Source organism: Polypterus senegalus, chromosome 11 (genome assembly GCF_016835505.1).
Source record: "Polypterus senegalus isolate Bchr_013 chromosome 11, ASM1683550v1, whole genome shotgun sequence".
NCBI classification, from domain to species: domain Eukaryota; kingdom Metazoa; phylum Chordata; class Cladistia; order Polypteriformes; family Polypteridae; genus Polypterus; species Polypterus senegalus.
The window spans coordinates 26914157-27058335 of record NC_053164.1 but is presented as its reverse complement, the minus strand read 5'-3'; the positions used below and the strand labels follow the sequence as shown (position 1 = coordinate 27058335).

General features: G+C 38.6%; 3 protein-coding genes across 3 annotated transcripts in view; all 3 read right to left on the bottom strand.

Annotated features, from left to right (window-relative positions):
• The window catches only part of LOC120538756 (cytochrome P450 2B4-like), a 49005-nt gene extending 1543 nt beyond the window's left edge, over nt 1–47462 (bottom strand). The window contains exons 1-10 of the mRNA XM_039768209.1: nt 47354–47462; nt 46920–47109; nt 46669–46831; nt 38592–38741; nt 27373–27533; nt 27074–27250; nt 22122–22263; nt 16238–16425; nt 8714–8855; nt 1–1290 (exon numbers count right to left, since the gene is read on the bottom strand). The exon at nt 1–1290 is cut by the window's left edge and continues 1543 nt beyond it. Coding sequence (XP_039624143.1) covers nt 1103–1290; nt 8714–8855; nt 16238–16425; nt 22122–22263; nt 27074–27250; nt 27373–27533; nt 38592–38741; nt 46669–46831; nt 46920–47109; nt 47354–47406 — 1554 coding nt within the window. The 5' untranslated portion in view covers nt 47407–47462 and the 3' untranslated portion in view covers nt 1–1102. The remainder of the gene's footprint in view (nt 1291–8713; nt 8856–16237; nt 16426–22121; nt 22264–27073; nt 27251–27372; nt 27534–38591; nt 38742–46668; nt 46832–46919; nt 47110–47353) is intronic.
• Nucleotides 47463–64197: 16735 nt separating this feature from the next.
• LOC120538757 (cytochrome P450 2B19-like) lies at nt 64198–88029 on the bottom strand. Its single transcript, XM_039768211.1, has 9 exons — nt 87815–88029; nt 87572–87734; nt 83980–84129; nt 81387–81547; nt 81085–81261; nt 74069–74210; nt 70103–70290; nt 67431–67572; nt 64198–66119 (listed from the first exon to the last, which is right to left on the bottom strand). Exons 1-9 carry the CDS (start codon nt 87995–87997, stop codon nt 65938–65940), a joined length of 1488 nt encoding a protein of 495 aa, XP_039624145.1. The 5' UTR covers nt 87998–88029; the 3' UTR covers nt 64198–65937.
• An 11628-nt stretch (nt 88030–99657) lies between these two features.
• LOC120538762 (cytochrome P450 2B1-like) lies at nt 99658–133513 on the bottom strand. Its single transcript, XM_039768218.1, has 9 exons — nt 133065–133513; nt 132808–132970; nt 123075–123224; nt 120634–120794; nt 120342–120518; nt 114547–114688; nt 108084–108271; nt 107255–107396; nt 99658–100601 (listed from the first exon to the last, which is right to left on the bottom strand). The coding sequence occupies exons 1-9, from the start codon at nt 133236–133238 to the stop codon at nt 100420–100422; spliced, it is 1479 nt and encodes a 492-aa protein (XP_039624152.1). The 5' UTR covers nt 133239–133513; the 3' UTR covers nt 99658–100419.
• Nucleotides 133514–144179: the final 10666 nt, after the last annotated feature.

Genomic DNA, 144179 nt, shown 5'->3' with positions numbered 1-144179 from the left:
ACTCAGATCCTTGAACTTGTCCATTTTTCCTGCTTCCAACACATCACCTTCAAGGACTGTTTACTTGCTGCTTAATATATTCAAACACTTGCCAGGTGCCACTATAACAACATAATTAATGTTATTTACGTCACCTGTTAGTGGTTTTACTGTTGTGGCTGATTGGTGTATAGCCTTCATACTGAGGTTGCCAAACCAACAAATAAAATCAAATGTGACAACAGGTTCAACAAAAGACTGGTAAAATAAGATATTACGGCTTTGTTCACTTTAAAACAATTGAGTTTCCTAAGAAACAAAAAACATGTCTGCCCTTTCTTACAAATTTGTTCTGTGTAAAGATCAAAGTTTAGCCTGTCATCAATAACTGTCACTTGATATTTGTAGTGCTCCACCATCACCACTGCCTTCACTTTAAATATCTATAAACATATCCATTGTGTCAGAAATTTTAATCAATAAAAATAAACAATCACGCCATTAAATGAACTCATCAACAATAGGCCACGACTGTCCTCGTTATTTTCTAGAAATCTCACTGTGATGGAGTTGTGTGCAAATTTCAGGTTATAGTATGTCGGTCCTTGAGTGAACTCCTGAAGCCCTTCGTATATATGATAAACAAAAGAGGTGATAGGCAGCCCCCCTGTGGAGTACCAACAGATACATTTAGGCTACCAGAAAAATAGCCATTAACACTCACTCTTTGCATTCTGTTTGTTAAAATGTCCAGAATCCACCTAACCCAGTTAAGGTCTAAACAGAATTGATCAATCAGTTTACCTACAAAATGTGGTGCAGAATTGTATTAAAATCTGATATAAAATCTATAAAATGGTAATCTTGAATGTTTCTTTTGAGCCTTCCAAATGTTCATACAGGAATACATTTTATGCAGAATTTTCCACAGTAGAAACTATTACTTGTTTATTTATTAAGTAAAAGTGATTAAATACAAAGAAACGTACAAAATTACAAAACAAACTATGGTAGTGGTAGGAGTAGTATGAAAAGTTAAAATGTTAAAAACATTTTATTTGAGTATATGTTTACTTGCGTGTGTATTCCTTTCTTTTACTTTAAGCAGCTTGATGCGTAGATGTCATTCCTCTCGTGGGATGGCCGTAAACTTGTATGGTTTGGGAGTTTTAAAAAAAGACGTAGAATGTGGCAACAAGCTGATATTGGCAGGATCTTCTGTGGGGCGAAATGTGAAGTTTTGCAGGAGGGTGGTGAAAAACAAGAAGAGCTCCATCTTGGCCAGGCTTTCACCTGCACAGATGCGTTTTCCTGCAATATAAAGTAATGATATGTCAATTAATAATACACACTCGACATAACAAAGAAAATGCAATGTAGTCAGCGTGCTATTCAAGATACGCAAAACGTTCTACAGACAAAGTGTGTATACAGAGTTCATAGGACCTCTTTTGACTGTACAGTAGTGTATCCTAGGTGGCAAGAATTTTTGAGAAAAAGATGTAAAGAAAACTGCCATTGAACTTCTTGGCGTGGCCCTTCTAAATGTATAACTGTTAAACAGCACAGAGTACCAGGGCTAGCACTTTAGATAATGGCACCTAAAGCAAGGCACATTTTTTCCCTCCCAACCCCATTTTGTATGAAACTATACACTTAATCCACATACAAAATGTTTTGCACATCAGGATTCATAATACAATACTTCTACAATAGTGCATCTGTGTAAACATGGGCAGAACAATGACAATGTCTGGAAAACAAATGAAGAGATAACTTAAACTTAGTAAAACACACAAAACAAGCTTCAAAACCAACACAAATGTATAAGGTCTTTGCTGCTTCTTTATGACCCAAAAATATACTTTTATTGAGGTTTGCAATTGCGAAAGTGAATGCGAAACAAAACTCAGTATCACTGCTCCTTCTTGCTTCCCTGTTGTAAATACCCTGGCAGTTTCAAAACTCTGTCCAACCAACTAAGAGACACCTGCCCATTTTAACTAAACACATCATTTTCAAACTTGAAAGATATTTAACAAACATTGTACCTGTAGATGACACCTTAAGATTTCAGGAATTAACAAAATGCCAAGCAATTCATCATGTGAAAAGCAGAAAAATGAACCGGCAATGTCAGTATATAAATTTGTGTGCACCGGTTTGATGCTTAGAAGTGTGCAATGCAGTATACTGATGAGAACTGAAGTTCTGAGGTGTTTAAAACCTTTGAAACAGAAACATGTCTTATCCTTTTAAAGGCAGTATATTAATTAGGCACATCATGTGTATGAAATTCTTATGGTCATACTCATAAAAATGCTGCCTTGACCAAAGTTCTGCATCGGGCGATTGCCTTGTTGCCTTAAAGAATTCTAATGTAAAAGTACAGCATACATGCATAGATCTTTACAGTAAATCCATCTATCTATTATCCAACCTGCTATATCCTAACTACAGGATCACGGGGGTCTGCTGAATCCAATCCCAGCCAACAGAGGGTGCAATGCAGGAAACAAACCCCGGGCAGGGTGCCAGCCCACCGCAGGGCTTTGCAGTAAATATCTCAAGTAAATAATTCAATATATTCTATCCAAATAAAATGTTAATTTTTAAACTCTCTCAATTTAAATCAAAGTCCCATTTATTAAAGTCTATCCTGGAAAGATTAGGTACAAGGACACAGTGCAAGCCTTTTGTCGAGGGCACGAACATACTGGGTCATTTTAAAATTGCTAGTTAGCCTAAGCAGAGGAATTTGCTCAGGATGTCCCTTTCTTGATAAGGGTGATGAGACCGAGTACAGGAGTCAAGTGGACAACTTTGTTTCTTGGTACAGAAATTACCGTATGCAGCAAAACCAAGAAATTGATTATTGACTTTCGCCACACCAAAGGGTCTCTATGTCTGGTCACTATTCAGGGAGTGGATGTAGAGGTGGTGCACTGTTACAAATACTTGTGTTCTTCATCAGTGGCAAGTTGGTCTCATAACACAGAGGAACTACAACATAAGACAGAACAGAGCAGACCCTCTTTTACTAGGAGACTGCATTCCTGTAATGTGGGTAGTGACATCCTTTACATGTTTTACAATTTTTTTTACAGATTTTTTTGTGCTGTGGTGTGCTCGACTGGTAACATAGAGTGGTGTGAAAAAATATTTGCCCCCTTCCTGATTTCTTATTCTTTTGCATGTTTGTCACACAAAATGTTTCTGATCATCAAACACATTTAACCATTAGTCAAATATAACACAAGTAAACACAAAATGCAGTTTTTAAATGATGGTTTTTATTATATAGGGAAAAAAAAAATCCAAACCTACATGGCCCTGTGTGAAAAAGTAATTGCCCCCTGAACCTAATAACTGGTTGGGCCACCCATAGCAGCAATAACTGCAATCAAGCGTTTGCGATAACTTGCAATGAGTCTTTTACAGCCCTCTGGAGGAATTTTGGCCCACTCATCTTTGCAGAATTGTTGTAATTCAGCTTTATTTGAGGGTTTTTTAGCATGAACCGCCTTTTTAAGGTCATGCCATAGCATCTCAATTGGATTCAGGTCAGGACTTTGACTAGGCCACTCCAAAGTCTTCATTTTGTTTTTCTTCAGCCATTTAGAGGTGGATTTGCTGGTGTGTTTTGGGTCATTGTCCTGTTGCAGCACCCAAGATCGCTTCAGCTTGAGTTGAGGAACAGATGGTCGGACATTCTCCTTCAGGATTTTTTGGTAGACAGTAGAATTCATGGTTCCATCTATCACAGCAAGCCTTCCATGTCCTGAAGCAGCAAAACCACCCCAGACCATCACACTACCACCACCATATTTTACTGTTGGTATGATGTTCTTTGTCTGAAATGCTGTGTTCCTTTTATGCCAGATGTAACGGGACATTTGCCTTCCAAAAGTTCAACTTTTGTCTCATCAGTCCACAAGGTTTTTCCCAAAAGTCTTGGCAATCATTGAGATGTTTCTTAGCAAAATTGAGACGAGCCCTAATGTTCTTTTTGCTTAACAGTGGTTTGCTTCTTGGAAATCTGCCATGCAGGCTGTTTTTGCCCAGTCTCTTTCTTATGGTGAAGTCGTGAACACTGACCTTAATTGAGGCAAGTGAGGCCTGCAGTTCTTTAGATGTTGTCCTGGGGTCTTTTGTGACCTCTCGGATGAGTCGTCTCTGCACTCTTGGGGTAATTTTGGTCGGCCGGCCACTCCTGGGAAGGTTCACCACTGTTCCATGTTTTTGCCATTTGTGGATAATGGCTCTCACTGTGGTTCGCTGGAGTCCCAAAGCTTTAGAAATGGCTTTATAACCTTTACCAGACTGATAGATCTCAATTACTTCTGTTCTCATTTGTTCCTGAATTTCTTTGGATCTTGGCATGATGTCTAGCTTTTGAGGTGCTTTTGGTCTACTTCTCTGTGTCAGGCAGCTCCTATTTAAGTGATTTCTTGATTGAAACAGGTGTGGCAGTAATCAGGCCTGGGGTGGCTACGGAAATTGAACTCAGGTGTGATACACCACAGTTAGGTTATTTTTTAACAAGGGGGCAATTACTTTTTCACACAGGGCCATGTAGGTTTGGATTTTTTCTCCCTAAATAATAAATACCATCATTTAAAAACTGCATTTTGTGTTTACTTGTGTTATATTTGACTAATGGTTAAATGTGTTTGATGATCAGAAACATTTTGTGTGACAAACATGCAAAAGAATAAGAAATCAGGAAGGGGGCAAATAGTTTTTCACACCACTGTATCTTCAAGAGAGAGACACTGAATTAACAAGTTAATAAAAAAGACAGGCATGGTTATGGAATACAAGCTGTATTTACTGGAGGTAGTGGAGGAGGGAAGGAAGAAAAAAGTGATGGCCATTATAAATGACACTGTGCCTCACTGTGACTTTTTTTATCTCTAGCCAAGTCAGCTTTTTTCTTTTTAGCAATTTTGGTGTGTATTTATAGAGGGTTTTTTTTTTTTTGCTGTTATAAAACATTATATTTTCTTCTTGGTACTATCTATTGTGTAACATTGAACATCCATCAAAAATGGTTAAACTTACCATGCACATCCAAGTAAAGCCTGACAAGTGGATTTTTTCATGACAAAACTGGAAAAGGCCCAACTGCTGATAAACTTCTACTGCTGCACTATCCACAGTATGTTCTTCTATTAAGCTATTGAGTGGTACGCACCAGAGAGCAAGCGCTGAAAGCAGCTCAGTCGGTTACTGGGACAAAATTACCAAACCTGGACAATGTATATGCTCTCCGATTACAGAAGAAGGCAACCAGCATAGGGAAGGATGTGATTTACTCTGGTCATCATGCTTTTGTCATTTTGCCATCTGACAGATGGCACAGGGCCATCACAGCACATACAAGCAGAATAAAAAACAGTTTCTATTGCAGGGCATGTCTTCTCACCTTTCCGACACTCATTAATACCTCTTAAACCCCTGTCAATAACACTCTCTAACCCCCAATCATCTATCAACATCAAAATCTGGTTTTACTTCCTGTACATTTTTCCTGTGCTTTTAAATAAGAGTAAAGTTAGTAGACTGTGGCATAAACTTGAATGGGCTTCATAGATCATTATATTTTTACTTACCACTGCTGCATTATATTATATTATATTATATTATATTATATTATATTATATTATATTATATTATATTATCCATCCATTCATTTTCCAACCCGCTATATCCTAACTACAGGGTCAAGGGGGTCTGCTGGAGCCAATCCCAGCCAACACAGGGCACAAGGCAGAAAAAAAACCCTGGGCAGGACGCCAGCCCAACGCAGGGCGACCACGCACACACACACACACCCACACCAAACACACACTAAGGACAATATTATATTATATTATATAGCAATATGCAGTGTTTATTCCATCCTCCATCCTCTTCCGCTTATCTGAGGTCGGGTCGCGGGGGTAGCAGCTTAAGCAGAGAAGCCCAGACTTCCCTCTCCCCGGCCACTTCGTCCAGCTCTACCGGGAGAATCCCAAAGGCGTTCCCAGGCCAGCCGGAGACATAGTCCCTCCAGCGTGTCCTGGGTCTTCCCCGGGGCCTCCTCCCGGTTGGACGTGCCTGGAACACCTCACCAGGGAGGCGTCCAGGAGGCATCCTGATCAGATGCCCGAGCCACCTCATCTGACTTCTCTCACTGCGGAGGAGCAGTGGCTCTACTCTAAACTCCTCCCAGATGACTGAGCTTCTCACCCTATCTTTAAGGGAAAGCCCAGACACACTGCGGAGAAAACTCATTTCAGCCACTTGTATTCGCGATCTCGTTCTTTCGGTCACTACCCATAGCTCATGACCATAGGTGAGGGTGGGAACGTAGATCGACTGGTAAATTGAGAGCTTTGCCTTACGGCTCAGCTCTTTTTTCACCACGACAGACCGATGCAGAGCCCGCATCACTGTGGATGCCACACCGATCCGACCTGTCAATCTCATGATCCATTCTTCCCTCACTCGTGAACAAGACCCCGAGATACTTAAACTCCTCCACTATTATTATGTTATTTATGTCATTATTATGTTTATTATTATTTATTAAATTATTCTACTGTATTATTTATGTTCATCCTATTGAATTATAATTTATATTTTTATTTCTTCTTAATGTGATATATAACTCTAGGTAGCTGCATAGGAGTTGCCACACATTATTAGCTTGTACATATCTTTAATGACAATAAAGAGTAGCAGTCTTAGTCTAGTGTTGCTGAAGGAAAAGTGTAGAGCCCAATAAGACACTCGGTGCATTTTCAGTACATGCCCACACAACCCTGGAGGATTAAGGCAGAAAACTGGTTTCTTAAATATCTGTGTTTACATGTGCTAATAATCTTCTGGAGTTGTCCTTTGTCAAAATGACCCTACATCATTAAACGGCGTGGAAAAAAAAAAAAAAAGACTTGAATATCATCGGTGACCACCATGAATCAGAAAATAAGCTTAGTGCTTGTGATGATTTTCTTGTGTTTTAAAAATAGGTTTAGTCAAAATTATGGCTTATTTACAAGTGTCTGTTTCCAGAATGCTCTTGGCACACTATGAAGGGCTCAGTTGTACAACAGAACAGAACAAAGAACCCAGTATGTGTGCTTCTTGCCGTACTCCCAGTGGTGCTATAATAATAACAATAAAGCAGTATTGCATTAGGATACTCATTACTTTAAAAAAAGAAATAGTAATCTGACTATGTGATGCACACTACTTTTAACCATGTTACCCTACTGCTTCTGAGATTGTGTTACTGAGCTTAGCAGTGTACTTTCAGCTCATCAACATAAATTTATCAATTTCTGAAGTACAAAGACACATTTACAGAAGAAAATATTTGGGAGATTGCATTATTTCTTCTTTGGAGTGGGCTGGCGCCCTGCCTGGGGTTTGTTTCCTGCCTTGTGCCCTGTGTTGGCTGGGATTGGCTCCATCAAACCCCCGTGACCCTGTAGTTAGGATATAGCGGGTTGGATGATGGATGGATGGATTATTCCTTCTCCTGGCTGAAATAATCTATTTTGTGTATGCTACTTGTGGCTGCTGAAATAGTTTGCAAAGCATAATACTTGTGCATGTGAACAGACTGCAATGGACATGTGTAGATTACAAAATCCTTGACAGTAACCTGGTAATAGGTTTATGTGGCTATATAATTGGGATATTTGCACAGAAATCTACCTTTGTTAACCAGGTTTCTCAGCAGTCATCAGTCAGTCATTCTGCAACCCGTTATATCCTAACAGAGGGTCACGCGGGTCTGCTGGAGTCAATCCCAGCCAACACAGGGCGCAAGACAGGAAACAAATCCCTGGGGAGGGCACCAGTGTTTCTCAGCAGTCAATAACCCAATTTCTCTACCCAGAATAAGGTCTCTGTGAATAACTGAGTTATTGAAGCGCATGTAAATGCACTGATTGAGAGAACATGAAAGTTCTATGTATGTATCAATTGTTTAAGAGATTCAAACTCTGGTTGTAGGATCAGTGAGGCTGAAGCTCTAACACAGCGCCTTGTTAACATTTGCTGCCATTCTTTATTAGAAATAATCTGAGCACTTGGTTAAATAATAACTTTCTGCTGTCCTCTTCTGGACAATAAATGGTGTAATTTTGCTTGACTTCTCATTGCATCCATAATGGCTAACACGGTACAACACTATACTCCTACTGGAAACAGATTGCCTAATTCTATGTTGACAGAAATGTTGCATGCAAACAATGAAAAGTAAAATGGTAGTGAAAATAGCACACAATATTGCTACTCAACAACAGGAGAACAGACATCTTCCTGCTCCCCCATGCTTTCTGAAAAGTGCAAACAGCTGGGCACAGTTTCTAAATCTACAGTTATGTCCCATCATCATTTATTGAGATAGGATATTAAACCTTTAGACCTTTATCACAGTTTATAATGATGACTGATTATTGTTTGGCATTTAACATTTAGAAAGGTTAGAAACCATTTTGATGAAATATATTTCTGTTCATTATTCAACACAAACTGAATTGCTTGATTTAAATTTTTGAAAATCTTCTACATTTCCACAATGAAACAATGCTTACATTCATTGCATTTCACCCTGAAAGAAACATTTTCAAGTTTGTCCAAGGAAGCCAAATCAAACCAGACCTTAGTAATACTGTCTTGGTTCCTAATTTGCAGCGGTGCTGAAAACTGCTGGTCTATTTATTTAAAGCTTTTGTACCTGCAGAAAAGGCCATGAAAGCTGGGTTCAGTTTGAAGCAGCCATTGTCATCCAGGAAGTGATCAGGGTTGAAGGAGTGAGGGGTTGCCCACTTCGTCTCATCATACAATACTGAGTGAAGTAGCGGGACCACCATTGTACCCTGCATAACCAACAAGAAGCACACAAGAATATAAATATGGATGGATGGTTTTAAAAATAAATTCATATTATTTATTACATTATATAATAAATATAAACAATTCATCTGCTCATTCATGTTCTGCACCTACATCTTTTTTATCCATTAACAAGGGCACTGGGAGAAGAAGTACATACCCTCATCATTGCAAGTCACTACACTGGTCTCAATCCAACACAGGCTATTCATTCTAGGCATTTAATGGAAACAATCACACACTTGGGATGTGGCAGGAAAGCAAAGAACCCAAGAAGAAGAAGAAGAACGTCATAGCATTGTAGACACACACACAAGCACACACACATACACAGTCAGCAGGCTGTTTCTCAAACTCGAGAACATGAAATAACAGTTCCAACCCTTAGGCCACAGAGTGGACACCACTTCAATACAAATCATCAGCAACATTGCTGATAAATATACACCTAAAATCATTACTAACATTTCTTACCAAAGCTCAATTTTCATTTTCTAAAGCATCTTTCATATACTTCCCTATCATAGGATACTTTTTAATGTAAAAAAAGATAAGAAAACAGGAAAGCACAACCTTCACTTAAGTGCTCACCCATACGCAAGTTCATATGGGGTCTATGTTGAGCCATATATTAACACAGCAAACACACTCATAGGATTTAAGGAAAGAACTAATGTACCGACAAGGATATATATATATATATATATATATATATATATATATATATATATATATATATATATATATATATATATATATACTGTTCAAAAGAATTAAAGGAACACTTTTTAATCAGAGTATAGCATAAAGTCAATGAACCTTATGGGATATTAATCTGGTCAGTTAAGTAGCAGAGGGGTTGTTAATCAGTTTCAGCTGCTGTGGTGTTAATGAAATTAACAACAGATGCACTAGAGGGGCAACAATGAGATGACCCCAAAACAGGAATGGTTTAACAGGTGGAGGCCACTGACATTTTTCCCTCCTCATCTTTTCTGACTGTTTCTTCACTAGTTTTGCATTTGGCTATGGTCAGTGTAACTACTGGTAGCATGAGGCGAAACCTGGACCCTACAGAGGTTGCACAGGTAGTCCAACTTCCAAAAATACGTGTCATTGCCAGAAGGTTTGCTGTGTCTCCCTGCACAGTCTCAATGGCATGGAGGAGATTCTAGGAGACAAGCAGTTACTCTAGGAGAGCTGGAGAGGGCCATAGAAGGTCCATAACCCATCAGCAGGACCAGTATCTGCTCCTTTGGGCAAGGAGGAACAGGATGAGCACTGCCAGAGCCCTACAAAATGACCTCCAGCAGGCCACTGGTGTGAATGTCTCTGACCAAACAACCAGAAAGACTTCATGAGGGTGACCCAAGGGCCCCATGTCCTCTAATGGGCCCTGAGCTCACTGCCCAGCAGCATGCAGCTCGATTGGCATTTGCCAATTGGCAGATGCACCACTGGTGCCCTGTGCTTTTTACAGATGAGAGCAGGTTCACCCTGAGCATGTGACAGAAGTGAAAGGGTCTGGAGAAGCCATGGAGAACATTATGTTGCCTGTAACATCATCCAGCAGTTTGATGGTGGGTTAATGATTGTTAATGATGGGGAGGCATATCCATGGAGGGTCACACAGACCGCTACAGGCTTGACAAAGGCACCTTGGCTGCCATTATGTATCAGGATGAAGTCCTTGGACCCATTGTCAGACCCTATGCTGGTACAGTAAATGGTAAATGGTAAATGGCCTGTATTTGATATAGCGCCTAACTAGAGTTCAAGAACCCCCCTAGGCGCTTTACAACACAACAGTCATTCACCCATTCACACACACATTCATACGCTGGTGATGATAAGCTACTATGTAGCCACAGCTGCCCTGGGGCACACTGACAGAAGTGAGGCTGCCGAACACTGGCGCCACCAATCCTTCCGACCACCACCAGCAGGCAAGGTAGGTTAAGTGTCTTGCCCAAGGACACAACAGCTGCATTCTCATGCTCGGAGCCAGGATCGAACCTGCGACCCTCCGATTGCTGGACCACCCGCTCTACCGACTGAGCTACTGCTGCTCCTGGTGCACGACAATTCCTGGCCTCATGTGGTGAGAGTATGCAGGCAGTTCCTGGAGGATGAAGGAATTGATACCATTGACTAGCTACCACACTTTCCTGACCTAAATCCAATAGAACACCTCTGGGACATTATGTTTTGGTCCATCCAATGCCACCAGGTTGCACCTCAGACTGTCCAGGAGCTCAGTGATGCCCTGGTCCAGATCTGGGAGGAGATCCCCCACAACACCATCTGTCATCTCATTAGAAGCATGCACCGATGTTGTCAGGCATGTATACAAGAACACAGGGGCCATACAAAGTGCTGTGTTCAATTTTGAGTTGCTGCAATTAAATTTTGGCAAAATGGACTAGCCTGCCACATAATTTTGTCACTCTGATTTTTGGGGCGTCTTTGAATTCAGGGCTCTGTAGGTTGATCATTTTCATTTCCATCAAATGATGTGGCATCCTCTCGTTCCTAACACATTACCCAGTCTATATCAGTATAGATATCCAGGAGGATTTCTTTTTCCCATTGAGATCTGAAGTGTTTTCAAAGTGTTCCTTTAATTTTTGAGCAGTTTATATATATATATATATATATATATATATATATATATATATATATATATATATATATATATATATATCCCTTGGCGAGTTATATTATACATATATAATATTTATATTTTTAATCGTCCGAGAGGCCCTACCGACTCCGGAGGCAAAACGCAGAGGTCTTAATGATACATTGCACACCATCAAATGACACACACATTACCCAGTTTTAGAACACTCGCAGTTTAATGTCTTAATGATTCATGAAATCAAGGCGTAGAACAAATAAAAAATGGCAAATAACAAAGAGAAGATATTATTAAGTGTTCAAAATGTTATTCACATTTTTGATTAATCAAAGTAGCCACCTTTTGATGACATTACAGCCAAACTGTGGTAACCCTTGTGATTCAGAACGCCAGTCACTCTGTGCAAGTCATCAACTCTGCCTCAACACATAAGCCCAACACCACCACACTTCCTCCTCTGTATGACGAACCGAAGATTTCAAGTTTTCATTCATCTGCCCTTAGGACTTTCTTCCAGTCTGCAGTAGTCCAAAGCTGGTATTTCAAGGCCCTATCTTGTCCTTTAAGGTATGGTTTTCTTACTGCCACTTTCCCTGTCAAACCTGTGGCATAAAGTTTCCTCTTCACGGTAGAAACTGACGCTTGTTTTTTTTTTCAACCACTGTTACACTGTGCTTGAAGCTGTTGTGCTGTGAGGTGCCTGAGGTCATGCAGGTTTGTGACACTGAGAAACTTGTCTTCTAATTGGGTTGTGACTCTACCAAACCTCTTCTAATCAGAGTTTCTTCTAGTTTCTAGTTGCCTTTGGGTTGTATAGGACACCACTGTACTCGCTGACACTTTGATATATTTTTTTGCAATTCCTCAAAATGAAAAGCCTACACTTGAAAGTGTAATAATGCTTTGTCTCATTTAATTTGTTAACTGCTGTTTTCTTGCCATTATCACTGGAATTTATAACTTTCTACAGTGGGCTATTGTCCAAGTAGTACTTCAGAAGGTGTAGTAACACAGTCTGTTCCAACTCTGTTTAAAGACAGACAGAGGGTTTTTAAGTTATCAACACAATTTGGGATACTTGTGCAAATTGTTTTCTTCAGCTAGCAAGGCTTAATTTACCTATTTTTGTAACCTATTAGTTGTTCCCTGAAGAAGGCCTATTTGAAATTTTCTTATATAATACGCTACCGTGGCTGTCCATTTGTCTGTCCAGGATTTAAAATCTGGCACCCTGCCCAGGATTGGTTCCTGCCTTGTGCCCTGTGTTGGCTGGGATGGGCTCCAGCAGGCCCCCGTGACCCTGTATTCGGATTCAGCGGGTTAGAAAATGGATGGATGGATGGATGGATTTAAAATCACCTGCAGCTCGCAAACTGTTTGACGTATTGACCTGAAATTTGGTACACATATACTACGTGACCTCTACTGTCCGCTTTCAGAGTGATGATTTTTATTGCTCTTTTTATTTTTCATTTTATTGTAGAATCAACTCTTGGCAGCGAGCAGCAGGGTGGCCGTGCGGTGTATGCGTATGGCTGCCATTCTCATCCCTACCACCTGCGCTTCCCCTACATCTTCTTATCTTAAATCATTCTTCAGGCAGATTGAACACTTAAGTGCCAGCTTAAGTGAAAAATTAAGAAAAATTGCAACACAAACACTGACTTAATCAGTTATAACACGAAAAGATGCTGATGAAAGAAGAGAAGAAGCGGGCCGCTGGGGTGGAGAAAAGAAGAGCTGCTCAGGAAGCCGCAAGCGCATAACCTCTGAGCAAACGAATGGTAAACGTATAGAGAAAGAAAGAGGATGAAAACTATAAGTCAAGTGTATTCACTGCACGTTATCGTGCAGTATGCCGCTACTGGTATTCTGACATTTCCTTTTCAGTTTTTGCTAACCTAAACTTTAAATTTAAACCTCTGGAAGTTTACTGCTTAACTTTAAACCATTTTAGGTAATTCACTGCATTTCAACTGATTAAATTTGAAGAAAATCTACATATAAACAAGGTACTTATTAAAGACAGGTAACAGAATAATTAAAAAAAATATTTTGTGCACCATCAGCACCTTTCCTCAGTATTCACATGTGCTGCTTCTCAAGACTTTTTTACCTCCTATCTGGTTTTGTACTTGCTGTCTTTGAGGGCAACAATCTTGGCGTGCCTCGTAAATCTTTACTCCTCTTTGTGCACATCATACTTACTCTTCCTCTTTTGCATCACCAAATCCAAACTGACCAATCAGACCAAAGCCATACTGACCAATCAGATTGCTCAGAGGGGCTGGACACACAGACCATAGAGTTTTACTATATAGTAGATTCATATACATACTAGCTGTGCTACCCATCTAAGACAAGTTAAAATCTAAGTAATCAATATAGACCTTAGTGTATTCAGAACTAAAGTTGGCAATGCAAGTCATTTGGAAGTAATTTGTAATGCACATAGTAATTAAATGCACTGCATTGTTCATTTAAACAGATGGCACTGCTTTTAGAAATCCTATAGCATAATGCATATACCGTAGATCCCGTTATATAAGCCGAGAATTTCGTCCTAGATTTTTGGCTTGGAGTTTGGGGGTCGGTTTATACAATGAGTATCGTTTCAGATTCAAGATTTCCAGCGCAATGCGGTTTTGCCGATGAATCGGAAGTAAATAATGACGAAACCACAGAGCCATCTTTCAGATGAAGAAGTAACTTTGCATGCTGGTACTTTAAATTAAATAAAGAATTTATTCAAAAAAGCATTTTAGTTGTTGATTTTATTAATAGAATTTATAATAAATTATCGGGAAGTTTAAAATAAAAATTTTTGTTTTGATTTACGATCAACATGTTGCGTTACAACCCGGATGCGGTCACGTGTATCCGCTTGCGCGATTGTAAACAAACAACCGAGAGCGTTAGTAGCGTCAGTCAGAGCCCAGATACTGTACATGTGTCTGTGGATGTAATTTCGGTCATTGCAGTGATTTGCCTATATATATACTGTAATTCATTAAGACCATGTAAGCAAGAAACATAATTGCTAAGGAAGGAAGAGAAGGTAAAGAAAGCGATCACAATCGAAACGAAGATGGAAATTGTGTGGAAATATGAGAGCGCTGTTCGTGTGACCGATCTCGCTAATATGTACAGCATGTCGAAATCCACCATCTCGACAATTTTACAAAGAAAAGATTTGCATAAGGAGGCTCCTTCTAAACAATAACCACCTTCCGTTTCATTCTCCTCCTCCTCCCTTCCTGCAGCCCAAAGATGTCAAATTAAATGTTGAGTACAGTATGAAATTGTTGTTTCTAGAATAGAATGCCTTTTATTGTCACTATACACATCTACAATGAGATTAAAAGCAGCTCCTTCAGTGCAGAAAAAAAGTTCTGTATAGGGCTTATATAGTTGTTTTTTTAGCCTTAGCATAATGCCGGATCTGCGGCCCCGCTTCTGCTTTCTTTCCCTCCTCCGTATGTGTCGTGTCCTAGACCCAACAACAATCCACGGAGAACCCGCTGGTCTCGCTATGTTGTCTGGGATGTTGTGCGTGTGATGAAAAACATTCGAAACAGATGTCTGGCTCTGGACACCGATGTCTATAAGGTTCTGACGGATGTAGCGGATGTTCGCCGAACTGATCGTGCACAAACAAGGAAAAAAAAAAGTACAAAAAAGTGCACTGAAAAGGAGAGCACTGAGCTGCTGCGACCATGCTCGCCGCCATGCTCCTAGCTTAATCTAGCCTACTTCTGGTAGGCTAGGCACTTTTTATAACTTTTTGGTTAGCACATTAGAAAAATTATTGGTGTTTTGGTGAATTATGCACATTATACAACCCTTTTTTATTATGAAAAGGTTAAGTAAGTGTTGCAGTGGGAGGTTCGGAACGCATTATGGGTTAGCCTTCGCGAACGAATTAAGTTCATAAGTCAAGGGTCCACTGTATTGCATATTTAAGTTAATCAAATTTATAACGAGTCTCTGGAAATCCATCCGCCGATGTACCGTATTTGCGTATATAATTTCAACACAAAGGTTTAATTTTACCAAACTTCTCCGCAGTTACTTCCTGGTTTCCATCAAAAATTGCCGGCAGTCTCAAATTCTTGCCGATAAACATGATAAATATACCTGAAGTGACACTTTTAAGGAAATTTTGAAAATTTTGCTTGGAGAAGGGGGTCGGCTTAAATACCAGTCATCGGCAAATACATGTAATTTAGTAGGTAGAGAAGGGGGTCGGCTAATATACCGAGTCGGCTTGTATTCCAGGATCTATGGTAACAGAAAAATAGCACGTGGATGGGGACACACATACACAGATGCAATTGTCCTTTTATTAAGGTGGATTTAGAAAGGGATTCATAAAAGCAAATAAAATGTAAAAGTTAGATAAAAGACATAGCAACTGGGTAGACACAAATATGCTTGCCCTTTTATTAAAGTGGATACAGATATACACACACAAACACAGCAATCTAACATGGGATTTAACCCTAGAATACTGAATTCTTGAGGCAGCAGGATCAACTATGCACCTCTATGCCATTTTGTAATAGCTTTAAAAGCATTGTTCTTAAGGAGGTTAAATCAATTTTATAAAAAGTGATGCAAGAAAGACAAACTTTAAAGCTTACTTGATTCATTGAAAGTGTCTTTTAATAGGAAAGTTATCAAAGATGTGCATAACATTAATTTGAAGTATAGGTTGAGCCTTACCGCTGGAATGGAGTAGCCTCTGAAGATAGTGTCCTTTGTCGTCATATGAAAAATATTTAAAGGCACAAAATCAATGAACCTCTGAATTTCATGCAGTACAGCATCAGTGTAGGGCATCTTCCTCCGGTCCTCCATGGCTGGGGCACGGTCTTGTCCAATCACAGAGTCAATCTCCTTCTGGACCCTTTCTAAATTGAAAGAAACAAGAAGATTAGCATAAAATCGGAAGCTCTGGTTCACTGAATAATTAAATTAATAAATAAGATGAGTGCGCCATAGTTTTCATTGCATTCTGCTGTCCTCATAGTTGCAAGAGTTATCCCTTACACATTAAAAATCTACCTCTTAACCATGCAATTTGGAATTCTCGCTTAGACAATAAAATTACTTTACACAGATTCTGCATTTGGTATTCTTCCCCGTTTGCTGCCTTGTCATTTTAGAAGAAATGCTTTAAAAGAAACATTGCACATTCAAGTGTCTGCTAGACATAGAGAGGGTTAGAGGTCGGGAGAAAAAAGAAACATAGTGAATGAAATGTTTTTGATGTGGCATATCAATATGTTAAGGGCAAGTATTTGGATAATTTTTCCTTGTGCCACACACATGTAGAGGAATTTCTGCTGCCATGTCAACTTTGATGCAAGCCATTTTTGGGAATGCAGAAGTGATGCATTATATAGATACCTACATATAAAATATGTTTCCCAGTTTGCACCGATAGAGAGATTACTACATTAAATGCTCTTTCCCTCTAAGCGTTGGGGTTCATTTTGACTTACATAATACCAATGTAAAGAAAGCTTTTAAAAGAAAAAAAGAAATTTGCAGACATGATTGCATAAAATCAAGTACTCCAGCACATTACAAAATAGGATGCTCTTTTCAGCTTCTTCTGACAGGAGCGCTTGAAGGCGAACTACTGAATTTGTAACTCACCATGTATAAAAATCACAGCAGAAATCACTAAATGTAAACTCTTAACCATACCAGCTTGTCATATTTGGTTACAGTGTGCACATTTTCCCAGGAACGCTATACTCCCATTTTGAATGGAAAGAGAATCTCCTCATATAGTGTCAATCAAGCCAAAACTGCAACAAACTGAGTAGTGTTCAACACATTTTCCTTTTAATAATAGTTTAATAATTGTGAAAATATCAAATTAATGGTTTTCATAGGAATAAACATTTTAAATAAGAAACAATCTTACCTTGATTATTGTTGACATTAGTTGAATCATAAAACCTCATTTTACAATGACTTACACAGAGATAGACAAAGTGATGTATCCATATTAGGGATGTAAAGGTATTGTATATACCGTTGTACCGCAATAGCAAATTTTTTCGATACTACTGTCGTCGCATGACTTGACAAAATGATAGGTCTTCTGAGAAAAGTTTGCTCAGGCGAATGGAGCGAACGGGAGGTAGCGGGAACTACAATTCCCATCAGCCCAGGCGTGGCCATCATCCTTTGCGGTCTGTTGTCGATACAGATCCAGTAATGTGGAAATGGTGGGTGCTGCTAGTAGCAGCGAAGGAAAAGAGATGGAAATGGTCGAACCTAAAGCGGGTTTTAAATCGGATGTGTGGAAGCATTTCGGTTTCTCTCTGAAAAGAAACGAGAAAGGAGAAAAGGTGACAGACAAAGAAAATACGGTATGCAGGCACTGCCAGACTGTGGTGAAATACAAGTCGGGGAATACGACTAACATGAGGAGCCATTTGTTAAATCATCACCCCAAAAAGTTACGTGAAGATACGAGGAGCAAAATCCAGTCGGGCCAAAAGACTATAAAAGAAGCGTTTACAGCCTCACTCCCCCACAACAGTGCGAGAGCACAAGAAATCACAAGATGCATTGGTGAATATACAGCCAAAGACCTACTGCCCTTTTCGGTGGTGGATAATGAAGGTTTTACAAGGTTAGTAAACATGCTGGAGCCAAAGTATAAAATCCCGTCGCGGCCACACTTTAGTCAAACTATTTTACCAGCTCTTTACAAAGAGACAAGGGCGAAAGTTGCACAGAGCCTCAAGCAAGCAGAGTGCATCTCAATCACCACAGATGGGTGGACTTCACGAGCTACTCAGAGCTATGTTACCATCACAGCACATGCTATGACAAGTGAATGGGAGATAAAAACTTTTGTCCTACAGACACGGGTACTCTTTGAGTCACACACTGGACACAACATAGGCGAGGTGTTAAAATCTGCTGTTTCAGAGTGGGAGCTTGACATGATTTACAACAACAATCGCCAGGGCATTGCTGTGGTTACTGACAACGCAAGAAACATGGGTGTAGCGGTGAAAGAGGCTGGTCTGTCCCCACATGTAAAGTGTTTTGCTCACACCTTAAACCTTGCGTCCCAGGCAGGTTTGAAGGTAAACCGTGTCAGTCGTCTGCTTGGCAGAGTGAGGCGTGTAGCAGCAGTTCAACTGCAACAGCTGTGCTGACCTCCAAGCAGTAAATGTTAAACCTGCCAGTACATAAACTGATAATGGATGTAGTAACTAGGTGGAACAGCTCACTTGACATGACTGAGCGCTACCTGGAGCAACAACAGGCAATTGCTGCAGCCCTACTGAGTTCTGAAGTCAGGAGCAATGCACGTGAAATAGACACTCTAGACGCAGCTGACATCGCAGATGTTGAGGACATCGTTAAACTTCTCACACCCTTGAAAAAAACAACCACTGTGCTGTGCGACGAATCTCGACCAACAATCTCTCTTATCATGCCTCTCAAACACATGATTCAAGTGAGCATGGCACCGTGCGATGTAGACTCAAACACCATCTCTCAAATGAAGGCAGCAATACTGAATGATTTGGCAGACCGTTACCAAGGGGAGCAAGCAGAGTTTCTGTATGAGAGCAGTGCGTTGGACCCCCGGTTCTGGGCCCTCCCCCATCTGAATAACAGCGAAAGGGATGAAATTTTCAACAGGCTCAAGTTAAAAGCAACACAGATGCAGAACCAGGTATTTGTTTAAAAATACTTTGTGTGTGTGACTTTTTTAGAGTTCCCAATATTTACAAAAATTATGTGTGCGTGTCTAACATTTAAAATTTTTGTAACTCTGAATGCTTCTGCAGAACCCTAGTGAAGAGGAAGGTGCAGCACCAGGCAGCCATGAACATGTAGCTGGACACTCAAAAACTGACCTGCCACAAAAAGCACATGCTTTAGGAGGTGTCTCTCCTCCATCCAAAAAGACTGCTCTTGAAGATCTCCTTGGGGATTCTTTTAGTCAAGGGGACAGCAGAACACAGCACACTGCTCAGATTGATGCAGACATTGACTTGTACCGCAAAGAGACCTCTATTTCACTCATGGCTTGTCCTCTCGAGTGGTGGAAAGACAATGCACAACGTTACCCACTGCTGTCAACCTTGGCCACGTCATATCTCTCTGTCCCAGCAACCTCAGTCCCAAGTGAGAGGGTTTTTTCTGTTGCAGGGGACATTGTAAATGCCCAGAGATCCCAGCTTTTACCAGATAATGTTGATATGCTAATTTTCCTTAAAAAAAACTGTCTCTGTCTGAATAAGTGAGTGTGTGAGTGAATGAGGTGAGTGTTCTCAAATATTCAGTCAGCACATGGGCCAGCTGCAATAAGTAGGCTGTTATTTTTATTTTTTCTGAGTTTTCAAGAATACTAAATTGAAACTTTATTTTTTTACATGGTTTAATAATTTTTTGTTATTAAAATTGAAAAATTGAAGTTCCTGTTTCAAAGTTTACAGATAGATGGCTAATTTGTATGCCATTTATATGTTCAGTGTTCTTGTAAACTGTTTAATAAACACTTCTGGCACTTTTTTTCGAGTCTCTTCATTAGTTTTGTTTTTCCTGTAAATGATTCAATAAATACCGTACCGTGCCATTCATACCGAGGTATTACCATACCGTGAAGTTTTGATACCGTTACATCCCTAATCCATATTATGTTATTATACACCATAAATGTGTTTTCCCAGTTTTATTGTGTGGATTGCTGTGATATCTGAAGCTTAAAATAGGAAAAAAAATTATAACTGTATAACTGGGTACATATTTATATTTAATTGCCACTACAATTCTCTAGCAGTGTATGTCTTTTGTGTCTTACTACTATATATATTATTTTTTCTGAAATAGTGGCAAGGTTTAAGGTGTGAGCAAAACACTTTACATGTGGGGACAGACCAGCCTCTTTCACCGCTACACCCATGTTTCTTGCGTTTTCAGTAACCACAGCGATGCCCTGGCGATTGTTGTTGTAAATCATGTCAAGCTCCCACTCTGAAACAGCAGATTTTAACACCTCGCCTATGTTGTGTCCAGTGTGTGACTCAAAGAGTACCCGTGTCTGTAGGACAAAAGTTTTTATCTCCCATTCAGTTGTCATAGCATGTGCTGTGATGGTAACATAGCTCTGAGTAGCTCATGAAGTCCACCCATCTGTGGTGATTGAGATGCACTCTGCTTGCTTGAGGCTCTGTGCAACTTTCGCCCTTGTCTCTTTGTAAAGAGCTGGTAAAATAGTTTGACTAAAGTGTGGCCGCGACAGGATTTTATACTTTGGCTCCAGCATGTTTACTAACCTCTTAAAACCTTCATTATCCATCACCGAAAAGGGCCGTGGGTCTTTGGCTATATATTCACCAATGCATCTTGTGATTTCTTGTGCTCTCGCACTGTTGTGGGGGAGTGAAGCTGTAAACGCTTCTTTTATAGTCTTTTGGCCCGACTGGATTTTGCTCCTCGTATCTTCACGTAACGAGTAACGAGTGATGATTTAACAAATGGCTCCTCATGTTAGTCGTATTCCCCGACTTGTATTTCATCACAGTCTGGCAGTGCCTGCATACCGTATTTTCTTTGTCTGTCACCTTTTCTCCTTTCTCGTTTCTTTTCAGAGAGAAACCAAAATGCTTCCACACATCCGATTTAAAACCCGCTTTAGGTTCGACCATTTCCATCTCTTTTCCTTCGCCGCTACTAGCAGCACCCGCCATTTCCGCATTACTGGATCTGTAGCGACAACAGACCGCAAAGGATGATGGCCACGCCTGGGCTGATGGGAATTGTAGTTCCCGCTACCTCCCATTCGCTCCATTCGCCTGAGCAAACTTTTCTCAGAAGACCTATCGTTTTATCGAGTCATGCGACCACGGTAGTATCGAAAAAATTTGCTATTGCGGTACGACGGTATATACAATACCTTTACATCCCTAGAACCTGTACTTGTTCTTTTACCAAATGTTTTTAATTTTGTTGCAGCATATGGAGCATTAGTCATGTAATTTTCTATGCCTGTTTAAAAAGTAAGAATATTGTGTAAATATCATTTGGACAGTTTGGACAGAGCTGAACAGTTTGACATCCGTGGCAGAGCGACGGGCACTGAGTATGCTCCTGTCAATAATGGAAAATCCACTGCATCCACTGAACAGGATCATCTCCAGAGAGAGGAGCAGCTTCATCGACAGACTGCTGTCACCGTCCTGCTCCACTGACAGACTGAGGAGACCCCACACTACGCGACTCTTCAATTCCACCCAGGAGAGTAAATGTTAACATTACTCAAAGTTATTGTCTGTTTTTACCAGCATTTTTATTACTCTTTAATTTAATTTTTTTTTTGTATCAGTATGCTGCTGCTGGATTATGTGAATTTCCCGTTGGGGATTAATAAAGTAAGTAAGTATGTATGTATGTATGTATGTGTGTTTGTATGTGTGTGTGTTTGTATGTATCTATCTATCTATTTGTTAACTTATTGGTATTTGCCTGGAAACAAAATTCACATTATACTGCTGAATGCAGTGTAGAAATACTTCAACAGGTTTTCTTCATAAGTGTCCTTTGCGTTTTGAAAACACCTTACCCTGGATGTGTGGGTATTTCATGAGGATCAGCAGTCCATATCGCAGTGTGGTGCTGGTGCTATCCGTCCCCGCCGTAAAGAGATTTAAAACTGTCATGTGTAAGTTGTCAAAGTGAAATTCTGTGTCTGGATTGTGACTTTCCTTAAACAAGATGAGAAAAATAAATCAACATTTTATCAAATGAAGATGACTGTTCATTATTTTCAAATAATTTCTTATTGAATAAAGATTAACATAACAAAACTTTCTCAAACCAGTGTAATCTTGGAGGTGTGGGCAGAATTGAGTAATAAGAGGAAGAAAACCCACTATAGGACAGGAATCCATCCCAGGGCTCACTTAAGCACACGCCAACACTGAACACTTGGATTCAGTAATTACCTATGTAACTTATTTGTTTTTACAGAAAACTGAAGTATCTGAAGACAAAACCACAATGGCTCAGGGAAAATATGTAAATAAAAACAAAAAGCAACCAGACCTGGTGTTCAAAGCAATAATGTTGTGCCACGAAGCCACATTAGACATGCTCAGAATAATAAAAATGTCTTTATGAAGCACATACAACACTGCCCGGGTCATATGCCGAAACCACTTGCCTACTTGTTTCTTTGTTACTTTACATTGTTTATGTCTGGTATTTTATGTCCAGTTTATTTTAAGACATTATTTCATTAACAAAAAAGAACATTGATTCCTGAAATTTGTTAAGTTTACTGATCTCCCAGAAATAGAAATGCATGGTGACAATCAATAAGAATGTCAAATATTCAAAAAATCCTGTCAAATGAAGGCATTGCTTTACATTTGTATGTTGATATTTCTTTGAAGACTACTTAGCAAAGTCAATTACAGTCATCCCTCGCCATATCATGGTTCACCTATTGCGGTTTCACTGTATCGTGGTTTTTTTAAATAGATAAAAAAAGGGCCTTAGAATGTGTAATAATTTTGTATCGTGGATTTTTCTCTATATTGTGGGATTCTGCTATTGGCTGATGGATGGTAGGCGACCAACCAGAGCACTGTGTTCTGTATCCTGGGCACTGATTGGCTCAGTGACCGTAGCATCAGTCTGTTTGCTCTCCCACATTGTGGCCATGCATTCAGTATCTTGCCTTGTCCACTTCACATCGACGTCTGATCGCTGCACATAATGTTGCTCTGCAGTGTTGTGCTTTTGTGAAATTTTTGTAAAAGACTGAATTTACACACAGCTGACACACAGCACAGCTAATTCATCATCTTCATCATTCAAGTTGTAGTACACTTCACTGGTGAGTACCCATATATAATTTTATATGTTGTTAAAATTACGTAGGTTTAAGCGTGTAGAAAGTGTTTAAGAGCATAGGAAGTGTATATAAGAGTGTGGGAAAGGTTAATAAGAGAGTGGGAAAGGTTAATAAGAGAGTGGGAAGGGTTTATAAAGCCTTAAAATATATATAAACTAGCTAATTACCCAGTGGCTTCGCTCACTGAGTGCAAGGGAAAAAAATAAAATGTAGTATATAAATTATTAAACAGTAAAACATTAACATGTAAGAAGTAAAGATACATTGAGCAGTACTGGGGTGCTTTCGGGTAAAGTACATTTTAAAGGCACTATAACACAACAGGTAAGTAGCACTAACAGCAGCTTAAATGTATTTGGATCATCTCTTGGTAGCAGATCCCTTGTGAAAGGCGCTACACGACCGATGTGGTATAGAAATTAAATTTTCTATGCAACCCTCAAAATTTCTGCCTGACAACTTTGCACTACGTGCCTGTGATTTAAGAAAAAAATTATTCTGAGAAATGTGGATGCTGCCCTTCCATGCTTAACGGGCAGAAGGTCCAAACAATTCCCAAGTCCAATACTTCACATGAAGAGGTCGGTACATCTTCTTAGATGTAAACCCTCCATCTTCTTAAAAGAATTCCTCACAAAACCAACCTTGAATGTTGCGGGGTTTTAGTGACCTGAACTCACCTTAAGGGACAGCAAGTAGCTGTGCACCACAATTTACAAAGAGGCTTTTGCTTCAATGGCGCTGATCACAATCATTCGCAAAGATTTCCACTCTCCCAGGAGCCGATGGGGCATTTGAAGTGTCACAAACAGTGCAAGAAGAGAGGACGCCGCCCGAAACTGCGAAGCTCTCAACCCGGCGAAGCAGCCTGACATTCCGTGCCTCCGAGCATCCACTTTGTTCTTACGACCCCTTGTCACTGACGGTGGTCTGATATTCACATTGTTTACAGCTCGGCCCAGTTAAAAAGTAGAAAGACGCAAAGCTGTTTTCCTCATCTCTTCTACTATCAAGTACTGCCAATTAAAAAAAAAGTTATAATGTGTCAGTTTCTGTGACAGTCACGCGGACGAATAAATAAAACTTCTCTGTCAGAACGCGCCTGGCGGCAGACAGCTTAGTGCTGGAGTCCAGAGAGGAGGGCAGGGAGAGAGTGACACGGGGCGCACTTCTATGGAATAGATTGGCGTGTTTGTGTTAACTTCTTTTCAATATCAGTAAAGTAACTCTCACATAAATAATAACAATTTGTAAAGACGACATAAAAATGGCGTCCACAAATGAAGTGATTAGATCCTGTTTTATAATATGTTCTGTGGTCATACGTAATTTCCGTTTCAAATGTGAAAAGAATTTTATATATATAAAAATTAAAATAAATATAGGTCGCTACTTCGGCAGATTTTCACCTATCGTGGGGGGCTCTGGAATGTAACCCCCGTGATAGGTGAGGGATGACTGTACTTTCAATTATTTTTTCAGGTTGAATATGTTGCCAGACACACAGATAGAAAAGTTCATCTTGTTTAAAATGACCCACCAAAAGTCATGCATTTCAACAAAAAGCTGAAAGAAGAAACCATTTAGAAAATATAAGAAGCATCAACTACTCCTTTTCCCCAATTCATTTTTTAAGACCATAGCAAAAATATAATACACTCTTTTCAACACTCAGTAACACTTCCCATCCAAATTCAAGTCATCAACAATACAGTAATGGCGAGTTTTTATCCATAGGCCATACAGTAACTCAACATGATCTGTAAGTGTTGTGTTAACTGTCATTATTCTGTATGCATGAAAAATGTTCATTTTACAACGTTTAAAATGAACTTGAACTCAACTGACATGCACCATTTCATTCTTCATATACAAAAGTGGACTTCCATACTACAGTAGGCAGCAGAGTGGCACAAAGCGGATGGGATGCCCAAAAATGCAAATGTCTAGCACAAATGTCAACATGGAAACTAAAATGCAGATTTTCAAAGCAATTTGTGTCATTGAAGATAAAGTATTTGACATTTGACGGTTATGTGGGACTGACTTATTAAATCTTGTTTCTGCCAGTGCTGTACAAGTTCCTTCCCGTTTCTGTTTGCTTAAGCCCAGAATCAAGTTCAGTCAGTCCTGCCTGCTCACAATGGAAGCACTAAAATGTCATCTTCTGCTAGAATGTGTTATATCTTCACAAACATGGTATGTATGCATTTGCCATGCTAAATTGTGTTCTAATGTTAATTGCTATTTATAAATGTAAAAAATATAAATAAAAAAAATATATTGTCTTCTCTGGTGCTTTACAATAGAGAGTATGGGGCAAAGAAGCAAAGTTTAAAAACATACCAAATACACCCATTTTTTTTAAGCCAAGACAGCTGATGAGTATTGATGGGCACTTTGTGTTTCCGATACATAATAATAAACTATCTGTCAGGAAGACTGCAGTTTGTGAGACTCAAGGACTGTGTTTCTGATACGGATGTCAGGAACTCTGGAGTACCACAAGGAAAAGGCCTGTCTCCTTTACTCTTCACTTTGTTCACATCAGACAATAAATATAACAACAGGTCATGTCACTTGCACAGATTCTCAGATGACTGTGCACTCATGGGGTGTCTTGATAAACGGTAAGAGACAGAGTATAGGAGTCAGTTGGAAAAGTTTGTTTCTTGATGGAAAAAGAATTGTCTGAACCTTAACATTATTAAAACCAAGGAACTGGTTATTGACTTTCACCGCACCAAAGAACCTCTATGTCTGGTTACTATTCAAGGACTGGATGTAGAGATGGTGCACTCATACAAGTACTTGGGGGGTCCAAATTAATGACAGGTTGGACTGGTCTCAGAACACAGAGGAATTGCAGAAGAAAGGGCAAAGTGGGCCTTTTTCACTTAGGAGACTGCATTCCTTTAATGTGGGAAGTGACATCCTTCATATCAGGACTTTCAGACAATGAATTATTCAGCAGAAGCATGTCAAGAAACAAGACTAGAGCTCCTTTATACCAACAGCAATACACTTGCATAATGCCTCACTGGGACTGAGACAACCAAGTCATAACTTTTCTCTTTTTTTAATATTTTACCATTATATTCATTCTAGTGTGTGTTTAGACCAAAGTGTGTGTATATTTATTTATTTACTTATCTACCTATTTATGTATGTATGTATGTATTTATTTAAAGACCATCTGTAAAAGGCTAAATTCCCTCTGGGGACAAATAAAGTTTTATTAATCTATCCAACTGCTTGGGTACGAAAATCACACCATGAGACATTCGTACAGTATGTTCTTTCAGAGTCAAAGTAGGTTTATCCTCAGATGCTCCAGTTTTCCTGTCTCATGCAATGACACGCACGGTATCTGTCAATTTTACATTGGCTTCCCAGTGATGGGCTGGTGCCCTATCTGGTGTCTTTAAATTGGATTAAAAAGGTTTGAATTGTTATGAGATTTACAGACAGATAAAATTATTAATAAGTTCATGAAGCATATTATAAAACAATACCTATAAAGGTAATCCAGCTTTTCTAGTTTAGTTCACATCATTTTAAATTCATATAGCTGAACTAAGACTTCTAATTGAAATTTGGCTTCATCTCAACCCCAGCAGATCACTGTCCTACTTTATCCTTAGATATTGGATTACCTGTTTCATTTTGATGAGGAAGCTGTCTATAAAATCCCTGGGGCTGTCGCTAACCAGCGTTGCTTGGTGTTTATCAATCATTGCTGAAATAAATTGCTTAATTTCATTCAGATTCATTAACAACTTGTTGAAAAATCCTGGTGTTAGTTTAATGAGCACTGGAAACAAGCCATATAGCTGGTAGCAAACAAAAAACAAAAAGAGAAAAAATAGTCAAAATCAATTGTTTTGGTCTTTCAGCTCTCATATACATACAGTAGACATAGTTAAACAAGGAATGAACATTCAGACATTCTTACCATTGCAAGAGGGGTGCTGAACAAACGTTGATTTTCATTAAACAGAGATAGCATGCCAATAAAATTTTTATCTTGGTAATCAAACCGCTGACCAAACACAAGGGAGCAGATGACATTTGACACAGCCCAACTTAAAAAGATGGTGGGATCACACGGAGTACCTTTGGGGAAAAGATAGTGGTTCAGACATAATACCAGTGCTTGAAACTATACAGGGTTAAAAAGACATAGTAAGTCTTTCAGGAAAATATTTGAAATTGAAAAGGGTAACTTGGACTGTGCAAATCCTTCAAATCCACTTTTCTGCAAAGGTTGTTGTTGTTGTGATGTAAGATTTTGCATATAACTTGATAAATGTTTTGTATGTCTTTATTTATAATTTAGGCAAACCAATGTAATTTAGTGGTACCTTGGTGAGAGGCATTCTTGTTTATCCCCCATGTTTACGACTTTTCTTTGTAATTTTACGACAGGATTTGGGGGATGTGTCTTAAACCAGTTTGATGAGCATTTCTTTGCTAAAGTCTTTCCCCCCATCCCCCACACAAAGCCAGGTTAGTGTAATATATGGTCTAGGGGGGGCAGGAGATAAGATATTCTATTTCACCCATTAGTCTGAGGTATGGCTGTTTGGAATTGGCTTGTCTCAGAGGCCTTCAAGTACCATGATATCCTATTCGCTGTAGGGAGTTGGACAGAAAACCTATAAATTTGCTTGCTCAACCACATTCTCTCTCTCTGATCCACATATGATGAAGAAGCATCTCTCTCTCTAACCAACATATGATGAAAGAAGCATCTCTCTTGCTAACCTGTGATGATGAAGAGAACACAATGAAGAGCACAGCTCAGCAGCCATATTGAACAGACATGTGGCTGAAAGCTGAGCACCAACGATGCCTTAACTAGAGACATTTTAAGTAACTGCAAGTCTGTGTGCCACCTGAATTACACATCACCATTTGATCAGGTTGTATGGTTGCCAATATTCAAATGTACTTTGCATTTTGTTATTATTTATGAATATTATCAGTAATACATTATTTTATGTGTAACTTAACTCCTGCTTGTCTTTTTACTACATCTAATTGCCTGAGGTTATAGATATAGAAGGGAAGGTGGGGATAAGTTATATACAGTGGTAAGTCTGTGAGATTAGGTATTCTAAGGCTACATATTAATAATACAATAGGGGAAAGTAGAGCAATATATATTACTCTACCAAGATAAAACAGTTGTTAAAGTAATACTTCATCAAAATATAATACTTTTTTATAATGTTACTTATCCCATGCTTATTTGTGTCTCAGCACATTACATTTATGTTTAAAAGAACATTTTCTTAAAGTAGTTTATTTAATAATATTTCATTAAAACCATTTGTTTGGGATATCATGAGCATAAGACTGGATGAGTAGACATGTGGATTATGCAACATAGGTAACAGAAGATTTTTTTTTTTTTTTTTTGCTGTTTTCCAGTGTTGGATCAATATGGATGCCAATTACATTAGAAATGGTTAACTTCATTCTGCATCAAAATTTTTTTTTTCTAATCAATTTTTTATTGATGTCAAACAAATACTAACTTGCACGTATTCAGTTCATCTCCAATATTATAAAGACATGCATGTCAGGCTAACTGGCAATTTTAAACTAGCTCTGTGTTAATGTGGGTGTGGATTTTGTGATTACCTGATAAATCAAAGAGGGCCGGCTGCTGCCTTCAGCCTCATGCTGCCAAGACAGACTTCACAACTCCTGAATTGGACTAAACAACTTTCAGAACACTACAGTATGTCTTGTTAGCTTTTACTGTATTGCACAATCTTGTGTTTAATGTAGATAGATTCCTGGGGTTCAAGTTGCACTCCAGCCATGAGTTGTTCCACTCAGTTCAGAGATACTGAAGAAAAGGTTAAAAGGTTTTGACGGCTTTCCTAATGCTAATTTATTTTAGTGACATCTTAAAAAATATGGAAGAGTGGTGACCCTTTTCTTAATCTACAATCACTCGTAGATCTGAAATTTTCTAGGAAATTAATTAGGTCTGTCAGTCATGTTATGGACACATCTGTGAAGCAATAAAGAATGCCTGTGGTTAGGCAAAGGTTTCATCTGACACATTATGGTTATATGCTCAAAAAGACAGAAAAATGTTTTCACCTGAATGTCTCCATCTGCTCTCAACAAAGGTACACAGTGGAGACTGCACTCATTGGCTGTAAAACATGAAATTTCAGCTTAAGGTAAGGACCTTCAAGCATTGGACCCTGAAGTGAATGCAGCACAGAATTCCATTGTGAAACAACTTTCCTCTGTTCAGGACATAAAACACATGCTGCCATAAAAAGGCTAAAATATTATTAAATAACTCACTCATCTTCATATTAATTTTAACCTGGCAAAAGCTGATCAGTCACTCTTAGTGAGAGATCTACATGCATACATATACGCACAAATTATCTATTTTTATATATACGCTACTGTGACTGTTCGTTTTTCTGTCCAGGATTTTAAATCACCTGTAGCTCGCAAACCATTTGCCCTGTTGACCTGAAATTTGAAACACATATACTACATGACGTCTGCTATCCACTTTTGCATTGATGATTGACCTCCAGGGTTATTCCTGTTTTGATTTATTTTGTTTTTATTTTATTGCAGAATCAACTCTCGGCAGCGGCCAGCAGTGCGGCGATGCAGCACATCCATATGGGCACCATTCTCATCCCTACCACCTTCGCGATCACTTCCCCTACCTCTTTATATTTTAAATCATTCTTCAGGTAGAATGAAGACTTAAGTGCCAGCTTAAATGGAAAATGAAAGAAAACATACTAAGTAATTGTAACACAAACACTGACTTAATCACTTTTAATGCAAAAAGGTGTCAAAGAAAGAAGTGAAAAAATGGGCCGCTAGGGTGGAGAAAAGAAGAACTGCTCAGGAAACAGCAAGCAAGTGAGCAAATGAATGCTAAGAAAGAGTATGAAAACTATGAATGCTCAAATCAAGAGTAGTCCCTGCACGTTATCATGCAGTGTGCCGTTACTGGTATATAAACCATTGACTCACTCATCACTAAATCTCCTAAACTGCGAGGACTTGGGACTTGAAATTTGGGATGTAGGTTACCCTTGGCCCACAGGTGCTCGCTAAGAAATGGTTTTAAAAATTTCGTGGTCCAAGCGCGAAATTTGTTATAGTGTTTTAGACCCATCTGTATGTCTGTCCGCTTTTCACAAGAGAACTACTTAACAGATTTAGATTGGGTTTCTATAACTTGCTTGAACATTCTGTTGATTTTGTGACTTTCTCATCGTTCTAAGTATCATAGTTCACTTGCTGTACCGATTTATTAGCACGAATATGAGAGAGACTTATTGGGCTGCGGGAAGGGGGGCGGGACCCTCCTCACTCATGCATCTGCCTCGGGGCATAACCTTAACTCCATTTAGTTAACGAACGAGATAACTACTTAACGGATTTAGATCTTTTTTTTTTCTAGAACTTGCTTGAACATTTCGGTTGATTTTGCGACTTCTCTCATTGCGCTAAGAATCATAGTTCCCTTGTACGAGTGATGTATTCTCACTAATCCGAGACAGAGGGTGCAGGGGTAAGAGTGACATCAGGAGTAGAGAGCTGGGCCGGGCCCTCTTTACTGTCCTATTTCACTAATACGCAGGCAAAGCTGCGGGGGATGGCTAACAGAGAGAGAGAGAGAGATATCTCTCTATATTATATATATACATATATTTATATTGTCAGGGATGCCAGGGGCAACGACCCGGCAAGGAAGCTGTGAGGGACCGGATGTGGGTCTGCGCCCACCCTGGTTCACGTGGGGGCCACTGCCCGGGTTGCTTTGGGGGCCCCAACCTGCAGGGCCCCGTGGTCACCGCCAGGAGGCGCCCCAATGCCTTGGGGACCTGTTACCTCAGCACTTCCGCCACACCCGGAGAGCTGCCGGGAGAACAGCCGCACTTCCGCCATGCTGGGGTGTGGCCAACAGGGGAGTGTCCGGAACACCTGGAGCTCATCCGGGGTATGGATAAAAGGGGCCGTCTCCCTTCATTCAGGGCTAGAGTTGGGTGGAAGAAGGACGAGGCAGAAGAGAGAGAGTGGAGGCGGCCCGAAGAGAGGCATTCTGTGGCCAGGACTGTGTGTTGGGGTTTGTGCACTTGACTTTTGTAAATATTTGTTGTATATAGTTGTAAAATAAACGTGAGGTGGTGTTCAACAACATGTCCGCCTGTCTGTGTCCAGGCGCCCTATCACAATATATATCTATACTAATAAAAGGCAAAGCCCTCACTCACTCACTGACTCACTGACTCATCACTAATTCTCCAACTTCCCGTGTAGGTAGAAGGCTGAAATTTGGCAGGCTCATTCCTTACAGCTTACTTACAAAAGTTGGGCAGGTTTCATTTCGAAATTCTACGCCTAATGGTCATAACTGGAAGGTATTTTTCTCCATTAACTGTAATAGAGTTGAGCTGGAAAGACGTGGTGGGGCGGAGCTTCGTGTGACATCATCACGCCTCCCACGTAATCACGTGAACTGACTGTCAACGCAGTGCGTAGAAAACCAGGAAGACCTCCAAAAAGCGCTGAAGAAAACATGCATTATATAATTGAGAAGGCAGCGAAACAATAAGAAGCAAGCGAGTGACATATACTACCATATTCATGAGTGCTGCTACTTCGGAAAGAAAGCAAGGTGTAAACCTAAACTTTAAATTAAGTTCATAGACAGGCTACCGCTGGCGTTTCACATGCCCACAGGTAATGCGGGATACAAGTTTAATGAGAGGACGCGGATATAAACGAGAGTTTTGATCACTTTGTAACTAAGTTAAAATTGTAGGTGAAGGGGTGTGCTTATGCAAATTCCGAGACTGTGTTTGTGGGGGATTGACAGTTAAGGCGGGTGGGGGAGTAACGTCATTATCTCCCCTCCCATTCACCTCATTTCGCTCTGAGCTGAGCTCAGCTAACGACGTCTTCCGAAGCAACTTCATCAGACTGCCACCAAATACTCACAGAAAAATCCACAAGTTAATACACATGCTGTCTCTAGAGTTTCTCCACACTGAATCCTCCAGGCACTACTTACAAAAGGTTACATTGACAATCGTGTTACGTTATTTTTAAAATCTTTCCTTTTCTTAGCACAAGCACAGCTGAGAAGCTTCGATGCATGTGCTCCATAACGTTAAAAAAATGCATTTAATCACACTTTGCATTACAAGCAAAGGGAGCTTTTGTCAATGCATGATTTCCTGGTACACCGATTACATTGATCAGCGCATCCCGATTCATTTTACCCTCGCACCACCTTAGTTTGAGAAGAAGTATGAAAAAATATGAGGTTAACACAGAAAAACAGATCACCAATTCAAGCTTTATGAATAATCGATTCGCCATCAATAATTGTTTTGGTAAAGCCATCCTCCTTCCATTTTATAATTTTTCCGCCACTAGCCATGATTAAATGAACGGTAAAAAGTAAGAGCAAAGCGAGGGTGACTTATTTAGGCAGGCATATATATGACAGCAACACTCATGACAATGTCAATCATGTTACGTTATTATTAAAATGTTTCCTTTTCTTTTCATTACTTCTTTAACACACTACTTCTCCGCTTCGAGGCGCGGGTATTTTGCTATATACTGTATATAATATATGAATTACCTCCAAAGAGCGCTGAGAGTTTTGATATCATGAACGTGTCAGCAAAAACTGGGTCTCCTGCCCAGCAAAAGTTGAGCAGCCGGCGCGCGCACATAGCTGTGCCGGCCTTTGAGACGCTGACTGCGCTTCTGCCTTAAGTCAAAGTGAGCACTTTTAATTTTTTTCATCCTCCCCCTGCGCTATAGCCCAGACAAGTGCAAACACGGGACCCCTTTTCTACACTACGGCAAAATAATATTAAGGCGATTCACACTTTCTTTTGCACGTATACAATTATGAGGTCCTCAGCTCGGATTATGAAGACACGCACAGGAGTGGAGGACTGACAGTGCCATCACAGCCGATTAATGGCGGGGACGTCTCACCAGTCTACACAAGACCCACCGCGACTGTCCCCAAAAGGCGATCATAACGTCAGCGAACACATCTCTCTATACTATATAAAAGAAAAGGCAACTTTCCTTTCTTTACACCTTTTTTCCTTTTATCCCAAACCAAAGCCTCTCTCTCTTAACACTGCAGAGGACACAAAACTAATTTTCTTTAAATGCCGGTAAGGCACATTACCAGAGGCACAAATTTGAACCTTCACATAGAAAATGTAATTTCAATGTACCTGTACTTCTTAAAACGATAATGTTTTACTGTTTAATAACTTATAGACTATAATTTATTATTTTTCCCTTGCACTCAGTGACCAAACCTATACACACACATATAGACACATACAAACATACACACAAGTATATGTATGTGTATATATATATACACACACACACACACACACATACATACATACATACTACACACATATATATAATTTGTGTGTGTGTATGTGTGTGTGTGTATATATGATGTAGATATGTATGTATGTGTATATATATATATATATATATATATATATATGTGTGTGTGTATATGTAGATATGTATATAGATATGTAGATATGAAGATATGTATGTGTATATATATGTATGTATGTATGTATGTATGTGTGTGTGTGTGTGTATATATGACAGCAGCAATCCAAGCTGTGAGAAAACAGTAAAAAGGAGCCGTGTCAGACATCGTGGTACATTTTCTGATGCAGCTACCGAAAACAACTTTGTGACGCTGCCGCCAAATACACAAAGCAATTACTTTGACAATCATGTTACATTATTTTTAAAATGTTTCCTTTTCTTTTTCATAACTTCTTTAACACATGACATCGCTGCAAAGCGTGGGTATTTTGCTATATATATATATATATATATATATATATATATATATATATATATATACAGCGACACTCAGTGACAAAACAATTACATTGACAATCATGTTACGTTATTTTCAAAATGTTTCCTTTTCTTTCTCTTTCCTTCTTTAACACACTACTTCTCCGCTGCCAAGCGCGGGTATATATATATATATATAGATAGATAGAGATATATATATAGATAGATATGAGAACAACACTCATATCAATGACAAAACAATTACATTAACAACCATGTTACGTTATTTTAAAAATTTTTCCTTTTCTTTTTCGTACCTTCTTTAACACACTACTTCTCCGCTGCGAAGCGCGGGCATTCTGCTAGTATATATGTGTTAAAGAAGTTATGAAAAAGAAAAATTTAAAAAATAACGTAACATGATTGTTAATGTAATTGTTTTGTCATTGATATGAGTGTTAAATATATATATATATATATATATATATATATATATATATATATATATATATATATATACATACATACATACATGTGTACATATATACACACACACATATACTATGGGGTGCCAAACAGGCAAATACATTGATTTTGTGAATATATAAAGTCGCCGTCAGAATATATAAAGTCAGCGCTGGAATATATAAAGTGAAAACTTGAATATATAAAGTCAATGTCAGAATATATAAAGCGCTGACTTTATATATTCCGACGCTGACTTTATATATTTAAGTTTTGACTTTATATATTCCAGCGCTTAGTTTATATATTCAGAAATATTCCAGCGCTGACTTTATATATTCAAGTTTTGACTTTATATATACCAACACTGACTTTATATATTCAAGTTTTGACTACATTTATTCCAACAGTGACTTTACATAATCAAGGTTTGACTTTATATATTCGGGAATGACTTTATATATAAAAGTTTTGACTTTATATAGTTAAATTTAGTCATCATTGCATAACTTTTTCTTTACCATAGAAATTTAAAGACTAAATTCAACTTCCATTCCTAACAAAGATATTTCTGGCGACTAAATAGAACCTACTTATATCCAAATTCGAGCTATTGAGCTGTCGCCTGCCTGCCTGAATAAGTCACCCTAGCTTCGCTCTTACTTTTTTACCGTTCATTTAATCATGGCTAGTGGCAGAAAAATTATAAAATGGAAGGAGGATTACACTGAGTATGGCTTTACCAAAACAATTATTGATGGCGAATCTATTATTCATAAAGCTTCAATTAGTGATCTGTTTTTCAGTGTTAACCTCATATATTTTCATACTTCTTCTCAAACCAAGGTAGTGCGAGGGTAAAATGATTCGAGAAGCGCTGATCAATGTAATTGGTGTACCATTAAATCATGCATTGACAGAAGTTCCCCTTTGCTTGTATTGCAAAATGTGATTAAATGCATGATTGTTTAACGCGTTATGGAGCATATGCATCGAAGCTTCTCAGCTGTGCTTGTGCTAAGAAAAGAAAACATTTTAAAAATAATGTAACACGATTGTCAGTGTAACCTTTTGTAAGTAGTGCCTGGAGGATTCAGTGTGGAGAAACTGTAGAGACAGCGTGTGTATTAACTTGTGGATTTTTCTGTGAGTATTTGGTGGCAGCGTCACAAAGTCACTTCCGTAACACTGCGTTATAGTGATGGGTCGTTCTTGAATGATTCGTTCATTTTGAAATACTCGGGAATAACGAGTTGTCTCGTGGGAGTGATTTGTTCAGTCGCGCATGCGCATTTGCACAATTTCCTATAGTTTCTGTATTGGAATTGATTCACCTGTTTCGAGTCTTTGCGTTTTTCGAGTCGTTCGTTCATCACGTGACAGCCCCATAAGCTTAACCAACTCAGTCTGAGCCGGAATCAGAATTGATTAGTTCATCGCTCGAGTCTTCAGGTTTGAGTCGTTCGATCATTACGTGACAGCCCCATAAGCTTAAGCTTTGCAGTCTGAGCCGGAAAGAGAATTGAATGAATTGACTTGAAAAAAGATTTGTTCATTTTGCTGAACGAGACTCAAAGGTCCGAGTCGGTAAAATGATCCGAACTTACCATCACTACTGCGTTAGCTGCGGAGCTCAGCTCAGAGCGAAATGAGGTGAATGGGCGGGGAGATGATGACGTGACTCCCCCACCCGCCTTAACTGTCAATCCCCCACAAACACAGTCTCTCGGAATTTGCATAAGCACAGACCTTCACCTGCAATTTTAACTTAGTTACAAAGTGATCAAAACTCTCGTTTATATCCTGCGTCCTCTCATTAAACTTGTATCCCGCATTACCCGTGGGCATGACAAACGCCAGCGGCAGCCGGTCTATGAACTTAATTTAAACTTTAGGTTTACACCTTGCTTTGTTTCCGAAAGTAGCAGCACTCATGAATATGGTTGCATATGTCACTCGCTCGCTTCTTATTGTTTCGCTGCCTTCTCAATTATATAATGCATGTTTTCTTCAGTGCTTTTTGGAGCTCTTCCTGGTTTTCTACGCACTGCGTTGACAGTCAGTTCACGTGATTACATGGGAGGCGTGATGATGTCACACGAAACTCCGCCCCCCACAGCTTTCGAGCTCAACTCCATAACAGTAAATGGAGAAAAATAGCTTCCAATTATGACCATTACGCATAGAATTTCGAAATGAAACCTGCCCAACTTTTGTAAGTAAGCTGTAAGAAATGCGCCTGCCAAATTTCAGCCTTCTACCCACACGGGAACTTGGAGAATTAGTGATGAGTCAGTGAGTGAGTGAGTGAGTGAGTGAGAGCTTTGCCTTTTATTAGTATAGATATACGTATATATATATAGATATACGTATATATATATATATATATATAAATATATTCCATACACTTAATATCAACATATATAAGGAGCCATTCTTAGAGTGCTAATATGACAAGAATCAACTGAAAGTATGAAGCAAACGGGCAAGAGGTCTTAAACAGAGGATGTGCACGGCTGTGTGGTTGAGGTGTAGGAAGAAGCGCTTTTCAGTATACTGGAATATGGTAATGGGTTTGAGTAAGATGAAGCAATATGAAGATTTGGGGAGAGGGCTTTTTCTGACTAATGCATTAATGCCTGACACGTCTTGCTCACACATTATAAATTATAAACTTTGATACTGGCAATTGAGTTATTTTCAAAATGGGAATTGGTCTTACTCAGTCAAAATGGTGACTTTTACTGTGCAGGTTAGGTGTTGGTTCCAAAGTTAACAAGTGTATAGGAGACATCTTGGGAGATGCTCCTCTAGAAATTAAAGTAAGCATATTGTTTTACTGAATGGGAGGAAGAAAGAGATTAGAAAATGGATTGGTGTACTGTGAGACAGTGGTATATGGCGGAAGGAGCAGTGAAAGATTGGGGTGACAGCTGTCAAAGAAGAAGACATTTTCTTGACAGCAGAATATCCTTTGCTGAGAATTATTCCTTCCTTTCTGTCTTCAAATAAAACATTAAAAGCCTAAAGAAAATGAACTCATAGCGAGTTTCATGTTTTGCAGCTGAAGGATCTCTGGCCAGAATGGACTCCAGTTTCCTCCCACTCTCTTTTGATATGCAACAGAGTAAATGTTTGTGCATCTAATCATAACACCTTGCATCCAAAGATTAATAATAAGAATAATAATACATTTTATTTATATAGCACCTTTCCAATGCTCAAGGCACTTACAGAATATAAGAAAGAATGGCAGGGTATACAGTATATAGCATTGTACAAGATTCATATTGTTTTTCCAGTACTTTGATTAGGAAGAGGTGAACTTTTGAAGATGATCTAAATGTGGTCAGAGGGAGAGGATAGACAAGACTAGCCCATTTCCTCCATATTGAAATTTTTGAAAATGATCTAAATATGGTCAGTGGGAGGGGACAGACGGGAATTGTCCATTTCCGCCATAATCTAGTTAGGAATTTTACATGAATATCTATAGAAATCCTTCTGCAGTAAGAGAGAGTATAAGATATATTGTGAACTACAGCATAAATAAGCACTTGTAGCACTGGAGTAGTTTCCACTGACCAAAGCATTTATTGCAACTTCTCTGCAAAGCATGGCAAACCAGTCATTTTTACTTTCAATTTACAGTTACAAAACAGAAAAGAAAGTCTGCGACCTTTTAAAATATCTATCCTTTGGACGGCACCATAAACAGCATTCAGAGATAACAAAAATAGGTAAGTAATGCATTACATCTGCAATTTTAAGTTAAAGATCTGTTTAAATTTTCTCTGCCTTCCCTGTGGCAATCCGTACGACATGCCTCACCTTTGGTTTTTCTGAATTCCTCTGTCAGGTTTTTAGCTTCCTCTTGAATCCAGCCCTCGATGCTGCTCTTTCCCATTCCGAAATCTCGTAGGGTTGACACAGAGAAGCGGCGGAGTTGTTTCCAGCGTTCTCCATTACTTTGTGCCAAACCTGCAAGAGATTTGAGAGTGCTACCAAGAATTCATCTGAGCAAAACAAGAACAAAATAGTTTTTCCTGGCATCACAACAAATGTTATAAGTGCTATGAGCAGGTAAATAACCAGCTCATATTAATTAAGTTTCTTTTTTAATTTGCTGCTGAGAGGCTTAGCACTCTGAGCTTGAAACTTTAAAGTTGCACAAAATGTTATTCTGTATTAAGATAAGAGATTTCAAAAATATGCCAATGAATTTGTGTGGGACTTCTTCAATCTTCACAGATTTCTACAGCATGCTCTGTTCAAGATAACTTAATGAAAATGTAACTTTCCAGACAAATTCCTTTGAAGAAAAACTGTACCAAATTTCAACAAAAACTGTGCACAGGGAGCCGAGTTGTTTTATCTGGACAGGCACACAGACATAAAAACAACACACAGTGGTTTTGCGAATATATATGCAAATTTTCCTAACAACAAAAATGGTGGTTATCAACTCAATGTTTTGTGTTAGGGATTACATGGTTGTAGTGCTCCTGCCTCACAGTAAGGAGGCCAGTGTCCTCATCCCAGGTATTCCCTGCAAGGAGTTTACATCAACTCCTCATGTCTGTCTGTTTCCTCCATGTGCTCTGGTTTCCTCCCACGTTCAAAGGATATGCAGGTTAGGTAGACTGGTGATGCTAAATTGGCGCTAATGTGTGTATAAAGATGCCCTGTAATGGGCTGCCACTCTATCTTGGTGTTACTCCTGCCTTTTGCTCTGTGATTTCAGGATAGGCTCTACCTGCCCCACAATCCTGCACTAGATAGACAGGTTTGTCAAATTAATGGACGAATGTTTTGTATTAAGGTTTTTTTTTAGTATACTAGTTATGTATAATTAATTGTTGTTGACATCATCACACATTAATTTTGCTATGGATGTAACCTTTTTGTTGTTGCTTTGAATATGATGTCCAAATGTTAAATACTGAAGAAAAGACTCTGGATAAGCTCCAGTCAAAGAAAGAAACAAATTAGACATTTAAAACATTTGTGTGTGTGTTTTGTTTTGGCTTTAATGTAAAAGCATTTGACTTTCTTTATTGACTGTTCTAATGATAATCCTCTTAAATTAATCTTCACCTCTACAGTTCCAAAATAAAAACAAATTAAGTAGTTTGGACAATTCATATGGATGCCTTAGAGTAATGTTTGACCTCTGAAATAGAGCAGCTATGGAAGAAATTAGAAATTTAAAGGATGCTAAAAGTGCTGTGGTGGCTCAGCTAATATGCACAGCAGAACATGAACCTCATATCCCTAATAAAATTTTAACTGATGCCTAAACGCTTTGCTACCAAGGTTAAAATTCCACAGCTTATTTCTGGAATAGCCATGTGCTACGTACACCATCAAACACCCCCACATTTTTGATGTATGTGAAAGGAGAGCAAGAACAATGAGTCATTGAATTTGATCTGTATCCAAATTAGCAAGGTCCAGACCGGCATGGGTTTTGTATAGTAGCTTCATTAATGAACTTTTCAAAGGACTGCATTATCTGAGAACCGACCTGAAATCATAATAAGCCTTTTGGATGTAGGGCTTTCTTGATTGGGATACTATTTGCCTGTTTCCAGAGTTTAGCCATTCATTGTAAATCCAGAGACGTCTGAAATGTGAACTGGAATACTGGGCAGAATTGCTCGGTATAGGACTCAAGCGGGCTCCAGTTTTTTCAGTCTTGACTTGTTTGTTGTTTTTTTTTTTTAGTTTGTTAATGGACACTTTAAGAGAAATAACTCTCAAAAACTGTGGGATAGTGTTTTTTAAGAAAAATCCAGTGCCTTAAACCTTAAATGAAAATGATAGTCACTCTTATCTCCTGCTAATTACACGAGTGCCGTTTTTACTTTTAATCTTTACGTTGTTTGGCAGAAGTGCAGAATGATGAACTTTCATGCATGCATATTGTGTGCATACACCTCACATTTTATGGCACTCCCCAATATGCTTCACACACGAGTGAATAATTTACAGCAGATACATGTATGTGTTATGTAACTACCTGATCGATACTCCAACTCGATTTACTCCCTGCATGTGTTTTATATAAAAAATAAACAAAAATAAATAACACACCACACAACATGCAGTACTTTCATTTAAGGGGTTCAATACCCAACCATAACGAGAATATTATGAAAATATTGGTTTGTTTTTTCTATAGATTCACTGTAGATTGTGTATTTACTGCTGAATTAAGCAAGGCATACTCCTCGCTATTTCCAGTGGATCCAGTAGTGACAGGGACAGCCTGAGTATATAACTCTGATCCCTCATATCCCAGGCTCTGATCTTGATGGGATTTTACCAATTGCATTGAAAGAAATGAAAGGGAGCATCTACATACCCTTATTAAGTGTATTTGAGGAGTCACTTAAGAAAGGAGAATTACTGGAGGACTGAAAAGTTGCAAATGCGACTTCAGTCTTCAAGAATAGAGTAAAAAAAATGAACCCTGCTAATTACAGGCCAATAAGTCCTACTTTTGGCACCTTATAAAATTATGAAAACGACAATAAAAATAAAAGTTATAAAGGTGCCTATATTAAAATATTATGCTAAATAACAGCCAGCATGGGTTTATAAGATAAAGATCTTTTAGATCTTTTTTAATAGGCAACTGTTATAGTTGACAAAACCAAAGCTTACAACATAATTTATTAAGACTTTCAAAAAGCCTGAGATAGGGCACCACATTGAGGTAACTTTCAAAACTGGATTTCAAGTTGGGTAACTGGTAGGAGACAAAGAATACACATAAGAGGGAAAAGCTTCATGTGGAGTGAGAATATCAGTGAAGTCCCTCTGATTTCTGTCTTGGGAAATTTTACTTTTTCTGATTATTATTAATGACATAAGTTTTGGTATTGTTAGTAAACTTATGGATTTTGCAAATGATACTAAAATTTGGGAATATCAGACACTGAGTAGGCAGAAAATACAATTCAAGAAGACTTGCATAAGCTTCAAAACTGGATAAACACTTAGAAAATTCAGTTTAACATAGAAAAGTGCAAAGTGCTACATGTGGGCAAAAGGAATGTCAATTATAAATACAAGATGGGGACAATATCCTAAAGAAAGTAAAAAAAGATTAATGGGTTTATGAAGACACAACATTTTCATTATCTAAGGAATGCGTAGAAGCTATTAAAAAGGCAGATAAAATGTTAGATTATATCGTAAAAACTGTTGAATACAAATCACGGTACTTTATGCTCAGATTACATGATGCACAAGTGAGGCAGTATCTGGAGTATTGTAGACAGTTCTGGCCATGGTGCTAAAAGATAGATATAGCAGCACTTGAAGCTGTGCATAGGACTTAAGAACATGTCCTATTCTAACAGACTTAAAGAACTAAACCTGTTTAATCTTGAGAAGAGGAGTCTGTTTGGGGACCTAATCCAGGTCATAATTCTCAAAGGCACTGATGAAGAAGATCCAGCAGAATTCTTTCAACTTAACTGTGAAATTAAAAAGAAAGAAAACCCTCTGACTTGGCAGTCCTAGTCACAATTAGACATTATACAGACATATCGCTGTTGGTATAAAGTGTCTGATACACTACTGCTGAATAATTTGTTGGATGAAAGTCTTCAGTGTTAGTGTGTCAGAGAGAGGATGTGCAGATTGTTCATAATGACACTCAGTTTTGTTTTAATTCCCACCTTTGTTACGACATCCGGGGGTCCAGTGCGTCTTATTATCAAGCCTGCTTTTTTAATTAGCTTCTTGATTTGGTGGGCTTGAGGTAATGTTACTAGCCCAACACACCACAGGATAGAAAATGGCACTGGCTAACACGGTAGTAGAAGATGTGAAGGATGTCAATTCTCACATTAAACAAACGCAGTCTCCTAAGGAAGAAGAGCCTCCTCTGCCCTTCCTCATTTGGTTCCTCTATGCTATTAGACCAGTCCAACCTGTTATTAATGTACACCTCCAAGTACCTGTAGGTGTGCCATCTCTACATCAACTCCCTAAATAGTGACCGCACATAGAGAATCTTTGGTGTGGTGAAAGTCAATATCCATTTCCCTGGTTTTGCCAATATTTAGTTGCAGACAATTCTTTCTGCACCAAGAAACAAAGTTCTCCATCTAACTCCTATACTCTGTCTCACTGTTTGTTAGAATATTTTTTTTTAAAGTTAAAATGTCTGACATGATTGGTCTATGTTTTCAGTCTTCAACCAACAAAAGTTAAAATTTTAAAATGTATGTGTAGACCAAGCATGGAGCCAGGAATCCGGACAAAGGCCCACCAAATACAGTGGAAACTCAGTTCACAACTATAATTCATTCCAAAAGTTGTGAACCGAAGTAATTATTTCCCCCATAGGATTATATCTAAATACAATTAATCCAATCTAGACCGTGCAAACTGTATGTAATTATATATTTTTTAAACATTTTTAAGCACAAATATAGTTAACTATACCATAGAATGCACAGCATAATAGTAAACTAAATGTAAAAACATTGAATAACAGTGAGAAAACCTTGAACGACAGAGAAAACTAACACTGCAAGAGTTTGCGCTATAGCACTATGAACCGCTCGCTAAAAACACTTTTTTTTTTTACTTTTAAGCACAGGGAAAAAAATGAACATTTGAAAAATCCGTAATTTAATAAACCACCAAGAAAAGTAACATTGCAACAATGCACGCTACGAACCAATTGCTGCAAACTGAAGTGAAGTGGAGGTTAAAATCCAATAGAAAAATGTCTTCATTAAATACGAGGTTAAAACAATACTCGAATCTGTCTCTTTAAAAACAAGCCCGGTGCATTCTTTAACTGCCTTCTCGGCCTTATGCGTCCAGCCCTCTTGCGCGGTCGTGTGTGTGTGTGTGTCGCTTGCTACGCACGGGGAATGCACAAGGAGAGACTGAATATGTGCGGAAATCATCGGCGCACACAAACCGAAAGGGAAACCGGCTTGATTGTATACCGAGTATGTGGCCGTGAACAGATGCAAAAGTTTGGTGAACTTTTTGGTCGTAAACCGATTTGTATGTGTTCCGAGACATTCGTGAACCGAGGTTCCACTGCAACGCTCCCCCAGTCTATTCCATCAGATTTGTTATTAATTATTGGATTTTTTGGAACTTTGTGACAAGACACCATGCCACATATCAATCCCACACAACATATTTCAGATACCACCTTAACGTTTTTTGTCTGGCTAGTGTAGATTCTTGCTATCCACTATCTACACTTACATATTTAATACAGCACATTCTACACAAGATTTTAACCAGGAATCTTCTTAGAAAAACACAATAGTATTTTTAACACCCATATACTGTAGATAGTCAGTTTTATAAACACCAATGGGATACAGGGGAGTATATGGTGTATAGGGTGTTAATGTGTTTGCGAAGGACAATGTGGTTACTGTTTCTATCATTGTCTATATAGAAAATACATATTTTTTCACTGTGTTTCAGTGCTTTCTTCTGTATGGGTACTCTGTTACTGTCGCCTCCAAAAGGTGCACATTCTAGGTCAACTGACGACTACAGATTGACCCAGCTTGAGTTTATAAGTTATTATAAATCACAAAGAAATGGTACACAGTGCAGTCTTCATTCCTGCCTTGCTCCAAGTGTTGCTGTGCTAAACTCTTGTTTCCCAGGGAGCAGATTTGGGTAATAGATAGAAACTGGTCCAGTAGGAGAGTGTAAGTGAGTCTGACATTCCAACAACTAACGCCGTGTTCCATCAGCGCAATCCTGTTATTAATTTGGAATTTGCCACACACACACACACTGTGTACTCATGACAATGTTGGGGCACATGTCAGCACAGAAAATGGATGAATGTATGTTTCTGAAAAAATATCTGATGTAAACTTAGTATAAAACCCATGTCCTATAATATATTATTAAACTGGAATTTATAATTTCATATGTCACAAAACTGTAAAAAGTCTGCATTAGAGTAAGCTACCCATATTCATCATGTTCATAAGGAATGTAATGATTTACTTCATGTGGTAGAGGTACTTAATAAACAAGAATTGTGTCAAATATTTGAAATATTAAAATGTGTGCTTCAAATTAAATGTTTAAAGTGTATATTTTCTTGATTGTAATAATTTTTTTTCACTTTTCACCATCAATGTCCACAGATGGCCAGATCACTAGTAAAAGATCAAAAACAAGCCAAAAAAAAATCAAAAAACATCATAATCATTGACCTTGAATAGTCTAAAACAATACCCCATGTGATTATGTTTGAAAACTGTCATTTCTAACCTTCTGAAAGTGGCTCTTAGAGGGCTAGGACCACTAGTAAAAAAAAAAATAAATAAAAAAAAAAAAATCAAATATAAAAAATATTATATTTATGATCAGTAATTTTAAGATAGCATAAAATGACACTCCACATACCTGTATTACCAATCCCCCCTTTTTTTTTAAACTTTTCAAAGGGAGTAGCTTTGAACCCTTGCATCCATTGTAACCCCTGGAGTCGGTGATGTGGCACCTGGTCACCTTCTGGTTTACTCTTTATTATAAAGGTGTAACTTCCAGCACAAAATATTGCTTAAAAATTCAATGTGATCAGGTCTAGGGGGCCAAAAATAGTGTGGAACCCCAAAAAGCTCGATGCCTTGCATAACCAGACATTAAAACTAGTAGAGTGGCACATCATATTCTTGGGGTTTTCCAGTGCTTGTGAGTCAGATGGCGCCAGACAAAACCAAAAACCAAAAAAAAAAAAAAAAAAAAAAAAGAAAAGAAAGAAAGATTTTAAAATATTCAAATCTTACGAATACAAAATCTGGAAATTACCTTTAATTTAAAAAGAGGGATCTTATTCAAAAAGCGGATGGCCTTCCTCTCGCCAAAACACTAACCTTAAGGTCAATAAAATAAGTCCCTGGTGTTAAGTCACTATTTTAGGGCTAAAATGATAATAGAAATGTGAAACCTACTTATATACCTAATCTTAATTACAGTTTTGTGAAACAACCAAGTAGCGTCCGCTTTCTGAACAAGAGCCAAAAAGGCTTACCAAACACGTTAACCCCAATAATAAAACGATTATTTTAAAATACATTTAAAAATTCCTGCACAATTCTAACATTACTTTTAAAAAGTAAAAGTCCTGAAAGACTACGGGACTTGTGAGGATTCCTCTAGCAGGATAGCTGAAACTCTGTTGAAACGGAAGGATCATATTTTACCATGTATTATTAATTTAACGAAAGCAGCAGACTGATAAGATAATTCAGTTACATTGTTGCTTAAAATGCAGAGAATTGGAAAACGGAATGAATCGCAAACATACGCCTGAATCGATCTGCAGATCTGATATAGTTTTGTCCTGCTCTGAACGCGTATATTTTAAGGGAACTGACCCTGTAGCACCAAGATTTAATGGCTGGATTTAATTACTGATAATGAGATGCTATGAAATTTAATTAATGCAATTAACCTAATGCATCCTAATATGGTTTATATTATTATTTTTAATAACAACGTAAAAACAATCGACTGTCTCTGCTCTGCAGCGAAAACCCTTTGACCCTGCTAATAGTTGCATTACCAGTAACCAATGGACGTTGATCACTGCAGGGTTTGACTCGAGCCGCCCCTCAATACTGGACGATTCTATTGGATGTGTCTTATGCAAAGCTCGCCAGCTGTTCACAGATCTAGAACAGCACCCCTGCGCCAATAAGTTTACCGAGTACTGATATTAATGTTGTCATGAAATTCAGAATGTAGGAAGCGGCATTTTCGAGGCTATAATGTGGCACAAAATCTACCACGACTAGATGTTTTCTGGTTTTGATTTGGGACATCAGTCAGGGGAAGAGCAATTGGTTTTGATTTGGGACATCAGTTAGGGGAAGAGCAATATTCTTACCATAGTCGAGTTTAAGCATATCAACCACCGGCGCGTGCGCTCTCCCAGCAAACACGTCAGCCTGTTGCACCAGAGCCTCATGGACCGCTTCGAATCCGACAAGAACCAAGACTTGCCTTGAACCCACGTGCACCGTCATCACAGGTCCATACGTCTCTTTCAGCTGAGGGACAGAGAACAACAGAAGTTTTCTTAAACGCCTCTTTCGGGGATATAGAAATAGCTCAACTCTGAACTGAAAAGTATTCCACCTTCATAAAACTTTCGTGGAGTGCCCTGGGGTTCAATTGCAGCATGTTCCCAATTAAAGGAAGTGGAGTCGGTCCCGGTGGCATTCTGCTGTAGCGAGAGGAGTCCTTTCGAAATACAAGAAACAGCAGACCCAAGATGATCGCAGCCAAAACCAGCGTCCCAAAGAGCTCCATAGACGCTCCCTTAAAACTGTAAGAATAAAAAAGGCAGATTTATAAACGGTTCATGTAGCAGACTTGTCAAAGGGCATGTCCGTCTCTCCGTGTAGTTCTTAAGAATCTCCTGGTTCTTAAACAGCACGCTCAACTTTAGTGCAGTTTTGTATTGACCGGTATAGAAGAAGTGTCCAACACCTCAGATCGATGTATTTTTATATATTACTTATATTTAAATGTAGCTGATATGTGTGAGACGCTGTTATTATGCTGCTCACCTTTCTATGTAATCACAGTTTAACGCGATCGGAGACTGCTGCTTTTTCCTCATCCGCAGGAGTGCTCTTTGTTTATGATTTTGTGTTTGTCACGCAGAGGCGTGGCCAGCTTCCAGAGTGGGGGAGGGTCTTTATTTTAGTATAAACTCGACTTTTTAAATTAGTTTACCTCTTTATTCATTTTTAACATATGTCATTTACTGTATTTTCCCCGGCATAAGGGATTCTTGTAAAATGATTTAAAAATAAATAGAAACCTAGATACTGAAACAAGGGCATTTACTTTATATTACAGTATATTGAGTGCATATAGTTTTGTTTCTCACACTAATTTTTATAATGATCAAATTTAGTGTTCATTTCAATGCAAAATGCAGCCAGTGTTTTTGGTTATAATTGAACCTTGTGAAATTAAGGTAAAATGGAACACAATATATGATATTAAAATATTATACTGTCATACTTTCTGACATGGAAAACAGGGGTCTGTTCCATAAAGCAAGATCAGTACAAAATCCCGTTCAAGTAAATCAGGATTCACGAAAATCAGGCTGATTTTGTTCCAAAAAACCGGAATTAAGCCAAATCTGTGTTTCAAATTAAACCAAGAATCATGAGATTCATGAAACCATCCTTCCATTATCCAACCCGCTATATCCTTACTACAGGGTCACGAGGGTCTGCTGGAGCCAATCCCAGCCAACACAGGGCTCAAGGCAGGAAATAAACCCTGGGCAGGGCACCTGCCCACCACAGATCATGCAACACCAAAGATATGGAAAACTCGCTAATCCTGGTTTTTAGGACAGGGTCTGGATTTGTGTCTTCCAGATTTGATGAAATTACAACATCTTCTAAATGTACATACGTGAAAGCGTCCCAAACCCTGCCCAGTTGCCACTGTGAAGCAACCATATATAGACTATGCTAATGAACCTCATACATATGCAATCCACACCTGATGCATCAATTCACCACTAATTGCATTTGAGTAGTCCTATGGTGATTTTTGCATGATATTGTAGCGCCTCTTCTCTGCATTCTGGTGTCAGGGAAAGGCATAAGGTGCCAGCATCTGAGTGGGTAGCCATTATCACCTTTCTCATGTAATGATGTGATTGCTGTTACAATGAATAGTTCAGCCCATATAAAACACTGAGGGGACAGCCAGTTTCATCACCTAAAAGCCAGCCATTCCCTTCAGCATGAACCTTCAGCAGTTGTCTGATTAATGTTACTTTGCCTCAAAATCAATTAATCATGGGTTGAAGCAGGCCATCGAGCCACAGTGTTTAGCAGTTTCATTTTACCATCAGAGATGACTTGTTCGTTAATGGCAATGTAACAAAAACAGTGTCCTTCTCACTAGACGCCCTTATTGCAATTTGAGAGCTGTAAATTTCCATGATTATATTAGGAAAACTGGACACTGCTGCAAATTCCCTTTTTATGTTGGCATGTACAACCAAATCATACAGAAAACGACTATAGTACCTTGTAGGCCGTTTATGCCTTCCAGCACAGCATGCATGACAAAGCGTAAGCTTGGATGAAATATTCCTGTCCTATCCACCGAATAGTTCTGGTAGGTGCCTGCTGCCAGAAAGCCAACCGTTGTTAAAATCATCATACAAACAGATAGAACTCAGTTTTGGGCAGTCTGTCCTTCTAATCCTGGGACTAACTTAACACAAAGTTACAAGAGAATGACATTTGAAAGTCTAAATATTCTCATAAGCCTGTCATCATCATGGGCATAAAATCTTGCCGGTCCCTAAAAGCTTGTTCCCATCATATATGGCTATTTGGATAGTTTTCTAGGCCAAGCAAGCTAGAATGTGTGAAAATATTAGACTGTAAAGAGGCTATACTGCATGATGTTCAGAAGTATCTCAGTTTAGAGAGTGAATCATGTCTTTGTTTTTACTGCGCTTTAGTTTCTGATCCTTAGAAGTGACAACAGGTAAGCAATATAAACTGATGGAAAAAAATGTTCTTAAGTGCAAATACACAGCACTGTCCTTCTTATAAAGGGAACTAAAAATATAGGCTATAATAGATATCATTTTTGAGGTTTAATATGTTTGTCACATCAATGCACTTTATAATAATAATTCATCATTTAGCTGGTTTGGCTGCAATTCCTCATCTGATGAAGGCTGTTGTCTTATTCTGGTTTCTCCAAAATGTTGCTTTCTGAAGGGTCAGAGTTGCCATACATGTACAGTATGCTGTCTTTGGAAGATGGCTTTCACTGGATGATTGTCAAGTACTCATTAACTATGGACTGAAGGAATCACTGAATTGCTATGTACAATTAAATATTCCTTTTATGAAGGAATCCATCCTACTGAGAGTGAAGAAGGAAAAGCATTTGTTCCTTTTGGTGTTGAAGAAATAAGCTTTTGGCAAAGTGATTATTCTGATACCTTCTAGAAGAGCAATTAGAGATGTCATATGGGATGTCAAGGTAACAGGATTGTCAAAAGACGTTGCTGGATGCTCAAGATTTGAGCTTTTTATTTCATTACAGGGTGGTCATTTAATTTTATACTGAATAATAAATAATTAGTTGCTCTAGCAAGTTGATGCCCTTGTACATTTATTTGGATAATTATGTATTCATGAGGTAGCCAGGTGATTAGTACATACAAGTGTATACATACAGTACATACACAAGGAGAAGTATAGGAAACTAATCAAGGACTTTGTTAAATGGTGCGATTTCGCAAAGCACTAATCACTGTCTTTCCAAAACAAAATAAGGACTTATTACAATGTGCATCATACAGACCAATTTCACTTCTGAATAATGACGTTAAAATACTCTCTAAAATCATAGCTAGAAGGATGGAGAAAGTGCTCCCTCGGTAATATCACAAGACCAAACTGGATTTATTAGGGGCCGACACTTATCTTCAAATCTTCGACGCCTGTTTAATGTAATATACTCACCAACTAAATCAAACACCCCAGAAATATTATTATCATTGGATGCAGAAAAAGCATTCGACATGATTGAATGGAAATACCTTTTTACTACATTGGAGAAGTTTGGGTTTGGCCCAAACATTTGTGCATGGATTAAATTACTGTATACTAACCCAGAAGCTTCAGTTTGCATCAACAACATTTGCTCAGACTACTTTAAACTAGAACGTGGCACAGACAAGGATGCCCTTGTCACCACTGCTGTTTGCGATTGCCATTGAACCACTGGCAATACATTGTCGAAATACTGATCAGATAAAGGGGATTAGCAGAGAAGGACTGGAACAGAAAATCTCATTATATGCAGATGATATGGTACTGTATATTTTGGACCCAGAAAATTCTGTGCCTGCAGTCTTAGCAGCACTCACAGAATTTCAAAAGCTCTCTGGTCTCAGAATTAATCTGAATAAAAGTGTACTCTTTCCAGTGATTTCTCAAGCATATAATATTAGATTAGACCCCTACCTTTTATCATTGCGGAACAGTTTAAATACCTAGGGTAAACATCACAAGTAAACATAAAGCTCTTTATCAACAAAATTTCGTCATCTGCATGGAAAAATTAAACAAGACTTGCATAGATGGTCAACCCTTCATCTCACACTAGCTGGAAGAATTAACACTGTTAAGATGAATATTCTTCCTAAGCTCCTTTTTTTATTTCAAAACATCCCAATATACATTAATAAATCATTCTTTAAGCAATTAGATTCAACAATAACCTCATTTATTTGGAATTCAAAACATCCACGCATCAAAAGAGCCCCTTCAAAGACAAAAGGTAGAAGGCGGCATGGCTCTACCTAACTTCCAGTTTTATTACTGGGCGGCAAACACACAAGCTATAAGAACCTGGACACAAATAGAAGAACATACACAGGCTTGGTCTGCAATTGAAGTAAAATCTTGCAGTACTTCTTTGTATTCCTTGCTCTGTGCTCCAATAAACACACGTTATCAGCAATACACTAATAACCCAATTGTGCTCCACTCACTTAGAATCTGGAACCAATGTAGAAAGCATTTTAAGACGGAGAAGCTTCTATCTGTGGCACCCTGCAAGAGAACCACCTCTTTCAACCTTCGCAAACATATGCAGTTTTAATATCTGGAAAAATTTGGAATTAACTTGCTTAGAGATCTTTATATAGACGACGTCTTTGCATCCTATGAACAATTACATTCCAAATTTAACATTCCAGCTACACATTTCTTTCACTATATTCAAATCAGGAACTTTGTTAAACAGAACCTTCCAGATTTTCCTCATCTCGCACCCTCATCCACACTGAAAAAAATATTGCTCAATCTCAAGGAATTAGACTCCATCTCTACAATATATAAAATCATTTTACAATCCCTTCCTTTCAAAGATCCAAGAGGACACTGGGAAAAAGATCTCTCAATTCAGAAAAGGAGTGGAAAATAGCAATGCAGAGAATTCACTCGAGCTCCATATACGCAAAGCATACAATTATACAACTCAAAATTATATATCGAGCACATCTGTCTCGACTAAAACTCTCCAAAATGTTTCCAGGGCATGATCCAACCTGCGAATGCTGCAATTAAGTCCCAGCCTCACTAGGTCACATGTTCAGGGCCTGCTCCAAATTAACATTATTCTGGAACAAAATTTTTAATTACCTCTTAGACAGCCTTGGACTCACAATCCCTCCTAACCCATTAACAGCTGTGTTTGGTGTTCTTCCAGAGGGGCTTAAAGTGGAGAAGGGCAAACAAATTGTGATTGCATTCACTACACTCTTGGCACGCAGACTTATTCTGATAAACTGGAAGAACCCAAACTCTCCTCTTTTAAGTCAGTGGGAAACCGATGTGTTATATTATTTGAAATTAGAAAAAATCCAAGTGTACCGAAATGGCCAAATATTTTACACCTTTCGACAACTGCCAGTGCCTCTTAAACATCTTAGACTCACAGGTGACGATTTCAGTAGTGGACACTTTGATGTTTATGAATGTTTAAACTCTCAAAAGCTGGATGTGAAGTTATCGATGAAACTGGTTGTATGCTTAAAATGCTGGACAGGTGCCAAATGTCACTTCAACACAACTCCTGCATATACTGTCGTAATTGAAACAAACCATGAAACTCAAACCGATTATGACAGCAGCAATCCAAGCTGTGAGATTTGAAACAAGATTACTGTTCACATGGCCAACTGTATGTTGCATGATCAAGAGTAAGCTCAGCGCACAGCTTGGTCATATTAGAACCAGAGGGCCGAACTCACAATGTGGTATAGAAAGAGATCCTTAACAAATAATTATTGGTATATTTCCCCTCAGTTTAAAAATGTTTAATTTTCTTCTTAATAAAAAGACTAAAACTCTCCAAAATGTTTCCAGGGCATGATTCAACCTGCGAACGTTGCAACCAAGCCCCAGCCTCACTAGGTCACATGTTCTGGGCCTGCACCAAATTAACATTATTCTGGACAAAAATTTTTACTTACCTTTCAGACAGCCTTGGACTCACAATCCCTCCTAACCCATTAACATCTGTGTTTGGGGTTCTTCCAGAGGGGCTTAAAGTGGAGAAAGACAAACAAATTGTGATTGCATTCACTACACTTTTGGCACGCAGACTCATTCTGATAAACTGGAAGAACCCAAACTCTCCTCTTTTAAGTCAGTGGGAAACCGATGTGTTATATTATTTGAAATTGGAAAAAAATCAAATACTCATTTAGAGGATCCGTACAGACTTTTTTCAAAACATGGCAGGATCTAATCAGTAATATTTTAAAATAAGTTTATAAAGCACAGAGAATTTATTAATTTAGGTATGTTTACAAGCCTTAAATTTTACGCAGTTTGGCTTGCTCTCTCTCTCAGGGGTGGGGATCGATCTGTTCTTAACATAATTCTTCTTTTTGTAAAAACTTGCTTGCTATGTATGGATTGTAATAAAATTAATAAAAAAAAAAAAATGGTGCGGCTCAAACCACCTACAACTGAACACCAGCAAAATCAAGGAGCTGGTGGTGGATATTAGGAGGACCAGGCCCCTCACGGACCCCGTGATCATCAGAGGTGACTGTGTGCAGAAGGTGCACACCTGTAAATACCTGGGAGTGCAGCTGGATGATAAATTGGACTGGACTGCCAATACTGATGCTCTGTGCAAGAGAAGAAAGAGCCGACTATACTTCCTTAGAAGACTGGCGTCCTTCAACATCTGCAATAAGATGCTGCAGATGTTCTGTCAGACGGTTGTGGCGAGCACCCTCCTCTACGCAGTGGTGTGCTGTGGAGGCAGCATAAAGAAGAGGGACAAACCTGGACAAACTGGTGAGGAAGGCAGGCTCTATTTTAGGGATGGAGCTGGACAGTTTGACAACTGTGGCAGAGCTACGGGCGCTGAGCAGGCTCCTGTCAATCATGTAGAATCCACTGCCTCCACTGAACAGGATCATCTCCAGATAGAGGAGTAGCTTCAGTGACAGACTGCTGTCACCATCCTGCTCCACTGACAGACTGAGGAGATTGTTCCTCCCCCACACTATGCGATTCTTCAATTCCACCAGGGGTGGGGTAAATGTTAATATTATACAAAATTTTTGTCTGTCTGTTATACGTTCATTGTTATCACTCTTTAATTTAACATTGTTCTTCATCAGTATGCTGCTGCTGGAGTATGTGGATTTCCCCTTGGGATTAATAAAGTATCTATCTATCTATCTATCTATCTATCTATCTATCTATCTATCTATCTATCTATCTATCTATCTATCTATCTATCTATCTATCTATCTATCTATCTATCTATCTAAGTTCACTAAGTGGTGTAGTCATTCAAATATTACATTATTAGGAATCTTTCCAGTGATAGTAAAATAAGCAAGAAAATATGCATATGGTGTAATATTCAAGGGCATGCAGAAATAATAAGGCTGAAGTTAACTATTTATTCACAGTTTCCTATTCGGCTCCTAACAGCATATTCCTGAGCAGCCATCTACTTACTCACACAGCTTGTGTGAACTAGTTACTTATTCATTGTTAACAGAAACAGCTAGACTAAATATTGTACCAAATACATATTAATTTGTATAGTAAGATTGAACCATTATTTGAAAAACTTAAAGTTCCACATTTTGCAGCTGTATGAATACAAAACAGTTATATCATGTTGGGTCACTCTAATTTTCAAAATGCTGAGAAAAGATTGCCTATGCTAAATTGCAGGTTAGTTTTGCTCAACGCATCATGGGCACCTGGGTGAAATTGACCGACAAAGTTGGCATACTCCAATGTCTAATGAATGGGATTTACTGTGATATTTAATGTGCACTGGAAAAGGTTAAATGGTGTTGGCTCACCCTAGTTTGCACACTTTTGGAAAAAGGCAGATGTCTTTTTTTTTTAAATTCCAATTTAGTTTTGCCCAGCTTAACACAGCTACATGGGTCAAATGGAATGTCAAAGTTGGCATAGAACCATGTCTAATGAGTGGGATTTACTGTGATGTTTAATTAACACAGTTGTAATGTCCTCTTCTTTAATGTTTGAACCAGAAACTAAACAGCAGCCAATCTCGATTTGACAAAAGGCTCATCGACTCAGTAGATAGCACCTTGCTCCAATTTTATTTAAAACTTATAAAGTCAGAGTGAAAATGAAAAGAAGTAAATTAAGCAAACGAAGTAAATAATTACTGATTTGCAGTACACATCATATGTTTTTCAGATATTTATCCAATTAATAATACTTACAAGCTTTGCTTCAATGGGACTGACAAACACAAAGCATGCTGTCTACCCACTAACTACCTGTAATTCTGCTTCATTGTACACATTTTCTTGAATTACAAACAGCTATTGTACAAGGCAGGACAACTATAAAGGACTAGATGGAACTGGGCCACATTCATACAGTTTTGTGAGAGCATAGACTTCTATGTTAAACTGCTGTTCAGTTTTGATTGGTCTATCATGGGAAAATGAGTCAAATGGACTGGAAAAGTTGGCACACTCCCATGTCTAAGTCAGTTTCTGCTACCTTAATTCTCACAGTTTTCAGAAAAGACAGATTATTTATTTATTTACTAGTTGTGTTACCCATCTAAGACAGGTTAAAATCTAATCAATAAATGTAGAGCTAAGCGTTACTGTTTGCAGTGCACCATCTGTTGAACTATATTTTGAAATGAATGGGTAAGAGGGGGGGGGGCATTTTTTGTACAGTGGATGGTTTTCTGTTTCTTTTAGGCAAATTAGACCTGTAAATAATAAATGTAAAAGCAGGTGGAGTGGTGGCTCTGAGGCTAGGGATCTGCACTGGGAATTGGAAGGTTGCCGGTTTGAATCTCGTAAATGCCAAAAGGGACTCTGCTCTGTTGGGCCCTTGAGCAAGGCCCTTTACCTGCAATTGCTGAGTGCTTTGAGTAGTGAGAAAAGCGCTATATAAATTCAAAGAATTATTATTATTATTATTATTATTATTATTATTAAGCCAACAGATGAAGGGGCAATATGCACCTTTTGTTGAGACCAGGGTGATAAGTGAAAAGGTAAATTTCCTGAATAATTCTGTTACAGATTATTGTTTGCTGGATGTCTACAGGATGTAGATATTTACCTATCTTGCAAAAGAATCACCTGCTTTGATGTTAAAACTGCTTTGATTGGTATCTCATCAACATGCAATATTGTGATATAGAACTGCCTGCTTCCTTTGAAAATGAATGTATTCTGAGGATGTTGGTTTTGAATCAGCATACAGTGATATATGTACTGATAGCTGACAACAATACTATTGTTTCTCCAATAAAAATGTGTTTACACTATTGCTAGAAAAGAAAATCGGTAGGTAGCATTGTTTAATCGATCATCATGTTGATCATACTTTTGGGCAGTGGGTGGTGTGGAGAGAGAGACAGTCCACCAAAAATGCTGTCAAGATCACTCATATGGACCGCAGAGTGTTGCAGCCAGATGAAGGTACATGGCTGACGAGGCAAACAACACATATGGTGGAAACCTACCACCAGGGTAGAAGAGACAATTTCATCAGAGAGACACCGGTTGTGGGTCCAGCGGGAGAAGGAAGACTCACAAGGGGACTGAACGCAGCTGGCGGACAGGAAGCAAGGCATGCCTAGGTTGTCATAGCAACACAAGGAGCCCAGAAAAGGAGGGAGAGGCACCGACAAGGATTCAACAAGTTAGCAAGACTTCTGTTGGGAAACAAGCATTCGGCGAACAGAGTGTTTCAGTTTAACTGGGTGGTATAGTCAGATATTTTAACTGTGTTTAGGTTAGAAAAGTGTGATCTAGAAACCCATCACAAATGTAGAAATAAAATGCATTGCATTTGTCATTCCAACAGCTGGCCCATCACAAACATTTGTAGTAATAAAATGCAACGTTTATGTTTCTGTTATATGCCACTTGGTATGGAATTCATAAAAGTCATGTTAATTTTTTGAATGTGCCATCTTTTGGAATGACAAATGTAATGCTTTTCATTACCATAACTGTTTGTGATTCACCACCTGTTGGAATAACAGAGGCATGGCAACTGGACAGACACACAAATACAGAGACGCTTATCCTTTTATTAAGGGGGATTTTGGCACACTTTCATTTTTCCTGGAATGAGAAAGGGAAAGGGCAGCCACTTTTAACTTTACTGTATATATCAGGCACTAGGAAAGTCTAGTTCTACATTGACAAACGTATGTAATTAATTTTCCTTTGTCATTATTTATTTAGCAAACTTTAAGGCATTTTGAAGAAGCCATATAAAAAAAAAATCACGACCTGATATAATTGTTTCTGGAGCCACCTTTAGCTTTTTAACTACTGTATCTCTTCCTTTCTATTGTGAGTAATGCTGGCCTCCTCTTCCATACAACACTGCTTCAGTTCCTTGATGTCTGACAGCTTTCATTTTTTACTCAAGTCTAGCTGCAAACCTTTATGTGTTTGAGGCCTGGGGCCTCATGTATAACGCAGTGCATAGAACTCGCAATATAACATGGCGTAAGCACAAAAGCCGAAATGTCCTGGAAAAATCCAGATGCAGGAATCTGTGCGTACTCCAACTTTCACGTTCTTCCGCTACATAAATCCCGATCAGCGTGAAAAGTAAAGCTCGTGCACGCGCTTTATGTAACACCCCAATTCTCCCAGAATTACTCCTCTTTGATTATGCAAATGAATATAAATCGCCCTTAAGCTCAGCCTTCTGTGAAAAGACAATGGGAAAAGCACGGGGAAAATATAAGAATTTCAGCGAATACCAAGTGGAGGCAAAGGAAAAACATACTATTTGTTCAAATAAACCGTAGTATAATCAACAAAAGGAAGTTGATCGAGTGACATAGCGTGTTGGGGAAACTTAAAAGCTCACATTCGCAAAATCGCACAGTGCCGGAAATAAAAAAGAAGACACATATCAAAGTCGCCGTGAAAAGCCGAGTTGTAGCCCACTGTCTGAGTGTCATATGAAAGTTTATTAGGGTACAGAGAAAAAAGGCACACGGTGGGGAAAAAGCACGAAATGTCAACTTCAATCTCGACATTTCCATTTTAATCACGTAGTTTATTTTGTCATTAAAGTAGAACATCATAAACTTGATCTTAAAATCTTTTAATTAACCAGTTTCTCAAATCACATCGTAATTAAAGTAGCACGTTAAATGATTTGTTTTGTATTTGATCTTCTATGTGCTCTATGTGTGTGAATCACTACTTGCTTCTTAAACTGGCTCTCTTTCTCCAACAGGACACAGAGTCCATTACATTTGTGATATTACAGCTCTCTGAATAACTAAAATACTGAGATGTATACGCGATATCATTTTTATGATGATAGGAGTTAAAGCACGTTATTAAACATGGGTTTCACTTCGATGAAATAATTTATTGCAGCAGTACTCAGGGGCGGCTCTAGGCTTGTGGTGGCACTGGGCAGACGAAGAATCGGTGGCTCCTTCGCCCGCCAATGTCAGTAAGGTAGCTTATGCATGGTGGATGGCCACATCCGTTGCAGACACTGCATAGCCGCCTTGTGCTCATGACACAAGCATTTAACTTTTGCCGAAATTTGTCGCTGCGTTTTTAGCTGTGTTGTTATTTTCTCTTTCTGTTTTATATTCAATATATATTGGCGTAGCCGTCACTGCAGTCCTTGCTTTTCTTTCCCCAAGTAACCAATCGCCACACAATCAGCTCTGTAATAGAAGTTAAGCCATCTGTAAGCTTAGCGTTGATTCTTCAAAACGTTTAAGGAACATTGAAATATCTTCGTTGTACATGTTTAATTATTCTATCCTTCATGACACTCCCAGTGAAGAATATAGATTATTTAAATGAAGTTAAAGTGCTATCTGTATAATTTAACAAACATATTTTGCTGCATTTCACCTTAAAAATGATATCGTCATCATATGTAAATACGCGCTTTATAAAGTGGCCCAGGTTGTGAGATATTATAACTGTAGTGCAAGTTTACAGTGGGGTGATTGTACTTATAAGTACAAACCGTTCTACAAGGAGCAATTGATTGAGTGCATTTAAAGTTCTTGGGATTAAACTGTTTCTGAACCGCGAGGTCTGTACAGGAAAGGCTTTAAAACGTTTTGCAGTGGCTGAGACAGCGTGTCCTTAAAGCTGTATACCGATAATTCTCTTTACGATCAGCTGCTGCTGTGATTCACACTCAGATACAGTGATATAAATACTCCGAGTGGTGCAGTGATTGTAATATGGAAAAAGATGATCCGCTGTGACAACTCCTAACAAGAGGAGCTGAAAGAAGAAGAAGAAGAAGGTGCAGTGAGAGTAACAACGCTAAAGCAGTTATGGTATTTGGAATACTATGGCTGTTCCCTCTACCATTATATTGTTGCAAGTTAATTACAATCAGATGCATTACACTAATAAACAATATGCGGTTAGTTTCAGTGTATTTATAAAGCCGCGTCAGGAAAAAAAGATGTAATCACACAGGAACAGTAGCACTGCTTTGACGCTGGGTGCCGCCAGTCTGCAAAACCGAGCAGAGAACTTGCGTACGACAAGGTATGAGGTACCATGGAAAAGTGCGTAGATTTACGCCAAGTGTAGGTTTTATACATCGCAATTTGAACGTGGAAAAGTTCTTACGCAACATTTCTGTGCGTACGCACCGTTTATACATGAGGCCCCTGGATTTTTTTTGGGCCATTCTACTACGCCCTTAATTCTCTTCTTTTTTTAGCCATTCTGTTCTAAAATTGATGGTAGATTTTGGTTCACTGTCCTTGGTTCATAATCTAGCTTCCTCCAAGTTTTAGTTTGTGTTGGCTGAAAGGTCTTTTTCAATTATTTAATTTAACATCTGTGTTACTTGTCTGTGGGTGTGAGTGTGTGAGAGCCGAGTCAGGTTCATGGTGTTCTTTAAATAAAAATCACTGTTGTTTCACAGTAAGAATCAGAGCGCCTCATAGGAGCCAGGAAATTAACATAGACCCTTCTGTATCTCTTTTAAACACCTTCCATTTCAGAAGTCATATCTCTTGAAAGCGAAGTGCAGGATGAGACGTTTGAACTAAGCCCACTGCTAGTAGATGTTTGGCCATTGTGTCATGACCAGAGCTAATCTCGAAGAGGAGCTGAGCCTAACCGATTCCTTGTGCATCTCCAGTCCAGAGCCTGCACAAACAAGTGAGGGATTTTTTGAAAAACCTGATCCTTCAACTAAAGCAACTGGACGCTCAGGCTGATGATGTTGCTTTTAAAAATAGGGATAAGATTGTCCACACCATCATCAATGCCACAGCCGCCCAGGTATCCAGTGAGGTAACTGTGATGGGTGCAATGCCTTTAACAGCCCTTTGCTCGGTGATAAATGTGAATGGAAGCCAAAATGGTGGATGGGATCTGCAGGAAGGTGCAAGATATCTGGCCTGTTGAGCTGATGGATTTTCAGTTGGCTCTACTTGTATAAAAAGAGGAATTTGTGTTGAACTCAGAAGTTGTAAGTCATCCAGGTTTTGTGTTAAAACTCTAAATCATTACTCTCTCATGTTTGGCAGTATCAGGCTCTTGTAGTGATGTGGTATATTTGATTTTCAGAACAGTATATCGAATTATGTACAATGACCGAGTGATTTCAGTTTGATGTCTATCCAAGATAGGTTTTCTCAGAAGTCTTGTGGTTTGTTTTCATGTGCAACATTGAAAACCTAAAATTGACTGTCATATTTTATTAGAAAAAAAAATGCTTTCTTCTAGGAAATCTTCCATGAAAGTCATGCTGGATTATTCTTTTACTAATGGTTATTGTCGACTGATAGAAAGCATTTGTCAGACAGGAAATGTTAAGACACCAACCGGGTCATGCTTTTAAGTATTTACAATGTCCAGAATAAACAGGCACTTGGTGGTGTGGCAAATAATAACAAAACAAAAAGCAGTTCAAAAAATAAACAGCAAACAAGTGGATTCAGAGTTCTGATAAAGTGGTCAGTACTCAGGTGGGTGTACTGCCAGCAATTACATTTTTTCACTAATTCCTTCCATTGAACTCCAGGGTCATATTTGCAGATCTTCTTAGATAAAGATTGCTTGATTTAAAACACCAAACTTCACAGTTGTGTCTGTTTTCACAAAAGCCAAGTCAACATGCTAAAACTTTGGATGCTAGGATATCCAGAAAGAAATCTGTACACTCCATAAAATCGCCTCCTTTCACAAATATTAACAGTATACAATGGATTCAGAAAGTATTCAGACCCCTTTAATTTTGTGCAGACTTCATTGTCATATAGATTTAATTTTTAATGTAGAAATGTGCTAATTTTGTCCATAAATGTACACACAATAACCCATAATGGCAAAGTGGAAACATGCTTTCAGAAAGGTTTGCAAAATTATTAAAAAACAAGAACTGAATTCTACCATTCATTTAAATAATTTGGACTCTTAATTCAATATTTTCTAGAAGCCCATTGGCAGCATTTATAGCTTCAGCTCTTCTTGGGTAAGTTTCTACAAGTTTTGCAGACCCAGATATCAGCAGTTAGTCCAAATTTTCCTTGCAAATCCTCTAAGTCTTTTGTTAGATTGGATGGGAAGGTTCTGTTATCCATCTTCAGGTCTCTCCAAACATGATCTATGGAGTTTAAGTCAGCCTTGACCAGGCCACTCAAGGGCATTCAGAGATCTGTTTTAAAGCCAATCCAGCATTGTCATGCCTGTATGTTTTAGGTCATTGTCATGCTAGAAGGTGAACTTGTTCTTCCAGACTGAGGTGGAGGTCACTCTGGAGCAGGTTTACTTCAAGGACCTCTCTGTATTTACTGTAGCTGCATTCATCCTACCTTCTATTATGACCTCTCCTTGCACCTACCATTAAAAAGCATCCCAATAGTAGGATGCAGTCATCCACATAATTCAACATTCAGATGATATTAGGCAGGTGATGAGTAGTGGCTGGTTTTCACAAGACACAGTGCTTAGAGTTCTGCCCAAACTGTTCAATTTTTCTCTCTTCACACCAGAGGTGAGTTTATCTCATGCTTTCAGAGATGTTAAAACTCTTCAAACGCCTTGTACTCAAGAGTGGCTTCCATTTAGCTACTCTACCATATCAATCAATCAATCAATCAATCAACATTTATTTATATCGCACATATTCATACAAAAAAATGTAGCTCAAAGTGCTTTACAAAATGAATAGAAAAATAGAAGACACAATAAAAAATAAACATAGGTCAACATTGATGGAATGCCGGTGAGATTGTTGTCCTTCTGACAGTTTCTCCCATTTCAGCACAGGACATCTGATGCTATCTTAGACTGACCATTGGGTTTTTGGTTAGCGCACTGACCAAGACCATTCTTGCCTGGTTACTCAGTTTGGCCAGACGACTGGAAGAGCCGTGGTGGTTCTAAACTTCTTCCATTTCTCAAACATTGAGGCCACTGTGCTCCTGGAAATACTCAAAGCTTTAGAAATGATTTTATTCCCTTGTCCTGGTCTATACCTTTCCATAACTTGATCACAGAAGTTTGCAAAAAGTTCCCTGCATTTCATGTTAATATAAGAAAATAACGGATAATTAAAGTAAACAGGATCCTCCTGATCACAGCAAAGTGTCTAAAGATTTAATTTACACCACACATTCCAGGTAGTTAATCAGTCCATATTAAAGTAAATCAATTATTAAATTTTAAAGTACAACAACATTTAACAGTCAAGGCTATAAGAATGTATTTATTTATTTGTTTGCTTTATATCCTTAATTTGCCATATACAATTTCTTGTATTATGAATTTGTCATTTTTTTCATACGCCAACTTACTAGTCAGAGACACGCACAGAGTTTTGGGGTCAGAGTTCAGAGTCTGCTATTTGTCCAGTGTCCCTGGAACAACTGCAGGTTAAGAGCCTTGCTCAAGGGCCCAACGGAGTAGCATTCCTTTTGTCACTGCCAGGATTTGAACCAGCAGCTTTCAAGCTATTACCCGAGATCCTAGATTCATAATCAATGTGTGAATTATAATTACACCCAACACTGAATATTTTGGAGCCAAGGCAAACATCTTTATTGATTTGCAAATTTCTCTGTATATATCAATATGTTTTCAGGTGTATTTGGTAACAACAGCCCTGTGATTATCTGGATGTTTATGCATGTATTTAACAACACATTCACTTTGTGATATTTTTGTGTATATTTACAACCCCTGCTCCCTTCCCGCCATCCCTTGGTGTCCACATTAATCTCTCAGAGCAGCTGGGCGTTCCTGCTCCCTGGGCACTTATCAGGAAGGACCTTACTCTGTAGGTGCCATCCACTTGCTCCACCTGGGACAAGACTGCTGACAGCTTGCCTCCTCCCCATAGCATCACTGCAGCATCATAGCAGCCACAATCCTGGCCTACTTTCTTTTATTCCTATTGTGGACTATGGCCGGCCAGTCATCCCGCCCAATACCCCCAGGCCGCCAGGTGGAGCTCTCCCTGCAGCATGGAGGTGCCCCGAATGCCAACAGAGAATTCTGGACATTGGAGTTTTCATCCACAGACCTGCTGGATACTACAGGTGCCCCTAGAAGACGCTGCAGGGATGCCCAGTGAATCATATGTGCCCTATAACCTGGAAGTACGTCTTAGTCACAGCAACAGGGGAAATGTACTTCCGGGATGAAGAAGAGGACTTTTATCTGACCAGGAAGTAATAGGATGTCACGTGGACTGAAGGATCGAAACATTTCCGGGTCAGGCAATATAAAAGGACTATGGGAAATCCCAGACAGAGAGCTGAGCTGGGTGGAAGGGTGGCAACGCGTCTGGGAGTGGTGGAGTGTTTATTGATTATTGTATTGAGGAATTTTTTTTGTATGAGTATGGTGGAGAGTAGGGTGCTTTGTGCACTGTGTATTAATAAACAGTCAGATTGTTGGACTTTTACCTGGTGTCTGGCATATAGTCTGAGGGTTCAAGAAGACGATAGCACCCTCTATCTTTCACACTATCCTTTAAACTCCTGTTTCTTTCTCCTCTTGTTTCTTCATTCTAATTCTTTTTTTCCTCTGTCATGTTCAGGCTTACTTTATACTCTGGTGGGTACATTGTGCTAGTTACAGTCTGTGAAGTACTGATGTAGAACAGATGACCTAAGTAAGCAATGAGCTCGCCTCCACACCAGCTACCCCATGACAGCACAACAGCTCAGCTGTGCAGGCACCCATCAAGGTCGAGTTGCACTGATCTTATGTAAAAACTGGCACACTGCCATGGACCCCATAGTCACTTCATCACATTTTCACCCCGAACAAGCCATCATTTGGATGGGTATTTATAACACATAAACATACATGAACAAATTTAAGTATTAAATTTTTTAATGATTTATTAATAAAGTAAAGAGTTACCAAGTTCTCTGTTTTTGAGTTGAACTGGTAGGTGACAATAATGGAAATTCTTTGGGGTCACATGCTAGTGTCAGTGCTTAATTCTGCTTTAATAAAAGGCATTTTATTAAATGCCAATAGCAATTCTGGGGATACACACTGCATACAATTTGTGCCAAGGCAAGTTAGTATCTAAGGTTTGTTATCATTTAAACACAAAAGTCTGCTCTAAACACCTTCATTAAACTCTGGAAGTAAAAGTAGCTTTGATACCTAAAAACTGTAAATCACCAAGACAATGTGCCACTGATTCTCAAGTAGGTATTGCTAAAAAAAGTAAAATTTAAAACCTGGTGATTTCAAAGGAAATATATGGAGACAGGAGGAAAACATGCAAATTCCACACCCACAATGGTTTGTCTTGGAATCAAACCTAGGTTACTGGGGACATGAGGCAGCACTACCAACCGCTGGGGCTACTTTACAGTAATACAAAAAGCTAGTAATGCTGTCACTAAAAATACTCCTTAAATGACCAAATATACCCCACTTAGGTGCCACTGAACTGAAGGAACTATCACAGCAGCAGCGCATTGAAATTTTAAAGTGCTAAGACATGATTATTGGTGCCAGATGGGCTGGTTTGTGTATCTGTTGATCTCCTGGGATTTTCATGCACAACAGTCTACTAAAACTGGTGCTATAAAACATCTAGTGACTGACAACTCACAGCCTGGTCTGAATCTTAATTTTCGATCAGGTACACAGATGGAAGAGTTAGAGTTTAGTGCCTTCAATATAAATCCATGCATGCAACCTGCTTTACGTCAACAGTCCAGGCTGGTGGTGGTGGTTTAATGGTGTGAGAAATATTTTGATGGAACACGTTGGACCTATTAGTACCAGTAAATCATAGCTTGAATGAAAGCACAGTGCCGTCACATGGCTTATTTGAGTGTTGTTGCCAACAATGTGCATCCCTTCATGGCGACTTTTTTCTCATTTTCTAATGGCTACTTCCAGCATGATAATGTGCCATGTTACATAGCAAAAGTCATCATCTAATTTGTTTCATGAACATAACCATGAATTCAGTTTTCTTCAGTGATCTTTCCAGTCACCAGATCTGAAAATAACAGAATAGTTTTGGGATGTAACAGCAGTGCTGGTTGTAGCCTATTTAGAACCAAACATGGGTATGGAGGTTTTCCTGTCAGTGTCCAGATTCCTTAAATGGCGGCCCTCTGTGAGTACATACTGCAGAAGTTACAGAATGTGCACCCCTTAACATTCATAAATGGCACCACTAATCGAACTATGAGTTCAGGCTGTAATCACCATTGTGAATTTTTTGGTGTGGGCACCCCATGTTGTCCATACCTGAATCCACCTCTGTGTGGTCGAACAGGAGATTCACAGCATGAATTTATAGCAGACAAACCTGCAAAAAATGCATAATGCAAATATAAAAACATAGAACAGAGTCTCATAGGAATGTTTCCAAAATCTTGTGGAATCCACGCCACAAATAATTGAGGCTAAATTAACAGCAAACAGAGGCCTTACTCAGGATTAGAATAGTGGATCTAATGATTTGCTCATTGTGTGTATTTCTAATATTGAAATTTAAAAGAGCTGAAATCATTATTTAAGCATAGTTTATATGTTTAATCTCTTCTTGAATTTGGGTAACTCTAGGTTAAAATGTATTTCCTATCGTGGCATGGCCATAAACGTATATGGCTGGGGTCTTCTAAAAAATGATGTGGAATCTGGTAATAGGGTGATATTAGCAGGATCCTCAGTGGAGCGAAATGAGAAGTTCTGCAGGAGGGTGGTGAAAAACAAGAAGAGCTCCATCTTGGCCAGACCTTCACCTACACAGAGGCGCTTTCCTGCAATATAAAGATATTTTGATTAATAAGATACATTAGGCATAAGAAATAATGGTAGTAGTCAAAGTAGAATTATCACATTTTCAGAATACAGTGAGGTGCTCACTTACTTGCCTGACCATTTGCTTAATAGAGGCTTTAATCCAAAGGAATTTACAAAAGACGTCAACATTAATTGAAGAAAAATCAGTCTATGGAACTATTTAGGAACAAGTGCTAGATGACAAGATTAATTGATCATCATAAGTGAAGAGCTCTAAACCAAACAGAACAAAAACCTTTCCTACAATATAAAGTAACAATATGTTGGTTAATATTATATTCTTGACATAAAAAAGAATATGTAATGTAGTCAAAGTCTGCTATTCACGATTAAAGTAATGTTCTACTTTTAATGTAAGTAAACAGAGCTGAGAGACCTGCATTTGGTTGTATAACAGGGATTGATTATGTAGTATTGTTTTGATAGAGTTATATTTACAGAATCAGGCTATGATTGATTATTTTGGATGGTGAGAGCTTTTTGGAAAGGGGAAAGGCAGATACTGTAAGTACTGAACTCCTCCTGAAATTTAATGTTGCTGAACAACGTTTTACTTCCTGATCCTTCTACTTCATTGTCCGATTACCTTGCTGGTAGAACAATAACATATTCAAATTGTGGATGTAAGATCTGTGAGGCAGAAGACTTAACTAATGTGCCACCCATTAGCACTGAATGACATTCTTTAGGTGCACTTCACTGTGAAGAGTGAGCATTAATGGAAAGGTCTAACCTATAATTACTGGAAAAAAAATGTATTCAAAAAAATACAAAGGTAAATTATAGTTAAAATATAGGACATGTTTTCTGTTGTTTCAACAGATGGCAGGATGAACATCAGGGTACAGTTTGCAAATGTACAATGAAGTCTTCTCACTGACTTATCAGCATATGATATTGAATACTGAAATGTTATGCAGATTGTGTAAAATAGGTAAGTGCATATTGTTTGGTGTTTAATATTTAGAAATATCAGAAGCCATTTTTAGCCACTCATGTGAATCCTATTCTTTTTTGACACAAACTAACATTGCCTGGTTTGAGTTTTATGAATTCTGTAGAATCATTTTCACGACTAAACAGTTCTTATATTCGCTGTATTGTACTCTGAAGCAAAAAGTTTCACATACATCTGGAAGGGTACACAGCTTTCTTCAGAAGGAAAACACAAAGTTTATCCCAAGGGAAACCAGACAACAATAGCAGTTTTCTCACTGAAAACACCCTGCAAAGATTACACTTGGAAGAATTCAATAAAACATTTGTACCTGTGGAAAAGGGCATGAAAGCTGGATTCATTTTGAAGCAGCCATTTTCATCTAGGAAGTGATTGGGGTTGAAGGAATGAGGGGTTGCCCACTTTGTCTTGTCATACAATACGGAATGAAGCATAGGGGCTATTATTGTACCCTGTATCACCAAGAGAAAGAACAAAAGGTGCTTGACATATAATGTTAAAAACTTTCTTGTTTTAAACAAATGCATAGCACACATCTAAAATGCAAATCAGTATTTATTTCCTCCATTAAATCTTTAATTCTGTATCTTTTTTTCTATTATAGGGTCACAGGCAATGTCAGTCCAAGTCTTTACCACTACAAGTCAATATTCAGTCCATCACAGGAAAACTCAATTTTAAGTGGTTAGAGGAAACCAAATTGCCCAAAGCAAATCTGTGTCAACAGTTAAAGAACGTACAAACACTACATCAGGCGTTCTCAACTTGGGGTGCAAGACGGCATTTAAGGGGGTAAGACAAAGTGGATGGCCACGTCACAATTCACTAAAATTGAGTGAGGTGTTGTCCGACTTTATCGTGGTAAAATTGGTGTCTGGCAGTCTGCTGTCATTTATAAATTTATGTCATTTATTAGCTAGTGCTCCTGTTCTATGATATGAAATGAATGAAGCATTGTGTGTTAAATTGTCACCATTGAATGAGCCTCAGAAAAGTGCATTCTTGTCGGTTCCTTGCTACAGATGGAGCATTTGTAAAGATAAATAACTTTTTTTAAGTGAATGAAATTTGGACATTGCAATGATCTGTAGAGAAGTGTGAGCTCTAGTACTGATTTCTATATAAGCCCTGATCGTGAAATGACACTTATTTTGTGGTTTGATTGGCATTTTTGCCAGGGGAGGCAAGGTGGATTGAACTGGATTCAACACCTGCTGCTTACACTCAGCCCATCTCTCCTGCTGGTGGTCCTAGCAGTAACTCAGCAATTTTAACAGTGTAGCACATTTGTTTTTGAATTGCAGTGCAGGTATTATCAGGGGACAAAACTCATCGACCATGTCTCATTGCTTAGTGGCGCACATGAACCTGTTGCGTCACAGGAGTCTCCAATCCTTCAAACCACTCAATCATTGATCACATGTCATTTCCTCGTGCCGCTTGATGATTCGTGAGAATTAGTCCGAACCCCAGATTTTCATTAGAGTTTCTATGCTTGGGGACTGGGAACACATTTACAAAATTACTGAGATATACTGAGGTAAACTGTTCAATTTATATTAAAATTTTATGCACTGAGTTCAAAGCTTATTTTTTTAGTTCAGCTTGTTCACCCACAGTACTGTATGTGGTTCAATTTGTGGTTCAAAATGAGAAATTTCATCTTCAAATGTGATATTACTTTTGCAGGGATGCAAACATATTGTATATACTCGTGTATAAGTTGGGTCTTGAAAAATCAATCATAAAATCAGACTGCAAATTATATGCCCATTCAAAAATGCGATCCTTAATTATTTTTTTTTTACATCTTCTTGCTTCCTTCAATCTCGCACCTGTTTCTCAGACTCATCAAATTTTGTTGCAGCAGCGCAGTTACCAATTTTTTCGCCTCTTCAATGACGTTTAATTTAAAACCAGCTTCATATCTATCTATCTATCTATCTATCTATCTATCTATCTATCTATCTATCTATCTATCTATCTATCTATCTATCTATCTATCTATCTATCTATCTATCTATCTTCTGATTGAATGCTCCATCATAGATAAGGGATGCTCTTACGATAAAGGTGTATGAGGGAGTGTGATACAAAAAACACAAAACAGTGCAAACGTTGCTTCGGAATAGTTTGGGTATTACCGTGTTGTCACTTAGGCACAATACATACAAAACAAGGCAATGTGCTCCGTGGTTACTCTCTCAGGTTGGCTTTAGCATATCATAATCTCTTGGATCAATAGTGTGAGTTTTCCATATTCGACTTATATGATCAACATTATAAAATACAGGAAATTATACGGTAAAATCAAACCTTGACTTATCTGCAGGAGAACTTATCTGCGAGTATATACGGTAAATCAAACATTTCCTAGTTGTGTGGGGGCATAGACAAGGCTGGCAAACACTGCTCAGCACATATGGACTCTGGGTTAGGATTCAAATATAGAGACTTTGTCATGATGTCACCACTTCAAACTGCGGTTAATGCTGTTGCTAAATGCAGAGTTAAAATCATTAGTGACCTTTATAATTTGAAATCTTGCAGTGGCATTAATGTAATAAGTTGAAGGTACAGTGAGTGGAAGTTGATTTAAATTACAGCAGAGACTCCATGAGTATATTTGATATAACATAACATTCTCAAACCAGCTTAAACCTTAACCTAAACCTAACATCAGCCACAAGGCCCCCTTAGGCACTTATTCACACAGAGGAAAGTTTAGTACTTCAAATTAACATAACAGATGCTTTTTGGGGCATATGGATTAAAACTCATAAGGATGGATCCATGAGGCACCATTGTTCAATGGCATCATCCTGTAATAGAGATAAAGAAATCACTTCTAAAATTAAATAGAAGAATATACAATATGCAAAAAAAAAAAAAAGTTTTTATGTCAAATTGTTGCCTCCGGTGTACATTTTATTAGGAAAATGTCTAATGGTACATTCATTTCAAGTCAAAAAAGAGACTCACTGCTGGGATGAAGTAGCCCCTGAGGGTGGTGTCCTTTGTTGTCTTGTGAAGCACATTTAAAGGAATGAGATCAATGAACCTTTGGATTTCATGGACTACAGCATCAGTGTAGGGCATCTTCCTCCGATCCTGCATGGCAGGAGCCCGGTCTCGACCAATCACTGTGTCAATCTCCTTTTGAATATTTTCTAAATGTAATTAAACAGTCTTAGTGGCACAAAGCTGATAGTTTTGGTTACTTAAAGTCTGTTACTACTGAAAAGGTTTTAATTGAAATTAAATAAGCCTATAGTTTTTCTTATTAGATGTAATAGACTGACTTTTTTTGTCTAATGGGATATGATTTAAATTTTAATTTCATTCACATACAAAGGGAATAAAACATTGCAACATCTAACCTTTTAAAATGTGAAAAATGTTTTCTAGTCCAAGTATGATATTTACAGTTGTGAACAGAAGTGTACATGGACTCATAATGGACAAGAATGACATGGTAATTGTGGGCTTTTCTGTTCCTTTTCTGGGGAGTTAAAAAACAAGAATTTGGTACAGAAGTTGGAATTTATTTTTCATTTTCTAAAATCTACACAGGGTTATACTTATACATATAGGCTCAAACATATATGTACTCCCCAAGTAATATTTGGTGGACTGTCCCTTAGCAAGTTTCACCTTGACCAGACGCTTTTGGTAGCCATCATCAACCTGGCATAATTCTGGCTGGATATTTCAACACTCATCTTGGCAGATTTGGTACAGTTCATTTGAAATTGTTGGTTTCTTATCACGGACCTGTCTTTTAAGCATAGTCCACAACTTTCCAATAGGGTCTGTGCTTTGGGAAGGCCATTCCAAAAGCTTTATGTTAACCTGCTTTTTTCCATTCCACAATCAGTTTTGATGTGTATTTGTGTCCAAGTTGCAACCATCTAGCTATTGATTTGAGGTGATGTTGAAGAATTTGCAGGTAGTCCTCTTTCATCATTATTCCATCCACTTTGTGCAATGTACCAGTACCACTGGCAGCAAAACAGCCCCAGAGCATGATGCGACCACCAGCATGCTTCAATGCTGGTACAATGTTCTTGGGTTTGAAAGCCTTACTTTACTCTGCCAAACATACCTCTTGTCATTGTGGCCAAACAGCTCAATGTTTGTTGTGACTGACCATAAAACATTCTTTCACAAGGCTTCTTTCTTGGATAGCACCCTCTCAGACCATGTCAATGTAAAACTCGCTTAACTGTACACAGTGACACTGGTGTTCCAGTGGTTTCCAGTTCATGGCAGGCTTGGGCCTTGGAGGTTCCTGTGTTGTTCCTGAACATCTTAACCAATTTCCTCTCAGCTGAGGGTGACAGTTTGGATGTCCTTCTGGATCTTGGCAAAGTGGGGACAACTCCCAATAACTTGTACTTAAATACAATTGTTTGAACTGATGATCTTGGAATCTGCAGTTGTTTAGAAATGGCTCCAAGAGACCTTCCTGACTAGTGTCAATCTACAATACTCTTTTTTAGATCTTCACTGAGTTCCTTGAACTTTCTCATTGTTTGTAGTGCTGGTCAATCCAAGGAGTGCTGTCAAACAAACCCTTTTTATGCTGGCACAGAAAAGCTACCGGCTGTAGTCAATCATGATCACTAATGAGAATTTAATAGGCCTTGGCTCTGTCAAGTTAAAAGACAGTGTAGAACCTTTAGTTCCACTTATTTAAAAATTTAAGTGGGTGTATGCATATATTTGAGCCTGTATGTATAATTTCGATCCTGTGTGGAGTTTAGAAAATTCAAAATAAATTCACATTTGTGCACCAAATTTTTGTTTTGGTCATTAAAAATGTAGTTTGTATAATTATTCCACCCCAAGAAAGGAACAGTTCAAAGAAATCATTGAAAGCACACAATTACAATGACATTTAGGTCCAAGATGAGTGTATGTAAACTTCTGATAACAACTGTAGAAGTCCCCTCCAAAGGGATTAAAATGTAAAACTGGCACAAATGACATAATGCAAAAGTAAAGTAAAAAGTAAATGTGGTGCATTACTTTGCAAGTATTTGATAGGCAAAGCACACTAGCACGCCATATTCAAGGAGAGCTCTTACCTTGACACCTGCACCCCACTATGCTCTATTTCATGACAAACAAAAGTACATTTTTTATTCACACTTCAGCTCAATTAAGTTCAAGTGATAAAGATGTTAAACAACTTCAATCAGGTGTCTGGACAGCACAATGTGTACGAAACAGAAACTAATTTCAAATAAATAACTGAGTCAATATTTTTAATTGATTGTTTTTTATTTCTACTGGTTTTCTTAATAATTTGTGGGTTTTGTGTTATTGACTGTCATGGTTAGGCAAGGTTTTATCCCTGGCACTGGTATGATTTTCTTTGATTTAATATTTCTGTTGTTTATTTGTATATTATGTTGCATGTATATTTTGTTATTGGAAATATATTCAATCCCCTTGTGCATTATATTTTGAATATTGCTTTGTTTGTTAATTATTTATTAAATATGTGTTATGTTTATTTTTGTGTTAATGTACTTATGTTTAGTTATGTGCCCTGTCTCTTTAAATAAGAGTGTCAGGGTTCGGGATTTTCCATCACAATTGTCTGGAAGACCACTTTCATCTTGTTCATTTGTGGCATAATGTCCGGCCCACCAGAACAGCATTTTGAGTTGTTCTGCTGACTCACAGAGATCCCAGAGTTTTAGTATAAGTATCTGAAGTGGAGACATAAACAAAGGCCTTTCTAAAGTTTGTAAACTGGAGATCAAGCCTATCTTTTGTAAAGCCAAAGTAACTGTCAAAAATCAAAGTTTAACCGTTCAAAAATAAAGTCGTTAGGCGAGAAACACACCAAATAAAATATTGCTAAAAATAAACAGTTTTATCCAATCTTGGGTAATACAGAAGTGCTCTCACTGACCATTATATGGTCACATTGATAACATCACATCCAGCATAGCCCCTGGAAAAACCGGAATGCCAAAGGACACGGTGGTGCCCATGATAAAAGCAATATGGAGTTGCAACATAATGCTAAAATTTCTCGGGGCATCTTAAATCACAAAATTAATGCCAGAAATTATTTCTTTGGGTTTAAAATCCCTGTAAGAAAGGTATGGACCATCACAAAGACTTTAAAGAGGCACATAAATAATGTCACCAATCATAACATTTGTGGTGTATAGATTATTTGCAAGTACTGTTAGTTTTTTTCTTTTTAATCTTTGCTGTTTTTTGTGACTTAAGAATTGGAATTCAGACTGGATTAGGTTGTTTTGGGTTGCCTTTTAAACATGCTATTTTTGATTATTTTGATGTTTTTCATTGTTTAGCAAATCTTTAAAAGACAAAGCACCCAATTTTTTTTTCCCTGAAGACCATGGATTTACAGTGTTTATGAATAATTATGAGATTTTCATACTGCCTGGGGTTAGGCCTTCTGTTGGGTATCAGATCAGAAAATACTAGTCTGCTTTTGGATATTTTGTGTTTCATCTTTCTGAGTATGGTTTATGGGGAATTTCAAGACATTGACCTTCTACTGTAAATCTGATATTGTCAGGTTTCAGCTATTCTTAGAGATATCATTCATCTTCAACCAATCAGCTTTAATCTTATTCTCTGACATCAGAAACCTGGACGTAAATGGGAAATAATGCAAAATCTGTTGAAATAAAGATCCCTTTATTCTCATTAACAACAGTGGATTATCCTCTGAGCATGCCAAAAAAACCTTAATTATTTAAATTCATAACTAAACCAACTCTTTAAAAAAGTTGTGAAATTTATGAAATTGTGAGTTGTTGAGCACCAAGTCCCTCCTTCATTGTGCTACAGGCTAACTTTAAAGCTGATTCACTAAACGTGAATGGCAATACCTAACAGGAGAACTCTTCATTGTACTATAAGTTTAGATGCACCAAGTGATTGGAAAATTCTTACCCTGAATGTGAGGGTATTTAATGAAGATCAGCAGTCCATATCGCATCGTGGTGCTGGTGGTCTCAGTTCCCGCCGTAAACAGATTTAAAACTGAGATATGTAAATTCTCAAAGTTAAACTCGGTGGATGGATTGTCACTTTCCTTGAAAAGGATGAGAAGTATAAATCCACAATTGAGTAAAGATGATCAGATATACATATCATTGCACTTTGACTAAGACATAATATAACATAACACAACACAACACAACACATTTTCAAATTCACTTAAACAAATTCAGGCCAATAACTGGCCTGATTGCATCTTGGCAGCATCAACACAATATAGCAAGTAACTCAGTATGACACAGGACCACTCAAGACAATTCAAGTACACATACTAGACTAGTTTAGATTTACTAATTAAATTACATTACATATGTCTTTGAGTTATGGGAGAAACAGTACCCTGAGGAAAATTCAGAAACCCCTGCACTTGAACAGCAAATAGGCCTGGCGATCATGAGTGTTGTAAAATAAAGTGACATTGTCCTCTTTTCTTTGGCATTTCATATGAAAGATGTATTATCTATCAATGTGTGATGATTGTAATGCATGTCCACCAAAGGGTTGCCTAAGGTATGTGGTACTACCCTGGGATGAGAGGGCATGCTGTCACTAACGATCTTATCTTCTTTTACCCTTGCAGCCTCTAGAAACCATCCCTTGAGGGCAATGATGCCAAGGAAGTACCACCCCTTCCAGTCTGCTGAACATAAAAGGGAGACACTCCTGGAAGGTGGTGTTTCATTTTGGACCTGACTGCCATAGACAACTTGAGGGAAACAGTGAATCCTATAAAAGATCACTATCCTTGGGGGAACTGTTTCTGTTAGAATTAAATGGGGTTTTGCCTAGTTAGCACCCTAAGCATTTAGATTTTGCCCTACCTCATCATTTGCCCTGCTATATTATGTATTTTATTGTTATTTTTGAGTAGCTAAATGTTTTATTTTCATTTATTTTCTGTTTTAGCTGTACAGTAATTATGTACTTTTTTTTAATTAAATACCATTATTCCTTGTTCCTTGTGGGTGGAGCCCTAAGAGGTGGAGCACTCTGATGTCATAGCTGCTGGATTCTCCTTCTAACTTTATCTACAGAGCCAGTTTGTTTTTAATTGGAATTTTGTGAGTATTACTGATTCTATATTAGATTTGTAGTTATTTTTATGATCTCATGCTTTTTTCCAAAGGATTTTTATTCAGGAATGTCTATTGCCACTTTTTCACTTGCAATCCTGTTCTTTCTTTGTTGAGCATTTTGCTTGTTTTTTTCTATTTTAATAAAAATCTTTGAATATCATGATTCTTTATTAACCTTCTGTGCATATGCTGAGTTTCTTGGTTATTTGTTTGGACTTTATATTTTGTATATTTTTGTGGGGAAATTTAAGTTTCTTCTGAATGCATAAATCCCTTTTGGGCCTGCGAAGGTTAAGGCTGGCCAATAGTGTTGGATTAAGTCTTTTGGGGTAATTTCTTTTCTCTCCTGGCAAAGAAGGCCCAGCAGACCTATGAAGCCTTTTGGAGGCCTCACGCTCCTTATACACCACGTTTGTATTTACAGTTCACAATGAGGGACAGCTGTAGTCGTATCACTGACACTTAAACTTTCACTTCAATTGGAAATCTATTTAGAATGCACTTTTTATGATTTAGGTCTAACTGGGCTATATCAATCGCATTTGAATGATACTATTACTGGGTGAGAGATGTTTCAGCGTTGAGCCTTTTACCACCATGATCAGTGAGCAAGTTGATCATAAATTAACCATTATCAATCTTATTAGGCAGAACTTTACACCAATTATCAACTAAAAAGGGTGGGCTTATGTTTATGCAGGAAACCAATTGCTAAATGTCCACCTCTTCATATATAACCCATTTTAAGCAACAGATCTGCATTCCCTGCCCATGCCCTGCCTGGCTTTAATGTCTGCTGCATAACACAACCCCTGTTGCCTAAGTAACAACCTTACTGTGCTGAGCAGGTACCGTATCAGGGTGACTCGATGGTGGACCTATAAAAGTTGTCAGTGATAGATGGACACATCTGCTTTATTCTAAGACATCTGAGGAAATTAAGGTGTTGGTGAGCCTTCTTGTGAAGAGCTCAAATATGCTGTGACCAATTTGGGTGAAGACAACTTTAAGACATTTAAAGCTACTGACCATCTTCACAGAATTCCTGTAATGTAAGTGAGAATATGGTCTCTCTGCTGTTTCCTGAAGTCTGTGATGTGCCCCTTGACTAATTTTAACATTAATGAGTAAATTCAGTATTTTTCAAGTCAAAGTCATTTCTTCACAGTCATGGTGTATTTTAATTTGCCACATGAAACTGTGTTCTAAAATCAAATATTTTTGTATTTTAGTGCTTTCATTGATAACTGTTCAAGAAAACACTGGGAAATAAATTCTGTTGGTGTAAAGTATGGCTGTTTGTGATTGGCTTTGGATCAGAGGCCATTCTGTACTACAACGCCCCATGGATTTGTGTTTTGGGGTAAGAATGGTATAAAGTTGGTCACCTTGCCTTTATCTCTCTCTCTCAACATTTAGCCATGAAGAGAAGACCATGATGAAGATAACACAATCTTGGCAGCTATACTGAGACAGCATGTGGCCTGTCTGAAAACTCTGTTCAATGGTCATGTGGTAGCAAAGCAAGCTAGAATGAAGATAAGCTGAGAGCCACCTATGGACTTAAGATACACTGCTACTTAGGCTGTAAGGGTATCGTTTGCGAATATTCATATAGTTTTCTGCTTCCATAATTTTTTTCAGTAATACATATTTAAATGTGTAACAACTCCTACCTGTTTATTGACTCTGTCTATTTGCCTGAGGTTACAGATGTAGAAGGGAAGCAGGGAGGAGGTGATAAAGTACCTGATCACAGAGTGCTAAGTGTATGGGATTTTAAACATTTCATTAAGGTATATACAATAAAGAGTTACATAGGATCACTGTTAAGACCCTACATGATAAAACAATTGTTTACCCAGCACTTCACAAGAGCAGAATATACCACTACAGATTTAATATTTACAGTATCAGAGATTATGAAACCACATCCAATGCATAGTGATTATAGTAATCTTCTGTTAAGACAGAAAAGCCCATTGGATCTTCAAATTTAATGCGATACAACCTTCAGAATAACTTGACATGTTTCCATAGTTAGTTCTTCCTACAACGCTTCACTTTCTGTGAGCTTCACTCAGGTTTTCCCATTCATGTTGCTGCAGCCTTGGTTAAGTGTCTATTACTTACATCTTTACAAACATGCAATATTTCTTATTTGGAACATTTTGATTTTTTTTCGGTTATCACTCATTTTTATGCTTTTAAGACATACTGGAATGGTTTCTTTAATGACTACATTCACACTAGTTTGTTGCTTATAGATAAGTCCCTGATAACAGGCTGTATAACCATACATGCCTTTCCCATCCCATCACATGTACTGATATATAGAGTCATATATGCAGATCAGAGGAACACCTTCCATGCTTTTCTAAGGTATGTGATACCCTGCTAGGGCAAAAGGGGGCACTGTTGCTAATAGTGTCATTTTTGTTCTCCCCTACAGCAGTGAAAAAACACCCCGTGAGGGCAACTAGACCCCGCTCCTCACCTTCCAGTCAGTGGACTATAAAAATTTGAAACGGCCAAATGTCGGCGTCTCATTTGGACCTAGACTTCCCAAAGCACAGCTCTCTGAATGACATACCTGCTGCTAAGTGCCACCTTCATTAAAAAGCAAGGAAGGCTTAGCAGCTCCGAGTGTGGACATTGGATACTTCTCAAAGATGCAGGTTTGAAAGGCCCAGGGTAAGAAGAGACACCATCTAATCCATGAAGAGGTTCAAGCAGGCATGAAGGAAGAGCAGCTGAGGAGGAGAGTGGGGCTCAGACAGCAGGGAGTGTGGATGAGTTGGGAGAGTTTATTGCAGTGCTGGATTACCTGGTCTAACATTATGCAGGAAGACATCCCTCATGCCCTGTTCCTTTTGCAAGCTGTCTATGATGCCCTACCTAGCCCAACAAACCTACACATCTAGGGCAAAAGTAGGACACCATCCTCTCCTCTTTACTCTGGAAGAGGATCCTTAGAATATCTCCTCAGCAGCTGTTTAATGCCTCTGCGGAAGGCCGCTACCACTGGCGCCACAACAAGGTGCTCAGGGTGTTTGCAGAGAGTATGGCCACTGCTATCTGGTCCAGCAAGTATCATCACGTCATAAAGCAGATCTCCATTGTGAAACCTGGAGAGAAACCCTGCTCACCACCAAAAATGAGGACAGGCCTTCTCTCTATGGCCCCTGATTGATGTTGACCTGGATAAAGAGGTAATGTTTCCACAAATTGTCATGACATCACTCCAGCCAGAAATGATCATCCTCTCTGAGGTGATAAAACACCTGACCATGCTGGAACTCAAAGCATCCACTGGGAAGAGTGGATGGAAAAAGCAAACAAGAAAGAAAGTGCCTGGAACTGGGGGAGAAGTGCTGGGACAGAGGCTGGAAGACACTCTGTGAGCTCATAGAGGTTGGCTGTAGAGGTTTTGCAAGACGTTCACTCTGCAAAGTCCTCAATCAGATGGGCATTACAGGAGAAGCAAGGAGGAGGGACATTAAATCAGTTAGTGAGGCTGCAGAGAAAGCCACCAGGTGGCTTTGGATTAAGAAGTCTGATCCATGGGTGGCTGCTGCTGGGACGCGGGTCAGGGATCGTTTAACCTCGGCTTGGTCACCTGTGTGATGGTGTCAGATGTTGAAAGACCCCATAACCCCAGGAACATCAATGCAGATGTGTCCCAGGAATCTAGAAGATTTGTCTTACACACTGATATATTATTAATTCTAGCTGTTTTTCAATAAACTGTATAGCTTTAAATGTTTTACCACTTTGCAATAAATGTCAGATTCATTTAAACAATTGTGTTACAAAAGGTTTTGTTTCTTGTTGAAAGGTAATTTCATGAACTCTCAATCCACAACACTCTGTTAAGCTTCATCTTTAGCCACACCCGGAAGTGCTGCCAGAAGGTGGTCTGGGAGCATCTGGAGCACTTCTAGGTGCCCTATAAAAGGGGCAGCTTCACTCCATCTGGAGAGCCAGAGTCAGGAGGAGGTGGATGAAGCTTTCTGAGAAAGGAGTGGAGGTGGCAGAGAAAGGACAGAAGAAGGAAGGAAAGGACTGTGTATTTGTGTTGGTGCTTTACTTTGTGCTGTGGATTGTCTGGCAACTCATTTCTCTGCCTGTCAGTGTCGGGTTAGGGCGTCTGTATGCGCCCTGGTAGTCCACACTAAGAAGTTAAGGTGTACCATAAACTTCAAACAGAAACATTGTTAAAGATTGAAATTACTGCCTAAAACTCTCCAAAATGTTTCCAGGGCACGCTGCAATCAAGTCCCAGCCTCACTGGGTCATATGTTTTGGGCCTGTACCAAATTAACATCATTCTGGACCAAAATTTTTAATTACCTTTCAGACAGCCTTGGTGTCACAATCCCTCCTAACCCATTAACAGCGGTGTTTGGGGTTCTTACAGATGGGTTTAAAGTGAAGAAAGACAAACAAACTGTGATTGCATTCACTACACTTTTGGCACGCAGACTTATTTTACTCAACTGGAAGAATCCTAACTCTCCTCTTTTAAGTCAGTGGGAAACCAATGTTTTATACTATTTGAAATTGGAAAAAATCAAATACTCAGTTAGAGGATCTGTGCAGATTTTTTTCAAAACATGACAGGATCTAATCAATAATATTTTAGAATAAGTTCTTAAAGCACAGAGGAAGCAATTATTTCTGTATTTCTTTTTCTTCTCCATTCATCTCTATTGGCTTATCAAACTCATCAATTTAGGTGTGTTTACAAGCCTTAAGTTTTACTCCGTTGGCCTTGCTGTCTCTCTCAGGGGTGGGGGTCGACTTGTTCTCTATCCTGCTTTTTGTAAAAATTGATTGATTTGTATGGAATGATTGCAATAAAATTAATAAAATAAAAAGAAAGATTGAAATTACTTTAGTCCCAAATCTTACTATTTGAGCTTGCACTCCAGACCACAACACGTAATGTCTTGCGAACGAAAGTCTTTGAGAATATTACATTAATTAGAAACAAAAATACACTTAGTGAGCTAATGGAGCATAAACATGGCAAATTACCTTTACGTAAAATAGGACTAAATTTTTAAGGCATTTCTGTTTAGTAGCGTGAAATTAACGCTGTATCTTGACCGACCTGACACAGATTCACACTGAGGCACGAGTACAATAAAATAAACTATTTTTTCTTCATCTGTGGTGCACGTCTTCCCCGTGAATCCCACTGGCAATACACAGTCCCAAACACACAACAGTCACCAAGCACTTTCCTTCTGGCACCACCACTCCTCCCTGGCAACCTTGTCCTCCTCCACCTGACTCCGGCCGCTGAGTGGTAGTTGCTGGCTCCTTTTATAGTTCACCCGAAAGTGCTCGAGGTGTTTCATCACCGAGTTCTGGCTGCACTTCTGGGCGTGACGCATACGCTGCCCACATGGGCTCAGGAGTCCCAAACACAGCACCCCCTGGTGGTGCCTGCAGGACCCAACAGGGCTGCACCCAACTCCAATTCCCAGGGAGCCCTGTAGGAGACCAAGGCACTGCTCCACCCCAGGGAGCGGTCATCTAGCGTCCAAGGGGAGGTATTGCAGTGTCCAGGGCTGCTCCCCCTGAATATAGTGTGCAGGGGCGTCCCGGCTGGCCATGGATGCCAACCGCCTGCCACAGTAGACAAGCTAAACACACAATATTTTAAACTCACATTGCTGAGCAAGCAGTACAGTGAAGGCAGGAAACAGACTCTAATTAAAAATCTATTTAAGCTAAACACCAGTACATCACTGGACTACTTTATGCCATCCTTCAAACCCTATCCTCCACCCCTAACCACGTTCCCCTTAGTAAATTCATTACCTCTTTCATTTTGATGAGAAAGCTGTCTATGAAATCCCGGGGGCTGTCGCTAACCAGTGTTGCTTTGTGCTTTTCAATCATGGATAAGGTAAATTGTTTCATCTCATTCACGTTCCTTATCATCTTGTTGAGATATCCAGGAAATAACTTCATGAGTATTGGAAACACTGAATAAAGCTGGACCAAACACAAAAAGAAGTAATATGAGACAAATGGTAAAAATATATTTTTTCGGTTGTAGACCTCTGCCATACTGTGCATAGTCACAGCTAAACGTCGCCTAAGCGTTCAGTGATTCTTACCATGGCAACGGGGCTGCTGATCAAACGCATATTTGCATCAATCAGACATAAGAGCTTAGCAAAGTCTTCATCTTGGTAATCAAACCTCTGACCAAACACAATGGAGCAGATGACATTAGACACGGCCTGACTCAAAAAGATGTTGGGATCACATGGAGCACCTTTAAGAGAATAGAGTGGTTCAAATGGAACTATTTCTGAATAAACAGAAACAGGTTTATTATCAAAATAAAAATAAAATAAAAAGTTAATGCGCGATTTGAGCTATGCAGCAGGCACAATGCTGCTAACCTTTGGAATACTTGCCTTTTCTTCTTGTTCAGGTGAATAGAATTGATGAGCTTGTTGGACTATGGTAAATGGTCCGTTTATATCACGGTTTGTTCTGATGTAGAGGGTTGCTCAGCCGAAGACACATGAAGGAAGCAACTGAACTCTTCTGGGGGTAATTAATGCCGGTGATCAACCACAAGTTTAAGGGATTTTATGGCTGCTTACCTATCAAAATGTCTTTCTTGTTTAGTTAATTTTTATAAAGCATAGTTGGAACTCTTTTCTAAATATAGATTTACTGAGAATCTGAAATCTAAATGTAGAGGATGTGAGAAGTAAATATGCTGAGAAATTGCTTGTTCTGCTCAGTTATGTTTCTGACAAAATCTTTGAAGCAATGAAGAATGTATGTGTGTGGTTAGATATCATTTTTATGTGAGAAACTGTGGAAATTCTAACTTAGTTAAAGAATTTTAGGAGAGGTGGGGGTGTCTAATGATTCAGCAATAAGGTGAGGAATTGGTAAACTTTCAATGACAGTGGTTGTGAATGCAATGCAAAGATCATGTTAAAGTTAGGGAAAAGCAATTTTGTCTCACTCTGAAAAAAATGAGTGTGGCCTACATTTTCAAGCAAAACCTGAAAAACTATCGGGTAAAATAAAAGAAGCTGAATTATGCATTTATCTGAAGAAGGACTGACAGTGTCTCACAAGATTCAATGAATGAAGTGAGGTAAGCATTTAAAAAGAAAGGTTTGGAGTAATGGATTAAAGAATAGTGTCAACATATAAAAAAAATCATAAATAGTAATTAGGACAGAAGATGGGGATTAGATATTTTTGCCTCTGTATTTCACCATTGGATACATGCAATGCAACCTTCAGAGCTCCCATTATCTTGTATGAAATAGAATTTTAGTAGAACATGGAATATGCAAGCAAAATCCCTTAGATAAAAATGACATATAGAATTAGGAAAAAGGGGAATAAGAGACATCAGATAAAGGGGTCATATCCACTTACATTCAGATAAATAATTGTGGAATGTGGTGAAGGTGTTGGTGTTGAGAAGATCAGTGCATTGGCTTCTGGAAGTTGATTTGTAGAAAATGAAAAAAATTTACATTTGACAATAGCACCTTTAATTTATCTAAAGTATGTGAAGAAAATGCCAGACATTAATGTGGCAAGTGTAATCTCCGATACTGCCAATTAATTTGCTTTGGCAAAAGCAAAGACATGTTTAAAAATGATGACTATGGCAGGTTTGGCATTTGTTCTAAGGAGTGCATGTGAATGGGAGACGGTTTAGGAGGTATACCATTTTACGATTTATCTGGCAATTAAATTAAAAGTTTATTGGTGTTATATATGGCAGGTGAACTTTGGAAATGAGGCAAAGATAGTAAGGACAGAAGGACAAAAATTATTAAGTAGATGTGTTTTTTTCTGAAGATGGAAGATAAGTGCATGGAAGTGTACATGTCACTTGATGAGACAACACAAGCTGAGATGGTTGGAGCAACAGGAAGAGAAGGACTTGTTGAACAATTGTCCTTTAAAGGAGACGGTAGAAGATAATTTGAACGGAATAGATGCATTACAAGAATGGAACTCACAAGCAGGATATACAAGACCATAAAAAGTAGAGGTTGAGTATTTGAGGGGAAAGTTGTCAATCTGAGATTCATATTATATTACAGTTCTTATATGTTATTTAGAATACAAAGTAAATAATTAGAATTAGAGATTGTATAGTAAGAATTGCTTTCTTTAACACTGTTAGAGTATTGTGTATGCAACCTCTTTCTGTGCTAATTTTAAACTGTGTTAGAGTGTCATTTTTGGGTAATCAATGAGGAAGTGCTGTTCCATTCAGCGGAACCCACAATACAGACTCTGTCCGCCTTACCTTGATTAGGAATTGGGTGTACTTTTGAAAACGGCTGTAACTGTGGTCAAGGGGACAAATGCAACAGAACTGAAGCACATTAATGATTTTGCTACATCTAAGGGTGTTTTTTTAGTAGCATATTATTATAAAATACATCATAAGCCACAGCATGCAATAATATTTATAGTACAGTGATAATTTTTGCCTGCTCATATTTTTATTGAGGCTTTTGGATATAGCTCAGTACGAAGCATGAAAGACAGTTTTTTTATCACAACTGTTCTGTTTACATCATTGAAAATCAACGACATCTTTTATCACAAGTTTACTGTGTAGGCCACCATGAATATCATTCAGAAAGATATTAAAATCAGAGGAGTCATGTTTTAAATATTGTGAAATTTTATGTTAAAATCTTGCCTCACCTTTGGTTTTTCTGAATTCCTCTGTCAGGTGCCTAGCTTCCTCTTGGATCCACTCCTCAATGGTGCGCTTTCCCATTCCATAATCTCGCAGAGTAGTGATAGAGAAGCGGCGCAGTTGTTTCCAACGCTCTCCGGTACTTTGCACCAAACCTGGAAGAGACTTGACACTATTACTGAGGAGTCATATGAGAAAACATATATAGTTTTTTTCCATTCAAGACAAAATGTACAGTAAGTGAAATGAAACTAAAGGATTTATACATATTAAATGATTTTATTTTGTTTAAACTTTGCAGTCTGTGTCTCAAAGTTTACATTTTTTCAACTTCATTGAAAAGGTGCATCATTTGTATAAAACAGATAGACAAGGACTATGTCACTGTACAAATTCATAAACTAGAAATGGATATAATTTATTCACATTCTAAATAATTAAAAGGAATGTTATAAACAACATGTTGGCTGTTAAAACATCATCAAAGTAATAAAGACAATGTATGGCTAACTATTGGAGGAGGAACTGGAGCAGCTTCATGAGTTTAACCTCAGAGACAAAGTGCTATGTTAACTCTTAAACTGCTCAAGATTCTAAATAAAAGATCCCTACTGAAGCTCAGAAATAGACAGGGCCACCAGGGTAATATTTTGTTAGATGTCACTACTAGTTAGACATGTTTTCTTTATGTGTCTATCTTATTACTTTGGTCTTTCTTTTTTCTACCATCTACCTATTCTGGGAAGCATTTTTTTCCTTGTGTTCCAGAAGGCCATCTCATTGAGGTGCTCATTGCAGGGTACTGTTATGCATGTCGGAGGTACACACAGGTTTCTATTTAGAGAATACATTAGGAGGGGAAATAAAATGAAAGGAGCATGCTGAAATTATCATCAGGACACCAGCAAAAACTAATTAAGAAATTAAAACATCAAGAAATAATTGCAGATGTGATTTTGACTATAATTACCAGTGCATTTCACAATTAGAATCATTATACAGAAAAATAATACCAAGATCAAAGGCTAACATACTCTTACAATTAATACATTATTATGACTAGTTAGCCCAAGTTACAAGAAATTTAACAAGAGACTATATACAGTAAATTACTGTTTATGTAATATTTTAATAATTCATACCTAATTACGGTAAAATTGTTGCAGCCATATGGAATGTGGAAGGTGAGAGTGTCTTGTTTCCCGCTTCTGTTGCTCGTAATACAATTTTATTCTGTTTGGCTTTGAAATTAACACACAAATACTTCTTAAACTTACACTTTTACTGTAAAACTTCAGTAAAAACATTTTTTTAATTCCATTTTCGTCAAAATTGCATTGAATTTTGATTCTGTGTTTGGATTTTCATTGTGACAATGCAACGTATAACTGCCCGTGAGAGAATTTTATTTCTTTCTCTAATAAATGAACCGACTTTTTCAAATGTTTGGCTCTGTGATTTGTTAATTGTCTTTGCAAAAGCTATTGTAACGGGAAACTGTTAACGCTTGTTGTCTAATGCTATCTGTGGGAGGTACTACATTATCTTTCTTGGATATATCCTTCTTTCTACAGTAATTTGTGCGGTGAAAGACTTAACGGTGTTAACAGTTGTAGATATTCTTCAGGATATTATAAGTTGACGTTTTCATCTTCTGCATGATCACCACCAAATGTTTCAGCATAGTCTATTAATACGCATTTAATCACTTTGCTGTGTAACCGATCAACATTTTTGGCATTAATTCATTTGACTTCATTGTTTCCCGTTACTAGGATTGCCAATGTACTAATTGTTTATGTTGATAACCCTTTGTGATGAAATTCTTCAATAAGATTTGGACATCTGCGGTGGGCGGTGCGGTGTCCAAAGACATGCAGGTTAGGTGCATTGGCGATCCTAAGTTGTATCTACTGTGTGCTTTCTGTGTGTCCTGCGGTGGGTTGGCACTCATCCAAAATCACATTCTACAAATGACTCTACCTAAAGCACTAGCTGCCCTTAATAGAACTTATTTTGTGTGTGGTCAAAATACATAATCCCTGTTGCCCACCAGAAGGTGTTGGTTTTTTTTAAACTGCTCATGTTGTTCCTCTTGTGACTGTTCATCAAACACTTCCGTGGCAGCCCTCACAGTTCAGGAGAGCCCTAAAGGAAGGAGGGTCTGTTGCTACATTATTTTTCCTGCAGTTTGGTGTTTTAGCCCTTGAATGTACAATCACTGCTTTTTTATGCACTGGAAGCAGTAGCCAATTTAAATGGTCATTCTCTCCAAGAACTTACTGGTGAACAAGTGGAGACGGCATATAGATTTAGATTTTTATTTTGAATGTGACTCATTCTTTTGTATTTGCCTTTAATACAAACATCCTGGGACACTGACATTAAAGAATGAATCTTTTCAAGCCATGCGCAGTGTGTGTTACATTTTATATTGCATTTTGAAATTGGCTGCTGTCTTCGGGAAATAGCCCATCAGTAATCTGTTTCAGCAAAACGATCACCATGACAGCTAGGCAATCATTGACTTGGTAGATGACACCAAGCATCTCCTATAGATCGGTTCACTCTGACTGAGTGACGATGACCGCCTCAACACACTGACGGATTGAATGAACCATTATGACCCTACTAGTCTGGAAATCCATTGCAAGGTCATTGACATACTGCAGCCGAGACTCACAGTACAGTACAATGAACTAGTTCTTGGAATTAATCACTTTGTGTACTGAATGGAGGAACAAACTGCAGACATGAGACTCGCAGTGTATTGAATCTCAGTTCAGTTCACTAATGATATCTGTATGAGAGACTGCATCAAAAATGACAGAATATGAAAGAAGGAAATTTTGGGAGCTTAATCTAAAACTGAAATCAATTTTATTCAGTCATATTTCAATGTTCTCACAGTTTTATCATGAGGTGTGTACTATCCAGTGGTTCTATTTATTTTTTCTCTTTATTGCTGAAATTTTTATTTATTATCAAAATCAATAAAGAGGAACATTATTATTATTATTATTTTTATTACGTGAGAATTACTCATTTTGTTGCTTGCTTTTTATATTGTTTGTATTGTTTAGTGGATAAAGTTGTTACACTGTTATGATACTATTCTAGATTTTAAACTAGAACATAGCTTCTTGGGGCAGCATGGTGGCGCAGTGCGTGGTGCTGCTGCCTCACAGTTAGGAGGTCCTCCCTGCGTGGAGTTTGCATGTTCTCCCCGTATCTGCGTGGGTTTCCTCTGGGTGCTCCGGTTTTCTGTCACGGTCCAAAGACATGCAGGTTAGGTGCATTGGCAATCCTAAATTGTGCTTGGTGTGTGTGTGCCCTGCGGTGGGCTGACGCCCTGCCCGGGTTCCTTTCCTGCCTTGCGCCCTGTGTTGGCTGGGATTGGCTCCAGCAGACCCCCGTGACCCTGTAGTTGGGATATTGCGGGTTGGTTAATGGATGGATATAACTTCTTGTCTGCGGTGGGCTGGCGCCCTCCCCAGGGTTTATTTTCTGCCTTGCGCAAACAGTGTTTATTTACTGGTTAAAACGACGTTTAGTTCTCTACATTATATGAGACATCTAGAGCAGAAGTGAAATTACCATAGTCACCGGTGAGTTTCATGATCAGCTGTGACACATGTCTCCCAGCAAACACGTCAGCCTGTTCCACCAGCGCCTCTTGGACCGCCTGGAACCCAAGAAGAAACACGACGGGCTTCCAGCTCAAGTACACCGTCATCACAGGTCCATACGTCTCCTGCAACTGTGGGACAGAAAACGACATAATTCGGTTAAGAATAAATTCTTCTGTGAAAAGATATACTAATCGTAGAAGTAGTTGACCTTCATTATCCTCTCGTGGAGTACCCGGGGGTTCAGCTGTAGCATGTTACCAACAAAAGGCAGCGGAGTCGGACCTGGCGGCATCTTGGAATAGCGAGATGAGTCCTTTCGAAATAACAGCAGGAAAAAAAACAAGACGATCGCTGCCAGAACCAGCGTCCCAAGCGTCCCAAACACCTCCATACTCGCAGACTGAAAGAAAGAAAACGAAAATGACCGAAGAGACAGTTAAATAAAATCCACCTCACGTGACCACTGTGTAAATAGTCAAAGGGCATCTGGACCACTGTGTGCAGCTATACGCTAATAGCAACAAATCCGGTCCGTGCTATTTTATATTCTGTTTTCACTTACACAGTGTACAGTGCCAGCTGTTTTCACTTGCATACAGTGAAATGCCTGTACTTATTGTTGAGCGTCTTGAAATGCTTGGAGGATAGTAATATGCTGTTGAAGGAGGCTTAACGGGGCGAGGAGGCATAAGTAAGGGTTGGCAATGTGTATTTTGAACACATTTATTTCGCTCCACATAAGGCGTATTGTAGTAAAGGTCCTGCACTTAAAAATGCCAATGTGTTGAATTGAGCCACACAATCGTTTATTATAATAAACATATAAAATACAATTTTCAAAACGACAAGGTATAGCTTTAGAATGAAATACAGGTGAAGTTTTTAGGTCTAAAGAAAAAAAGTATTCAAAAGTACACAAACGAAAAAGTGAAATCATATCAAAATAACTTTAAAACAAAATTAATACACACCAGACATAACTGTGAATCAAAAGCATACATGGCAAATCAATAATAAACGAAAACAGTGAAAAAAGCAAAAGAAAAATGTGTCAAGCACTAATTCATTGATAAAAATATCTCGGACACCTCTGATCATCACTGTATTCTTTTTATTAGTAGTACGACCTGTTTCTAGAACCAAGGAGCAGCGTACTGTTAAGCGACATTATTTTGACACCACCGCTGCTGACAGATTTTCTAATATAATTGATAGTCAGACTGAATTCACTGACTTTCCTAATGCAAGCAGTAATGTGAATAGTGAGTATTTCAATGCGAAATATACGGGTCGTGGAGTGGAGACCTGGTAGCACCAGAAAAAACAGGTCGTAGTAACGTGGAAAATTGAGAGAGTCTGCAAACTTAAAAGGGAGTGTCGTAGGGCAGAATGTCAATGGAGAAAGACTAAACTAACGATTCATTATGAAATCCTAAAGGCTCAGCTAAATATAATCAGCAGTTCGTCTGAAGAGAACGTCTTACTTTTCTACAATTATTAATAACAGCTCTGGAAATCCAAGTCTTATTTTCAACCGTTGATCGCCTTTTAAACCCAGTTTCATTAGCACTGAAAGCATCAGAGGCAGAGGTGAAGATAAGCAATACTAAACTTACAATAAAACCGAGTTCAGTTGTTGAGTCTTAATTTTGAGTCTTTTTTAATGGTTTTTGTATACAATCCTGTCGCCACACCTGCTCAAAGAACTCTAATCTGCATTTATCTGTGGTACTGGAAGAAACGAGGAGGACATGGAAACCTTTATTGACGACTGTATCGTAGTGATAGGCTGCTAGCTACTTACGTGTCGATACCGTTCGAGCTATCGAAGCGCAGCTTCGAGGCTTATTTCAAATGCGCCTGTCACGTGCTTTTGAGGCAGGCTAGCATCATGACGTCACTGATATCTGCGCAGTCAGAAGCCGATTTGGTCAGTCACTCACCTGCTGAATTTCTTTGTCTCAAATGGTCCTGATGCATCTCTGTGTTGACGCAAATTCAAATCCTACGTAGGTGAGGCTCGCCTATGGTCCCTGGAAAAACTTAAAAAAGGACTTTTTAAAGAACAGTTAGTATTTGCCTGTAAGTTAACAAATACGTTTAGGGGACTTTCTGAACGATTCCCATGGGGCACCTCGTTCCTTGGTGTGGAATCTACCACACCTAGAATTTGCACCAAATGGATGGGCATATTTGGTGTAAAACAGCACATATAATAACAATCCAGCGTGTATTCTACCCCCAATGTCGATCATATCAGAGAGGCTAGGAAACTCTTCACCAAACCCGACGTGGTCATCACAACAGTATATGCTCAAGAAACTCCTCTTTGAACGTTTTTAGTATTCAGTGATTCCCAGATCTGTAGCTGATATGTATTATTGATTTCCAAAAAGCAATATGAGTAAAAGTGAGTTCTGCATAGCTAATTATAAATGTCTTTAAAATAAAATCAGTGCAATCGACAGCGTCTTCTGCAATTTAAGTAAAGCATCTGGATTTCTCCGTTAATGAGACAAAATAGTTTAAATTTTACGAATTCATCCAGAGGTGGACATAAATATTACTCAAGTACTGACAAAAAATAACAGCTCTATAAGCACGTCTGGAGTCAAACTTTCAAAAAAGCACCTGACTTTGTCAGCAGCATTCTTCTCATGTGAATGTATGTTACCAAAGGCTGCGGTGAGAGGTAAATAAGTATTCTTTCGAAGTGTTGCACAACAGAATAAATCATTGATGCAAATAAAATTATTGAAAGGCTACGCTTTTGTGGTGTCTGTATTCTTAAACCATCTTCCAGTTACACAATCCCCCGCAGTCACTAACACATTTCCCTGCTCCTCACCTGTCGTGATAACCCAAAGAATCAACACTGAGTTTCATTCAAGGCTTTACCGTCCTTCCTTTCATACACATAAAATAAGACACACATTTCCTCTACATACGTGTTCAGTAATAATGATAATACAGTAGTACACTGGCAGGAATGAGAAAAAGCACAAGATGGGAATATTTATGGCATCAGGGCGAGGAGGTGTCTTGTCTCCCATTATGTGAGCTCGTCTGCCGCAATTCAGTTACACTGGCACGTGTTACACCAGGACCAAATGCAATACAGAATACAGACAATGGAAACCTCCTGAAGTGGAATACATCGACTGTATACTGAAGAATTCCATTGCCAAACGTAATAATACAAAATAGAACATTTCTGATAAACGATGAGTTTTGTTAATGATAAACAATGCAACAAAACTATGATATGTGTTGTTACTTTTTTGTTTATTCTCACCAAACGTGACATATCTACATGGGGAATGAATATGGGTAATATGTTTATAATAATTCTGATTTAAAACACTGTCAAAATATATTAATAAACAAATTGAGACACATTGGCCTTTAGGTGATATCAAAAAGCTTGTGCGCTGTCATTTAGGGCAGAATGCATTATTAAGATCATGCACTCTCTACTGACACGATGTCACAAAAAAAAAAACACAGCACAGTCCATACAGATTTATAGCCTCTTTGATTTTTGACCTTATGAATAATTGTCAACATCATATAAATTAAGTCATTTTAAAAAGATTACAAGTCTGCTATAGTCAGTTTAAAAAACGCTCCATTTAAAATATTTGCATATACAGAATATAAACAACAACATTTATTTATATAGCACATTTTTATACAAATAATGTAGCTCAAAGTGCTTTGCATGATGAAGAAAGGGGAAAAAAAGACAAAATAAGAATTAGAATAAGACACTAATTAACATAGAATAAAAGTAAGGTCCGATGGCCAGGGAGGAAAGAAAAAAAAACAAAAAAACAAAACTCCAGACTGCTAGAGAAAAAAATAAAATCTGCAGGGGTTCCAGGCCATGAAACCGCTGAACCCCCTCCTCTACCTAACATAAATGATCTCAGTCAGTCCTCATTGTATTAGATAGATAGATAGATAGATAGATAGATAGATAGATAGATAGATAGATAGATAGATAGATAGATAGATAGATAGATAGATAGATAGATAGATAGATAGATATAGATAGATAGATAGATAGATAGATAGATAGATAGATAGATAGATAGATAGATAGATAGATAGATAGATAGATAAGAAAACAGATGGTCCTGACCCCAAATGTGTTCTTTGTCAGGAAATTCTGTCAAATGAATCTCTAAAACTATCTAAATTGAAAAGACATCTAGAACAAAAGCATCCAGCTGATGATGAGAAACATGTTGATTTTTTCCAAAGGAAAGCAGCACTGCTTGTGAAACAAGTGAGTATTTTCACACAGCAAGGAATGGTTTCAGAGAGGGCACTGAAGGCATATATTTGGGCATTGTATCGCATTGCCCATGGGAAGAAAGTTCACACAATTAGAAAAGACCTGATATTACTGGTGACCGAAAACATGGTTTAGGAATTGTTTTTTGAGAAAACTACCCATAAAATTGACAACACTGTGTGTAGAAGGATATCTGACATGGATTGAGGATGTAACAGACCAATTACTGGAACAGGTAAAAGAACAGCCCTTCGTTTGTGTTGCAGTTAGTTGAAAGCACAGATGTGGCTAATGTTATTGTCTATATCAGATTTATCAGAGATTGATAAGTTTGTTGTGGAGCTTTTATTGTGCCAAGCTATTCAAGGGAAGACAACAGGTCAGGACATTTTTCAAATTTTGAACGTGTTCCTGCAGGCAAATTTAATTGACTGGTCTTATTGTGTGGGCGTCTGTACGGATAGCGCCGCTGCAATGACCTGCGAGCATAGTGGAGTTGTTACGTTAATAAAGACCAATGTTCCAGATGCTATGGATACGCACTGCATGCTTCTCAGAGAAGCATGTTGCAGGGAGAATTGCAATAAGTGTTTCAAGATGTTGTTAAAGTTGTAAATAGCATCAAAACATGTCCTCTTAAACACAGGCTGTTTGTGAAATTGTGTAGTGACATAGGGTGCCATTTTTGAAAGACTTCTGCTGCATTCTAAGGTCTGGTGGCTGTCCTGTGGGGCAGTTTTACAATGAGTGTTTGATCTTCATTAATTTCTCTTGTCTAAAAACTCCCAGTATGCTAGCTGTTTGGACAACCAGTCCTGGGTTCTAAAGCTTGCATATGTATTTTTCAACTTTTAAATACCTTGAATAAGAGCATGCAGGGCTACAATCACAGTATACTTAATTTGCAAGATAAAGTTTGTGCATTTATGCAAAAATATTGGACTTTGGGGGAAAAATCTACACAAAAGAAATACAATAATGTTCCCGCTTCTTCACCAGGAGCTAAGAATGTCCAATGTGCCTGCAAACATAGCCCTACCTATAATATTGTCATTCTGACACACCTGAAGGAATACTTTAGTGACTATTTGTCAGACCAATCGTCATTTAAACTGGATCAAAAATCCATTTGAGTCCAGAATTGAAGAGTATTGTGTTGATTTGAGGTCACCAGAGGAATTAACTGAAATAGTCAACGATGGAAGTTTGGAAATGCAATTCTCTGTCATTCCCCTGTCAGAATTTTGGAACAATCTCAGAAATGAATATCCAGTTCTGAGCGAAAAAGCCATTTCATGCCTCTTACCATTTGTAACAGCATACCTGCTGAAAGTAGTGAAAAGCAAAAACTGAGCATGTCTAAATGCAGAAAATGATGTGAGATTGTCCCTAAGCCAGCTGCAAACTTTGTTGTTGTTGTTGTTAGGCCATGGTGAGTTTAATTTGTTTATTATGAGTAGTCTGTTTTTACCAGAGTAAAAGTGCCTTGTTTTATATAGTTTTGTTACACACAATTAACATGTAGTAAGTCTCTATAGCAGTTTTAGACATGTGGGATATGTCATTTCATTTTTTGGATGGTGATAGGTAGGGGGTTCTTAGTCTAAGGTAAGTCTTTTATGGGGGGCCTTGGCATGAAAAAGGCTGGGAACCGCTGCCATAGGTCCCCGTCTGCCATGCACCGTGCCATACATATGTCTCTGCTATATGCCATTTGGTATGGAATTTGTAAAAGAAGTGTTAATGTGTGTGATGTTCCATCTATTGGAATGACAAATGCAAAGTATTTTATTACTAAAAATGTTTGTGATGCACCACATAGCAACTGGAACGACACACATATACTTCTTTTATAATTTCACCATAATTTCCCCATTCTAGAATATCATCATTTAAAAACAGCATATACTTTTAAAGCCCATTATAATACTATATATAACAAAATTGGTAGAATTATGTCGGCACGAGGAATAACATTGTAACATAGGTTCGGCACAACACCACTGAAAGGTTGCTTACCCTTGGCATATAAGATGCCATGTCCAATATATTGTGTGAAGCATCCAGAATATATGTACAAAACTGGAAACAAAAAACAGAACAAGTTCCTCCTGGAGAAGATAATTACATGTCCAATGCCACACTGCTTTGGAGAGCAGTAGTCTTCATATCCACTTGTTCAGCAGTAAGTTCTTGGAGAGAATGGCCATTTAAATTGGCTACTGTTTCCAGTGCATAAGAAAGCAGTGATTGTACATTCAAGGGCTAAAACACCAAACAGCAGGAAAAACAATGTAGCAACAGCCTCTCCTTCCATTTTGGGTTCTCCTGAACCGTGAAGGTTGCCAGGGAAGTGTTCGATGAGGAACAACATGAACAGTTTAACAAGAGCAACACCTTCCGGTGGGCAACGGGGAATATGTATTTTAACCACACACAAAATAAGTTCAAAATGAGGGCAGCTAGTGCTTTAGGAAGAGTCATTTGTAGAAAAGATTTTGAATGAGTGCCCCAGCCATGATAAAATTGTTAGGATAACACAGCACACTTGCATTACTCAGTTCAGAACAAGTGCCTGCAAGTGTCTTCTTCAGTAACACACCTGAAGGGGGCATAATTATAACATTGTAAGCATGCCATACACTTAGTTGCACCAAATGGTTCCACTGAACAGTCCATTATGGGCTGCTGAACAGTTTCTAAAAGTACATACTTTCCCCTTATGCTCAGAGCCTACAAATATGTGGGATTATCTCTGGAGCAACATAATGTCGCTCAGTATTGTTATAATTAAGTTTAATAGGTAGAATATACATATGAGAAAAGTCAATAGGTGTAGGTGTTCCAAAAAAATCAGAAATACGTTGCGGTAACAAATGAGGTTGCATCAGATTGAGCACATGCAGTTGGACATGGTATAGGCATTGGGAGAGAACACTTATAATATGGCATGAAACACCACAGTTCTTGAGATGACAAAGTGTCACAAAGGAGGTCCAAGTATCTGTTACAGTATAAGGTTTAAATTTTTTCTACCTGGTCACTCCAATATAATTACTTATTGTAAAAGGTGCTACGGAAAATGGAATATATATACTGACTGAATGTGGAAAGCCAGTACAAACCCAACATGAATACGTAATCAGTGAAGAGCCCCAAATGTGAGAGAAGGCCCGATAAAAGTATTAATATCATATAAACATGGGCGTGCTCTTGGTCATCTGGAGAAAAGTTATGTCAAAGATCTCTTTTATTTTGACACTGAAAAATGCTTAAGAGGAACTTGTAAGATTAAAGATATTAGTGACATTCAGGGACTTGAGTGTGATGTCTGGGCTGCTGTTACCTTCTTCTGAGTCTAAATGAGCCTGCAAAATTCCTCCATAGACTTGGAAGCTGATGATGATCAGCGTGCTTACGATGAGGAGTCTTCATTCTGTGGAGGTGCGAGTCAACAGTGGGGATGCATGAACCCATGTTGGCTGTCCTTCACAATTTACAGTGGCCCAGGTGGTCAGCGGTGCTTGTAGAGGGCCCTTTCCGTGTTGTAAGGTGATCCTTCATTGCTATACTTTAATAAAGACAACCTCTCCTTCATGGAACAAGTGAGCAGGTTCAGTTAAAGCAGGAGGAAGTGCAGAGTCACCCTGACAGTAAGCAGAACTGAAAGAACATGTTAATGCAATACAATAACCATGTGTGCTTTCAGTTAGAAAATGTATATCCATTTGCTTGCAAGGCAAAGGAGCAGCTACAGGTTGGTGCATAGGTTGCTCATGTAAAGTTTAAGGTATTATGACATGGTGTCATCCTAATAAATGGAACTACAAAGGGTAAAGCATCTGGCCAATTCATGTCTGTTTCTGCACACATCTTGTCAAGTGTATTTTTATTAATGCTGTTAGTTATTTCAACTAGCACTGTCCGAGTGTACTGAATTCCCTCATACATTTTGTTGGTTTATTGGAACAGAAAAGGATGAATTACATAAACCTAGAATGGTATAAGACATTGTATCTTATGGAATAGATGCTAAAAGAGTAGATGGATGCAGAAGCACTGGAAACCATGAAATAACACATGTATTGATTGCCCATAAATCTTGCTTAGACTTCATGCACCTGTTTGTGCTTTCTGAATAGGGAAGATAGGAGTTTTACAGAAATTTGTGTATGGAATTATAATAAACTGCTTTAACAATGATGTTATCATAAAATGTATGCCCTATTTTGATGCAGGTTTCAGAGCAGTGGGGGTTTGTCTATAAAGGGCACTGGGGCAATGCCCCACCAAAAATAAAAACTAAAAATCATAAAATAATATAAAATAAATTCATTTAATTTCTTTTTAAAAATTTAGTTCTTGGTAAGATGCTCATTCATTATATAAGGACACTATTGCCCAAAATACAGCAAAGAGCTAGACTCTGTATCAGCTTTTTACAACTGTTTCATTTTTACAGTGTAATTAAATTTCCCAAGAAGCAATTTGCCTATAGTTGAGTTTGCAGTTGCACTTTTTTTGGTTGTCACTTTTTTCAAACAATTGAATTATGTGACATGATATTATTTGATTATTCTGACTCTTTACTAATAAAATTAGATGCATATAATTACAGTCTTTTCAGTGGGATCCATTTACATAAAGAAAAATGCATTCATGCTGTCAGTTCATGTAAACTCAAAAGGATTTGAACTTGGAACTATGTGTCAACAGCACTTTCTACTGTGTCATTGTGCTACCTTCCTGTGTAAATACAGAATTACTTATCAGTCTGATAACCACATTTTTCTCCTCCTCTCTGTGTTGTTTTGTTCTTTGGATATTTCTTTTTTGTCACACCAACTAAAGTGTCTGTGTTGACTTGATGTGGGACTCTAAAGTATATGCATGTGTAAGTTAGTGAGTCCTGCTTTGGACTAACTCCCTATCTAGGGTTGGTTCCTGGCTTGTGATCCTGAATTAAACAGGTACAGCAATGAACTGATCCACAAAATGTTATAAACTTATTTAAATGGTTTAATGTGCACTCACATTACACATGATAGGTACAATTATTGCATACCATGTGTAATGCAGACAATAGCATAAGAGTACACACATGACCCTTAAATAACCTTATTCTTACATGATGATATCCATCCTCAAATTGCAGCTGCATAAAGTTTTTTTTTTAATTTTATTGTAATCATTCCATACAAATAGATACATTTTTACAAAATACACTGCTGATCAATTACCTGTGCTTGAACTGAAGCAGAGCTACAGGGCTCACATAAGTTCCTGGAAACGTGGATAGTGATGGAATGTCACACTAATAAAATCTAGTCTTAGAATATCCTTAAAATTCTATTTTTAAAGGAAAGTGTTTGAAAGTCATTAAAATATCGTATTATTCTTAATTATCAGCTTATTTTTTTATCATAAAAGTATTAAATATTTAGCCTGCAAATCAATATCTTTAAGGCTGCATGGTTGTTAGAGGAATCTTTTCTAATGACTAGCATTCAGGTGAAATTTTCTATTACAAGCATGAGCTTTCAACATTAGCATAAGCTGTATCAAATCTGCATTTGATTCCTAAAATAGAAAAAAATGAATGATGGGAAATGGAGTTACACAGTAGTGGAGGTGGAGGAGAGAGGACCAAGGTTTTGAATATAAGTGGTGATAGATATAATTAGAAGATTGGAACTTGCCCTGAAAGGATGCGTACGAAGTGCAAAAGTTAAGAATGGAAATATAGAGAAAACAGTCAATCTGAGGAAATTCAGATTATAGTTATGATTTTTATATATTACTCGCTGTGTAAGCCTGTGCTGTAAAACGCCCGGAGTCCTACAAACTATTGAAATCATCAGAAGAAAAACGGAAATGTAGAGATGTCAGGTAATTGAAAGGAACTACTCTTGGTGTCTCTCTTCTAGGAGAATTTGTTTTGCCAACATGCTTGCATCGCTTGTGCTGTATCAGGAGTGGGCAGGAGCAGGAGTATAGGAACTTAATCAAGGACTTCGTTAATTGGTGTGACTCAAACCACCTACACCTGAACACCAGCAAAACCAAGGAACTGGTGGAGGATTTTAGGAGACCCAGGCCCCTCCTGGACCCTGTAATTATCAAAGGTGACTGTGTGCAGAGGGTACAGACCTATAAATACCTGGGAGTACAGCTGGATGATAAATTGGAGTGGACTGCCAATAGTGATGCTCTGTACAAGAGAGGACAGAGCTGACTATACTTCCTTAGAAGGCTGGTGTCCTTCAACATCTGCAATAAGATGCTGCAGATGTTCTGTCAGATGGTTGTGGCGAGCACCATCTTCTACGGTGGTGTGCTGGGGAGGCAGCATAAAGAAGCAGGACGCCTCACACCTGGACAAACTGGTGAGGAAGGCAGGCTCTATTGTAGGCATGGAGCTGGACAGATCGACATCTGTGGCAGAACGACGGGCGCTGAGCAGACTCCTGTCAATCATGGAGAATCCACTGCATCCACTTAACAGGATCATCTCCAGGCAGAGGAGTAGCTTCAGCGACAGACTGCTGTCACCGTCCTGCTCCACTGACAGACTGAGGAGATCGTTCCTCCCCCACACTATGCAACTCTTCAATTCCACCCAAGGGAGTAAACGTTAATATTATACAAAGTTATTGTCTGTTTTACCTGCATTTTTATCACTATTTATTTTTTTTTTATCAGATTGCTGCTGGAGTATGTGAATTTCCCCTTGGGATTAATAAAGTATCTAACTATCTATCTAAAGTCCTATTGTCTACCACACTGCTTTGTAACTCATTCCAAATGTGTATGGTTCTCTATGTGAAGAGAAACTTCCTAATGTTTGTTAAAAAACAAGTTTACAAATGTGTCCTCGTGCTCCTGCTGAACTAATTTTAAAATATCTCAATTAATTGTACTAACTCCCTTCATAATTTTAAACAACTCAATCATATCTTAATCTCTTTTTGCTTAAGCTTCGGCTCTTTTAATGTTTCTTCAAAACTCATCCTCTGTAGTTCTAGAATCAGCTTAGTCACACTTTTCTGGACTTTTTCCAGTGCTACTATGTCATTTTGGTAGCATTGGACTCATGCTTTATATATTATAACCTGACATTCTGTTAGCCTTCTTAATGGCTACTGAACACTGTCTGGCAGCTGATAGTGTCAAGTCCACTACGACTCCCAAGTCTTTCTCATAAGGTGTACTTTCAATTTTCAGACCTCTCATTGTATATTTAATCCTAACATTTTTACTTCCTATGTGAAATACTTTACATTTACATATGTTAAATTTCAGCTGTCATAAATATGTACACACCTTATGCTGTCCAAGTCTCTCAGTAACAATTAAATTGATTCTAGATTATGTGCCAATCCACCAAGCTTGGTATTATCTGCAAACTTAACCAGTGTCTTGTTTATATTCCTATCCAGATCATATATATCTATTAAAAATAGTGGCTGCCCTATTACTGACCATTGTGGGACACCATTCTAACATCAGCTAATTCTGATAAGGTTACTCACACTGTAAACCTGTCCTTGTTGTTTCTGAGAAAATGTTGCACCCATCTACACACAACACCTTGAACTCCCACTTCTTTTACTTTGATGAAGAACCTCCCTTGCAGCACCTTATCAAAGGCTTTCTGAACTAATGAATTTGAAGAGGTTATTCACTAAAAACAATTGGAAATCAGCATGTCAGAACCTGCATGGAACTGGAATTTATGGTTGTTAGTCACATTTGACAAATGAATTCATTTTTATTAGTTTTGAAGCTTCAAAACAGATATTAGTGCCCAGTCATGTCAGATTTCAAATTCATTTGAACATGTAAACAAAAAAACGTTGTGCCACCTTTAAATAGGCAGGCTCTGTGGACTTTTTAACTCATTTTTACTGTTAGAACTTTTCGCCACCATTGCTCCAGGATTGGTAATGTTGCTGTCACACATTGCCTTATACTCACTAATTGGAGATTCAAACTTAGGGAACTTCTCGGGAATATAAAGTAGCATCATCAATGAAGAAAAACCTTTATAATAAAAATCCTAAAATGTGCACTGACATTTTTCGACTGGGCACCACAAAGCTAAATTAATTTTTAAAGAAAAAGTGCACTGAAAGTTCACAGTACCAAAAGGAATCTCAGCTGGTGCACACTGGGAAAGAAAACAGTCATTGGCATTACTCTACAATCCAGAGTAGGAAATGCTTTGGGAATTTCTTTTATAATAATTAACCAAAACTAAGTAGTAGTGATAATGAAATCTGTTAATTTCCTTTTTGTGCATTTTAGTTTTCTACTAACAGATTTTCCATATAGTACCTTTCAAAATACATCATGAAGCAAAAAGATTAACAAAAGGACAGACATTGGCAGACTTCATTTAACATAGTGAAAATGTCCTCAAATTAAGAATATTCTTATAGTATGTAATTGCTTGCTTGTTTAATCTCTTCTTGTGTTCGATGTAGTTCTGTTCTCAAATATTTACTCTCTTGCTATCGGGGAATGGCCATAAATTTATATGGCCTGAGAATTTTAAAAATTAACTTGGAATCTGGTGACAAGCTGATATTGGCAGGTTCCTCTGTGGGGAAAAATGAGAAGTTCTGCAAGAGGGTTGAGAAAAACAAAAAGAGCTCCATCATGGCTAGACCTTCACCTGCACATTTGCGCTTTCCTGCAATATAAAACATTGATATGTTAATCAATAGTATAACTTGACATAAGAAACAAAAAGCACTGTTGTGAATGAATGCTATGCAGCACTCCTTTTTTAATGTATAGACAATTCAGAATGCCGTATTTGGCAAGATAATAGGTTTGCATATGGAAGACTGCTGTGATAGGCCTCCCCCGTCAAATGAACCTTTGATTGCCAATCCTGGGTGATTTTACATAATTTATCCTATTAAACAGAACATTCTCAGAACTTCTAAATTGAATTCATTGTCATAAACACTGCGGCCTGTATTATCAAGTTTCACACAAGGTTGGTACAAACAGTGGATGTAAGACCAGTCTTCCATAGGACCCACTCAAACTGTACTAATGCAGAGCCAATATTTTGGGAATGACTAAAGTACTTGGAGAAAATCCCAGCAAGACATGGAGAAAACATGGAAACTCCACACAGAACTTGGCACATGGGCGGAGCAGCACTAACCTCTGTTTCACTGTGCTGGCCTTAATTAAAATTAAGACAAATGCTTGTTCAATCAATAAATCAATCAATCAATCAATTTATTCAACATTACCTATTTATTTATTTAAGAAGTCTTTAACAAAAAGAAACATGTAAATCACTAATGGTGCAGTTGTTGCCTTATTGTCTGGCTGGATAACCTGCTCAGGGTTATACTGTGACTGAATGAGCATAAAGAGGTAATCCTGTAGCCTATAAAACCTTATTGGTTTTTCATTAAATTTAAACATTTTAGTATTTTTTTATTCTTGCGTGCCATTTTTCAATTCTACTCAGAAATTCATTGCTACAAATTGTTATCTTACTTCAGGATAAACTGTTTTATTTCACAATAATATATAGTGAAAAGTGCTGATCTAAAAATACATAGCTTTGAATGATGAAAGGTTCATAAAATAATAATAAAAAGTATTGCCAGAATAAAACAAACCTACAGCCATATGATTAGACCTGAAATCAACATGAAAGTTTATAGGATTAACATAAAAAATGTGTATATTTAAAGAAGGTTACCAAAACACTCTTTGAAAATGGATAAAAAATGAATGCTTACTTTAGTGGAGTAAGTAGATGATCTTAATATTTACTTCATTACACTCTTCAATTTTTGGAACCTTCCAACTCGAATTCCAGACTATGCTACGCCAGATGGACTTCTAACAGCACTGATTACAAGGTAGACATCAATGCTGGACCAGATGCTAGTAACGGGCATACATATGCATAAGGACACACACTCATTCTTTAGCAGACCCATTTAAAGTCTCTTAATAACATGCAAATCTTTCAAATGCTGAAAAGATCCATATTAACATAAAGCCAACTGTTAAACCATTGTTGTCTATGAGCAGGAAAATGAGACAAGGTCCCCTCAACTGTGAAGCAGAAACCTTACCCATCACATTCAGCCAAAGATTTAATTAATTCACCCAACCATTATCTGTATCTGCTTTATCCATTTCAAGGTTCTAGAGACCATTACCTACTCTAATGGCACTAAATTCAAGGCAGGGGAAGGTGCCAGCATAACACTAGGCTTACTCTCACTCTCCACGGAACAATTTTGAGGAGCCACTTAAATGAAATCGCACTTCTTTTGACTGTTGGAGTAAAAATATTTTAACTAGTGAAAAATTTTAAACACAAGACCAGTTTTGATGATAACAGGCCATTCAGCCCTATAAGCTCACTAAGCCTATTCACCTATATTCTTCAAAATAACATCAGCACAAGATTTGAAGGTCTGTAAAGAACTGCTCTCCATTACATTACTTGGTAATTTATTCTACGTGTCTATGGATTCTTGTGTGAAGAAAAACTTTCTTACATTGTCCTTAGCAAGTTTCCAACTTTGTTCCTATGCTCTGATTGCAGAGTTTACTTATCTACTGTACTAATTCTTTACATAATTTTAACCACTTAATCTCTGTTTGCTTAAACTGGATAGGTTTTACTTCTGGTTTTCCTCAAAGCTCATACCTCTTAATCTTGGGATTAGCCTAGTTGATCTTCTTTAGCCTTTACTTTAGTGCTGCTATGCCTTTTTTGTAATATGTAGACCAAAACAGTAGTCCAGATGAGACATTAGTTAAGTTATAAATGTAGATTAAGCATAACATTTGAAGACTTGTATTCTACACTTTGTGCCATATAACAGAACATTCTATTAATCTTGTTGCTCACTTCTGCAAAATTTGAAAATATACAGTATATATATATACAGTATATATATATATACACAGTGGTGTGAAAAACTATTTGCCCCCTTCCTTATTTCTTATTCTTTTGCATGTTTGTCACACAAAATGTTTCTGATCATCAAACACATTTAACCATTAGTCAAATATAACACAAGTAAACACAAAATGCAGTTTTTAAATGATGGTTTTTATTATTTAGGGAGAAAAAAAATCCAAACCTACATGGCCACCCCCAGGCCTGATTACTGCCACACCTGTTTCAATCAAGAAATCACTTAAATAGGAGCTGCCTGACACAGAGAAGTAGACCAAAAGCACCTCAAAAGCTAGACATCATGCCAAGATCCAAAGAAATTCAGGAACAAATGAGAACAGAAGTAATTGAGATCTATCAGTCTGGTAAAGGTTATAAAGCCATTTCTAAAGCTTTGGGACTCCAGCGAACCACAGTGAGAGCCATTATCCACAAATGGCAAAAACATGGAACAGTGGTGAACCTTCCCAGGAGTGGCCGGCCAACCAAAATTACCCCAAAAGCGCAGAGACGACTCATCCGAGAGGTCACAAAAGACCCCAGGACAACGTCTAAAGAACTGCAGGCCTCACTTGCCTCAATTAAGGTCAGTGTTCACGACTCCACCATAAGAAAGAGACTGGGCAAAAACGGCCTGCATGGCAGATTTCCAAGACGCAAACCACTGTTAAGCAAAAAGAACATTAGGGCTCGTCTCAATTTTGCTAAGAAACATCTCAATGATTGCCAAGACTTTTGGGAAAAAACCTTAGGGACTGATGAGACAAAAGTTGAACTTTTTGGAAGGCAAATGTCCGTTACATCTGGCGTAAAAGGAACACAGCATTTCAGAAAAAGAACATCATACCAACAGTAAAATATGGTGGTGGTAATGTGATGGTCTGGGGTTGTTTTGCTGGTTCAGGACCTGTCTACCAAAAAATCCTGAAGGAGAATGTCCGGCCATCTGTTCGTCAACTCAAGCTGAAGCGATCTTGGGTGCTGCAACAGGACAATGACCCAAAACACACCAGCAAATCCACCTCTGAATGGCTGAAGAAAAACAAAATGAAGACTTTGGAGTGACCTAGTCAGTCCTGACCAGAATCCAATTGAGATGCTATGGCATGACCTTAAAAAGGCAGTTCATGCTAGAAAACCCTCAAATAAAGCTGAATTACAACAATTCTGCAAAGATGAGTGGGCCAAAATTCCTCCAGAGCGCTGTAAAAGACTCATTGCAAGTTATCGCAAACGCTTGATTGCAGTTATTGCTGCTAAGGGTGGCCCAACCAGTTATTAGGTTCAGGGGGCAATTACTTTTTCACACAGGGCCATGTAGGTTTGGATTTTTTTCTCCCTAAATAATAAAAACCATCATTTAAAAACTGCATTTTGTGTTTACTTGTGTTATATTTGAATAATGGTTAAATGTGTTTGATGATCAGAAACATTTTGTGTGACAAACATGCAAAAGAATAAGAAATCAGGAAGGGGGCAAATAGTTTTTCACACCACTGTGTATATATATATATATCTATATATCTATATATCTATATATATATATATATATATATATATATATATATATATATATATGTATAAAGTTCACCTGCCACAAATCTGCCATAGCCTGTGTGTTGCTAGGTTTCTCTAAAATGATTTAACTGATTCTGTATTATCTGACATTTCCCTTAAGTTTATCATTTTTTTCCCAAAGTAGACCAGCATTTTGTTTATATTGTTATCCAGATGGTTTATGCAAAATACAAAATCCAGTGGCATCAGCACTGATTTAGTAATACCCAATTGTAAACAGGCTCCTCTCACCAAACCTCTGTCTCTGGTGTTTAAAAGACAGATTTTGTGCTCACCTACTGTACACATAGCCACCAGATTTCTCACTTGTCTTAATGTGATTACTAGCTTCTCATGTGGTACATTATCAAAATCCTTCTGATAATCAGGATAAATAATAATATAATTTGCAGCTCTCTAGCTACTGTATATGCTGGTGCAGCTTTCACCTAGATTTCCAGGATGTAATTAGGATTTCTTTCAACGTTTAAACCTATGCTTACTATTCAGTAATACACTTTTTCTTGACTTGTGATGCTGAACCGTTTCCTTAATAATTATCTCAATTATTTTACCTGTGAAGCATGTTAAACTTACTAGCCTATGGTTATTTGAATCAGCTTGATCACCCTTTTTTATACAACATAATTAAGTAGTAGCTTCCATATTTAAAAATTTCTCTAGTGCACAAAATGTCATAATGGTTTAGATATGTACTCACTAACACGTTTTGAATAATTGATTTAGAGCAGTCCACTTTTAAGTTTGACACCCCTCCTGTATCTGAATTTTGTGAATTTTGTCCAGAAAAAAACAAATACACAAAACTTTGATGAAATGTTATCATTAAATTAATGGGAAAAAAAAGAGCATTATTTTCGCCCACCTGATACATCACACTTCAACTAGCAGAAGAAGCAATCTTACAAAGCTCTCCCCAGGTATGTGGTGCCAACCTGGGCTAAAAGGTGTAGCTGCGGCTAAATGTCTGGTCTTTTGCTTCCTCCACAGTGCAGAGAATCTGACAAGTAATGGCAACTGAATATACCCCTTCTGGTCACAGGGCCATTGGAAAACATGACAGCCCAGAAGGAGACATCACTTCTTTCCCAAGTAACAAGAGCAAAGGAGCTCCTCAACCTTTCGACAGCAGATAAAACAGCCATTATTATACCAGCCACATCATTCTGTGGGCTGCAGTTTTTGTTTCCCTTTTATGCCCTTAAGTGTTGATTTTCCTTATACCATTAATTAAACTGGGAAAAGTAAATTTGGATGCTCTAAAATGTATTGTTGCTTGTGCCAGACATTCTCTAGGACGACCACAAAAGGCATAACCTACAGTAAAATGATGTTTCCTAGGAAGTAATATGCAAGCAGCTCAATGACAATTAAAAGTAAAAAAACAATACGCTTCACTGCTGCTAACCAGTTGACAGAGCCATTGGTTGCTTCTCCTTTTTTTAATAGAACAAGAAGAGAGAAGCATTGTGCCATCTGAAAATCTACAGCTAAATCCTCCATTACTAAGATATGACTTTAACAACTGAGACAGAGAACTGTTTATTGCATAGTATCTAACCTATAAAAATGTCAAAAAAAAAACTATTTTCAATTGCTTAAAGACTACATCACATCATACAACATTTCCAGTGTTTTTCAGTTGTAGCCTTCATTATAAATGAATCAAAAGCAGTCTGTGCAGTGTATGTGCCCATGAACACGGTCATCTAAAGTGACACGACCAGTGACTTTCTTCAACCAAACAGGTATGATTTGGAATTTGGTTCTGTGTGCCTGAGAGTGGACAACCAATGAATGTTCATTTGGAAGTAACATGCCTATAAGGGGGCGGCACAGTGCCTCGCAGTTAGGAGACCCAGGTTCACTTCCTGGGTCTTCCCTGTGTGGGGTTTGCATGTTCTCCCTGTGTCTGTGTAGGTTTCCTCTGGATGCTCCTGTTTCCTCCCACAGTCATGCAGGTTAGGTGGATTGGCGATCCTAAATTGGCCCTAGTATGTGCTTGGTGTGTGGGAGTGTGTATGTGTGTCCTGCAGTGGGTTAGTGCCCTGCCAGGGATTGGTTCCTGCCTTGCGCCCTGTGTTGGCTGGGATTGCCTCCAGCAGACTTCCGTGACCCTGTGTTCAGATTTAGTGGGTTGGATGGATGCCCCATGGGAGCCACAAGGAATATGGAACGCGAGTGTTTTGAACCTCACAAACAAAACAGAAGCTTGTGTGTATGATATCTTATATTTTAAGCACCACAGCAGAATTGAAAAAATTAAAAAAATAAAAAAAAGTTGCAATTGCAGCCTAACTTGTAGTTATCCCTTCTTACAGTGCCAGGTTCTTCGGGCAGTATGCAATTGGCTGTCAGTAAAAGGGAACAGCTCTATGGTGCTGGATGGTTGGAACTTGATCACTAAATGTAACTAGTCAGTGATTTTCAGTTGTTTAAATCAACATGGACCAGCAACGTCATCAGAAACTACATTCGGCAAATCTCACATACCCCATGACTAGAAGACAAGTAACGATATACTGTATATGGTTTGGTAGTTAAATGAAACCATTCAACGTGTCCATACTTGAATTTTTGAATTCTTTAGTGTAATTTCTTTACAATGCTTACAATAACTGTATTTTAATGTGAATCAAATATTTTCAGGTGCATTTGTTAGTGCAGACAACTCTCTTCAAAAACAGCACAGCGATTTCGCAAAGAAAGACAAATCAAAAATTACAAGAATAACATTTTTCTCAGAATAGTGCAGTGGTAATGAAAACTACTGCAATGAAAGTTCCCTCTTTAATGATACTCTAAAGAATTTGTACCTGTAGAAAACGGCATGAAAGAGGAACTCATTCTGAAGCAGCCATTTTCATCCAGGAAGTGACCGGGATTGAAGGAGTCTGGGGTTGCCCATTTTGTCTTTTCAAACATCACCGAGTGAAGCATGGGGACCACCATTGTACCCTGAATCACAATCACAAAGAAGACAAAGTTCTTGACATGTTATTCAGTTACAACAAACAGTCCTGCAAAGTGTAATTTACAAAGTAAAATAATGTAAGAAGATGGAGGAATAGAATTTTCTGAATGTGATTTAAGTGACAGGGAAATATTAACACAGAGAGGAAAAGCCTGGAAATGTAATGGTATTATTGTAAGAGGGCGAATACGAATGGGAATTAGTAGAAACCACAGCAGAGTCACCATGAGCATAAACAATATTCTATCACATATCATTCTCTTAATCCAGTTCAGAGTCACAGGGGCTGGGGTCTTTTCTGACACCGTTAAGCACAAAGTAGGAACTAGAACTGAACAAGGTGCCAGTCTATTGTAAGACCCACTTGGGCATGCACACTCCCACTCTCTCAGGACCAATTTAGAATCTCCAGTTAATGTAACACAAATGTATGCTATGCATGAGGAAAACTGGAGTACTCAGAGAAAAATCTATGTACATACGAGGCGAAAACGCAAACTCCACATGGATACCACTGTTCCATCTTTTAATTGAAATAATAGAGTCGTTCTAAAGAAAATTAAAAGGAGTAAGGATAATTAAAGCATAATTGTCATTTTCAACTTTTATCTTACGTGGAAATTTACCAAAGATCATGAAAAGATTTTTTTCAACCAAAAACAGAGCCTCACCTCTGGAATGGTGTAGCCTCTAAAGACAGTGTCCTTTGTTGTCATATGCAAAACATTTAAGGGGAGAAGATCAATGAACCTCTGGATTTCATGGAATACAGCATCAGCGTAGGGCATTTTCCTCCGGTCCTCCATAGCAGGAGCACGGTCTCGACCAATCACCGCATCAATCTCTTTCTGGACCTTTTCTGAACCCATAGAAGCAAAATCAGTGGCAAAAATCTGACATCTCGGGATCAAAGAACAATCAAAATAAGAGATAAGGTCAGGAACTCCACTCAAAGAGTTTTCATAGCATTGGTGAAAATTATGGTTCAATTTTTAAGTGTACAAAAATGGCTTTTGTAGATTTGAAATGTACAACTTTACTGTACATTTATACTGTACTACACTGTGTGCACAATTATTAGGCAAGTTGTATTTTTAAAGATTAATTTTAATATGGAACAAACACAGTGCTATCAGTCAATCCAAAATGTTAATAAACCTGAAACCTGAATGTTTCACAACGGAAATGTGAGTGTGAACATCATCAGGGGAATACATATGTGTGCACAATTATTAGGCAACTATTAGTGTGCAGATTTATTATGCAACTAAAGGAAAAATGAAAATTTTCCCATCTCACTTGTTTATTTTCATCTGTTATAGTGAGAATAATAAACAAACACCTCAAAATTTACAAATAAACATCTCTGACATTTCAAAAAAAATAAATCAATCAATCAATGACCAATACAGCCACCCTTCTTTCCAATAACAGTCATAAGCCTTTCCATTCATGGAGTCTGTCAGTTTCTTGATCTGTTGACGATCAGCTTTTTGTGGAGCAGTGACTACAGCCTCCCAGACACTCTTCAGAGAGGTGTATTGTTTTTCTCCCCCGTAAATCTAGCGTTTAAGAAGTGCCCACAAGTTCTCGATAGGGTTTAGGTCAGATGAGGAAGGGGGGCCATGTCATTATTCCTTCATCTTTAAGGCCTTTACTGGCTGGCCACGCAGTGGAGAACTTCGATGCAAGTGATGGAGCATTGGCCTGCATAAAAATCATGGTCTTTTTCCTGTATCACTGTTTGAAGAAAGTGTCTTCGAAAAACTGGCAGTAGGTTTGGGAGTTGATTTTGAGTTCATCTTCAATGCAAAAAGGTCCAACTAGCTCATCTTTAAAAATACCAGCTCATACCAGTACCCCACCTCCACGTTGGAGTGGAGCTCTGTGCCCATTACTGATCCACAGGTCCATCCATCTGGTCCATCAAGAGTCACTCTCATCTCATCGGTCCATAAAACCTTTGAAAAAAATCTGTCTTCAGATATTTCTTGGCCCAGTTTTGACGTTTCAACTTCTTGTTCAGTGGTGGTTGGGTTTCAGCCCTCCTTACCTTGGCCATGTCTTTGAGCACTGAACACCTTGTACTTCTGGGCACTCCAGGTAGGTTGCAGCTCTGGAATATGAAAGTACTGGAGGATAATGGGTTCCTGGTAGCTTCACGTTTGATTCTTCTCAAATCTTTGGCAGCTAATTTGCATCTTTTGTTCTCAACACGTTTCTTGCGACCCTGTTGACTATTTGCAACAAAATGTTTGATGGTTCTGTGATCACACACCAATATCTTAGCAATTCCAAAAGTGCTGCATCCCTCTGAAAGACTTTTTACAATTTTTGACTTTTCAGAGTCAGTTAAATCTCTTTTTGGCCTATTTTGCCTGAGGAAAACTAGCTGCCTAATAATTCTGCACACCTTGATATAGGGTGTTGATCTCCTTAGGCCACACCCTCCCTCATTACACAAATACACATCACCTGACGTGCTTAAATCCAATAAGCATTCAAGTTAATACAGCTTGGAGTTGGAATATACGCATTAAAAATGATGATATGGTCAAAATACTCACTTGCCTAATAATTGTGCACACAGTGTATACTATACTGAAGTGTCCAAGTACTTAAAATAGAAACCCCACAGGACACCCTGTTCTGACCGTCTGTCTGTAAACAAAAAAATATTTACACTTTGATTATAGTACTGCACTTTGATTACCTTCAACAAGAAATGAAACAACAAAACAGATTCTTAGGAATGGCTTTGCATTACAGAGCATAATTCAAACTAATTTGAAATAACTATTTGGGAATAAGTTTAACAATCTGTGCTGCATGTCTAAGATGGGTTGAAATCTAAGTAATCAACATAGACCTCAGTAGTAACGTTTGTGTTTTATATCACAGGTATATTTAATTTGGTATGGTATTCAGAAAAGCTATGTTAATGCTTATAATGTGACCACTGTTGGAATGACAGAAACATAGCAATAGACACACAGACAGCCTCTCAGACACTTTTCCTTTTAAGGTGGATTTTTATTATCTTGGCACAGTTAATAATTTGTGTTTTCTGCATTGTAATAACCCTGTACTCTATTCTCACTGTTTGTTTTTACGTAAGTGTAACTAACAAAATATGACTTTCGTTGTAGAGTAAGGTATGATGACAAAACACCTGAATTGAACTGAAAATGTGTTCTGTTTAGCACAATTAAACAAAGTGTGATATCTGTTACTTTGCACTTTATACAGTGCATCCGGAAAGTATTCACAGCGCATCACTTTTTCCACATTTTGTTATGTTACAGCCTTATTCCAAAATGGATTAAATTAATTTTTTTCCTCAGAATTCTACACACAACACCCCATAATGACAACGTGAAAAAATTTACTTGAGGTTTTTGAAAATTTATTAAAAATAAAAAAACTGAGAAATCACATGTACATAAGTATTCACAGCCTTTGCTCAATACTTTGTCGATGCACCTTTGGCAGCAATTTCAGCCTCAAGTCTTTTTGAATATGATGTCACAAGCTTGGCACACCTATCCTTGGCCAATTTCGCCCATTCCTCTTTGCAGCACCTCTCAAGCTCCATCAGGTTGGATGGGAAGCGTCGGTGCACAGCCATTTTAAGATCTCTCCAAAGATGTTCAATCAGATTAAAGTCTGTGCTCTGGCTGGGCCACTAAAGGACATTCACAGAGTGGTCCTAAAGCCACTCCTTTGATATCTTGGCTGTGTGCTTAGGGTCGTTGTCCTGCTGAAAGATGAACCGTCGCCCCAGTCTGAGGTCAAGAGCACTCTGGAGCAGGTTTTCATCCAGGATGTCTCTGTACATTGCTACAGTCATCTTTCTCTTTATCCTGACTAGTCTCCCAGTTCCAGCTGCTGAAAAACATCCCCACAGCATGATGCTGCCACCACCATGCTTCACTGTAGGGATGGTATTGGCCTGGTGATGAGCGGTGCCTGGTTTCCTTGAAACATATCGCCTGGCATTCACACCAAACAGTTCAATCTTTGTCTCATCAGACCAGAGAATTTGGTTTCTCATGGTTTGAGAGTCCTTCAGGTGTCTTTTGGCAAACTCCAGGCGGGCTTCCATGTGCCTTTTACTAAGGAGTGGCTTCCGTCTGGCCATTCTACCATACAGGCCTGATTGGTGGATTGCTGCAGAGATGGTTGTCCTTCTGGAAGGTTCTCCTCTCTCCACAGAGGACCTCTGGAGCTCTGACAGAGTGACTATCGGGTTCTTGGTCACCTCCCTGACTAAGGCCCTTCTCCCCCAATCGCTCAGTTTAGATGGCCGGCCAGCTGTAGGAAGAGTCCAGGTAGTTTTGCACTTCTTCCACTAACGGATGATGGAGGCCACTGTGCTCATTGGGACCTTCAAAGCAGCAGAAATTTTTCTGTAACCTTCCCCAGATTTGTGCCTCGAAAAGACAGCCTGCTGTCTTGGAGGTCTACAGACAATTCCTTTGACTTCATGCTTGGTTTGTGCTCTGACATGAACTGTCAACTGTGGGACCTTTGTGGTGTTATGGGTCCACAGCTCACTGAGCAAAGGCCATTTTTAAATAATCACCGCACCCGAGGCGGCTTCGTGAGGGGCGATGTTAGCGAGCAGCGGGCAGTCGTCGATGTGGGCGTTTCTCACCGTGTGCACAGGTGAGGAACTGCCCACATTCGTGATTGCTCCCGTGGCTAATGCTACAGCTGTGATGGCCCTGCGTCATTTTAAAAAGAAGCGCGAGTCGGTTTTGGGGAGATGGAAAAAAATGGAGAGAGGAGAAAAAGAGGACGGAGGTTACAGGGAGCGAGGAAGCATGCGGTGCAGGAGAGACAGACACGCGGTGCGTGCGTGTGGTGAGCGCGCGATCGAGCGCTCAAGGACAGCTGTAAGGAAGCTGGGTGTTAGGCCGACACCCAGGTGTTTGAGTGGATGTTGCTCCCGCTGAGCGACCATGTAGCGGGAGTGCCCAGAAGAAAGCGATGAGCCGCAGAAGGCTGCGGAAATGCAGCGGAAGTCGGGAGGCTTGGTGGTGGAGTCCCCAATGTGTGCGTCCTGGCTATTGGGGTAATCAAGTCTCGGGGACTGGGATGAGAGTCAAACCGAAGCCAGGGATCGGGAGGTCTCCAGTCTCGCGAAAGTGTAGAGGAGGGCAGCTGCAGAGAGCGTCTGGCCTGCTGCTTGGCCCAAACGGGATAAGCAGGTGAGACGCTAATAGAAACGATGCACCGGATTTGTTATTGTTTTAAAGATTGCTTCCTAAAGAAGATTTTTAACCTCTCGTTTTAAAGGATTGTTTTTTCTTATTGTTTTAACCTCCACATTTTACCTTTTATGGATTTTTTTAATGAGGGATTTGAATGGACTGCACTATTTATTTATGAACACTGTTTGTTTTGTTGGATTTTTAATAAAAGCACTTTTGCACTTTTTACCTTCCCCTTGCTGGAATTATTTGCCTCCACTGACTAGCTCACTCGGTAACATTATCGACGGTGTGGGGTTCAAGTGCTTCCAACAGCAATGGGAGTGTGGAGCCTGAACCCACATCGTCACAACCTTATATAGACAGGTGTGTGCCTTTCCAAATCATGTCCAATCAACTGAATTTACCACAGGCGGACTCCAATTAAGCTGCAGAAACATCTCAAGGATGATCAGGGGAAACAGGATACACCTAAGCTCAATTTTGAGCTTCACGGCAAAGGCTGTGAATACTTATGTACATGTGCTTTCTCATTTTTTTTATTTTTAATAAATTTGCAAAAACCTCAAGTAAACTTGTTTCACATTGTCATTATGGGGTGCTGTGTGTAGAATTCTGAGGAACAAATGAATTTAATCCATTTTGGAATAAGGCTGTAACATAAAATGTGGAAAAAGTGATGCGCTGTGAATACTTTCCATATGCACTGTATAAAGAGAAGTAGGTGTGTGTAGTTGTATGTCATGTATAGACCAACAGTAACAGAATTAGTATGGCCCAATGGATTGCATGCTGTGTTACACCTTTTTGAAATAGATTATCAAACCAATTACTGACTGGTGATTATTTTTCTTCCATATCCAAAATATGTGCATACTAGGTATACTTGTGGCTTTAATTTATCCTAGTATAAGTGAAAGAATATTCTTGTATGCAAGAGAGCACTATGAAGTGTCCTGTCTAGGGCTGTTTACTACCTTCTGCCTAATGCTACTATGATGGCCTTAGACACCAATGACTGACTTTTAGAAAATGGATGAGTATATGCAGTGACCCCAGTGAATATTGATTAATAAGTTGAAATGTATGTTGGATACACCACGGTGGCACATTGATACTTCCGTGGGAAAACAGCCTTCGGTGACCCTCTAAAAGAATAGGCAAGCTCAGAGAAACTGCAAGAGATGTTTCCACATTTAAGAGGTCATGGATTCACTTTCCAGTCTGCATGGAGTCTGCAACATCACTCCACATTTACAGCTATCTAGTACTCATGTGTCCTGTCAGATAAAGACAAACTGTTAATCTTAAAGTTTAAGTGTATACAACAACAGCATGAAACACATTAGGTTGACATTTTACCCAATGTGTCTAGGATTGACTACACCTCTTGAATATATTTGGGAAAAAAAGGCAGTTACCTTAAAAAAGACTAAATGATAAATATAATGAATTTCCAATTAGAGATCAATACAGTATTATCTTTCTATCTAGATATTGCTTATTTCTGTATTTGCCTTAATCACTCTTGTCATCTAACTCTTTTAATTATGTCTTTGAAAGACAACACAAAATAATAATCCAGTTAACTGGGATTTAAAGCTCTTCCAGAAAACAGATTTAAATATCCCTTTTATCTGTTACAATATATATATATATATATATAATTCCTGTGCCTTAAAATTGTATTACTACTCTATGTGTGTGTTAGCATATATTACAAACAGAATACTTTACTTGTAGATGTTTGTCTAAGTGCTTTGTGCCCATTTATGCCTCCAAAAATGACTGACAGTTTACACTCCATCTATCTTTACTCAGTTTTCACTGATATAGTTGAACTTTAAAAACACAGCAACAAGTTTTATTTAAAAAAAAAAAATTGTTCAACTATACCTTGAAATCTAAACCGTCTTACCTTGTATGTGGGGATATTTCATGAGGATCAGCAGCCCATATCGCAGTGTTGTGCTGGTGGTCTCCATTCCCGCAGTAAGGAAATCTAAAATTATGATGCTTAAGTTGTCATAGTTGAACTCTGTATTAGGGTTCTTACTTTCCTTGAGTAAGACAAGAAATATTAATCCAGAGTTAAACAAGTCAAGATTATAGCTCTGATAAAACAATCTTTCTTCTTTCACTTAATGATAACATACATTAGCAAAACATTATCAAACTATGTATTCCAATTCAGGGTAGCAAGAAAGGAGAGCCTATATTGGAAAGACAGAAAAAAAATCCTGAGCAAGACAAGTCTATCCCAGGGTCTCAAGCTCACATCAACACTTGGACAGTTTACACTCCTTAAGAAACCTGCATTAAGACGCATGAGTTTGGAAAAACTAAAATTAAAACTGAAACTATTATTAAAAAAACATTTTATAAACTGAAATAAAATAATTAACAAAACCAAAATGAAAAACCAAAACTAAACTATTAAAGTAACTGAAATAAAATAATAAAATACTAAAAATATTTTAAGATTCTGTTTTTGAATGAATATTCTTGCCATTAGTCTTTAACCTTTGCAACTTTTAACTCTAAAACAGAAAGTAATCCATCACAAGCCACCCGCACATATTCATCCAGTGAATGGTGACTGAGGGCAGGTATTCACACATCATTTGCATTGACAGAGCAAACTGAATATGGCGTGTAAAGCACATGAAATAGAAAGAGATTTACTGTGTCGCCTTTCTTCGTGCTTGTTGTATATCAAGATACAATTCAAACGCCTGAAATCAGAATGTACTGGTCAACAGAACCTTTTCCGCATGAACAGAAAGTCATGAGTGAGTAACATTTCAGTTTATTTCTCAGCTACCTGCATTTTGTTGACAATAATTCACCTGGCACTTCGCACAGGAGAAATCGTTTCTGAAAATAAAACGGCACTGATGGAGAGACTGACTAGGTCATCATACAAGATCAGCATCTTGTTATTGATCAATCACTTTTGCTTTAAAAAAGTTTTTTATCAATGAAACAATACAAACCTTGTAAAATTCCCAAGTTGGCAATGTCTCTACTGAACTACAGGTAGATAGGTAGGTAGGTAGGTAGGTAGGTAGGTAGGTAGGTAGGTAGGTAGGTGAAGTGAGTCTGCCAACTGGTGAAAACCAAAACATACTAATGTGTTTTTGTATTTATTCTATATATACTAATTTATCTTTTTTAGTTTATATTCACAGCTCAAAATATCTGATATTGTGAAAATAATCAAGTAGCAGAATTATGTTTTAAAATATTTATTCCCCATTTTCAATTTTTCTGTCTCTCTCAAATATCAGATTTGAAATATCAAAGTTCAAATATAAAATTCTTTTTGTTCCTAACATCAGCCATATCATACATGTTGCATATCAGGGATTTTTCCTGTCTTGCATCTAAACCTGCTGGGGTAGGCTTGTTTCTAATCTCAGATGCTGTCTCTGTCGTTTTGAGCCCATCCATTCCCCTATTACCTACTCTTGCTCTGCTCTTTAAGGGTTTACTGGTTTTATTCATGGACTATTCAAGTCTCAATGCCTCGAACCTTGACACTAAATGCTTGTTTTTCTTTGTTTACTTCAATGCTGCTATGTGGGGTCTACATACTGATTTAAGCCCAAGTACCCTGTTCTTCCTAAGCCCACATGATTTTCATGAGTAAACCTGTCAGAAACACAGTACAATATATTTTCTGATTTTTTATATATTTTTAGTCCTGCAGGTGGCAAAATTCTGTCTATAAATTGCAAGTGCCTGAGATGGAATCAGAGATCAATATGGCTGGTACAAAATAACAAAGCCCAGTATGGGAGATTTTTGAATGCTATATTGAAGGCATTAATTATAGGCACATTGTCTTGGAGCAAGATATATGTTGTGTGGTATAGACATCCAACTAAGATCAGAAAAAAATCTAGAAATAAAAACTAATATAAAAAGTCAAAACTATAATTGCTTGCTTGTTTCTTAAGTTATTAAAAGGGCGACCCAGTTGGCACCACAACATTTCTTTGATGGACATGGCTGTTCCCTTGGTCTACAACAAATAACTTTTCTTACAAATATATTTTTTTCTGTTACAAGTCCATTGCATTCAATAAGAACAATCATGTAAAAAATATGGCAAAAAAGAGTGTGTATTTTATTTTTTTTTAATGTTTTAAAGCTTTCCAAATGGAAGCTGACAGAAATTTTCCTATAGTCAGCTTTTTGCAAAATGTCACTTATATACTTGAATACGGCAACATGTGATTTTTATTATTTGCATTTTTATTGTTAAAACTAAAAAAGCATTGATTACGGTGGATCGCCATCTCTGTAACGATTAATCCATTCATACTATCTGTGCCAGCAGACTCAGCTGGATTTAAACCCTGTCTCTTGGAGGTGTGAGGTGGTAGCATTTTCTACTACAGCACCAAACTGTCCACCTACGAAAAAAGGAAATACTTTATCATGTGGAGAATCAAGAGTTTTCTTGCTTTCTCTGTGCTGGTTTATCTCCAGATACTTACATTTTTCACCACAAAAGTTGATAGGCAGTTTTATATTGGTCCAGTATAATGGAGTATATTATGTGCATGTATGAGTGCGTCCTAGGGTGGACTAGCAGCCTATCCATGGTGGATTTCCTGATTGTTCTCACAAGTTTAACAAGAATTATGATGATAAGTTCAGTAATGGGTGAATTTTGAATGTTACATACGATCAAAAGCAGTGCGTTTTCCAGACGACAGGACAGATGCCCTGTTGAAAATGCCTCTGAATTTGACAGAATATTTACACAATGCAGACTCCACAACACCAGAAATGGTACCAAAAGTGGAGTGCTGCTAGAGAGGCAGTGGTTTCAGTTTCAGAAGATGGTTTTGCTACAAGAACTTAAATCAATTAATGCTACAACATTAATGCCACAACCTCAGCTGAAACAACTTCCAACTCTCATATCTCATGTTAACTAAATTTTTTACGAGTATCTGTTTCTCTAATGCATCACATCTTTTCCAGGATGCGGATGGAGCATGCTTGCTCTGCTACAGGTGAGAAGCTGTGGTAAAAAATTCTACTGGGTCTCACTAGAAAAAGTGTGATGTCATCTGAACCGAGAAGACTGACCAAACTCTCTTGAAAGTTTTAGTTGTTTTGGAAAACTGAGCATGGAATAAAGTATGGTTGCAAAAGAAGCTGAATTTCAAGATTCAAGATTGCCATGCAGAGCCAAGAAATTAACAGACAGAACCATAATCATGTTTAAATTACTTAACTTTTCATCACCAAGTGTGTTTCCATATTTATTCTGGAAAAGACCTTATTCTTCTATGATAGTGTCAATTTTGTATCTGCAGGTTTATTAACAGCATGGTTCAGTTAAGATATGCTTAAATTAAGGCAGAGCTATGTAGGGACATTTATTTGATTCTACACTCATGCCAGTCTGGTATTTTTTTTTAGAAGTAATATTGTCCATTATTTGAAATAATACATTTGATCTTAAGAGGCAATGGAGTGTCTGCTGATCATTAGAAATTACCTCTTTAAAGTCTGAACATTATTAATTACAATTGTACTTGAAAGTTTGTGAACCTTTTAGATTTTTCTATATTTCTGCATAAATATGACCTAAAACATCATCACATTTTCACTCAAGTCCTAAAAGTAGATAAAGAAAAACCAGTTAAACAAATGAGACAAAAATATTACACTTGGTAATTTATTGCTTAAGAAAATGATCGAATATTACATATTTGTGAGTGGAAAAAGTATGTGAACCTTTGCTTTCAGTATCTGGTGTGAACCCCCTTTGCAGCAATAACTGCAACTAAACGTTTCTGGTAACTTTTGATCATTCCTGCACAATGGCTTGGAGGAATTTTAGCCCATTCCTCCGTACAGCACAGCTTAAACTCTTGGATGTTGGTGGGTTTCCTCACATTAACTGCTCGCTTCAGGTCCTTCCACAACAGTTTGATTGGATTAAGGTCAGGACTTTGACTTGGCCATTCCAAAACATTAACTTTAGTCTTCTTTAACCATTCTTTGGTAGAACGACTTGTGTGCTTTGGGTCGTTGTCTTGCTGCATGACCCACCTTCTCTTGAGATTCAGTTCATGGACAGATGTCCTGACATTTTTCCTTCAGAATCCTCTGATATAATTCAAAATTCATTGTTCCATCAATGAAGGCAAGCCGTCCTGGCCCATATGCAGCAAAACAGGCCCAAACCATGATACTACCACCACCATGTTTCACAGATGGGATAAGGTTCTTATTCTGGAATGCAGTGTTTTCCTTTCTTCAAACATAACGCTTTTCATTTAAACCAAAAAGTTCTATTTTGGTCTCATCAGTCCATAAAACATTCTTCCTGTAGCCTTCTGGTTTGTCCACGTGATCTTTAGCAAACTGCAGATAAGCAGCAATGTTTTTTTTTTTTTTTGAGAGCAGTGACTTTCTCCTTGCAACCCTGCCATGCACACCATTGTTGTTCAGTGTTCTGCTGATAGTGGACTCATGAACATGAACATTAGCCAATGTGAGAGAGGCCTTCAGTTGCTTAGAAGTTACCCTGGGGTCCTTTGTGACCTCACCGACTATTACACGCCTTGCTCTTTGAGTGATCTTTGTTGGTCGGCCACTCCTGAGGAGGGTAACAATGGTCTTGAATTTCCTCCATTTGTACACAATCTGTCTTTAGAGATGGTTTTGTAACCTTTTCCAGCCTGATGAGCATCAACAACTCTTTTTCTGAGGTCCTCAGAAATCTCCTTTGTTTGTGCCATGATACACTTCAACAAACATGTGTTGTGAAGAGCAGACTTTGATAGATCCTGTTCTTTAAATAACACAGGGTGCCCACTCACACCTGATTGGCACCCCATTGATTTAAAACACCTGACTTGAATTTCACCTTCAAACTAACTGCTAATCCTTGAGGTTCACATACTTTTGCCACTCACAAATATGTAATATTCGATCATTTTCCTCAATAAATAAATGACCAAGTATAATATTTTTGTCTCATTTGTTTAACTGGTTTCTCTTTATCTCTCTCTTTAGGACTTGAGTGAAAATCTGATGTTGTTTTAGGTCCTATTTATGCAGAAATATAGAAAATTCTAAAGGGTTCACAAACTTTCAAGCATAACTATAACTGTTATGTTGACATGCCAGACAGCATTAAAGCATCTGGAGTTTTATGGAAAGAGAAAATTATGAACAACCCTTTTACTAATATAGTGAAGAGATTAAAGTTATGGGAGGTGTAACTGTCTGTTCATTAGGGTTGACATATTAGGAAGAACTATTCTGAAAGAAGGTGCCATGGTGGTAAAGTGGTCAATAATGCCGATTTACAAATTGAGCATCCTGGCTTTGAATCTTGTGATTGATCATCTGTGTGAAGCTAGCAGTTTTTTTCTCTGTCAGATAGTTCAGTTTTTATCACAAAAAAACATTAATTTTACATTGTTTAGTTGTTTTAAACTAGCCACTGATGTGGGTATGAGTGAATGGCAACCTGAACAAAGAAACCTCTTAAATTTAAAAAATGGAAAAATAAATTCAGCTTTACTAGACAAGCAAAGCACACAGAGCAGGATCATTGTAAACACAAATTCATAAGGCTGAGGAAGGCATACAATTAAGTCAGGAAATTCGGCTTAAGCGAAACACCACCAGATCACAACAGTACTTTATACAATCCCTCCTTAGTTATTAGGTTACCTGTTTCATTTTGATGAGGAAGCTGTCTATAAAATCCCGAGGACTGTCACTAACCAGCGTTGCTTTATGCTTATCAATAATTGCTGAAGTAAATTGTTTTATTTCATTCACGTTGAATAACATCTTCTTGAAATGTCCAGGTATTAATTTAATGAGTGCTGGAAATATGTTATACAGCTGGATAAAACAGCAAAAAGAAATATGAGGAGAGTAGTCAAAATCAATTAATTTGGATTTCAATTCAGATACTGAGTCACAGCTAAACAGTTAATGAACATTCAAGTATATTTACCAGTGTAATGGGTTTGCTGAACAAATGCATACTGTTGTCAACCAAAGTCAGGAGTTTGACAAAGTTTTCATCTTGGTAATCAAACCGCTGACCAAATACAATGGAGCAGATGACATTGGACACAGCCCGGTTCAAAAAGAGGGTGGGTTCACATGGAGATCCTTTAGGAAAACAAAATGGTTCAAGTGGATGAAAACTGCATACAAATATTTAAGTATAACAAAAAATAATAAGGTTATCAGAAAAAATGATTAAATCAAGGTGACATTGGGAATCTGGAGTGAACAAATTGCTTTTAGATCTTTAAAATCATAATTTCTTCGCCATGCTCATACTTTTACTTTAAATGTATGAAACCCTACAGAAGTGCGAAAGTTTTTTATACTTTAGTAAAGAAAGGGGTTTATATACACAGATTCAATTTATTCTTTAAAGGAGACGATGTGTACAATAAGAGAAATGCATGCATAGCTTACAGATTTTTTGATTAATAGGCAGTCATAAACTGTTCATATACAAGTATGTGTGTACACTATCTGATGGACTGGTGCTCTTTGCAGGGCTGGTTCCTGCCATGCATCTGATTCTACCATAATAGATGGCAGTCTCTTGCAAGCCTGGGGCTCAGAGTCATCTCCTCAGGCAGCACTTTGTTAAGGGTGGTATTTTCATGTAATTGTATGTTTTTTTTTTTAAATTACAAAATAATAGTACATTAATACACATATATCCAGTTCCTTATTTATATATTATTTAAAAAATGTCGAGGAATATTTCCATTGTAAAAGTTTCACAATACTTAGACCTCATTTTGCAATGCCTTGCCACACTGCTAACATCTGAAAATCAAAACGAAGCATGCTCATTTTGAAGCCTCGTGTCAACAAATACATTGCCGTTAATTTTTCTGATTTGTATATCAGCATAGGCTGTTTTTTTTTAGGGAAGGGGCTGCATTTGACTTTATATGTTAGTACAGCCTATTGAGGCAACATGAGACACTTTTTCAACTACAGTTTTCATTTCTGGTGTTTTTTGTTTTGTCTCTATCCTGAATCTGCAAAATAAATAAATATTAATTCATCATTACAGATATGACCAAATGAACAATAAAGAATACCAGCCACATGCTGACTTCAAATTACTTACAGTGCAGAACATCTGCAAATTGGTCAGCTTAAGATGTCAAATACTCAAAAACATTATGAGTGGAATCATCATTGCCAAATCAGTCTTCATATCTCTTTCAGAAAAATGTGTTTGAGGTGTGACTTCCCATTTCTCTAAATAGATTGAATCTATTTCATATGTGAAAAATATGTCATTTTTGAATGTCAACATAAACAATTTTATGAATGTTATTTGTTAACATAAGTTTAGATGATTTGCTGTCATTTTTGTTGGTTAATTATGTACTGTGACTTAAGTTTACCTATGTTCCCTGTTTCTTGTGGGTGAAGCCCACCATGTCTGAGCCCTCCCTTGGCCATTTTGATCAAAGACAGGGAAGAGCTCATACATGATGCATTTAAAGTTGTGAAGGACTTCTTCTAAGTATTATGTTTTTCTGTGTTGGAAATTCAGGCTTGCATGATTCTTTTTGTTTTATATTTAAGGATTCTAGTTTTGCGTTGTGATTTGGGAATTATTTGCTGTGGAGTGCCATTATGAACAATACTGCACATCCTTTCTCTGATGCACTAACACTGAAGACTTTCAGGCAACAAGTTATTCCGCAGAAGTGTGCCAAGAAAAGCTACCGAGGCTCTTTTATACCAACAGCAAAACCTGCATAATGAACAACTGGGACTGGGAGTGACACAATCAGAATTTTTTTCTTTTTCATTATCTTGCTTTTTATTGATTCCGGTGTCTGTTCAGGCATAAGTGTACGTGTATATTTATTCATTTGCTTATCTAATAATTTATTTAAATATGGAGCATCTTTAAAAAGTCAAATTTGCTCCTGAAGACAAAAAAAGTTGTATCTCTCTATAAAATGGAGCTGTTTGAAGATTTGGTAAGAACACCTTTGATCATAACAGCTGGGTATTTTTGGAGAAAGCAGACAAGATCTCATACTCATTTAAGATTATGAGTTTGGATAGTACTTTTGGAGAAATCCCTCACCCAGAATTTTATTAAGAGAACAAAACAAAGCTATAACATACATTTCAATTACACTAATGATATAATAATACAATGGTTACAACAAAAGTCCATTAAACTGAAAGCAAATGTGGTTCTTTGCTCTTTCAAAAGGATTACTGTTTTTCCCTACAGTCTAACGATATGCAGAAGACTTCAAATTATCGTTGAGTAAATGTGTTTGGGCATCCATCAAGATAGTGGTTTCCAATAATAGCAGCTAACGATAGCACTTTGCATCCCAAGATACACACTGATCTACATCTGTCAAAATGTCAGATGACTTTGCTTACCTTTGGTTTTTCGGAATTCATTAATGAGATATTTAACTTCTTCTTGAATCCACTTCTCAATCCTGCTCCGTCCCATTCCAAAATCTCGCAAGGTGGACAGGGAGAAGCGACGGAGTTGTTTCCAGCGTTCTCCATTGCTTTGCACAAAACCTACAAAGAAACTTAATCTGATTAAATCAAACAAAAACAAAACTGTTTCTTCCTTGACTTCATAAAAATAACAACAAATGTTGCAAGCATCCATCCATCCATCCATCCATCCTCTTCCGCTTATCCTAAGTCGGGTCACGTGGGCAGCAGCTTGAGCAGAGAGGCCCAGACTTCCCTCTCCCCGGCCACTTCTTCAAGCTCTTCTGGGAGAATCCCAAGGCGTTCCCAGGCCAGCCGGGAGACATAGTCCCTCCAGTGTGTCCTGGGTCTTCCCTGGGGCCTCCACCAAGTTGGACGTGCCCGGAACACCTCACCAGGGAGGCGTCCAGGAGGCATGCTGATCAGATGCCCGAGCCACCTCATCTGACTCCTCTCGATGCGGAGGAGCAGCGGCTCTACTCTGAGCCCCTCCCGGATGACTGAGTTTCTCACCCTATCTTTAAGGGAAAGCCCAGACACCCTGTGGAGGAAACTCATTTCAGCCGATTGTATTCGCGATCTCGTTCTTTCGGTCACTACCCATAGCTCATGACCATAGGTGAGGGTAGGAGCGTAGATCGACTGGTAAATTGAGAGCTTTGCCTTACGGCTCAGCTCTTTTTTCACCACGACAGACCGATGCAGAGCCCGCATCACTGTGGATGCCGCACCAATCCGCCTGTCAATCTCACAGTCCATTCTTCCCTGACTCGTGAACAAGACTCCGAGATACTTGAACTCCTCCACTTGGGGCAGGATCTCTCCCCCAACCCTGAGAGGGCACTCCACCTTCTTCCGGCTTCACACTCAGCTGCAAACCAATCCAGAGAGAGCTGAAGATCACGGCCTGATGAAGCAAACAGGACAACATCATCTGCAAAAAGCAGTGACCCAATCCTGAGTCCACCAAACCGGACCCCTTCAACACCCTGGCTGCGCCTAGAAATTCTGTCCGTAAAAGTTATGAACAGAATCGGTGACAAAGGGCAGCCCTGGAAGAGTCCAACTCTCACTGGAAACGGGCTTGACTCACTGCCGGCAATGCGGACCAAGGTCTGACACCGGTTGTACAGGGACCGAACAGCTCTTATCATAGGGTCCGGTACTGCATACTCCCGGAGCACCCCCCACAGGATTCCCCAAGGGACACGATCGAACACCTTTTCCAAGTCTACAAAACACATGTAGACTGGTTGGGCAAACTCCCATGCAACCTCCAGGATTCTGCTAAGGATGTAGAGCTGGTCCACTGTTCCACGACCAGGACGAAAACCACACTGTTCCTCCTGAATCCGAGGTTCGACTATCTGACGGACCCTCCTCTCCAGAACCCCCGAATTGACTTTTCCAGGGAGGCTGAGGAGTGTGATTCCTGTAGTTGGAACACACCCTCCGGTCCCCCTTTTTAAAGAGGGGGACCACCACCCCGGTCTGCCAATCCAGAGGCACTGTCCCTGATGTCCATGCGATGTTGCAGAGACGTGTCAACCAAGACAGTCCTACAACTATAATAGCCTTGAGGAACTCCGGGCGTATCTCATCCACCCCCGGGGCCCTGCCAACAAGGAGTTTTTTGATTACCTCGGTGACCTCAGTCCCAGAGATGGGAGAGCCCACCTCAGAGTCCCCAGGCTCTGCTTCCTCATTGGAAGGCATGTTAGTGGGATTGAGGAGGACCCACAACGTCCCAAGACGAGGCCAGCAGCGCACCATCCCCACCATATACGGTGTTGACACTGCACTGCTTCCCCCTCCTGAGACAAGGACCAGAATCTCCTCGAATCCGTCCGAAAGTCGTTCTCCATGGCCTCCCCAAACTCCTCCCATGCCCGGGTTTTTGCCTCAGCAACCACCGAAGCCACATTCCGCTTGACCTGCCGGTACCTATCAGCTGCCTCCAGAGACCAACAGGACGAAAAGGTCCTATAGCACTCCTCCTTCAGCTTGACGGCATCCCTCACCGGGGATTGCCGCCACAACAGGCACTGACCACCTTACGGCCACAGCTCCGGTCAGCCGCCTCAACAATAGAGGCACGGAACATGGCCCATTCGGACTCAATGTCCCCCACCTCCCTCGGGATGTGGTCGAAGTTCTGCCGAAGGTGGGAGTTGAAGCTACTTCTGACAGGGGACTCTGCTAGCCATTCCCAGTAGACCCTCACAACACGTTTGGGCCTACCAGGTCTGACAGGCATCTTCCCCCACCATCGAAGCCAACTCACCACCAGGTGGTGATCAGCTGACAGCTCCGCCCCTCTCTTCACCCGAGTGTCCAAGACATGTGGCCTCAAGTCAGATGACTCCCACTCACACCCTTCCAGGTCTCACTGTCATTGCCCACATGAGCATTGAAGTCTCCCAGCAGAATGAAAGAGTCCCCAGAAGGTATGCCCTTTAGCACCCCCTCCAGGGACTCCAAAAAGGGTGGATACTCCAAACGCAGAAACAACAGTCAGGACCCATTCCCCCACCCGAAGACAGAGGGAGACCACCCTCTCGTCCACCGGTGTAAACCCCAACGCACAGGCTCCAAGTCGGGGGGCAATAAGTATGCCCACACCTGCTCAGCGCTTCTCACCGGGGGCAACTCCAGAGTGGTAGAGAGTCCAGCCCCTCTCAAGGAGATTGGTTCCAGAGTCCAAGCTGTGCGTCGAGGTGAGTCTGACTATATCTAGCCGGAGCCTCTCGACCTCGCGCACTAGCTCAGGCTCCTTACCCTTCAGAGAGGTGACATTCCACGTCCCAAGAGCCAGTTTCTGTAGCCGAGGATCAGTCCGCCAAGGTCCCCGCCTTCGGCCACCACCCAACTCACACTGCACCCGACCTCCTTGGCCCCTCCCATAGGTGGTGAGCCCATGGGAAGGAGACCTACGTTACCTCTTCGGGCTGTGCCCGCCCGAGCCCCATGGGTGCAGGCCCAGCCACCAGGTGCTCGCCATCGAACCCCAACCTCCAGGCCTGGCTCCAGAGGGGGGCCCCCGGTGACCCAAGTCCAGGCAAGGGAAAACGTCATCCAAACTTTTGGTTCATCATTGGAGGTTTGTTGAACCGCTCTTTATCTCATCCCTCACTTAGAACCAGTTTGCCTTGGGTGGCTCTACCAGGGGCATAAAGCCCCGGACAACATAGCTCCTAGGATCACTGGAACACGCAAACCCCTCCACCACGATAAGGTGACGGTTCAAGGAGGGGATGTTGCAAGCATGTAAATGAAATTAATATTTGTTTTTAAATTTCAGCAAAAATATTCATCACATTTTTAAAATAAATGGATAAAAGTCATATCAATGAGCAAATGTAATTTCCTCATTATAACATCTAGCCTCATTATAAGGCTAGAAACAATGTTTTGACTGTTAAGTCATCATCAAGAACATAAACCTGTGTCATGGCTAGCCAGAGGAGAAATTGTGTTTGTTTTGTGATTTTACTTAATGTGCCACATTAACTCCAACAAGCTTATTAGTAGATTAGAGAACTCCAGGACATCTTGACAAATTTTCTATTACAACTGTTTAAAATGGGTTGAAATAGAGTTATTTTATTAAATTCCTCTAGTTTTGCTGCTTGTTTTCCATGATTCCCTGGGGTACGTTGTGGTATGGTTGCAACATTCATTGCAGGTTACAGGTATGTTTATACAGTACTAATGAAGTGAGCAATGGTTTAGAATCATAATGCAAACAACCAGGCAAAGATGTCTACATATTTGATGTGTAAAGTTTTTGTTTAAATGTGTAATGGTGCTTCATTGGATGTGCACAGTAGAGTTGCCATATTTTTCTCCATGTCTATGTGCATTCTACAGGTATTCAGTGTTACTTTCACATCTACTATGAGTGCATGTAAAGTTAATATAGGACTGTAAACTTGCCCAATTTAAGTGTGTGAGTGATTATGACTTGCGAGTGAATGGCACCACATTCAAATTTGACATTGTGCACAGTTCTAATATAACAAACCCATAAATGGGATTAAGTGATTTTCTGAATTGATAGTGATTGTCCCAGTTTAGGTGAAAGGGTGATTTGTCAATGACAGACTACCATTTGTATCATCCTACCTTGCATGTGATGCTGCTGAGATGCACACTGGGCACCAACTACCCTTTTAGTTTATATGTCCGTTTACAAGGAAGATATAAATTTCTGAAAAGTTATCTACTGAAGCAAACTAATGATAAAGTGCCTGCCCTACAATAGTTTCGGTATTAATTATGTCTAGATGTTTTTGAACAGATGTTCAGAATTTGATGAATTCTTTGAAACTCTAAAATGTGTATTTTTAAAGTTTAAACAGAAGGATGACTTTTGATCCTTGTCCTTAACCTATATAACAATTAATATCTATAAGAAAGGATAGTATTTAGATGTAATATTGATAAAGTCATAAACGGTCTCAGTTTTAAACTGTATTGATATTGTTTCAGTTAATAAGTGAGCATGTAAATAACAAAACTAGAAAGATATTTGAGAACAAATCTACAGTACCTAGAGAAAGAGAGTTATCAATATGTCATTTTATATGTCGCAATTGAACTTACAAACATCAGTAATGACCATGTACTGTATCATTAAAATACAATTTTTATGTCAGGAAGTTAACAATTAAAAAAGTGTTACTGTATTCACCATCTTAATAGCTGGTGGAAAGTGCTTTATTTTTCTTTCTTTCCTTCTCAAAGGGTGAAAGCAAAAATCCAGCTACTAAGGAAAAAGCAACTGACTTAACATATACTGTACAGCAGTGGGTGAACAATCATAGCCCCAATTTGCTTCCCACATGCTACCAGTTGTTACTAATGGAGAATTCTGATTGATTATTCAGTTAAGTAATTTGCAGATCAGTTCTCTTTCATGGAAGATGAGACACTTCTTTTCTAATTTGTTTCAGGGTTTTGAGAAATCACCTGTGCACATCACTGAACAATATAATTGAATATTTACGACCTGCAGATTTTCTGGCCTGCAGTCCTAAGTGTGTGTGCTTTATACATCACATTGCGTCTTCTCTGCGATAGGTAAGGATGCCCCTCTAGCTGTCAATCAGATATCACTTTTGAACTGTGCTACCTATATTCTTCAGAATAACAATCAATAAATAAATAAATAGAAACCAGAGTGGTCCTTCAGAGCGATACCATTGGGGAAATATTTTGGGTTTCTAACAGAACTATCCACGAAACTCTGACCTCTTTAGGGACCTGGCAAACAAATTTAATGTAAATAATTAATTGTTTTACATCTGAGATATCTGTGGTTTCATCACACAGAATACTTAAAAACTTTTCTGTGTGTATATTTTTCAGTATGTTAGATTTTATTTCTGATGCTAAGACATCCAACAGCTCTTGCATTATTCTTTCAGAGGTGTAATGTGCATTTTTACCAACATTAAGACTTTTGAGTGGGAAAGGGAGAGTCTGTTGGATATTCAATTCACACTTGCACTACGAAGTTGAAATCAGAGTCAGGTGTTTTCAATCAATTAACTAACTGCTAATCCTACAGGTTCACATACTTTTGCCACTCACAAATATGTAATATTCGATCATTTTCCTTAATAAATAAATTGTCAAGTATAATATTTTTGTCTCATTTGTTTACTGGTTTCTCTTTATCTACTTTTAGGACTCGAGTGAAAATCTGATGATGTTTTAGGTTATATTTCATACGTTAGACTTAGTGATTACTAAAGGACTGAAAGTTGATATAAAACAGATCATTGATATTGGTCTATCAGACCATTTTCTTCTACTTTTTAATATAGAAATAATGATAAAAAACACTCATGAGAAGCATATTGTTAAAAAACGCTTCTTTGATTCGGCAGCAGCTTTAAAACTTACAAACATTTTAAGCAATCAGTCCGTTTATAGTGCCAGCTATAATAGCGAGGACAATGTAAATAGTAAGGTGGAAAGATTTAATTCTAAAGTGAGAGCTGCTGTTGACATAGTTGCACCTGAAAAGACAGTGAAAAAATCTTCTAGCATTGCTATACCATGGAAGACCCAAAGAGTGTCTGATTTAAAGAGAACATACCGTAGAGCTGAGCGTCAATGGAGGAAGACTAAACTTACTATCCACCACGAAATATTAAAAGTCAAAATAACAGAATACAATAACACTGTCCGTCTTGAGAGACGCTGCTATTTCTCAAGATTATAAATAACAATGCTAGTAATCCCAGAGTCTTATTTTCAACAATTGATCGCCTACTAAACCCAGGTAGCTCAAAGGAATGCCTCCTAAGTGCTTCCAGTGAAACCTGTGAGGCTGTCGCTGTATTTTCAATCAAAAAATTAATGATATTAGAAATAACATAGTATATCTCCCCAACACTAAGGATCCTCCTAAACCCCAGCATCCTGTTATAAACAAATTAAACTCTTTCACTAGGATAGATTTACCTGATTTAAAAAAATAATCTCTCAATTAAAACCTCCACCTGCGTCCTTGACCCATACCAACAAGGTTTTTCAAAGAAGTATCAGGCGTGCTAATTGATAATGTTCTGGACATAGTAAATTCGTCACTAGATACTGGGGTCTTCCCAGACTGTCTTAAGACTGCTGTAGTTAAACCCCTACTTAAGAAACATAATCTTGACCCTCAGCTCTTGAAAATTTTAGACCCATCTCTAACCTGCCTTCTTAAGTAAAGTTCTGGAGAAGGCAGTCATTATGCAGTTAAATGACCACCTAAATAAACATGCTATTCTTGATAAATTTCAGTCGGGTTTTAGAACAAATCACAGCACAGAAACTGCACTCGTTAAAGTAGTAAATGACTTGCGTAAATGCAGACAGAGGCCATTTATCTGTTCTCATCCTCTTAGATCTGAGTGCTGCATTTGACACCATTGATCACAACATTCTTAGAAATCGCCTTGTCAATGGGTGGGCCTCTCTGGCAGTGTCTTAAATTGGTTTGAATCCTACCTGACAGGGAGAAAATTTTTGTTAGTTGTGGGAATTACAACTCGAAGACACATGATATCCAATATGGTGTTCCACAAGGCTCTATCCTGGGTCCGCTGTTATTCTCAATCTACATGCTTCCGTTAGGTCAGATTATCTCAGGGCACAACGTGAGCTACCACAGCTATGCTGATGACACACAGCTGTACTTATCAATAGCACCTGATGACCCTGATTCTATTGATTCACTAACACAATGTCTGACTAGTATCTCAGAATGGATGAATAGTAATTTTCTCAAGTTAAATAAAGAAAACTGAAATTTTAGTGATCAGCAATAATGGATACAATGAGGCTATTAGAAATAAACTGGATACATTAGGATTAAAAGTCAAGACGGAGGTAAAAAGCTTAGGGGTGATTGTTGACTGTAATCTGAATTTTAAATCACATATTAATCAGATCATTAGGACAGCATTTTTCACTTAAGAAACATAAGTAAAGTTAGACCTCTTATATCACTGAAAGATGCTGAGAAATTAGTTCACGCTTTGTTTTCAGTCGACTAGATTACTGTAATGCACTCCTCTCAGGACTACCCAAAAAGATATAAATCGTTTGCAACTAGTGCAGAATGCAGCTGCTAGAATCCTAACTAGGAAAAGAAAATCAAACACATTTCTCCAGTTTTAATGTCACTACACTGGTTACCTGTGTCATTCAGAATTGACTTTAAAATTCTGCTTATGGTTTATAAAGCCTTAAATAATCTCGCCCCATCTTATATATCGGAATGTCTGACACCTTATATTCCAAATCGTAACCTCAGATCCTCAAATGAGTGTCTCCTTAGAATTCCAAGAACAAAACTTAAAAGAAGTGGTGAGGCGGCCTTCTGCTGCTATGCACCTAAAATCTGGAATAGGCTGCCAATAGGAATTAGCCAGGCTGATACAGTAGAGCACTTTAAAACACTGCTGAAAACACATTACTTTAACATGGCCTTTTTATAACTTCATTTTAATCTTAATTTAACTTAATCCTGATACTCTATATGTTCAATTCATCAAAATAACTATTCATGGTGGCTCTAAAATCGGTACTGACCCCTACTCTCTTTTCTGTTTCTTTTTCCGGTTTCTTTGTGGTGGTGGCGCCTACTCAAAGCTTCATGATGCTCCAACAATGATGGATGGATTAAAAGGCAGAAGTCTACGTGACCATCATCATCATCAAGCCCTTCCGTGAGAATCCTAAATCCAAAGAGGACTGTTTCATTTATGTTAGGTAGAATGCCCAGAGGGGACTGGGCGGTATCATGGTCTGGAATCCCTACAGATTTTATTTTTTCTCCAGCCGTCTGGAGTTTTTTTTTTTGTTTTTCTGTCCCCTGGCCATTGAACCTTACTCTTATTCGATGTTAATGTTGATTTATTTTGTTTTATAATTGTGTCTTTTCATTTTTCTATTCTTTAATATGTAAAGCACTTTAAGCTACTGTTTGTATGAAAATGTGCTATATAAATAAATGTTGTTGTTGTTGTTGTTATATTTATGCAGAAATATAGAAAATTCTAAAGGGTTCACAAACTTTCAAGCACAACTGTATGCTATTAAGAATTTGAACCTTATGAGAAAAAGGAAGCAACTTTTTTGCTAATGTCTTTCCTTGTTTATTCATGTCAACAATATTTTTCAGGACATTACTTTTAAAACAAAAGTAAGATTGTCACATTTTGTCAGGGTCAGATTCACTATACTGACATGAAGTACAGTATATTGTATTTAATAGAATTTTGTATCTCAAAAATATTTCTACCTGAAAAAAATGCAAATTATCAGCATATTTACAGGGAAAAAATATCGTGAGAAATGACAAAGGCATTTCATGTATATTTTAATGGATACCTAGAAGACTTCAGGCACTGATGGCATGTAAACAACAGACGTATACTGCGGTAATTGATGAGATTTCAGTTCAGGACATCACAAGTTAATCATTCCGCTCCTTTCTAGCAGCGAACGTTTATACTTGGAGAGGCTGCAGGCCATGAGAATTAAGCCACCGGGTCAAAAAATGTTTTAGAAAAAGCTGTAAAATAATCGCATATATTTTATGTATAAAAGCACCTTTGAGCAAAACTTCACTTATACTCTGTTGTTTACACCTTAAAAGTATGAAGCACTGTGCATACATTTCCACCTATAAGTGAGCAGCGTGCTTCTTGCGGCGAGCTGGGCGCAAATAAACAAATGAAGAAAAGAGAATTTGGACCTTACACCTGTCCGTAGAGTCATCGTGAAACGAAACAGATTTCGAGGTTTCTTTGACATTTTTGACAGTTGGGACAAGGGAGACTGAATTGGACACAACACCTGTTAAGAATCCAGCCGTCCTTAATCCTAAATGACAGTGAATAAGCGCAGTATCGTGGATCGCTAATGTTCCTTCATTTGATCCGCCCCGAAACATGAGACTTTTTTTAATAACCTGAAACGTGGCCATTATGAACACCTTACCTGCTGGAGACCAGAGATAAGGTTCAAACTGACTTTGTAACACTCTGAAATATATTAAACTTTACATCAAATAATAAACGTAGAAAGCAGTATTTTAAAATTCCATAAAATGTTGGCTTATTGGGTGCGGCGACTTGAGCTAGGGAAGAAGCAAAATTACCGCAGTCAAGAGAGAGCTCCTTAATCAGAGGCGGTACCGCTCTCCCAGCAAACACGTCAGCCTGTTGAACCAGCGCTTCATGAACCGCTTCAAACCCAACAAGAACGACGAGGGGCATCGGGCCCAGGTGCACCGTCATTACGGGTCCATACTTCTCTTTCAGCTGAGAGACAGAATAAAAATAACAAATATTCTAAAATGCCTCTTTCAGTGATATGCAAATACAAAGCCCACTTTAAAATGTAAACGTCACTGACCTCCATAAAACTCTCATGGAATGCTTTTGAGTTCAGCTGAAGCATGTTCCCGATTAAAGGCAGTGGGGTCGGACCGGGCGGCATCCTCTGGTATCGAGACGAGTGTTCCTGAAATAACAACAGCAAAAGACCCAAGACCATCGCGGATAGAACCAATGTCCAAAAGAGCTCCATTCTCAAGCGCTGAAAGCCAGGAAGGGTGAAAAAAGAAAGAGAAAATACAAGGAAGTTAGCCCTAAATACGGTCAAATTTACGAGATAGCTTTATCAATAGTTAAAGGGCATTTCCGTCATTGATACTAGTTTGTAACATTAAGATCTTTTGCAGCACGCCAATCAAATTTACTTCTTGTATTTAGGTCTCAATCCAGAGGGTTCGTCGTGTCAGCCCATGCTCCCAACTCAAACTGTGATTACTGTATTCAGTAATGCTTTGGTCAGTAATTTTACGTTCAATTATTGATTATTATGGTCTGCTTCTTTTGGGACGTATGACGTTTTCAGGAAAGAGTGTGAGTGTCGAACGATGCACTGGTTATTGAATAAACAGCGTTAGAAATGTGCTTATGAGTGTGTTTTTGCACTTTGAACACTACAATTAACGAACGAAGATGGCTGAAATGTTCCGCTGCCACCGCCCGAGTCTTTCATGCCCTCAGCCGGGTGAACCTGCTTGCCAAAGGTTTGGACACTGTCCCCAGTGCCAGAAGCAGAGCTATGCTGCTGCATTTCCTCGGCACAGAAGTAGAGATGGGCGGATCGATACTAAAGTATTGATGCTTCCGATCCTGACCTTTTAATTTAAACATCAAGGTTCTTATTAAACGTATTGATATACATTTTCAATAATATGCAAGTTTATTAGAAATTATTTTTTAAAAGAAATTGATGATGAGAGCATGATTAAAGTAAACGTGTCATATTGTGTAAAACTGGAGCTTCCTTTCCTTCCCCGCTTTTTATCGTCCTGCATTCACACTGGTAGTGCAGTGGTCCACAAGTCAACACAGTGGGACTGCGTATGGGAGGTAATGACAGAAACAAAGCGTTCTTTAAAGTTATTTTACTCCACTGAACGTAATGAAGCAAACTCTGACGCATATCAGAAGACCTGCTGTAACAGTACAAACCTGGTAAAACACATGAAGTCAATCACGTTACCGAACACGAGAATTTGCAGTAGAGGCCGTCAGAAAAGAGCACAGACACTCAGGCTAAAAAACCTGGCACGGCTGCCCAAGGGTTGTAGTCTACTCTTAAAGAAGACTTCCAGAAAGGCAGGCAGTACCCAGGTAATGTTGGCACTGTAAACTGATGTAGGGTTATTGTAATTGAATAGAAAATAGACCAATGTCTGTTTTTAGTATATTACATCTATAGCTTGATGAATGGACATGCTTTGAACACATTTTTAAACTTTCTGTATTTATTCTGTAGCCTGCAAATACTAGATATTAGCTTTACTTCCCATTCCCTAGTGTTTGACCCTAGCATTACTAGGTCTGTAAAATAGTGCTAAAGTGGCAGTGGTAACAGCGTTACCCTGTCAACGGAATAGGCACGTCTTCTCCTGTCACCTGCCGTGCCTAGTAATAATGCCATCTAGTAAAAAATGTTTTTCAGCAGTCCAAGTGTTGCACGCTTTTCACCGTGATACGAACAGTGATGTTGAGGAGCTTCTCATCAGCAGTGATAACGAAGTGAATCTGTCTTCAGGCAGTAAAATTGAAACGGACAGTGACACTGAAAGTGATTCTGATAAATCCGAAAGTGACGCTCGCTCAGTATTTACATCGTTATTATACTTTTTATACTTCTGACTGCCAGTTTCGGTGCCAAATTATTTTGCGCCCTAGGCCAAGCTTATTAGTGCGCCAACCGACTGTTCAGTAGCTAACTCGTGAGGCTGCAACCCCATGATCTGCACCCTAGTCAATTGCCCAATTTGCCTTAATGGTGGCTCCGACCCTGCTGACTGCGTACTTTTAGTGTTTTGCCCATTTTACAGTAAAAATAAAAAAATGTCATTTTTTGAGTCAAAAATGCAACGTTTTTTTATGTTTTTCAAGAAAAAATGAAACGCTAACACTCATTAATGGTTGCAGGAACTGAACATGTTTAATACTTTCTGTTAATAAACAAGCAAAGTTTCAAACTTTTTGTATGTATTATGTCTAATGTGTAAAACAATTATTACTCGATATCAGCTTTACTTCCCATTAATTTATTTTTTTATTGCAGAGATCACTTGCAAGAGCTGAGTATATTTAATAATTTCTGTTAATAAACAAGCAAAGAAGTCTGATTTTTGGCACCACACGTAATAATCTACTAATTCAAAGTCTTTAAAATGTGACTTTTTGATGTCACAGAATATTAACCATTCTTGCACGGCAGCACTCTGGCTGTATCAGTATTGGTATTGGCAATACTGGCCTTAGTATCATCTGGTATTTGATCAAAAAGAAAATCAATAATATTGCCCATCACTACTCAGAAGGACCCTGCGTCTTCAGTGATGCTACATGTACAAATCCACTATTGGGCTCCTTGATCCACACTTTACAAAAATACAGAGCTTCCTTTGAAAAGCTTACATTTCCGTCAGCAGGTGCAACTTGCTAAAGAGTCTGTTTCACAGTATGTGGCTGACTGAAAGGGTTTAGCCTAGTCTTGTAAATTTGGCAACCTTCACGATGAAATAATAAGAGACCAACTAACTGAAAAACCTACCTCTGGTGTGAAAGAGGTTTCTTTTAGAGGATGATGATTTGACACTTGCTAACTCTTTGACAGTTGCTTGTCAACTCGATTTGCTTCTCAATGTGCACATAAAATAGCTGAAACACCGATGCATCCTGCAGATCCCTTAAATGTTCTACAGACAGTGAATGGGCCACAGGGTGCTGAGTGTAACAGTACATCTGACTGTCAGTCCAAGGCATCAGTACAGCAGATGAGACACCATACAGCTCAGTCTTGCAAGCGCTGTGGCAATTGCGACTCTAGTAGACCTTTGTCTCTTGCCATGAACAGTTCTGCAAGGGACAGAAAAACAGAGTAAGCAGGAACCATAACAAGTTTTTATATATTTACAAAATAATCAATTAATATACTGTAGAAGAAATAAACGTCAAAGTGTGTAACTCCACTCTATGATTTTTTAATAAAGTAAAATCACGTTTTATAGAAAAAAGTATTGTACATAAGGCAAACAAATTCTCAAAACCACTCACATTGGATTACAATAAAAGTAGTAAACACATTTCAGTCAACATATGTAAAAACAAAATGGTTCTACAAACTACACTGCTCACAAAAATTAAAGGAACACTTTTTTTATTGAGCCTGGCATGAAATCAATTAAACCTGTCTGATAATTTTCTGGTTGGTTAAGCAGCTGAGGTCATTGTTAATCACTTTCAGCTGTATTGGTGTTCATGGACTTAATGACAGGTGCACTAAAGTGGCAACAATTAGAAAACCCTCAAAACAGGACTGGTTTTACATGTGGAGGTCATTTCAAGTTTCTCCCTCTTGATCTTTTTTGGCTGGTTTTCCACTCATGCTAGTTTTGGCTTGAGTAATCATCTCTACTGGCAGTATGAGGCGATTCCTTAACCTACAGAAGTTGCACAGGTTGTCCAACTTCTCCAGGATGGCACATCCAAACGTGCTGCAGCAAGAAGGTTTAATGTGTCTCCCAGCACAATCTCCAGAACATGGAGGAGATTTCAGGAGACTGGCTGTTATTCTCGGAGAGCTGGACAGGGCCGTAGAAGGTCCTCAACCCATCAGCAGGACCGATACCTGCTCCTTTGTGCAAGGCAGACCAGGCTGAGCACTGCTCGTGCCCTACAGAATGACCTCCAGAGGGCCACTAGTGTGAATGTCTCTACCCAAACAATCAGGAACAGACTTCATGAAGATGGCCTGAGGGCCCGACGTCCTGTAGTGGGCCCTGTGCTCACTGCCCAGCACCGTGGAGCTCGACTGGCATTTGCTCAAGAACACCAGAATTGGCAAGTCCGCCACTGGCACCCTGTACTTTTACAGACGAGCAGGTTCACCCTGAGCAGCTGTGATAGACGTGAAAGAGTCTGGAGAAGACAAGGAGAACGATATGCTGCCTGCAACGTCGTTCAACATGACAGGTTTGGTGGTGGGTCAGTGATGGTCTGGGGAGGCATATCCATGGAGGGACGCACAGACATCTACTGCGTAGGAAATGGTGCTCTGACTGCCATAAGGTATCGAGATGAAATCCTTGAACCCATTGTCAGACCCTATGCTGGTGCAGTAGGTCCTGGTTTCCTCCTAATGCACGACAATGCCCGGCTTCATGTGGCAAGAGTATGCAGGCAGTACCTGGAGGATGAAGGAATTGAAACAATTGAATGGCCTTCACGATCCCCTGACTTAAACCCAATAGAACATCTGTGGGACATTATGTTTCGGTCCATTAGGTGCCGCCAGGTTGCTCCTCAGACTGTACAACAGCTCAGGGATGCCCTCATACAGATCTGGGAGGAAATGCCACAAGACACCATCCGTCGTCTCATTAGGAGCATGCCCCGACATTGTCAAGCATGCATACAAGCTCTTGGGGGCCACACAAGATACTGAAAAGCATTTTGAGTAGCAGAAATTAAGTTTTTGAAAAAATGGACTAGCCTGCCACATCTTCATTTCACTCTGATTTTAGGGTGTCTACACAATTGAGCCCTCTGTAGGCAGAAAACTTTTATTTCCATTAAAAGACTTGGCATCCTTTTGTTCCTAAGACATTGCCCTGTCGTTATTTGTATAGATATCCAACTTCATATTGAGATTTGATGTATCTAATGTGTTTCTTTAAAGTGTTCCTTTAATTTTTGTGAGCAGTATAGTTATATACCCACTTTAAATATTCCACGTGTAATACAACAAAAGTTGCAAACCCAAAAGAAAATTGAACTTTTACAAATGTCAACAGATTTGTAAAAACTGAACAAAAATATACAATGAAAAGATATATACAAAGTCAGCATAACCAAAAACAAACAATAAAAAGAAAGAAAACAGTGTGAACCAACTGAATAAACTGATCAGTCCTAGTTACTTACAATAATGTTTGTCAGAAGGTATATAACATGAGGCATAGATAGGCATAACACAAGAAGAAACTGAATGAGATGTCACAGAATTCAAAACATATACTGTATCTCTATATACTCGTATATAAAAGCCAACGTCTGTCTGTCTGTATGTCTGTTTACTTTTCACAAGAGAACTTAACGGATTTAGATTGAGTTTTTTTCTGTAATTTGCTTGAAGATTCCAGTTTATTTTGCGACTTCTTTATATTACGCTAAGAATCATAGTTTGCATGCAGGAACGTTATATTCACGCTAATCTGAGACAGAGGCTGTAGGCCGAGGGAAACGGGAAGCTTGATGTCAGGCTTGGGGAGCCAGGAAGGGCCCTACTCACTGTTCTTTATCACTAATATGCCGGCGGAGTTGTGGGGCATAGCTATTATAGGATATAAGGTGTAGATTTGGCCGACGTGTTTCTAGGAAAAACCTATTCTTCACGGCACAGCAAACCAATATTGAACTTAAAAAATATATAACAAGACACCAAAGAAGTGGAAAATACCATATGAGCATTAATCATCACAAACGAATTAAGACACCTATTATATGGGGACAGAGGTTAATAATAGTAGATCCACCATCAATCAAGTGTCCTGCAAGAGCGCAAATATGTAGGTGGTGTTGGAAGCCAATCTATTTTGGAAAATGGTGCAGATTAGCACCAGACACTGGAAATGGGAGCTATACATTGCATAACAATGTCATGCTGAGTCTACCCCTGCAGTTACCCACAGTCTGTTCCTCTCTACCTTAATTTCGCTCCTGTACCTTGTATCTCGATGATGTGTGTATCTCCCATCTGTAGCCTATACAACATTCTTATCTTACTTACCACTTCAGCTGCCTAACGTTTCCCTCTATGGATATGGCAGTTCCAAAATTGATGTGATGGATTTTATGCTCTGCACTGTAACATATGGCAAAACCACTGTGTCTGATTTTTCAATCTGAATCACAAAACATGGCAGCAATATTTTAGGCCTTTACGTGTTCACCAGTCTTGGGTTCACACCACTGGACAACAGTGCATTAATTAACTATTCTGAATATGACATGACTGTGGCATCAGAAATAGTCTACCTTACCTTAAGGCTTAGGTCATCTTAGAACATTTACTCACAAGCCCCTATCTAATACAAATGTTACCCCAGTTATTCAACCTTTGCGGCATGTGCCCGTAGGCCTGTGGGATGCTTCCCAACTGAACTATAAGACCTCTTGGCAGATCACATTATAGAGCCAATCCATGCCTCCCAATGGATATCAAATTTGGCTATGGCAGAAAAAAAGTCAGGAGGGCTGCAGTTATGTGTGGATCTGAGGGCAATAAATCAGGCTCGCATCCCTGACCGTTTCATCTCTTGCCAACCATTGAAGAGCTCACCACTCAATTCCATGTTGCAAAAGCTTTTTCAAAGCTAGACCTTCGTCCAGGTTATCCTTAAGTTCCTCTGCACAAGGACAACAAGGATTTAGTGGCATTTACCATCCATGTTGAAATTTTTTGTTATACCAGGATGCCATTTGGCCAGTGCTCTGCTCACAATTGTTTCCAAAAAATAATGTCTATTATCCTGGCTGGGATTCCACTGGTGATGGTTTACTTGGATGACATTGTAGTCCATGGCCAGGATAGTACTGTACATGATGAGTGTCTGAAAGCAACCTTTCAGCTCTTAGCCACCACAACCTTACATTAAATGTAGATAAGTAAGTGCTTATTTGCAGCAGTTGAAGTTGCCTTTATTGTGTTCTGCTTGTTAGCTCAAGGTTTGTCACTTCTTTAGTGAAATGTGAAGGCCATTCACCATGTCCCAGCACCAACTTCTGCTCCAGAGTTGGCCTCATTATTTTTGAATGACAGGACGTTCATGCCACAATACTCTGCAGTCACTGCTTCCTTTTGGCAGCTGCTAAAAAAAGAGGCAGTTTGGAGTTGGTCTGTGGACCATGCTGAAGCCTTTCTCAAACTTAAACAATTGCTTACTACTTCACCAGCCTTGACACATTTTAATGTGGACAGTCATGTCCAACTCTTGTAACTTGTGATGCATCTGCTTCAGCAGTAGTAGATACAAGGTGGAGTGGAGAAGCCCGTGGCTTCTGCCTCCCATGCATTGAGCCCTGCCGAACATAAATATTCATTAGTTTAAAGAGGCAATTGCATGTGTATGGACTTGTGAAATGTGGGCATATCTACTTGTATGGCCTTCCATTTACATTACGAACTGACCACCAGGCCCTAACATCTTTGATGTCTTTTGCTTGGTCAAGTCACAAACTGCTGTGCATGCACTGCTGGCGTGAGCATTTCCAGAGGTACAAATTTAAGTTATAGTTCACCCCAGGAAGAGACAATGTTGTGGCTAATTTGTTGTCATGTTCTGTTCCTCAAGCCCCTACCACTTTGAAGGTCAATCACAAGGAGGATCTGATTCATTTGCTGCATTCTCCATTGCAAGATTAGTATCAGTTCAGAAACTTACAAAATAATCTGATTCGGACCAATTTTTCACAACCCTGCGACAGTATATTACTAAGAATTGGCCATCAGATGTGTCTCCTGAGCTCCAACAATACATCTGATTTAAAGATGAGTGTTTGTGTTTGAATCAGACTTGTCTAGCTTGAGGACATCGCACTGTTGTGCCCAGCAGCCACAGGGGTCGGGTTTTGGCCATGGCTCATCAGGGCCACTTCACAACTGTAAAACTAAAGCAACAATGCAGGGATCTAGTCTTATGGCCTGGCATTGACCGAGACTTGGAGGAACATGTGCGTAATTGTGCACCATGTTTAATAATTGGTAAGTTTGGGCCCACACCAATGACACATTCACCAGCCCTTGCATTTGCCTGATCAATCTTGACAACACATTCAAGTAGATATTTTTGGTGAATTAAAAGGTGTGCCACATTACCAGCACATCTTGACAGTAGCATACAACCTCCATTCAAAGTTGCCAGAGGTCATTCAGCATGAACTCATGGTGAATAGGCAAGCTAGTCATAGACTGCAAAGTGTTGACTACAAGGTTGTAGTATGCAATTCTTTCGGTAATGGTGGTATTGCCCACTTTATCACAAGATATGCTGAAATGTTTTTAAAAAGTAGGGATGGTGATATTAAATAAAGTGCAGTGCAAAAAACAAACATGTTAACGGTTATGACACACAGCTGATGAAGGCCAAAGAGTCAAAAATCGGCTTCTTCAGCTCACTATTCTAATTTTTAAGCATTATCTAATTGTTCCTTTTTGGATAAAGAGTAACTGATTGAAGTAAGCTTAGCCATGTTTTCTTTAATGCAGTATTTTTTTTTGTTAATATTACTTTATTATTTAAATTTATTTACAGTACAACAAATATCCACATCCTATACTGCACTTTTTAACTGACAGGGTTTTATGGATGAATGGATTATTAGATTTATTGTTTATTTTGTTAAGCAAAATGCAAATAAGTGTTTGATTTATCTCACAAATTGCATTTCACTGTAGCTGACTATCAGTCAATAAAATTTAGGACTGATAATGAAGTGTGTTTGTGCCCGGCCCTACACTGTTAAAAATAATGGTTCTTTAATGGTTGTGTGGTTCCTCGTAGAACAATTGTTTGGCAAAAACCATTTCATTCTTGGAATGGTTCTCTGTATATAAAGTTGATTCTTTGTACTTTGGAAAACTTTCTTATATGTAGAAAAAACTGAAATCTTTAATGAATGGTATATGCTACCTAGTAGGACACTAATAAATTAAGAAAACCTGGACTTAGCCTGTGTAATTGTAAGCAAGAATCCTTTTCAAATCATGATTTAGTATTTCACAAATCTGTTGCCATCTGTTTATGGTTATTTACTCTACAGAGGCTGTTGCAGATCCAAATTTTAAAAAAGAAAGTTCTTTCTTTCTGGAACTTTTGTGTGGATGGGTCTTTTGAGACCCAAAAATGGTTCCTCTATGACAGTGTTTTTGCCACAGCACAGTAGTGCTTTGTGAGAGCTACCCAGCTGTGCCGTTTGAAATAATAGTGTAGCATTCCTGAAACTGAATCTGAGAGGGAAAAGCTCCTCCGGTGGTTGAGACCTGTTTGAATAGGACAGGGCTACCTGGAGAAGCTGACATGAAAGCAGTTCCACAGTCCCTATGTTGCAGACACAGTACCTACAACACTTCAGACGCAGGCTGCTGTGTGGGCACCAGCAAGTCTCATGGGCTGGTGGATAGTGGGCATACAAGTTTCCTCTTAGGCAGAGAGGGGTGGGCCAAGCGGATGAAGCAGCTGAGAAATGCCACCAAAGTGCTCATTAACGGCTGTGTCTCTGACTGTGGATCTCATGCATTTTATTGACTTCTCACCACTTCGAACAGTTGAGCATGTACTGTATATGAGATATCATGTGTTTATGGTTATTAGAACAGTGATGTATCTTGAGATGTTTTTGATTACAAAAAGTGTGCTACACCAGAAAAATGTTGTGAAACAGTGCTCTATGGCATCAATCTGAAGAACCACTCTGACACTTTTCATTTTCAGAGAGTACAACTCTGAATTGTCTGTTCTGTTAATATAATCATATCCAGCTGATCAGCATTCACCTCCATACCCACATCATGAATGCCTCTATTGTTTTCATTTTTTTTTCATCTTCTACATTACTCAGCTTCCATATTTTTTGTCCCATACAAGCACTATGCTCCATATTACCCTTTTCTTTTTTCTGCGGTTTCATCCTTTTTGTGAAATATATCCCATCCCTTTGCAATTTGTGTTTTAATATCTTGATGGCACCCAGTATCTTTTGTAATGACAATAGAAATACTTTCTAGGTCCTTTCTCTTAGTTTTGCTTACCAGTGGCATTTCAAAAACTAAGCAAACAAGATCTTGTACACTTACTCAAAGCCATAAAAAATAAAATAAAAAATCAACATTCAAATGTTTAATGAGGATTGGTCTGGTGCCTCCCATAGCAAGCAAGTCAGTGTGTGGACTGTGTGCATGATACAACTCCTTAGAGCTGCTGAAGAAGTTCATTTGGGTTTGTGCCTTTTGCATGAAGAAATCAAATCATGCTATGCATATATGGTCAACCATGTTAAGATACATCTTACAGTCTTCACAGTGATGTATGCAGTAGGAAATATTCAGTCACAATTGTGATAGCTGAAACATCATCGTACGACACGTCACATATACGTTTTTGAAGCAGCTTAGTTCACATTTCAAATTGCAGCTATTTACCCATGCCTGGTGATTTGTAGATATTCAATAACAGTTTAATTTCTGATTTGTTTCCCATGTTGTTGTTTTTTTTTTTTTTTGCAAAATTATTTAAATCTTACACCTTTCACATTTGAGATCCAAGTTTAAAGTGTTTCTGAATTGTTCAATTTTTGCACGTATTTGTCTTATAGGCTTGATGCAAAATTTTGTATTGAAAGTTACAATACAAAATATTGGCAATACTGGACGTGACCTTGTATCATGTATGACACTACCATATGACTGGAATCAGGCAAAACAAAAAAGTCTTTCATTGGAGGAATGAGATTAAAAACAATTATTTAAAATTTTGAAGTAAGGTATAATAGGACAAAACAATTGAAAATGACCCTGTTAAGTTAACATTAATTAATTAAATTACTAGTCTGTCTGCAAATACATTCTAAATGGTGCTTTGGTTATTAGAGCATTGCAAACTCTGGTAATTGAGCAGCGTTCTGAGGATGTACTTATTCTTAGAGTATCTCATAATATGGTAAAAAGAATAGGACAGTGCACACTGCCATCATTACATTACAGCAGAAGGTTAGAACATAAATGTCTTATTTTTAAGCAAAATATTTTACTATACATCCTTATTTACTTTGTAAATATATTTTAAATAACATTTTGCCTTTTCTTTGCTTCTGTGATGTGTGTTTGTTACCTTTAAGGAATATTTTTGATGTCTTAAGCAAAATGTGGAGTTTACAA

Bases quoted from the DNA above. Each gene is read 5' to 3' on its own strand.
- LOC120538757 (XM_039768211.1), bottom strand. From the start codon at position 87,997: ATGGAGGTGTTTGGGACGCTTGGGACGCTGGTTCTGGCAGCGATCGTC. The intron at 74,211-81,084 runs GTAATGAATTTA...ATCCTTTTCAAG, and splicing joins TTCTCATCAAAATGAAAGAG to GAAAGTGACAATCCATCCAC. The intron at 66,120-67,430 runs GTACAAATGTTT...TTTATATTGCAG, and splicing joins TTTCATGCCCTTTTCCACAG to GAAAGCGCCTCTGTGTAGGT.
- LOC120538762 (XM_039768218.1), bottom strand. From the start codon at position 133,238: ATGGAGCTCTTTTGGACATTGGTTCTATCCGCGATGGTCTTGGGTCTT. The intron at 108,272-114,546 runs GTAAGACGGTTT...CTATGGGTTCAG, and splicing joins GAAATATCCCCACATACAAG to AAAAGGTCCAGAAAGAGATT. The intron at 100,602-107,254 runs GTACAAATTCTT...TTTATATTGCAG, and splicing joins TTTCATGCCGTTTTCTACAG to GAAAGCGCAAATGTGCAGGT.